At 44.6% G+C, this 108,112-nt stretch overlaps 7 protein-coding genes and 1 long non-coding RNA gene across 12 annotated transcripts; 5 read left to right on the top strand and 3 right to left on the bottom strand.

The window, feature by feature from the left end:
• Positions 1 to 5,642: 5,642 nt before the first annotated feature.
• LOC110500253 (UPF0606 protein KIAA1549) lies at positions 5,643 to 17,446 on the top strand. Its single transcript, XM_021577509.2, has 20 exons — positions 5,643 to 6,327; positions 6,587 to 6,672; positions 6,914 to 7,082; positions 8,062 to 8,192; positions 8,339 to 8,525; positions 8,887 to 8,946; positions 9,091 to 9,257; positions 9,391 to 9,568; positions 9,797 to 9,981; positions 10,235 to 10,440; positions 10,520 to 10,650; positions 11,248 to 11,262; positions 11,394 to 11,590; positions 11,716 to 11,960; positions 12,069 to 12,216; positions 12,383 to 12,685; positions 12,879 to 12,931; positions 13,020 to 13,147; positions 13,264 to 13,418; positions 14,259 to 17,446. The coding sequence occupies exons 1-20, from the start codon at positions 6,111 to 6,113 to the stop codon at positions 14,484 to 14,486; spliced, it is 3,189 nt and encodes a 1,062-aa protein (XP_021433184.1). The 5' UTR covers positions 5,643 to 6,110; the 3' UTR covers positions 14,487 to 17,446.
• An 8,938-nt stretch (positions 17,447 to 26,384) lies between these two features.
• Positions 26,385 to 54,637, top strand: LOC110501065 (protein-methionine sulfoxide oxidase mical3b). 2 transcript variants are annotated; one of them, XM_036957661.1, is made up of 29 exons: positions 26,403 to 26,739; positions 27,934 to 28,310; positions 28,416 to 28,623; positions 28,790 to 28,906; positions 29,001 to 29,102; positions 29,292 to 29,548; positions 30,222 to 30,479; positions 30,680 to 30,795; positions 31,034 to 31,160; positions 31,294 to 31,387; positions 31,487 to 31,634; positions 32,064 to 32,260; positions 32,523 to 32,623; positions 32,717 to 32,815; positions 32,999 to 33,133; positions 35,547 to 35,660; positions 40,466 to 40,670; positions 42,544 to 42,674; positions 42,947 to 43,019; positions 43,290 to 43,527; positions 43,730 to 43,935; positions 45,129 to 46,424; positions 46,496 to 46,596; positions 48,337 to 48,603; positions 49,498 to 49,591; positions 49,720 to 49,770; positions 49,918 to 50,017; positions 53,428 to 53,501; positions 53,603 to 54,637. In XM_036957661.1, the coding sequence occupies exons 2-29, from the start codon at positions 27,969 to 27,971 to the stop codon at positions 53,788 to 53,790; spliced, it is 5,439 nt and encodes a 1,812-aa protein (XP_036813556.1). In that variant the 5' UTR covers positions 26,403 to 26,739; positions 27,934 to 27,968; the 3' UTR covers positions 53,791 to 54,637. The 2 variants fall into 2 exon arrangements, with proteins under 2 accessions (XP_036813557.1, XP_036813556.1); XM_036957662.1 differs by lacking the exons at positions 43,730 to 43,935; positions 45,129 to 46,424; positions 46,496 to 46,596; ... (4 more) ...; positions 53,428 to 53,501; positions 53,603 to 54,637 and having other exon boundaries at positions 26,385 to 26,739; positions 43,205 to 43,434.
• Positions 54,638 to 56,127: 1,490 nt separating this feature from the next.
• LOC110500254 (leukotriene A-4 hydrolase) lies at positions 56,128 to 66,703 on the bottom strand. Of its 3 annotated transcripts, none has more exons than XM_021577511.2 (18): positions 66,460 to 66,703; positions 64,701 to 64,831; positions 63,729 to 63,849; positions 62,818 to 62,991; positions 60,936 to 60,988; positions 60,754 to 60,826; positions 60,484 to 60,624; positions 60,360 to 60,383; positions 60,195 to 60,265; positions 59,905 to 60,016; positions 58,866 to 59,010; positions 58,664 to 58,767; positions 58,486 to 58,556; positions 58,271 to 58,325; positions 58,058 to 58,153; positions 57,864 to 57,946; positions 57,679 to 57,783; positions 56,128 to 57,491 (listed from the first exon to the last, which is right to left on the bottom strand). In XM_021577511.2, exons 1-18 carry the CDS (start codon positions 66,613 to 66,615, stop codon positions 57,359 to 57,361), a joined length of 1,848 nt encoding a protein of 615 aa, XP_021433186.2. In that variant the 5' UTR covers positions 66,616 to 66,703; the 3' UTR covers positions 56,128 to 57,358. The 3 variants fall into 3 exon arrangements, with proteins under 3 accessions (XP_021433186.2, XP_036813559.1, XP_036813558.1); XM_036957664.1 differs by lacking the exon at positions 66,460 to 66,703 and adding an exon at positions 65,036 to 65,180 and having other exon boundaries at positions 56,744 to 57,491; XM_036957663.1 differs by lacking the exon at positions 66,460 to 66,703 and adding an exon at positions 64,934 to 65,082 and having other exon boundaries at positions 56,744 to 57,491.
• A 1,287-nt stretch (positions 66,704 to 67,990) lies between these two features.
• Positions 67,991 to 71,584, top strand: LOC110500255. Its single transcript, XR_005038579.1, has 10 exons — positions 67,991 to 68,271; positions 68,379 to 68,484; positions 68,607 to 68,749; positions 69,093 to 69,215; positions 69,316 to 69,405; positions 69,493 to 69,647; positions 69,728 to 70,031; positions 70,113 to 70,398; positions 70,585 to 70,663; positions 70,789 to 71,584. It is a non-coding gene; the product is annotated as an uncharacterized LOC110500255 (long non-coding RNA).
• Positions 71,585 to 73,229: 1,645 nt separating this feature from the next.
• Positions 73,230 to 87,422, bottom strand: LOC110500256 (GRIP and coiled-coil domain-containing protein 1). Of its 2 annotated transcripts, XM_036957665.1 has the most exons (4): positions 87,087 to 87,422; positions 80,372 to 80,452; positions 78,975 to 80,155; positions 73,230 to 75,955 (listed from the first exon to the last, which is right to left on the bottom strand). In XM_036957665.1, the coding sequence occupies exons 3-4, from the start codon at positions 80,079 to 80,081 to the stop codon at positions 74,576 to 74,578; spliced, it is 2,487 nt and encodes an 828-aa protein (XP_036813560.1). In that variant the 5' UTR covers positions 80,082 to 80,155; positions 80,372 to 80,452; positions 87,087 to 87,422; the 3' UTR covers positions 73,230 to 74,575. The 2 variants fall into 2 exon arrangements, with proteins under 2 accessions (XP_036813560.1, XP_021433187.2); XM_021577512.2 differs by lacking the exon at positions 80,372 to 80,452.
• Positions 87,423 to 87,464: 42 nt separating this feature from the next.
• Positions 87,465 to 91,141, top strand: arf4 (ADP-ribosylation factor 4). Its single transcript, NM_001160612.2, is given in 6 exon segments — positions 87,465 to 87,673; positions 88,390 to 88,470; positions 89,506 to 89,615; positions 89,825 to 89,896; positions 90,170 to 90,295; positions 90,480 to 91,141. Coding segments are annotated over 6 exon segments (543 nt in total). The 5' UTR covers positions 87,465 to 87,606; the 3' UTR covers positions 90,567 to 91,141.
• A 571-nt stretch (positions 91,142 to 91,712) lies between these two features.
• LOC110500257 (ragulator complex protein LAMTOR4) lies at positions 91,713 to 94,135 on the bottom strand. Its single transcript, XM_021577513.2, has 4 exons — positions 94,008 to 94,135; positions 93,607 to 93,690; positions 93,385 to 93,502; positions 91,713 to 93,258 (listed from the first exon to the last, which is right to left on the bottom strand). The coding sequence occupies exons 1-4, from the start codon at positions 94,008 to 94,010 to the stop codon at positions 93,161 to 93,163; spliced, it is 303 nt and encodes a 100-aa protein (XP_021433188.1). The 5' UTR covers positions 94,011 to 94,135; the 3' UTR covers positions 91,713 to 93,160.
• Positions 94,136 to 94,322: 187 nt separating this feature from the next.
• Positions 94,323 to 98,318, top strand: vatf (Vacuolar ATP synthase subunit F). The gene is given in 2 exon segments (NM_001160545.1): positions 94,323 to 94,574; positions 97,279 to 98,318. Coding segments are annotated over 2 exon segments (360 nt in total). The 5' UTR covers positions 94,323 to 94,416; the 3' UTR covers positions 97,481 to 98,318.
• Positions 98,319 to 108,112: the final 9,794 nt, after the last annotated feature.

The raw sequence follows: 108,112 nt of genomic DNA on the forward strand, positions 1-108,112 counted from the left end.
CTTCAGGAAACCGTGCTTCGAAAGTGGAAAAGTCAACTAGAAAGGCTTTGTCATTTTATAACTGGTGACGAAAAGCAGAAATAAGGGAGTACTATCTCTCATAGCAGTAGATATGAGTTTCTCTTTCAAAAAATCCCGTCCCTTGTAACGTTACACAGCTAATAGCTAACGTTAGCCAAAGCAAACTAACTAGCTGCTGAAAGTACAACCCTAAAAAACAGTACAGATGAAGATGAAAAATTCAGGCCTACTGTACAATCTACTGTATTGTTGAAAACAAGTCTAGGTTGTAACTGTTGCTGTTACAAGTAATCATTTTTATTCTGAACTGGAATAAACTGATTGAGGCAAGATGCTTTTTGAGACGAACAATCTGGGTTGCTCATCTGCAGCAGGAAGCGGTCTCCTGCCTGACTGAGTGAGCAGTAGATGTTCTGATCCAGTTTGGCACCACATACCTATGCAAGTCAGGGTTCTCAAGTACAGAAACAGTGTCAATGCTGAGCATGACCTCAGTGTTGCACTGTCAAAAACTGAGCCCAGAATAGACATGCTTGTTGAAAACTTCAGCCAGCCACACACCTCTCATTACCACTGTGTGTGTTTTCTGGTCTAAATCTGTGTTAGGTGATAAATCAGTTTATTCCAGTTCAGAATGAGAAAAAACATGTATTTTAAGAGCTAGAGTTCCAACCTAGACTTTCTATCAACAATAATTTATACAGTAAGATGTACAGCAGGACATACTCTTTTAAATATGTACTGCTACTTAGGGTTGCACGATCAAAAAGCCTGTGTGTATGTTCTGTTATACATCTGTGTGATGTGATCAATCCGTTTATTCCAGTTCAGAATAAAATAATTTATTGTATTTTAACAGCAACAGTTCCAACCTAGACAGGAATGTAAGAGTGTTTTTAATGGGGAAAAAGAAACATTAAAATATATTTATGGGTATTTCATTGTTATTTGTTTTTGTCTATATTGCATTTTTTAGCCATAATGGCAATTACATTTTCCGATATTTACGTATAGTTGCATATTTTCCTAAGCTTGGGTCCCAGGAAAACACAGAATTTCTCATTTGTGTCCCAGGCTGAAAAAGTTGAAGAACCCCTGATATAAATCCATGATTCACAAGGGCCTATGCCTTGCATCAATAAGGACAAGTTAACCGTTATTTTGAGTGGCATTCTCCCAGCCAATGACCAGGTATGTTGGCACACGCATTTGAGGAACGCCAGGGTGTTGCAGCGAAGACTGCTGCAAAATCATCCAAGCGATGCGCGTCTCCCAAGAATAAACCCAATTATGGCGTGCTCATGATTTGTGTGTAGAATCGAATGTCATGTTTGGGTATTATGGACTGTGAATTACAGGCGCAAAGACAAATTCCTATTTGATGCGGACAGTATGATACTCAGACGTGTCTAGAATCTCAGGTTCTCCAGTGATGGGCGCTCGAGTGTGTGACGTTTCACCGGGAGACGATCACAATGTATGAACACGGCGCGGCTTAAGTTCAAGTCGTCGGCCGCGAACAGATTCAATAATTACTGGCGACATTGGGAGTTATTTTTCTAACGGAAAAAAATGGTTTTTAGGTTCTGCATTTTGCAACATAGTACATTTGTTCGTTCTCTCTCCTTGTCGGTGAGCGCGCGGCCGCATGGGCCTGGGAGATGCGTGACGCGCCTGTACCGCGTCTCCTGGATGGCAGGTAGGCTCCATCACATCTCTGTGAAAAAAATAGGCTATGGAAAGAAAGAAATGCGGCGACTGCTATAGGCTAACTGTTTGTGTGTTTGAGAGATTTCGATTAGGCTTTTTCCTTTTCTTTCAGTTACACGTAGGTTAGTTTAATATTGTCGGCCGATTGTCAGCATTCAGTCTTAAAAAGGCTTCAGAATTTGAGCTATTAACAGCTCGCGCTTGCCGCCCTTTTTATCACTAAAATGTATCAATTTGTCTATTTCTGCGAAAGTGTAGGCATTTTGTGGGGAAATGTAAAAATGTCCACTAAACGAGGTGTCATAATGATAAAGATGGGATAATAAGCTGGGAATTGTGTCATGACCGACGGTATTATAGGTTAATTAGGATACAGCAACTAAATCCGTTGTCGCCTATCGTTTCATGGGCTATTTTAAATTGGCTTAATAAAAAATATTTAAAAAATTAGCCGTACCATGGCTGTCAGATTTGTGAGATGCATGATGTTTGTTGGCAGACGTGGCCTAGTATAAGCTCCCCAATAATGGGGTCAGCCAGCCAGCCAGCTATCAAATGTGACAGGACACTGGTAAGGCAGCCCGTCTACTGCTTTAATAGCCTAGTTAAAAATAGGCTTAACCCATTAAATGTTTCTATACGATGAAGATATTTTTATTACAAGGCCTTAATCTAAATAGATTTGTATTATTAGATATTTGCATATAGGGACTCCTGGTCGCCAGAAAGCATGCAATGATGATGCTGCTATAGAGGAGAGATGGCATCGCACGTGTGTGATGTGACTACTCCCGTGCCATGGAAAGTCTGATCCTGATGAGCACGGGTTCGAGGATGTGCCACGGAGCCTCTCAGGGCGTCCGCACTTATTGCGCGCATCTGCTGGTAGCTTCCTTGCTGATGTCCATGACGATGTCAAGCTCACCTGTTGCAGGTAACCAGCATTTAATTTTCTTACCTTCATAGGCATTGGTGGCTGGTGGCTTTGACTCTGAATGATAAGAATTACTGTTCCACACCTGGTTTCATCAAGGTACACTGAGAGATGTGGCCAGTATTTGACTTGTCCTTGACTTTTGGAGCTGTCCTTGGTGCTGAAAGCACCAACTTCCATATTCACCCCCATCTCCTCGCCTCCTGTTCAGTAACTTGGTTATGTCGTCAGGGACAGCTGGACAGTGGATGCCTACACACACAGTCACCCCTCAGTCAGTCCCACTCACTGGCCTTGAGGCATCACACACACACACACTGATACAATCACACACACATACGGCGCATACAAGCACCCACTCAAAGTCAAATATATCCTGACTTAAAATAAAGAAATCTGTGGGCGGCTGCGTGACAGGGGCAGACGGACTACTTCCTGGTGATGAAGGATGTTTAGCACTGCTGATTGGATCATTGTCATCAAAGCCATGTGGATCGACCGAAGGGTGCTGCATGCTATTCTTAGAAACGCAAGTCTTTACTCTCATCTATCTTCATTCCTGCAGTCTCGCTCTTTCTTTCTCTTCCCTCTGCATTACTCTTCCCCTCTCTAATTCTATTTCTGTGTATGTTTTCTTCTCCCTTGCTCTCTCCATCACTATCTCCCTGTCTGAATCAATGTGTGTGTGTGTGTGTGTGTGTGTGCGTGCGTGCGTGTGCGCGTGATTTGATCCTGCTGTTGGCTGGGATGCCTCTGAGCTGTGTGCTGTGTCTGCAGCATACCAATGAGCTCGCCGCCACACAGCACGTGACACTGCCGCAAAGCACGGCAGCGCCTAGTCAAGGCTAGGATGAGGAGGAGGCAGGGTGCTTGCTGTAATGTAACTTGCTGTACTGCCGAGTGTGTGTGTGTGTGTGTGTGTGTGTGTGTGTGTGTGTGAGTGAGAGGGGATGGATGAGGAGCAGGGAGAGCAAGGAGATTGTTACCTTAACTAAAACAGAATAAATTAACAATCTTAGAGTGACCTGGTTATTGTTATCATACATCTGCATTATAGCGCTTTGTGTTACAGTATATTGTACTTAAAATTATGATAAATGAACTGGGTGTTTCTCTATGCCTTTGTGTGCGTGTACGACTCTTCATTGTCATGTTGAGTGAGGATTGTGTGTGCAGGGCCGACCCTACAAATAAGCAACAGTCGGGGTCTCAATTTACTGTTGAGAGTTAGATTAATAATACACAAGGTGCCATTTTGAAATTTGGTAGTGCATCAGCAGTTTTCCTCTTATGTCAGTCACTCAGTTAGCCCATGTCAGCTAACATTTTATAAATTGCTAGGTAAGTTAGTTAGCCAGCTGTCTAAACATTGTAGTAGTCATGGACAAATTACCGACCGAAATGCAGGGCATGTGCCCAGGGGCCCTGACCTCCAGGGGGCCCCCATTGATTTTGTTAGTCACTCACCCAGAAAATGTATTAATATATCATAAGTGATGGCAAAATGTGTAGAATTGCTGGAAATTAGCTTTTAAAACAGAATAAAAATTAATTAACTTTTTATTAAAATGTGTATAAATTGCAGGAAACTTGGTTTAAAACTGCACAGTTTCTCCCTACTCCATGACAAAATGTGTAAAATGGCAGAAAGATGTATTTAAAACTGTAAAACAATCTCTACTCATGTCAAAAGGGGCAGAGAGGGGCAGACGCATGTTTTGCCCATGAGATGGTCACACAACCAAATCTCACTTAGGGGCCCCTAAAAGTCTAGGGTCGGCTCTCTCTGTGTGTGTGTGTGTGAGATCAGTGCTGGGCTCTATCCTCTGCTCGTTGTATTCTCTAGCTCAGCTTTAACTAGGTCCCTCAGCCACCAGCAGGGATTCTGCTCAGCCTGCTGTGTTCATACATAAATTTTAACCACGCACACATGTACACGGCCCTGCGAAAGACTAGTGTCCTTTCCAGGGGGCGTACTTGTACATCAAGCTGCCTCACACTACAGAAACAGGAGAGGCTCCTGCACTATGGGCCATTATGGACATGTGTTGTGACTGTAGTTTATCTCTCCACAGGCGGTGTAGACTCCAACGGAACGACAGCAGCACGGTCGTCATCACGGTCATCATCGTCACCCTCTTCCAGATGGCCAGGTGCCAGCCCACCCAAAGACACTGGTCACCCTGGTAACACTGACGCTGCCTCAGTGGATGATGAAGCTCAGGGCATACACCTCCTCCTGAGACCCCCGGACCTGCTGTCCCCCAGTCAGCCCCCTCCTCTTTCCCCCCACAGCCAGCCCACCCTCACCCCTCCTCCGCCCTGGGAGCACGCCCCCTCCCTAGAGGAGGCCTGGGGCTCCGGAGACTACCTGGAGACGCTCTCCTTCATGGACCCAGAGGGGGAGGAACTGGCCCTGGCCACAACCTTACCCAGCCACACCTATGACCCTGACGACGGGGCCTCCTACGACACCTCCTTCCCCTCTCGCCCAACACTCCCGCTGTCTTCCAGCCTCCTCCGACCCTCTACGTCCCTCACCTCCCCCCTCCAGGAGGGCCTCCCCTTCACCCACCCTGCTGAACCTGAGGGATACCCTCCCTGGGATGAAGAAGACTACGACCTGGGGGACATGTTTCCTCTGGAGCCCACGGAGCTGCTGCTGCCGGATATGAACAGTATGGAGTACTACACCAATCTGCTGGCCAGAGAGAGAGATGAGGAGAGGAACAGAGAGAGGGAACGGGAGAGAGAGAGGGAAAGGGAGCGAGAGCGTGAGAGAGAGAGGGAAAGGGAGCGAGAGCGAGAGAGGGAAAGGGAGCGAAAACGGGAGAGAGAGAGGGAAAGGGAGCAAGAACGAGAGAAAGAGAGGGAAAAGGAGCAAGAACAGGAGAGAGAGAGGGAAAGAGAGCAAGAACAGGAGAGAGAGAGGGAAAGGGAGCAAGAACGAGAGAAAGAGAGGGAAAAGGAGCAAGAACAGGAGAGAGAGAGGGAAAAGGAGCAAGAACAGGAGAGAGAGAGGGAAAATGAGCAAGAACGGGAGAGAGAGAGGGAAAGGGGGAGGGATAAAGATTGGGAAAGAGACAGAGATGGAGAAATTGTCATCCCAACCCCAAAGACCACTCCCAAACTCGGCATCGCACCCACCGCTACCACAAAAACACACACCCACACACACACTCATGCCCCGTCCCCCTCCCCTAGCACAGGGCCCCCTCCAGCCCGGGATCACAAGCACACCCATGTCCCCTCAGCGGGTCCCACCCCTCCCCTGACCCTCTCACCCACTCCCTGGGATGGTCAGGGTACCCTCACCCCTGGAGTTAGACCCACTTCCAGAGTACCCCCTCAGCCTCCTGTTCCGCGGCCCAGAGTCCCCCCAGCTACTCCTGGCAGACACCCTCCACTGCCCCCCTCGAACACCACCAGCCTGGCTCGCCCCCCCATGCTGCGACCTCCAGGGAGGGACCCTATAAAACCCCCACCACCCGTGACCTATGTCCCCGGCAACCGACCGACGACCACTACCAAGGCAACCACTGTTACCACGACAACCACTGGCACCCTGGCGAGCGTCACCTGGACTCCCCCAGTCCAGGCCCCTCCAGGACGCCAGTACCTGTGTAACGTCACCAAGCCTGACATGTACCTGGTCAGAGTGGGTAAGACAACACCAGTAGAACTCGTAGTAGACTAGAGATGGAGGCACATATGAGAGGCAATAGTATTCCAATATTGTAGATGGGGATGCACTGTGCTCTACTGTTCTGGCCCGTCAATGTGTTGCGCTGGGATCTCATGGTCACCGGTTTAAAGGGAGCACATCCCTTGGTTAGCCTATAGCTTAGGAGTGTGTTTTCAGGGAATGCGTTGGCAATGGTTGAATGCAGGTTGTTTGAGGTTAACCCTGTCTCTTCCTAGTCCTGCCTAAGTCTGCCTCCACTGTGGGCTTTGGCCAGGTCAGGGACATCTTGAAGAGGGAGTTCAACTGCTCAGTGGAGCTACAGGTAGGTCTACTATCAATACTCACAGGGGAAGCTTTGGGGAAAGAGCATGTTTGTAGCCATGAGATGCATTGCAGGAATGTGCAAATTTGCCCTTCACAAATGTCTTGAAAGCCAATCATGCCTGCCATCCCTATCCCCCTCTCCTCCTATCTCTCCCTCTGCTCTCTTCTCCCTCCCAATCCTCTCTCTCTCCCTCTGCTCTCTTTTCCCTCCCAACCCCCCCTCTCTCTCCCTCCGCCAGGTCCTGAGAACTCCGTCTAGCTTTGCGTTCCGTGCTGTGGCGGGACCTCTGATCTTCAACGCCATGTCTGTCATCAACGCTCTGCGCCAGTCAACACCAGGCTCCTCCTCGTTACCCACTGTCTCACCCCTCTACAGCATACCTGATCACAAGTACCAGATACACTCTGGTAGGAACCTCTCTCTCTCTCTCTCTCCCTCTCTCTCCCTCTCTCTCTCTCTCTCTCTCTCTCTCTCTCCCTCTCTCTCCCTCTCTCCCTCTCTCTCTCTCCCTCTCTCTCTCTGTGCAGTTGTAATGTTCTTTTTCTTTTTGAACAACACTTTTTACTGACTGTCTAGATTGGTTTTTCTGAGTGACTCTTTCGTTTTAGTCGTTCGTTTGACTTGCTGGTCGCAATGAGTCCTATAGCAGGATTAATACACGCTCCTCCTGCTCAGAGGTTCCAGAGACGTGGTAAGACCAATAACTGTCATTTATGCGCACATGGAAATAGATCATATGTTGCAGGCAGCATAGAGAAGAAAAATACACGTTTGGAACTGATAATTGATCTCATGAAGTAATTTATTATTATATGTTGCGATGACAGAGCTTTGTAGAACCAAAACATACACAGCCTCTGCTCAATACATTTGAATCGTTTGGGAAGCTGCAGTTCGAACGATATTGTGCTTATCGCCCTCATGACAGTCAACCAATGCATTCCGCCAATCGTCGTTCACCATCTAGTCCTGTTGTGGCCACAGCTAGACCTCGTTTCTAATATATCAAGAAATAATCGTATTTGTATGCCTAGCAATCTACAAACGTACATTGTTTAAATCAAACTTTTACAAGTCTCTCACAAATGGAAGCTCCAATTAGCCCCCTATGGTGAACTGCGAAATAGAGGCTTGTAGAATCATGACTTGAGTTTTCAGTTCATTGTTGGCCGGTAGGGGGTCCTGCGTGCTCTGGGCATTAATTACTGAAATTAACTAAATGAGTCGGAAGATTTGTTCTTTTGACTTGAACGAGTCGAAAAGTTCTGAGCCGAACTTCCCATCACTAGTGTGTGTGTGTGTGCGCGCGCGCGCATTTTAGTGCTGCATTAGACAATGTGTGTGTGTACTGTCAGTGTGACAATCTATAATGTGTGTGTTTTTCAGTGCTGCAGTTCGTGCCCAGTCACGTGGATGTGCGTGTGTGTAACTTCAGTGAGCGAGTAGAGAGAGGATTGCTGATGGCCTACACAGAGACACGCCGACGCGCATATGAATTTGGCAATGTTACTGTACAGGTGAGAGTCGTAGCCGTGAAAGTGTGTGCATTAGCCATTCACTTGGGCAGGTTCAGCGGAGCTGAGGAAAGGGATTCAGATCAATCAAAAAGTGAGTCAATCTGTAACGTGTGTGTTTGTGTGTGTGTCTGTGTGTTTGCCTCCAGCTTCTGAACATCACCATGGGTCAGGCCAAGCCACAGGGTGACCAGAAGGTTCCTGTGGACATCACGTTTGCGTTGCGTGATGGACGGGGCTACCTGTTAGGGTCAGAGGTCAGCGGTCACCTGAGACACCTAAGCACGGTGGAGTTCAGCTTCTACCTGGGCTTCCCCGCGTTGCAGATTGCTGAACGTAAGTCACACACACACACACACACACACACACACACACACACACACACACACACACACACACACACACACACACACACACACACACACACACACACACATCTCATCTACCCCTCACTGACACCCAACACACACCCCCCATCTATACACCAGTTACTATCCCACACACACACAGATAACAGCACACACAGACACATGTGCACACACACACACTTATAGACTCTCACACCTGGGTGCCGTTTGTAGCATCCTGACCGTATGCATATATTGTACTCCCACACACACACATTCTAAATGAGTTACTCGCCCCACAGACAACAGTGACTAACCTGATCTTCCCTATCCTGTGTTTGTCTCCCCAGCCTTCCACTACCCCGAACTGAACGTTTCTCACCATCTACGCTCCTCCTGGGTCCGCACAGGTATGAATTACAGCTTCGGGACTTTCAGCCTTAAGCTCAATATTGAGAGAGCGACCGTGCTAGAGCAGCACGCGTGTGTTTATGTGTTGCAGTCATGACGGCCATTTTTGAGAAGTGCATTAGTGTTGCTGGTGTGTGTTGCAGTGTTACTGGGTGTCCAGGAGCAGACGGTGACTGAGCGGAGCTTCAAGGCTCGTCTGGAGCGCCGTCTGGCCCTGCTGCTGGAGGAGGGGCTGGGGGAGGGGCTGGGGGACGGGAGTCAACGGCGCCGCTGGAAGAGATCCACGGCCGTGGGTAACAACAGCTTACAGGTAAACGGCACACATATACACTCTCGCACCCACTATGGGTGCTGTTTGTAGCATCCTTACCCCATGCACATGCTGTACTCACACACACGCGCACACACACACGCACACACTGACTCCATGCTGTTATCTCCAGGTGGTGCGTGTGTCGAGACTGGCAGGTTCAGGGCGTTCTCTGGAAGTGGTGTATTTTGTGGAGGGACCAGGGGGGGAGAGAGTTCCTGCTGATGCCACCGCTGCCACCCTCAACCGCCTGGAGCTGCAACGGGCTGCCATCGTACTGGGGCACCGCGTCCAGAGACCCCTTGCCCAGCGTGAGTCTATGCATGCGGCCGCGCAAGTGTGTGTTCGCGCACCAGTGCGTGGCCGCATGCACACTTGCGTATGTGTGGATTTCAATAAGTAGTACTTATGTTATTCAGTGATTAGCAACGTAAGCCCATGTAGGTTGGCTGCACTCATTTCCTAATGTACAGTAGCATATTGCTTAGATAAAAGTGTAAGCTGATTGTATATGTACATAATGTATTTGTCTTCTGTAGCTGTGGAGACGCTGACAGTGCCCCCGTCTGAGACTCCGAGCAGCAGTGTCTGGCTGATTGTGGGGGTGGTGGTGCCTGTCCTGCTGGCTATCGTCATCATCATCATCCTCTACTGGAAACTGTGCGGCTCGGAGAAGCTGGAGTTCCAGCCTGACGCCATCAACACCATCCAGCAGAGACAGAAGGTCAGGGGCAGGGGTGAAGGATTAGAGGGTCGACCTCCATGGGTGACTGTGGATTTGTGATCTGACTGGAATTGCATCAAAATGAGAATGGCATAAGGCTGTAGTCATGCATACTTACATGTCTTGATGTGCTTGTTCCACCCTTACCTCTTCCCTCCACATCTCTTTCTCTCTTTCCCCCCTCTTTCTCCCCTCTCTCTCTTTCTTTCTTTGTCTTCCCCTCTCTTTCTCTCCACCCCCCCTCTCTCTCCAGCTGCAGGCTCCCAGTGTGAAAGGGTTTGACTTCGCCAAGCTCCACCTGGGGCAGCACAGTAAGGATGACATCATGGTGATCCAGGAGCCTGGTGCCCTCCCTATGCCCATCAAAGAGGCCACCCCCTCTGAGGGAGGGGATGTCAACACTCCCAAATCCAAGGGCTCCTCCACCAAGGCTGCCCGCGCTAACCGCCGTAGGGGGAGGTTGGTAACACATCCACAAGCAGGGATACATCCACACTAATCCACAAACCCACATTAACCTTTTTCTCTGATTGGCCAGACTGTCCCCGTCAGATGGTGACTCGTTAGGTAGCGACCAATCGAGTGGCAGAGAGTCTGCAGAGGAGACCACCAGACATGTGGCCACGCCCCACGAGGGGAAACAGCACCGAAACAAAACGCCCAAGAATGGCAAGAGACACGCCCCTTTCTCTTTACCTAAAGCCTTATTCATAACATTCTGATAGAAATGTACCACGATGGAACAAACTTGATTCTTTGTCATGTAGATTAGAATGAGGAATCCGGTCATCTCTACATGTATACTGTTCTATCTACAACGGCCATGCTGAAACACAGAGGAGAATAAGTGGTAGAGGGAGAGATTGTGAGAGTGTGTATATGCTCATGTGTGTTGTGCCTGTGTCCTAAAGAGCTATGCACTGACTCAGCAGGAGAGAAACTGATTAAAGGAGTTGCATCAAAGAGAAAAACCGAGGGAGAAAGAGCGAGCGAGAGAAACCACAGGAGAGAAAGAGGTAGTGAGAGGGAACAGGGAAAGAGGAGTGCTGGAAAGAATGCCGGATGGAGAGAGAGTGGAGGAGCAGGAGGGCGCAGAAGAGGAGGGGAGAAAAAGCTTGCAATGTGAACATGAATCTCTGACCACCAAGTGATAATGCTTCTCGCCCCCTCCCCTCTCTGTCTTCCTCTCTGTCTTCCTCTCTGTCTGCCTCTCTCTGTCTACCTCTCTCTCGCCCTCCTTTCTTTTTGTTCTGGCCTGGATCATAGGGAGGAATAAGATGAGTAAGTCCTCCCTTCGTGTTGAGTGGTTCAGTAAAGCTGCAGCTTGCCAGAAATAATCCAGTTTACTGCTACAGTATTACTACAGTTTACCTTACTATCTCTTTCTCCCTCTCTCCTCTCCCTCTCCCCAGTCCCTCCCACAGGCAGTGGTCCAGATGAGCTGCTCTCCTCTTCCTCCATCTTCGACCACGTGGACCGTCTGTCCCGAGGCTCTTCTGACGGCAGGGGTCGCCAGGCCAACAAGGTCCAGTTGATTGCCATGCAGCCCCGGCCCAGCCCACCACAACGCTCACACAGCCCCACCCTCACAGAGAGGGTCAGCGCAGAGGTGAGAATACACACACACACACACACACACACATCTAGCTCACACATGCGAATACACTCAGACGCACAGACAAACACTCACACACAGCTTAAAACTCCTTAAAATCTTGGTGTGTGTGTATCTAGGTGGCTCTGAGACATAAGTCAGAGATCGAGCACCACAGGAACAAGCTGCGTCAGCGGGCTAAGAGACGGGGCCAGTGTGAGTTCCCCTCTATGGATGACATCCTGGATGCCTTCGGGCAGGCGCAGGAGGAGGCGGGGCAGGGAGGGTGTCCCCAGCGCCTCTACAACTCAGCCCATGACCACATGGACAGCATCCTGCACACCGACCCCCCCTCGCCCCCCACCCCAGGGGAATCCAGGAAGAGGTGATGGTCAATACATACTCAGGCTGAATTCTGTGACTGAATTAGATGAGTGTGTGAGACTGTATGAATGAGACTAATCTTTGCCAATGTGTTTCCCTGCCCTGCCAGGGGGAGGCGCTCTCCTCGGGGCCGGCGGAGGCAGCAGGGGAACGGCAGTCTGCCAGACACAGACAGACTGACGGACAGAGACCGCCTGCTCACAGACCACAGCGCCACCTACAGGAAATACCCTGGACTCAACAATGTGGCCTACATGGTGAGACACACATACTATGCGCATACTGTGTGTTTGTGCTGGTGTGAATAGTATGTGTGTTTGTGTGTGTGTAGGTGCGCATAGTATGTGTGCCTCACCATGTAGGCAACACACACACCATATACACGCTCACTCACACTTATTCCTCCTCTTCTCTCTCCTCCAGTCGGACCCGGATCTACCTCCAGACCACGGCAGCCCCTCCCCTAACGATGAGGTGTTTGACCACGCCCCTCCCCCGCCGCCCTACGTGCCCCCCCAGCCATCCATCGAGGAGGCGCGGCAACAGATGCACTCCCTATTGGACGATGCCTTCGCCCTGGTGTCACCCTCCTCCCAGGGCAGCGTCAGTGTCGGGGTCACGCAGGTCAGCCCCGCCCTGCCGAGCCCCTCTCCCTCCCCACAGACACGCCCATCACGCCAGTGGGGCTCCTACCCCGCAGCCCCCACACACAGCCCCTTCTCTGCGGTAAGAGTGTGGGTGTGTGTGTTTGCGTGTACTCCCAGGGTCTCTTCTATGAAATATGAATCATACTGTCTCTCTCAACCTCTCACCTTCCCTCTCTCCCCTTATTACTATTTTGCATCCAAATGTTTCTCCTCTCGATATCTCACCTTCTCTCTCTCTCTCTCTCTATGTTCTCTCCCCTCTTCCTGTCTAGAGGTATGCAGAGTTGGGGATGTCTCCCTCGTCAGTACAAGGCCTGTTGCAGAGGTGAGACAGACGTTACTATACTAACCAAGCTGAAGTACATTCAGTGAATGTCAGCATTTCCAAGGTCTGGTGTATGTGTGTGTTTCAGGCAGGGCCTGGGTTCGGGGGCCTATGTTACTGCAGAGGAGCAGCTGCAAGAGTCTGTCTATGCCAACAGGGGGCAGTATGAAGAGCCTCCCTCCTCCTCCAGACCTCGGCCTGTTGGGGGGAGCACAGGTAAAGGTGCCATATGTGCGTGTGTGTGTGTTAATTGGGATTGATGTGTGTATGGTAAGTGTATACTGTGTGTATCTAATGATTACTTACACATGGTGTGTTGTTTGTGTTCTCAGGTGCTCAGCTGCATCACCTGACTCAGGTGGGGTTGTCGAGCCGGATCAGTGCGTACCCTGGGGTGGGCCGCAGTGTCTCTGGGCCAACAGGCTCCAGCTGGAACCAGCAGCCTTTAGACCAGGACCTCTCCAGACCTGAAGCCAGCAGAGAGAGTGTGAGTCAGACCACATGATGACCGACAGGGACAGCATGACATGCTGACCACACCGCTCGCGTCGCAAATTAAACGTACACATACATGTTATTCAATCATTGCACCCACACAGCTGGCGTGCGTCAACCAGTGTCAGCGTAGCCAGAAGCTAAAATAGAACTTAGTTCTGTTTGTGACGCTTAACACACTGCAATTCCCGCCTCTCCCATCTCCTCATTGGTTTTTAGGAGCATACACCCATGTATGATTGAAAGATGAACTAAGGTCTACACTTCAGGCCAGTTGGTAGTGGTAATGCACCTTAAAGTTGGTTGCCAACCGCCATATAAAGTCCAAAGAAGAAGAAGCCTGAAGGAGGAGAGATTACTGGAAACGAACTCGGTTTCCCCTTTTATCTGTAGATTAATTGTTGGAGTAGAGGACCTTGTGCATTTCAGGTAAAATAACAACCCAATGTTTTTATCCCAGGACAAATTAGCTAGCAACAGCAAGCTAGCTAGCTAAATTGCCATAAATGTTTAATGCTTTTCGATCTGTCCCCAAATTAATATAGTTGGTTCAGAGTTCGTTTTGATATTTCAACCTGTGTGTCCTGATCGCGTCTGGTGTGGGTGGACAAAATCAACATGCACACTATGGTCGCACGCACGTGTGCTGTCTGGTCAGCATGTGAGACTGTTTGGGCGTGCCACATGTCAGAGATTGAGAGAAACATTTGTTTTCTAGAGGAGTAATCTAGTTTACAGAGGAGTAATTTGATCTCTGACTCTTGCCTTCTCTCTCATCCTATCTCTCGAGCTCTTACCCTGTCTCTATTTCTCTCTCTCTCTCTCTCTCTAGGTGCTGTCGTTCCCTGAGTTCTCCTCCCCCACTGTGTTTCAGATGCCCAGCTCCTCTCTGGGAGACCATTCTGTCCCCCCGATGCTCCTGGCCCCTCCCACTCCAGAGTTCCCCCTAGACGAGTCCTCCCCCTCAGCCCAAAGCTCCGCCTCCCTCATCAAGGCCATCAGGGAGGAGCTACGACGACTTGCCCAGAAACAGGTTGCTGTGGCCGGCACCTACTCCTAGACCAGTGTGAGCCCCTACCCCATAACTGGTCTGAACCAGTTTGAACTACTACCTAAACAAGTATGGACCGATTGGAACCACTACCCCAAACTAGTTTGAAACAGTCAGAACCACTTGCCCTAAACTGGTCTAAAGAGACTTACACTGCTATTCATAAGCTGGTCTGAACAAGACCAGTCTGCAACAGATACGATTTCCTTACAACAATAGCATCACTGTTCTTTAAAGGGTTCTTCTCTCTGTAAAGGTTCCTCATTCTACAGCACAGTGTTTCCACTGGACGGGAGGATCGAGTTTGTTTTCTTCAGAGTTCCATAGAAGTGCTTCCGTGAGAGGGGCCGTCTCTGCCCTTCCTGACCTCCTGTATGTGGTGCTAAACCTCAGCGAAATGTCTCCTGTCATTAAGTTAACCACGCATTGCCTTCAACATACATTCATCATCAGCCATGTTGGTGAGGTCTTCTCCATTCATCAGCCATATTGGTGAGGTCTTGCACTGTAGAGAGAGTTGGAGACTTGGAGTATAGTGTACTTTGCGCATGGGGGATTTGAATATATAGATGGAAAAAGTATATAAAAATGAAAATATTATATGTAAAGAGATGTAAAAAATCCCAAGTGAGCACAATATGAATTAATAAGAGTGACCAATGGAGTATTGAAATTGTATTTATTTTTTATTGCTCTGAAAGTATACTTTTAAATCCTTTATTTTGACCAAAGACCAATACTGTTTGGGTGTTCTATGGCTGTATTCTCCCTGTGTTGGCGCTCACTTTTGCCGTGGAGCTGATCATAACGTTGTTTATCGCAGTGGAGACGTCGCTTAGCATAGTTGCTCGCCGCTCGTGTGTTCATGTGTTGCTGGTACAAAAAACGGATTATGCGTTGCAGACATATAACGTGTGTGTATATATATATAATATATAGCGCTTTTCAGTAGGTGTCAAAAGACTTGACATGGGGCTAACCTATCCCATCCACCACCAATGTGACTTTCTGCGGCAGAACTCTCACAGAACAAAGGCATTTCTGTGGTGACGAATGACTGTGTCGAATTGTGATAGTGTTTCTCTTGGTGGGAAGAGCTGGAAAACCAGGCTACCTGTGAAATTTAAGATTGAAATGGGAATGATTTTACACCACATCGACATAAGGTAATGCAAAGGTGATTTGGGGAATTTTGATGGGATGGTTTATAGCGACTGAAAAACACCTACATGTCCAATTTCCCCCAAATAGCTTCCTCTCCTTATCTCCTTTCCTTAGTCAACTATTATCCAAATGGATGTAAAGGTGAACCTCTCGAAGAGGTGAATTTATGAAACAAAGCCATTTTGGACAAATGGACATACTATACTGTAGCAGTTGATGAGTTTGGTGGTGGTTAAGTGCTCTTTGTCTCCATCTGCTGGTGGTATGGCTGCATGGCTGGCTTCCATCTTTGCTTCAGGTTGTTTTCTCTGAGGTCTTATTGTATTGGGTTTGGTCAATGGTCAGTAATGTGTGGGTTTGTGCAGGCAAGAGAAGGCTTGCCCATCCAGCTCTGTGCTCTAGCTATCTACAGCATGTTGACTATGTTTGAGGCTTGGCTAGCTAGCTATTAGTGATGTGACTGTTGCTGTTGTCTTCTCTCAGGCATTCTGCTAAAATCAATACAAAAAAATGTTTAAAACAGAAGTTAAACTGAAGAGTTGTAACACACAACTAAAGAGTGAGGAGTGTTATACAGTGCCATCCGAACCTGATCCATCCAAGCACATAATACATCATGATAATCAAGCAGTAGAAAAGATGCACTATGTAAGTGTCATTCTGTTATACTCTTGTTTTGCCTTTTCTAATCATTTTTTAAAACCTACATGAAAATTGATATAACAATAAATGCAGTATATAAAATAAATATAAGCGTAAAATAAGTCAAACTATTTCATCTGTGATTGCTCAATTATATGGACAACCTTTCAACGGAAGGACTAACACACCTTCCCTGTGGACCAATCCTGATTCATAACTCTTCATCTGCTGGGACTTATAAACCTTCCTGATTGGACCTGGCACCTGTCAATAAGGCTGTGGGACTATACACAGAGTGGAGTCACATAGATGTGTGTGTGCGGACGACAAACCGATTCACCTGGTGCTACTAAGTAACTTACAGTAACAGACCCTTCACTCCCTCTGTACAGGGGGTTGGAGTGTGTTGATGTCTCCTCAGTCTAACAGCATCTCACACACAGCCTATACCGACATGGGGAGCACAGACACACACTGCCAACATGGAAAACACACACACTCAGAATTTGATATTCCTGTCTAAAAAGATAGGATTCACTTCAAACTCTGGACTTCAAACTCTGCAGCACCTCCTGAATGTTTCACAGTTCTGTGTTTTATAGATCTGTGATTCTCTGAGACACCAGAGTGTCGGAGCAGGCTTGTTATTGACCCTAATGCCCTGAGATCATACCCCTATACTCTCTCTGTCCCCAGAGGGTATGTGTTTTGTCTACTCTTGAGACTGGGGCGGGCCCATCTATAGGCCACACCCTGGGGCGTATCTTCGACAGTGTAGTAGATGCTCAGGTGTGTTAAATGTCAGACAAGGGTGGGGTTCCTGCCCGACTAGATTCACAGACGTTGATGCAACGACTGCTCAGTGGGGCATCAAATTTCTATATCACATGTTGTGGTTAACTGACATGTTATACACCTATCCAGCTGTTGTGAGGTCTGGCATGTGTCTGCAATGTTGTCGGGCAGGAACACCACCAATACCTGTTTTCCAGTTCTCTCTCGCCTTCCCACTCTTCATACCCCTCGCTCTCTCCCCTCCTTTCCCTTCTCTCTCTCTATCCCTCTCTTTCTCCTCTCTCCTCCCTCTGAGCTGCATCTCTGTGGTGTATAGAGTCTGAATGATGTGTAAATCAAACATTAAAGAAATTATGTGTTTAAAGTCAGCCTTTGCTGTCTTAGTTTTTTTCCCTCCAAAAGTTGAATCATTGTATTTTAGTTGCTGGTCCCCCTGTTTAGTTTTGCACCTCCTTCCCCATTCTGATAACTGATACCTAACCCTTCAGTCCCGTCATCTTCCAACAAACACACAAAGACGGAGAGAAACAACAGGATAAACCTGACTGAATAATGCCTCAACTATTGTCAACCCATAATCTGCAACAACCCAACCTCTCCCCTGTAGTTCCGCTCTCACATCTCAACAATACCCGGTAGGCTAAAATATATTAATGTCCAAGGCAAGTAGTAATTCTCATTGGGTAGTCCTGTTTGAATATATTATATCGTGGACAGAAAAGGGAGAGACAAACTGTCTAGATCATTTTACTTCTGGGTAACCGATATTAGTTTGAGTAGGGTTGTTTATTTACTTTTACAGTATTTCAATATAGATTAGCATATGTAGGTTACAGACGTTGTTAGGCGGGACCTAAAAAAACTGTCGTCTAACCTTTTTCAGCGATTCGCCTGTCTCAAGGTGTGCAGAACTGACAGAGTTTCTGCATTGAAATTGATTCTCAAGATGGCCAATATATGAAAAGTTATTCTTCATGACAAAGATAGCCTTCTTCAAAAAAGTTGCGATTTCATCACAAAAAGCAGGTAACAGTGATTCACCGCAGGGGTGTCATTTGCTGCATGGTTTACTTAACTTCGCATAATAAATCAATGCGCTGCTCAATGTATGATAACGTTTTGTAGATTTTGTTTAGCATTTAAAACTTTGCCGAATAGTTGTAGTTGTGGATTTATTTTAACGTTTCTAAACGTTATAACACAGTGTCGGGATTGTATTTAACGTGGAGTCAGCTGTGGTCCTTATGTTATGAGAATCCAGGAGAGGGGAGCTGTAAACCCACTTGGGCCCCCTTGGGTTCTTGAGAGCTAGTTGACAGGTAGACTTAATGTTGTGGCGGTGATACAGCATGGGCAGGTGACGATGTTATGTTGCGGTAGGTTTTTGGCAGGACATATTTTGTATAATATTAAAGGGCCAATTTGTGATTTCTACTTCTATTTTTGCATTTTAAAGCCCATTGATTGTTAAAGAGCATAACTTGGACATGCTTCATGAGCTTAGTTCAACTGACCCCCCATAATTCAAAGTTAACTTGTTTAACTCCATTGTTTGTAAACAATGTAATTGTGAAACAACTGTATAGCCTCAAAACATGATTAAAACTATACATTTGATCTCATGGGCAGTCAGTCCTTGCATCCATAGCTCTGTCCATGAATTTAAGTGGTTCCATTTTTCTAGCCCCACCCTGCAACTGAAACAGTGGCCAGTTTGTTGATTGTTGAGGTAACGTTACAGTATGGGCATCAGATATTATATTAATAGTATGGTAATGGTGTAGACTGCAGGTCCTCCATGATGACTCAGCTGGTTAGCGCCATCCAGCTAGATGAAGTGGAGATGGAGGTCAACAACCCTCACCAAGAGGTCAAAGGTGAGCGCCGCTCATAAACCACCCAGTAGGTAGAGTGTTTGGTCATGTGCTGGGAAGTGATAATGTGAGGGGGAAGAGTGTATGTGGGATTTGGACTTTGACCTCTTGTTTCAGAGCCACAGATGTACATTGTGGAGGAAGAGGTGGAGACCATCGGCTTTGATCGCTTCCATGTTCTGTTGTTCATCATCATTTTAAAATGTATTTGAAGTTTTTATTTCACCTTTATTTAACCAGGTAGAACAGTTCAAGTTCTCATTTACAACCTCGTCCTGGCCAAGATAAAGCAAAGCAGTGCGGCAAAAACAACATCGCAGAGTTACACATGGGATTAACAAATGTGCAGTCAATAACACAATAGACAAATCTATGCAGAGTGTGTGCAAATGTAGTAAGATTAGGGAGGTAAAGGCAATAAATCGGCCTTAGTGGCAAAATAATTACAGTTTAGCTTTAACACTGGAGTGACAGGTGTATAGATGATGATGTGCAAGTAGAGTAGGATCTCTGAATGATCCAATGTTGACCTAAATGACTAATGATGATAAATACAATCCACCTGTGTGTAATCAAGTCTCCGTATAAATGCACTTGCACTGTGATAGTCTCAGAGGTCCGTTAAAAGCGCAGAGAGCATCATGAAGAACAAGGAACGCACCAGGCAGGTCCGAGATACTGTTGTGAAGAAGTTTAAAGCCGGATTTGGATACAAAAAGATTTCCCAAGCTTTAAACATCCCAAGGAGCACTGTGCAAGCGATAATATTGAAATGGAAGGAGTATCAGACCACTGCAAATCTACCAAGACCTGGCCGTCCCTCTAAACTTTCAGCTCATACAAGGAGAAGACTGATCAGAGATGCAGCCAAGAGGCCCATGATCACTCTGGATGAACTGCAGAGATCTACAGCTGAGGTGGGAGACTCTGTCCATAGGACAACAATCAGTCGTATATTGCACAAATCTGGCCTTTATGGAAGAGTGGCAAGAAGAAAGCCATTTCTTAAAGATATCCATAAAAAGTGTTGTTTAAAGTTTGCCACAAGCCACCTGGGAGACACACCAAACATGTGGAAGAAGGTGCTCTGGTCAGATGAAACCAAAATTGAACTTTTTGGCAACAATGCAAAACGTTATGTTTGGCGTAAAAGCAACACAGCTGAACACACCATCCCCACTGTCAAACATGGTGGTGGCAGCATCATGGTTTGGGCCTGCTTTTCTTCAGCAGGGACAGGGAAGATGGTTAAAATTGATGGGAAGATGGATGGAGCCAAATACAGGACCATTCTGGAAGAAAACCTGATGGAGTCTGCAAAAGACCTGAGACTGGGACGGAGATTTGTCTTCCAACAAGACAATGATCCAAAACATAAAGCAAAATCTACAATGGAATGGTTCAAAAATAAACATATCCAGGTGTTAGAATGGCCAAGTCAAAGTCCAGACCTGAATCCAATCGAGAATCTGTGGAAAGAACTGAAAACTGCTGTTCACAAATGCTCTCCATCCAACCTCACTGAGCTCGAGCTGTTTTGCAAGGAGGAATGGGAAAAAGTTTCTCGATGTGCAAAACTGATAGAGACAACCCAAGCGACTTACAGCTGTAATCGCAGCAAAAGGTGGTGCTACAAAGTATTAACTTAAGGGGGCTGAATAATTTTGCACGCCCAATTTTTCAGTTTTTGATTTGTTAAAAAGGTTTGAAATATCCAATAAATGTCGTTCCACTTCATGATTGTGTCCCACTTGTTGTTGATTCTTCACAAAAAAATACAGTTTTATATCTTGATGTTTGAAGCCTGAAATGTGGCAAAAGGTCGCAAAGTTCAAGGGGGCCGAATACTTTCGCATGGCACTGTATATGTTTTAGATAGCGGAGGCAATGGAGTTCATGTTGCTGGCCGTGGTGTCTTCTGAGATCCACTGTGAGTGGCATCTGGACGACTGGGAGGTGGCTCTGGTCTCCACGGTGAGGAAATACACCAATCAGCATGCAGCTAGGTTTTAAATATCTGGTAGACCTATTACACATGTATATGATACACCTTTCTATCTGTCTGTCTCTGTCTGCCTCTGACTCAGATGGGTGTTTGCGGGGTTCATGGTGTGTGGGTTGTTGAGTGGATACGTGGCTGATAGATGTGGATGCTGGAAGGTCTGTCCCTTTACAGGTTTCTGGGATGAAATATACATGAAACCTTCTGGAACTGTTTTTATCGGTTGTAACAGTCTGTGTCGGAATGAGTGTGTAGATGTGTCTGATGGTCTATCAATCTATCTAGGTCAAGGGGGGCCGGCCCACGAGAAAACATAAAATGTAAAATAAGTATATATATATATATATATATATATATATATATATACACTACTGTTCAAAAGTTTGGGATCACTAAGACATTTCCTTGTTTTTGAAAGAAAAGCACATTTTTTTGGTCCATTAAAATAACATCAATTTGATCAGAAATACAGTGTAAACATTGTTAATCTTGTAAATGACTATTGTAGCCGGAAACGGCTGATTGTTAATGGAATATTTACATAGGCGTACAGAGGCCTATTATCAGCAACCATCACTCCTGTGTTCCAATGACACGTTGTGTTAGCTAATCCAAGTTTATCATTTTAAAAGGCTCATTATTAGAAAACCCTTTTGCAATTACATTAGCACAGCTGAAAACTGTCCTGAATGAAGAAGCAATAAAACTGGGCTTCTTTAGACTAATTGAGTATCTAGAGCATCAGCAATTTTGGTATTGATTAGAGGCTCAAAATGGCCAGAAATAAAGAACTTTCTTCTGAAACTCGTAAGTCTATTCTTGTTCTGAGAAATTAAGGCTATTCCATGCGAGAAATTGCCAAGAAACTGAAGATCTCGTACAACGCTCTGTACTACTCCCTTCACAGAACTGTGCAAACTGGCTCTAACCAGAATATAAAGAGGAGTGAGATGCCCTGGTGCACAACTGAGCAAGAGGACAAGTACATTAAATCAAATCAAATTGATTTATATAGCCCTTCGTACATCAGCTGATATCTCAAAGTGCTGTACAGAAACCCAGCCTAAAACCCCAAACAGCATGCAATGCAGGTGTAGAAGCACGGTGAGTGTCTAGAGTGTCTAGTTTGAGAAAAAGATGCCTCACAAGTCCTCAACTGGCAGCTTCATTAAATAGTACCCGCAAAACACCAGTCTCAACGTCAACAGTGAAGCGACTCCGGGATGCGACTACGGTTGCTACTTTGAAGAATCTCAAATATAAAATATATTTTGATTTGTTTAACCCTTTTTTGGTTACTACATGATTCCATATGTGTTATTTCATAGTTTTTTGTTGTTGGAAATAGTACAAATAAAGAAAAACCCTTGAATGAGTATGTGTCCAAACCTTTGACTTGTACCATAATATATAGTATACATAACATACATAATATACATAGTATACATAATATACAGTGCCTTGCGAAAGTATTCAGCCCCCTTGAACTTTGCAACCTTTTGCCACATTTCAGGCTTCAAACATAAAGATATAAAACTGTATTTTTTTGTGAAGAATCAACAACAAGTGGGACACAATCATGAAGTGGAACGACATTTATTGGATATTTCAAACGTTTTTAACAAATCAAAAACTGAAAAATTGGGCGTGCAAAATTATTCAGCCCCCTTAAGTTAATACTTTGTAGCGCCACCTTTTGCTGCGATTACAGCTGTAAGTCGCTTGGGGTATGTCTCTATCAGTTTTGCACATCGAGAGACTGAAATGTTTTCCCATTCCTCCTTGCAAAACAGCTCGAGCTCAGTGAGGTTGGATGGAGAGCATTTGTGAACAGCAGTTTTCAGTTCTTTCCACAGATTCTCGATTGGATTCAGGTCTGGACTTTGACTTGGCCATTCTAACACCTGGATATGTTTAGTATTGAACCATTCCATTGTAGATTTTGCTTTATGTTTTGGATCATTGTCTTGTTGGAAGACAAATCTCCGTCCCAGTCTCAGGTCTTTTGCAGACTCCATCAGGTTTTCTTCCAGAATGGTCCTGTATTTGGCTCCATCCATCTTCCCATCAATTTTAACAATCTTCCCTGTCCCTGCTGAAGAAAAGCAGGCCCAAACCATGATGCTGCCACCACCATGTTTGACAGTGGGGATGGTGTGTTCAGTGTGATGAGCTGTGTTGCTTTTACGCCAAACATAACGTTTTGCATTGTTGCCAAAAAGTTCAATTTTGGTTTCATCTGACCAGAGCACCTTCTTCCACATGTTTGGTGTGTCTCCCAGGTGGCTTGTGGCAAACTTTAAACAACACTTTTTATGTATATCTTTAAGAAATGGCTTTCTTCTTGCCACTCTTCCATAAAGGCCAGATTTGTGCAATATACGACTGATTGTTGTCCTATGGACAGAGTCTCCCACCTCAGCTGTAGATCTCTGCAGTTCATCCAGAGTGATCATGGGCCTCTTGGCTGCATCTCTGATCAGTCTTCTCCTTGTATGAGCTGAAAGTTTAGAGGGACGGCCAGGTCTTGGTAGATTTGCAGTGGTCTGATACTCCTTCCATTTCAATATTATCGCTTGCACAGTGCTCCTTGGGATGTTTAAAGCTTGGGAAATCTTTTTGTATCCAAATCCGGCTTTAAACTTCTTCACAACAGTATCTCGGACCTGCCTGGTGCGTTCCTTGTTCTTCATGATGCTCTCTGCGCTTTTAACGGACCTCTGAGACTATCACAGTGCAAGTGCATTTATACGGAGACTTGATTACACACAGGTGGATTGTATTTATCATCATTAGTCATTTAGGTCAACATTGGATCATTCAGAGATCCTCACTGAACTTCTGGAGAGAGTTTGCTGCACTGAAAGTAAAGGGGCTGAATAATTTTGCACGCCCAATTTTTCAGTTTTTGATTTGTTAAAAAAGTTTGAAATATCCAATAAATGTCGTTCCACTTCATGATTGTGTCCCACTTTTTGTTGATTCTTCACAAAAAAATACAGTTTTATATCTTGATGTTTGAAGCCTGAAATGTGGCAAAAGGTCACAAAGTTCAAGGGGGCCGAATACTTTCGCAAGGCACTGTATATATATCTCACACACACGCATCAGGACATGTACATAGTGAACTCGTGAATCTGAAAATAGAATATAGTACGTCAGAACATGACCTACCGCTTGCAAGTCAATATCAGACTGGAATTCTCATTCGCAATCTCTGCATGCGTAACCAATGGCATAATTGGTATGTAAATTCAACCAACCAGTAGAAATACATATTTCTGCAGTGTCAAGTGGAAACCCTGTTACACATGCATGTGTGTGTGTGTGTGTGTACAGTGGGGGTCAGATTCACATGAGGTCAGATTCACACTCTTTTGTTTTACTATCTGAATAATGGTACTGTTCGTGTACAAGTCTGATTTGTTTTTGTGCTCACTCTCTTTCTCTCTCTGTCTCCAGTCATCCCTCTGAATATATGAACTGTTGAATGTTTTTGGGAGGACGTTGAGCATGGTTCTCCTGAAGCTCATGGCAGCCCTGTTCTTCATGCTGGTTAACCTCTGCTCTACTATGTATAAACTGTAAACACTCTGTGGGGTTTGATTGTTTTATTTCGTCACCAATTTCAAATACCGTATCAATACTTTTGCTCATGAGATTCTCTCTCTGTCACTCTCTTGCTCTCTCTCTTTCAAGGTTTGGTTTTTACCATTCTGCTGTTCTGGATCAGGTCTCTGGTCTCAATGATTTTCAATGTGGTTTATATTTATACTGCAGAGGTATGTGGACACAACTTTTACATTCCATCCACATATATACTGTTAGTGTATAACAATGTATTGTATAGCCCTCTCTCAGGTGTATACTGTGTGTGTCTGGTGACTCCTTCTGTCTCTCAGCTGTACCCGACTGCAGTGCGTTCTCTTGGAATGGGTTTCTGCACTTCTTTCAGCCGCATCGGAGGCATGATCGCCCCCCTTCATAGCACAGGTCTGTGGCTGTGTGTTGTTCATGTTGGCTGATGCTTGTGTATGTGTGTATTAATATGTGAATGTGTGTTACAGCTGTTTATTCTTAAATGTGTGTGTCATAATGTTTGACTGTGTGTGTGTGTGTGTGTGTGTGTGTGTGTGTGTGTGTGTGTGTGTGTGTGTTGTAGGTGTTGATGTCACATTCAGTGATTTTAGATATGCTGCCATTTACTGTGACCTGTGTGCTTTGTGCTGTTGGAGCCTTTCTACTGCCTATCGAGACAAAGGGATGAGCACTACTGGTACGACACTGTCTGTGTTCCTGTGTGAAATTAAGATAATACTCTATATGTGATATACAAGTCTTGGTTTATTACTTCGATTCACTTTTTTCTCTTCACAGCAAAATTCCTGACTGTGTACATGTGATTCTCAACACATTCATGCAATTGTACATTTACACACAATACACACACACGTTTTATACTTTGACAGCTGTCTTTGTGTTGTAAATGATCTAGATATTTATACTTCAGAAAGTATGTACGCTTGAGCGAAAATAACTGGTCAGGCGGGGGAATTCAGTATCACTTCCCAACCACTAGATGGTGACATTACCCTGTAGGGAGATTGTAGCCTTGTCTACATATAAGACAAAGTTCTAATCCAAATGGGGTTCCGTGAAATCTTAAGCAAACAGAGCGAGACTTGGAAACATTGAGAAGCCCCGTCATGGAGAGGTTAACGTTAAAATTAGACTGTAACACCACCCACACACAAACACCATGGGGCAGCTTAGTTGGGTGTGTGTTAGTGCGCATGTGTGTGTGGGGTGTGGTGCGGGCATTATACTGAAGTAGCTACTGGGAATATAGTATGGATCAGTGAAGGTGATCAGGTATTAGCTGCAGCGTAAGCCATGGGGTCAGGGGTTAGCCACAATGTTTAGCTATAGATTAAGCCCTGCCCTCTCAGGCTTAGGTCTTCAGCTATGAAAAAAATGGCTAATTTGGGGTTAGTAAAGAGAGCAGAGCAGATCTCCATATGACCATAAGTTGAAAATTGTGGGTGGGCCTATAAACGTGTATTTGCTCTGTCATGTGTAGGCCTATACCTGGCATGTGCAGGTACCTCTACACCGACAGAATGTATAACCCAAAACCTTCTCTCTGACAGTACTGAAGGGTTTGGGTCTCGGCCATATGCACAAATAGGCCTCTGTCTGTGTGTTCTGTTCACACATACCCACTCTGTTTTTGTGTGCCTATGAGCGGCATCTCTCTCCCTCAGCACCACTTTCTTACAGAATGATCTCTCTCTTCTGATCCCTCTCCTCTTTAAGCTTGTTAGAGCCCAGTCTGTTCCCCAGGGACACCATGAGATTAGGTGTGTGTGTGGGCGTGCCCGTGTGTGTGCGTGTGTGTGTGTGTGTGCCTGTGTGTGTGTGTGTGTGTGTGCGTGTGTGTGTGTGTGTGTGTACTGTAGCCTATGTGAACATGCTGTGTGGGAGGAGTCTGTACTTGGCTGTTCCCTGACCTTGGACGAGAAAAGCGTCTGGATGTGAGAGAGCGAGAAAGACAGACTTGGAGAGTTTGGTATCAACATAATGAACAGCACACTATAAGGAAGGGAGGGGGACAGACCGAGACCATGGGGGCTGCGGTATAGACTACTGCAGTGCAGGTTTGTGGGTTGTTGTTTCTGTGGCTGAAGAGAGATTTTACATTCGAATTCTGAGAGACACCTGGCAACCCGTAGCTGAGCTGGAGAGTGATAATGTCTGTACAGGCCAGACGACAACACAGCATACAGTAAGTCCTACACCGTTTGTGTGTGTTCTTCTGTCAATGTGTGTACTTGAATGTGTTATCTAGAAAGTGTAGTGTGGACATAATGGACAGACAATACTGAAAGAATGGAAGCTCTTTGATGTGCAAGGTAATTACAGTATGTAGAATGTCCTAGGCACTTAGACTCATCTAAAATGGATAGTATATTATTTATGTATGATTTTTAGTCTTGTGTGGTTATTTGGTGCTGTTTATTTCCGTTTGGAAGATTAATAGAGTATCTATCAAATTGTCTAATTCAATCGAATAAACTACTATACTACCTCCCCCTGCTATGCTGACACTGGAGTGTGTGTGCGTGGGTGATGGAGTGTGTGTGTGGGTTTCTCTTGGTGCTTGGTGCAGATGGATCCACTATGTATGAAGTGCATTGTCGTCCCCCCCCCCCCCCCCCCCTCCCCCTCAACCACACACATTCCCTCCATCTTTCTCTTTGTATTGTCTGGTGACTGCCTTGGATATTGTCCCAGTCCTGGGATGTGGGCACATATTCTACCTCCTCCCCCCAAGTCCTTATACGCCCTATGTTTTTATTGTGTAAAAAGGTAATATGTTGATAATGTAATCTAATTATATGAGATAATTATGGCTGATTATACCATACACTGTATAATGCACTTTATGTTCACACACCTAAGAGCACTGAATATAATACAATAGCAGGATATAGTACACTTTTCTGAGGGCTTTGATTGTGTGACAACCAGAGTCTCAGCAGTGGATATACTACATTACCCATAAGCCCAGTTCACAGCATGGAGAGCTGGTTTATCTGGGCTCTAACAGTATAAGAACATCTATGGCCCTACCTCCCAGCAGGGGACCTTAACCTCTGATATGCAGCCAGCTCAGACAGAACACCTTAATCCAAACACACATACACACACACTCTCTCTCTCTCTCTCTCTCTCTCTCTCTCACTCACTCACTCACTCACTCACTCACTCACTCACTCACTCACTCACTCACTCGCACACAGTAGGCTACTTGCAAACTTAGAAATGTTTCATAAGCAATTTATTACACATGTAGCCTGGTCCCATCGATTGCTGTCATTGGCGCGACAAGGAATTGGAATGATAACTCCACACAGTTCCCATGGATTCTACATGGGAAGTCAGTATGGAATATTCTCTATCTTTTCTCTCTTTCCAGGCAGCCAATGAAAGAGCCTGGAACAGGAAGCTGAGATGGAGTTCCCAGAGTTCCCAGGGTGCCCTGCTGCTGCCGGCGTTGCCGTGGGCGACGAGGCGGAGAAGGAGGGCCATGCCCAGGTTCTATTTGATGAGTTTGTCCAGGCGTCTACCTGCAGAACGACACTCCGTGCCTTCAACCTGCTGTGTGAGCACCTTCAGCTCACACACACACACACACAGCCACAGACATACTCCCCGACGCAGCCGCAGAGGCCTTTCTACCACAGCCTCAAAGAACGCCTCAGCTACTGGAAGGCAAACGCACTGTGGGCCAAACTGGACAAACGGGCGGCCCACCACGAATACGGGAAGGGCCGTGTCTGTGCCAACACCACGGTACTTATTAGTAATTTAGAATCTGGTATTTAACATTTTCAAATACACAGGCTGCACAGCGTGTGTACGTTTCTAGCTTCTCATCCCAGCTGTCCCCTCTCCCAGTGTGTGATCATCGGGGCGGGGCCGTGTGGTCTGCGTACAGCAGTAGAGCTGGGGTTCCTGGGGGCCAGAGTGGTGCTGCTGGAGAAGAGAGATGCCTTCTCCAGAAACAACGTCCTTCACCTCTGGCCTTTCACCATCCACGACCTCAGGGGCCTCGGGGCCAAGAAGTTCTACGGCAAGTTCTGTGCTGGAGCCATTGACCACATCAGTGAGTATGGAATGATCCCTGACACTTGACCCCTGAGTCTCCATGGTTACAGCGATGGGGCTTCAATGTTCATTAGAGAATCCTCTCTCTCATTATACCCTGTTTCCCCCCCCCCCCTCCCCCTCTCTCTCTCTCTCTCTCTCTCTCGCCCCCCTGCCCTCTGTAGGTATACGGCAGTTACAGTTGGTGTTATTAAAGGTGGCTCTGTTGCTGGGGGTGGAAGTCCATGTCAACGTAGAGTTCAAGGGACTGGTGGAGCCACCAGTGGACCAGGAGCAACAGAGTAAGTCCTTCTGTGTGTGTGTGTGTGTGTGTGTGTTTGTGTGTGTGTGTGTGTGTGTGTAATGCCTTTATGTGTTTGTGTGTGTGTGCCTCAGAGGTAGGCTGGAGGGTGGAGGTGAAACCCAAGTCTCACCCTATTAACCAACTGCAGTGTGACGTGGTGATCGGAGCTGATGGACGACGGAACACACTGCCAGGTAAATCATCTAGTAGCGCCTATCGAAACACTGAAACAGCAACAGATCTCAGGCAGCATCAGTCAGACCTCCCATCACTGAAAGAACACATTTCTTAGTAAATGCGTTTCTTGGAAGGGAATTATTCTTGCCCTCTAAACCCAGAATTCCTGTTTGCAATCACATCCTGTCTCCCATGTGTTCAATCAGGGTTCAGGCGTAAGGAGTTCCGTGGCAAGCTGGCCATTGCCATCACAGCTAACTTCATGAACCGTAACACCACGGCTGAGGCCAAGGTGGAGGAGATCAGCGGAGTGGCCTTCATCTTTAACCAGAGGTTCTTTCAGGAGCTACGGGACACCACAGGAGTGGACCTGGAGAATATAGTGTACTACAAGGACGACACACACTACTTTGTGATGACGGCTAAGAAGCAGAGTCTGCTGGAGAAAGGAGTCATTCTGCGGGTAACAGCGCACACAGATGGGCCACCCGAGTGGCGCGACAATCTATGGCACTTCATCACAGTGCTTGAGGCGTCATTACAGACCCGGGTTTGATCCCAGGCTGTGTTGCAGCCAGCCGCGACCGGGAGACCCATGAGGCGGCGCACAATTGGCCCAGTGTCGTCCGGGTTAGGGGAGGGTTTGACCAGCTGCGTTGTCCTTGTCCCGTCGCGCTCTAGCGACTCCTTGTGGCGGGCCGGGCACATGCACGCTGACTTCAGTCGCCAGTTGTACGGTGTTTCCTCCATCACATTGGTGCGGCTGGCTTCCGAGTTAAGCGAGCAGTGTGTCAAGGAGCAGTGCGGCTTGGCTGGGTCGTGTTTCGGAGGATGCATTGGCTCTCGACCTTCGCCTCTCCCGAGTCCATACGAGAGTTGCAGCGATAGGACAAGACTGTAACTACCAATTGGATATCATGAAATTGGGGAGAAAAAGTTTATGTTAAACATGAAACAATGCATACACACATATACATACTTTATGACACACTGATACAGCTGCATTGACTGTATTGTTATTTTACTCATGTTGATCTCACTGCTCTCTACTGCCCTGATATACTGTAAAACTGTGTTATTGTTCAAACATTGATTGTGTTTTATTGTACTGATGTTTACTGTGTCATACCTATCAGGACTATGCAGACACAGAAACACTTCTCTCACGGGGAAACGTGGACCAGAATGCGCTGCTGGCCTACGCCCGCGAGGCGGCGGACTTCTCCACCAATCACCAGCTGCCGTCCCTGGACTTTGCCATGAACCACTACGGGCAGCCTGATGTTGCCTTGTTTGACTTCACCTGTATGTACGCGTCGGAGAACGCTGCATTGGTCAGACAGAGACATGGACACCATCTACTGGTCACGCTGGTGGGAGACAGCCTTCTGGAGGTGAGGAGAGGGAGAGGAAGAGAGAGGAAGAGAGGAGCAGAGTTGAGGGAGAGTAGAAGAGTGTTAATGTCAGCAATACTCTGAAAGTAATTCTGTTATAAGTAGCATATGGTTGTAATGTGTGTGTGTGTGTGTGTGTGTGTGTGTGTGTGTGTGTGTGTGTGTGTGTGTGTGTGTGTGTCTGCTTGTGTGTGTGTTAGCCGTTCTGGCCCATGGGGACAGGTATAGCACGGGGGTTCCTGGCAGCATTGGATTCTGCCTGGATGGTACGGAGCTGGGCTCAAGGCCTCGCCCCCCTGGACGTACTTGCTGAAAGGTGAGAGGGCAGGTCTGCGGTTAGGAGAACACACACACCAGCAATCAGGGAATGGGCCCACTGTCAAGTTACACATTGTAAAACCTATAGACAAACACACTGTCAAAGCCACACAAATGTACATGATGTGCCAAAATCATCGATCAGGAAACCAAATGATCGTTCACCTGATTCCCTAACGAAATAATCCTCTCTCTCTCCTCTCATTCTCTCTCTCTACTTGCTTTCTTTTTTTCAGAGAAAGTCTGTATCGTCTCCTTCCTCAGGCCTCTCCAGAAAATGTCAACAAGAACTATGGTCAATACACTGTAGACCCAGCTACCCGCTACCCTAACATCAACCACCAACTCATCACCCCCGCACAGGTATGCACAGGCAGACACACGCACACACACACACACACACACACACACACACACACACACACACACACACACACACACACACACACAAACACACACACACGACTGATGATGATGAGGATGACAATCTCTGTAGGTGGGGCATCTAATATACACAGAAGAGAGTGGAGGTTCGGGTGCGGACCAGGAACCACGACACCGATCCCCCTTGCCGAAGCTACTACGACAGGGTGAGTCTGACCCTCTGAGTACTGAACGGCTACACGAACATAACTCTAACCAATCGTCATCTTCACTCATATTTGTTTTCTTCCTCTCTGGTTCCCCAGAGTCCTTCTCTCGCTCCAGTAAGCTTTTGTCATGGTGCCAGCAGCAGACACAGGGTTACCGTGGCGTTGTGGTTAGCGACCTCACTACTTCCTGGAAGAGTGGCCTAGCTTTGTGTGCCCTCATCCACCACTACCGACCTGACCTCATGTGAGTCACCTCTGACCTCTAGCCTCACGCTCCACACAAATCACCTTACCTTATACACCTCATACAGCTCATCCCAAAGGTAGCATTCAGGCGCAATGTAGTTTGTCTCACTTCCTTTTCATGCAAGCTCAGGTGTATGTGCATGTGTGTTTGTATGAGAGTGGTGAGGCTGATGAGTCAGAAGACCATGGTCCTGATTAGTGCCCTTTTAATTGCCTGATTGGATCAGTGCCTCTCTTTGTCCACTTGCTCTGGTGTGTGTGTGTGTGTGTGTGTGTGTGTGTGTGTGTGTGTGTGTGTGTGTGTGTGTGTGTGTGTGTGTGTGGGCGTATGTGTGCGCGTGCTTAAGTCTGTAAAGTGTGTCTATTTGCACGTGTGTGTGTGTGTGTGACTCTCTTACTTTGACCCTCTCATCCCATCTCCCTGCAGTGACTTTGACTCTCTAAAGGAGGATGAGGGGGAGGAGAATATGAGGTTGGGGTTGGAGGTGGCAGAGAAGGAGTTTGGCATCTCTCCTGTGATGACTGTCGAGGAGATGTCGTCTGTCAGTGAAACGGACACTCTCTGTATGGTCATGTACCTCAGCCAGTTTCACCAGCTCTTCAAGGACGCACTGCCCCCAAGCGGTGAGTTTCTCAACCACAGTAGTCAGTGGTAAGAACGGTTAATGCTCAATTCTCCTCATCACCCTCTATTCTTATCCTAGCCTCTCTTTCCAGAATGCTGAATAGTCTTCCTCGTCTCCGGCCCTCTCATAACCACTTACCTACAATGCCTTACTAAGCAAAAGCAAAGTGGTGAACATTTTTCTATTCCTATTACCTGTCCGTGGTTATGAAGGAAAGGAGATGAGGAATGGCGTGACTGTTCTTCTCCTCTTTTCTTTAGAATCCCAGACCGAGAGCCTAGATGGGAGGGCTGCTGTGATTGGTCCTGCCTCTCTCCTCAGCCGCCTGGGCCACAGCCCATCCCGCAAGCGCAACCCCAAGGTACACACCCCTATTTGTTTAAGCAGGGACTCTGTTTGTCTGTGTGTAGGTGCATGTGTGTTTACATATATTTGTCTGTGTCCCTCCCATCAGGAGCAGAAGGAGAAGGATGCGGTGGGGAAGAGGAGGAAGACCAGTCGGCCATGTCTGGAGGATGTGAGACAAGATCTCAGATTAGTGGACAGTTATGAGGTGAGGGGTGTAACCTGTATCCCTGGTTAAGGTAAGATCAATTGTAACTGCCGGTAGTTCTGTGACTAAAGTAATGAGATGACATGCAATAATGTCAAGTATTTAAATTGTGAGAACAGCTATACAAAACCTTTGGCCTTAAAGTGACACGGGTCAAACTCTCCACCATTCTGCCTTGCACAGGAAGAGGCTGCCTTGTGCTCTGTGGGTGGAGCAAGCCAGAGCAGAGTGCGCTCGATGGCCAATCAGCTGCTGGCCAAGTTTGAGGAGAATGCCCCTTGCCCCTCCTCCACGCCAGCTGCAGCTCTCCGCAGACAGGTGAGAGGGGATGGAATTCAGAGCTCCTAGCTGCTAAGAGTTTTCAGGTGTTACTAAGATAGTTTTCCCTCGCTCAAAGCCGCAACAGTTTTCAAAAATATTCTTATTGAAAATCTGTGCTTTTAATCTGAATAAAGGAACTTCTACAGCACGGTCTGTCATCGATAGCTGTGGGTAGTTTAGATCCTTCAGGTGTGAGCCGACTGACTGACTTCCTCTTGAGGTTTCAAGAGGATAAGCCAGATTAGCTGCACTGATGGACATTTTGGGTCAGGGCCAATGGGACTCACTGAGCCTTGGATCAGTAAGTAAGGGTTCATTTGGTTGAAGGGAACAGCTGTGGTTGCAGCAATATGGCTTAAGATTAACTGGTGGTTAGGGTTAGCAGTGGTAGCTCTTAGCCTAGGCCCTAGAGTCTTAAGCCCTCACTCCCTCTACTAACTGACCACCAGGGGGACTCCATGCCCATGCTTCCACCTCCTCCAGCATCCCCTGACCCCCAGGAACCAGCCTTTGTGGCCTCCGCTGCCACCTGGAAACAGGTACAAATAGTAAGTCCCCCACCTGCTCCACCTGTGGTTCTTAGAGGCCTGTAGAGTTAATATAGCTGTATCTCTCTGTGTCACCACATGGGGGTTGGATGCTTGTGTGTTGTGTAGTTCAGTAGCGTGGCCTTTTTTCCTAGCTCTCTCTTAGCTTTAGTTCCCATCGATATCACAGTGTTTCGCTATTTCGCTACCTCAAACCACCCACTCACATGATGCCGTCTAAACCCATCTCACCCCAGAAGAAGCGCACGCAGCAGCAGGAGCAGATGAGTTTCAAGTACAAGGAAAAGGTCAAATGTCACACTCTGCCCAGCAGGGGAGAGCAGGTACGCCACCCCCAGAGGAATCTGGGTAATGTAGTTGTGTGTAGACTAGATGGCATGTAGACTAACAATGATGTCCCATGCCCCACATAATTGTTCATAGATTCCCCAAGTTCCCATTACCCATCTGTAGACTAACGTGTGTCACTGGTGTGATGACTTTTGAGGTCTCTTCTCGGCTACCTCAGTGTTTCCCTGATATGTATTCAGGACAGAAAAGACAAATTGTCTTTTCCAGAATTGTCTTTCGACAGCTGGCGTCAAATCCTACGCAACTCGCAGTCCGTCAACCGACAGACGAATGTTGCGCCACCTGGCGCACGGCAATGAATTGTTCTCTCAGTGTAGTGGATCTTGACAGATACATGGTGAACGTTGGCAGTAAGAGTTGCCCCACGGTCAAAGCTTTACCCAAACCCCTAGTGTGTACCTACCCCATTCATAGACAATTCATAACTACCTTTAGCGTCAATTGGCAATAGTATAGTCCCCGAGGCGTGCTCCATACATTAACACGCATCGCTTGCGGTATGGTTCTGGACACGTATGGAACCCATCGTTCATGTAAGCAATAAATCCTTTTCAAAAGCCAGACAGCCATTTCCATGTTGCAAGCGTTTCTGGAAAACAGAGTGGACTACCTGTTGCTAATTAGCTTTTTGTGTCTCTGAACACCTGTGTGTAAACTGAAGACAGACGCCACAAACGTGTTGTCACTGAAAAATGCAGTCGGCTGCAACTGTATTCTCAATTTGTGAAATTATTTTGATGTGATATGAGGGGGATTTGTGTTTCTAGAAGCATACTGCAATTGGGAATTGATTCACATTTTGATGGAGTATTTGGCTTATTTTGGCTTCCGGACCCAATTCACCTTTAAACAGAACACGTAAGATCCTTGGACTATAAGGAGTAACATCAGTCCATTACTGGGCTAGTGTGGACCATGAGTGGGCTACAACTTGAGTTCAATCTATGGGCCTCAGGGCAGTGTCAGAGTGCTAAATGATACTGTTATTCATATAAACAACTGTTGTTTCTGAGAAAGAGGAGTACACCGGAATGAACTGGATTCAGAGTACATCTTGTTTGGTCTTTTAAGAAAGTATATTTGTATAACTTACCGCAGGGCATGTGGCATGTGACAATGCTGCAACTGAAATGTTCCCTTTTAAGATTTAAAAAATCAGAGGCCTGTGAATGGTTTTTGTTCATGTTTGCACAGCCTTCTTTCCTCAGACTCCTCTCTGATTTGCCTACAAATTAAGTTTGATTGGTGTGAGATAAGGGCCTAGTGATGATAACATTTATATTCATTATTTTGGGCAATGATTACACTGCAACAGAAAGACGGTTAAATTAGTATAACGACAGAATCCAATAGGGGTTTGATGTTTCTAGCTTTGTGTTACATTTCCACATCCATTTCCACAACGACATGTTTATGGCCGATTGTGTCATCCCTAGTGAGTGTGTGTGTTTACTGTTTGTTCTGTCCTTCGTCCTCATCTCTTGTCTCTCTTTTCTCCTGTTGTCTTTTAGAAATACGTTCAGATGTACACCGGGGGAGTAAGCTCATTGGCTGAACAGATATCCTGTCAGCTTCAAAGTCAGGAGTCACCGTCACCCCAGCACACTCCTGATAGGAAGGAATCAGTAAGAATGTATTTGAATGAATCGACTCACTCACACTAATACTGTCAATAGGCCGAAACTCATTCAGCATTGGATTATACCCTATCTCAGCTGGTTCTGAAGTAGGTCATTTCCATGTTAAAGTACCCATGAGCACCAAGGTGAGGTTTATAGGAGCATGTCAAAATGGATGTCAAATGAAAGCTAGGAGTCTATTTATTTTTTTATACTGGCATATATACATTTTTCAACCATTTTCATCCCAGAAATGAGGAATAAACAAAGGCTTTGATTTCTGGACAAACAGATAGAAAGGGGGTCTTAGACAACATCTACCAGAAAAAGTCTTAAAGGGCATTATAAATGTATCAAAACACAATAAGGTTGAAGTAAACACCCCTTCCAACTAATATCAACACTTATATTTCGTTTTGGAGACATTTCTGTAAGTTTAAGAAACATGGCCTTGTACTGTGAAATTCTGCACCAAAAACCCACATCTTTGAATTTCTCTACCTCATGAGGAGGGAGGACAATGAAAGTTCACAGAAGTAACAAGTAAAGGTATACCAATCAATTAGTTAGTGTTTTTACCAGTGGTGTTACATACTTAAGTAGAAATACTTTAAAGTACTACTTAAATCGTTTTTTGGGGTATCTGTACGTTACTTTACTATTTGAAAACTTTTACTTTTACTTCTTACATTTCTAAAGAAAATGATGTACTTGTTACTCCATACATTTTCCCTGACACCCAAAAGTACTCGTTGCATTTTGAATGCTTAGCAGGACAGAAAAATGGTCCAATGATCTCTTGTCATCCCTACGGCCTCTGATCTGGTGGACTCACTAAACACAAATGCTTTGTTTGTAAATGATGAGTGTTGGAGTGTGCCCTTAGCTATCAGGAAATGGAAAAACAAGTAAATAGTGTGATCTGGTTTGCTTAATATAAGGAATTAAACATTATTTATTTAAGTATATTTTAGCAAATACATTTACTTTTGATACTTAAGTATATTTAAAACCAAATACTTTTAGACTTTCACTCAAGTAGAATTTAACTGGGTGACTTTCACTTTTACTTAAGTCATTTTCTATTAAGGTATCTTTACTTTAACTCAAGTATGACAACTGGGTACTTTTTCCACCACTGGTTTTTACTGATATCAATTCGGTATCAGTAAATCTATCGGTAACGGATTTTCTGCAATTGAGTTGGCTACAATGGAAACCATAGGAGTCTCAAACCACAGTTGGGTTCACATTTACATATGAGTCATTTATCCAGAGCGACTTAAAGGAGCAATTAGGGTTAAGTACCTTGCTCAAGGGCATATCGACGGATTTTCACCTAGTCGGCTCGAGAATCAAACCAATGACCTTTTGGTTACTGGCCCAGCTCTCTTAATTGCTAGGCTCCCTGCAGCCTCACAAGTTTGCACCGCACAGTAGAGTACAGTTCAGTACTGTACAATAGAGTAGAGTTCAGTAAAGAAAAGTAGTCTAAAGTTCAGTACTGTAGTGTATAGTACTGTACTGTTGAGTTCAGTACAGTACACAGTAGGTATTTGGTATTTTATTATGATCCCCATTAGCTGTGGCAAAAACATTAATAGACGAGAACAGCTCAAGGACAGAACTACATCAATTTAAAAATGGCACACGTAGCCGACATAATAAATACACACAAACTATCTAGGTCAAATAGGGGAGAGGCGTTGTGAGGTTATTTGCTTTTTGAAACCAGGATTGCTGTTCATTTGAGCAATATGAGATGGATGGGAGTTCCATGAAATAATGGCTCTATATAATACTGTACGCTTTCTTGAATTTGTTCTGGATTTGGGGATTGTGAAAACAACCCTGGTGGCATGCCTGGTGGGATAAGTGTGTGTCTCAGAGCTGTGTGTAAGTTGACTATGCAAACAATTTGGGATTTTCAACACATTAACGTTTCTTATAACAAGAAGCGATGCAGTCAGTCTCTCCTCAACTCTTATCCAAGTGAGACTGTCATGCACAGTATTTATATCAGCCCTCTGATTACAATGCAGACGTGCCGCTCTGTTCTGGGCCAACTGCAGCTTAACTAGGTCTTTCCTTGCAGCACTCGACCACACAACTGGACAATAATCAAGATAAGGCACAACTATAGCCTGTACTTGCATTGTGGAGTGCGGTGTCATAAAAGCAGAGCATCTCTTTATTACGGATAGACCTCTCCACATCTCGAAGAGCACACTGGAGTTGAGTACACTATAATGTATTGTATTGTACTGTACTGTACTTTACTGTACTATAATGTACTATACTATACTGTACTGAACTCTACTGTGCTGTACTCTATTGAGCTCTACTGTGCTGTACTCTATTGAGCTCTACTGTGCTGTACTCTATTGAGCTCTACTGTGCTGTACTCTATTGAGCTCTACTGTGCTGTACTCTATTGAGCTCTACTGTGCTGTACTCTATTGAGCTCTACTGTGCTGTACTCTATTGAGCTCTACTGTGCTGTACTCTATTGAGCTCTACTGTGCTGTACTCTATTGAGCTCTACTGTGCTGTACTCTATTGAGCTCTACTGTGCTGTACTCTATTGAGCTCTACTGTGCTGTACTCTATTGAGCTCTACTGTGCTGTACTCTATTGAGCTCTACTGTGCTGTACTCTATTGAGCTCTACTGTGCTGTACTCTATTGAGCTCTACTGTGCTGTACTCTATTGAGCTCTACTGTGCTGTACTCTATTGAGCTCTACTGTGCTGTACTCTATTGAGCTCTACTGTGCTGTACTCTATTGAGCTCTACTGTGCTGTACTCTATTGAGCTCTACTGTGCTGTACTCTATTGAGCTCTACTGTGCTGTACTCTATTGAGCTCTACTGTGCTGTACTCTATTGAGCTCTACTGTGCTGTACTCTATTGAGCTCTACTGTGCTGTACTCTATTGAGCTCTACTGTGCTGTACTTTGATATCCAAACTTGTGAAACATAGACGTATATGATTGGATCAGATTTGGTCGGGTCCAGACCCAACAAATTTGGTCTTGTTTGAGTGCACGCGGTTCAGCGTTTTTTATTGGGCCTAATAATAAAGACAATTTAAACAGTAAAAATGTATTTCCTTTTAATGTGGCATGAACACAAACAGTTATGGTGTTGTCATCTGATTGTCAAACAAATCACTTAAAAAGTAGGCTACCTGTGCATGTGCCTACACTCCAAAATAATTCCAGGATCCAAACTGCATGTATAGGCCTACTCGCTCAATTTGATGAATGGAAATAGACATCTGTTACGAAACACCAAAAATCTGCATAATGATATTCAGAGATTGACATCGATTAGACCTACATTAATTGTTGCATCTGGCTGACAAATTGACATTTTCTGTAGCCTGAAAAAAGTCAGGACACCTGAAATGGGGCTGAAACTGTCCCGGGAAAAACTCTAGGGTGTATTGACCATGAACTTCAGATAGGCCGACCCAGTGTGTAGTGGGAAAAAAAAGAAGTGGTGAAAAAAGAAACGCTCCCTATACTTTCAAAGCATTTTTCTGAAAATTATGGGTCAACGGCGTTCTCTTGCGTTTACCCTCCACTTGGCCTACCCTCTCAGCCAAGGCAATTTTAAACACATGAACATACACAGAATCGGTAGCATACACTCAATATCATGCGTGAGTTGAATCAAAATATGTTTTACACCCTAGGTGTCATAGTTCATGAGGTAATGCTTCGAGTCTTCACCGATCGGGTGTCATACAACACCTTTCCTTCCTTACATTAACGACAGTGTTAATGTTCATTAGAACAGTGAACTTCAACCCTGTACAAATCATGGCTCTCCGAGATCTCGAAAAATACACTGTATGTGTAACTATCCCTACGTAACATTTCATTATGTTTCGCCTTGAAAACAGTCCTCATGGACACACAAATCCAAAATAATGTAGTCCTATGCCATTGCAAAATCGAATGCTTCTAACGGAAAGAATCAACTATAGGCCTCCTGTCAGTAATGTATAGGCCTACTTGTTGGATTCATTGAATTCGCATTGGTGTCTAGCTGTAGGCTAGTTGTCTAGTGATATTGTCAACCATCATCAGCTGCTACAGGAAAGAAAATGATTATTGATAGAAAATAATCAAGTTCAATAAATGGTGTACTACTGGCCACGGACGGCAGGGAGAACCAACAGGCGCACCTGAAAATCAAAGCAATGAGTGCTCTAAACAGCTGACGGACAATATCAAACAATTATAAATCAACGGAGAATTCTAATGCATTGGAATAAAGGCATTTCTTTTAAATAAAGGACGCATGGCGAAAATGAGGAAGTACAAAGGAAAATCTATGCGTAAAGGAGCTCAGCTGAGACTGAAATTCAGCCCTACTGAGTGGACAGCGCAGCCACAGTGAAATACATGGTTTAAACTACGACAGAAACCTGTATGTCATTGGAAGCTTTTAATTCCATGTTTACCACTGTAAGACATATTTACCACTACATTTTAAACCGATAGGAAAATAGTTAATTTACTATTACTTAGAGACCCCCTCTGTTACCGGGTGTAAATCAATTTCAAGTCAATGTGTCATGTCATAGCTGACACCTGATGGTTGAATCTTAATTGAACAGATATTGAATCTTTTGGAAAAAGGTGGACACAAAAACTTGAGGGATGTTTTAGCATAATTCTGTTAACAAACTTTGCATTTGCACAGTTCTTCTAGTAAATGTGTTTTTGTTTGGCTAACTCTGAAGTGAGGTGATCCATGTATCACAGCTTATTCTCTCCCCCCCCCCCCCCCCCCTCTCAGGCTGGCGTTCACTCTGTGTTGGCGGGGCCAGGGCCAGGGCCGGGGCCAGGAGGTGCCAGTGACGTGTGTTTCTTCTGCAGTAGGCGTGTGTACGTGATGGAAAGACTCAGTGCTGAGGGACTGTTCTTCCACCGGAGCTGCTTCCAGTGTGACCACTGCAGCTCCACCCTTCGCCTGGCCTCTTACGCCTACGACCGACCTAACGGTGAGGGGAGGGGGGGTCACTGAGCTCCATAGGGTTAAAGAGTAATGTTAAAAGTGGGTAACTCCGGGGCCTCCCGGGTGGCACAGTGGTCTAAGGCACTGCGCCGCTAGGCCAATTGTGCGTCGCCCCATGGACCACCCAGAGACTCTGGGTTTGAGCCCAGGCTCTGTCACAGCCGGCCGCGACCGGGAGGTCCATGGGACGACACACAATTGGCCTAGCGTCGTCCGGGTTAGAGAGGGTTTGGCCGGTAGGGATATCCTTGTCTCATCGCGCACTAGCGACACCTGTGGCGGGCCAGGCGCAGTGCGCTCTGACCAGGTCGCTAGGTGCACGGTGTTTCCTCCGACACATTGGTGCAGCTGGCTTCCGGGTTGTATGCGCGCTGTGTTAAGAAGCAGTGCGGCTTGGTTGGGTTGTGTTTCGGAGGACGCATGGCTCTCGACCTTCGTCTCTCCCGAGCCCGTATGGGAGTTGTAGCGATGAGACAAGATAGTAACTACTAACAATTGGATACCACAAAATTGGGGAGAAAAAGGGGGTAGAAATTCAAAATTAAAGTGAGTAACTCCAATGAATGACAAGGGCTGCCCTACCACACACACACTGAAAATACCACTACCAGCCCAGCATGGTCTTGGCACTGAAACACTGCCTCAAATTGTTTTATATGCTTTACCACACCTCGTTGTTTTATCTTGAATGCAGCTCCGACCTGCAGTCTATGAGGGTCAGTGACACTCAATCACACTGATTGATTTTACACTGATTTTACACTGATTTTACACTGATTGCTCCAATCTGCCCTCAGGGTTGATGTTACACTGCATGATCACTTTGTAAGGCTCCCAGGTTATCAGCAGACCAGAGACCAACTAAGTTAACACATGAAGAACACAAACTCAGTGTGTTGCTTACTGCACAGTTGGGGCCTGGGGCTCCCTGGACTGACTGTGTGGTTGGCAAGATGTGTAGAACTGCAGGAAGTAAACTTTAAAACTGCAAAAATGCCTCTCCACCCCATGGCAAAATGGTTAGAATTGCAAGACATTTCCTGTAAATTTGCAACATTTTCTCTCTGCCCCATCGTGAAATGTGTATAACTGCAGGAAATGAAATGTTAAACGTGAATGTTTCTCTTTGCCGTGAATAGGAGGGCCACCAAAATGTTTTGGGGGGTGAACCCCCCCCCCCCCCCCCCCCCCCCAACCAAATCTCACTTAGGGCCCACAAAAGGCTTCTGGTGGTGCGTGTGTGCATGCCTGCTTGCGTGTGTGTGACTGTGTGTGTGTGTGTGTGTTGTACCTCTTAGAGATGTGATACAAAAGATGTCAGTGTTGTCATGTCAGGAGCTAATCTCGAAGTTGAATTCAAAACCGTTCAGCCAATCGGGGGTGAGGTGTCACATGATAACCGTTTGAGTGTGAGGGGAGTGTGTGTAGGGTCGACTATATATGAGGTGGTCTGTCAGTGTAAGGACCGGATCGAGTGTGTCTTCCTGTCAATTCTGTCGACCCCCGCTGTTTTCTATGGAGGAGTCACACTGTAAGACACAACTCTATTTCATTCCTTTCCGGGAAGCTGAGAGACGTTTCCTCAAGGTCCAGGGACACTGTTTTCTTTGTGTGGAAATGTAAAAAGATTTAGCTGAGGACGAGACTTGTAAGATTTATTACACTGCTTTCCCTGTAGTACTACTGTCGTTAGAAAACTTCGGTTTTTGTTTAAAGTTCTCCTGTAAGATGCATGGGAGCTGCAGATCTCTCTGTAGTGCGGTTCTCAAGCTGCAGTTCTCAGTGTAGTGAGGTTCTAAAACTGCTGTGTGCAGGGCGATTCTATGTATAGTGTTCTAACACATTGGTTCTGTGTGTAGGGAAGTTCTACTGTAAGCCGCACTATGACCTCCGTCTGGTTGGGCCGGTCCAGAGGAAGAGACCAGCTCCTCCTACCTCTGACCAGCACCCAACCCCCTACGAACGGACCCCCTCTCAGCAGACCCTCCTGGTAAGGACTTCTGCCTTTCCCCTCGTACTCTGGCTAAATGGAAGCTCTTGGCTGACCTGGGTTTTAACTCCTTATATTTGTATAGACATAGCAATTACGGTTTCATTTGATGACGAGCTCTCTCTCTCTCTCTGTATAGTATATTGTTTTGAGGAGAATACGTCATGTATGTATGTATGAGCTTTTCTGTAGATCGATACACTGATCCTTGGAATTTATGGGGGGTAAAATACTGTTTTTTCTTTGACCCCTCCTTTGCTCCTTCCTCCCAGGAGTCCCCAGCTGCTCTGTCCACTAACCCTCGCTCCTCAGTAACTGTGGTGACAGCAGATCGCAGGTCCTCAGGTAAGCCAAGCGGTTCATGTATCTGTGTCATGTGTGTGTTTTCAGTCGTAATGCTTGTGATGTGTGTTTGTGCACAGAATGTGTTTCTTAGTGACGCCGCTGAGTGTGTAAAGAATGTCCTGAGTGCGCAAAGAATGTGACATTGACTTTGGCTAAGTGTATGTCTGTGTGTGTGTGTTTCTCAGTGGCGTCTCTGATTGGGAGTGGGTCCGGCTTGGTAAAGCTTCTATGTGTATGTGTGTGTGTGTATGTGTGCGTGTGTGCACTCAGTGGCATCTCTGATTGAGAGGGAGTGTGGCTTGGCTAAGCGCGTGCGCGGCACGCCAGAACGTATAGAGCTGGAGAACTACCGTGGGAGCCTGGGGAGCCTGGAGACTGAGCAGCTAACAGATGAGCCGGAGGAGGTGCCAGAGGAGACGCTGGCCAATTACAACCTCAGTCTGCTGGTGACAGAGGTGAAGAAGGCCAATCACAAGCGCATCTTGTTGCGGGAAAACGAGGGCTCCAGGTCAGCATTACAAAAACAAACATTTATCTGTTCTCTTTCTCTCCCCCTTTTTCTCTCTCGCTATCTATCTCCCATGTTCTCTCCCTCTGTCTCTTCCCCTCTTTCTCCCCCCTCTCTTTCTCTCTCCCCCTTTTCTCTTGTACACACACGAACACACACGAACACACACACACACAGTAATTGCCTTCCTCTCTCCTCATAGTTCAGAATCAGAGACGGAGGAGGAGGGAGAGAGGCAGCGGGCTCTAACCAATGACCTGGCTAGAGACTCATGGAGGAAGGCCATGGAACTACACGCACGCCTCCGAGGAGAGAGAGGAGATGACGAAGAAGAGACAGAAGAAGGAGAGGAGGAAGGAGAGGTTGATGAAGATGATGATGATGATGAGGAGGAGTTATCTAGTGATGGTAATTGGCCATTTTTCTCTGTTTTCCTGTGTGTGTCTCTCTAAGTGCTGTTAGTTAGGAAGATTTGTTTTTAGACTAGTTTCCTTTCCTCTCCTTTCCTCTCTTTTGTTCTCTGTTCTGTTCTCTCAACCCTCTTTCTCTCCGTGTCTGTGTGTGCCCTCCCTCCCTGCCCGTCTCTCTATTTGGTGTGTTTCCCCCTGCTGGTAGAAGGGGAGTACTGTCCGTAGGAGAGGGAGCGTCACTCAGGTCTGTGGCTCCTCCCTCTAGAAGAGGTACAGGAGACAGGTGGCACCGCCACAGGAGAGAAAGCTAACAAAACATGTTTATAATTTTTATTATGGGAATTGATTTGTTTACTAACCATTTTTCATGTTTTGTTGTGTCCTTGAGCATAATGACACACTATTAGGCCAAAGTTACAGTAACTTCCCCACCTATTGCACCCCATGGACTTAGACAAGTGATTCTTGCACCACTGTCCAATGGCTTTGGTGGCTGTGGTTGCCCAAACCTTATTACTAATATCCTTTGCCTCATCAAGTCTTCAGTGTTGCTAAACAGCGACAAAAAAAACAACCTAATACCTACTCTCGCTCATTACCAACTGTGGCTCACAAGCAATATGTTCTGTACGACACAGGAGGTTGCTATCTGGTTTTCTCTGTAGGGATTTTGACTTTCTCTTTACTTCCCCTCCCTCTCTCTCTCTCTCCCTCCTTCTCCCTTACTCCGCCTGCAACTCTCTCTCCTCATCTCTCTCTTCCCCCCCTCCCTTTCTCTCTCTCTCTCTCTCTCTCTCTCTCTCTCTCTCTCTCTCTCTCTCTCTCTCTCTCTCTCTCTCTCTCTCTCTCTCTCTCTCTCTCTCTCTCTCTCTCTCTCTCTCTCTCTCTCTCTCTCTCTCTCTCTCTCTCTCTCTCTCTCTCTCTCTCTCTCTCTCTCTCTCTCTCTCTCTCTCTCTCTCTCTCTCTCTCTCTCTCTCTCTCTCTCTCTCTCTCTCTCTCTCTCTCTCTCTCTCTCTCTCTCTCTCTCTCTCTCTCTCTCTCTCTCTCTCTCTCTCTCTCTCTCTCTCTCTCTCTCTCTCTCTCTCTCTCTCTCTCTCTCTCTCTCTCTCTCTCTCTCTCTCTCTCTCTCTCTCTCTCTCTCTCTCTCTCTCTCTCTCTCTCTCTCTCTCTCTCTCTCTCTCTCTCTCTCAGGGGAAGGAGCATCTCCACTCACCACTGAGGAGGTAGCCTCGTTGGACGCGTGGCAGCAGAGCACACACTCTCCAGACACATACACACCTGACACACACACGCATGGCACAAACACGCCTGACACGCACTCTCCAGACACACACACGCCTGACATACAACTGCCTGACTCGACAACACCCGACACACACGGTGCACACAGCCCCACCAGTGTACCCAATATCACCTTCTCCACTCCGGCCACTGCCTCAACACCCTTCACACCCACACCTTTAACGTCGCATGCACCCACACCCACGTCCTCAGTGTCAATTCCAGACTCCTCTGTCTTTACCTACTCCTCCCCCAACTCCTCCACCACCTCTGGCTGCTCCCCGGGTCCAGACGAGGGAGAGGAGGATGGGGAGAAGAAAGAGATGAAGGAGAGAAAAGAGCGAGAGGAGAGGGAGAGAGGGGGGAAGGAGAGGGAGAGGGTGCGTGACTCCAGCAGTAGTTCGGGGATCGGTGTGGGCGGGAGCTCCACCACCTCTACCTCGGACCCTCTCACCCCTCCCGGCATCCCCCCCCCTGCCCAGCTCAAGGCATGCTGGGATAGCCTGCCCCACCCTTCTGTAGAGGCAGAGTCACTGCAAAGCCCCACCTCTCGCCCTGCCCCTCGATTTGCCCCCGCACCTATCATGGCGTCGGCTGTTGTGCGGGGGTTCGGGGGCAAGAAGCTGAAACCGTGGGACGTGGATGGGGGAAGGGGATTTGTTGCGGGGGGGTCTGTTGGGGCAGGGTCTCTTGGGGAGAAGCTGTGTAAGGGTGTAGTAATAGACCCCTTAGAGGACATCAACCCCCCCTTGTCCCCCCTGAAGCCCCTTAAGGCAGTGCCCAGAGACGAGAGAGAGATCGGGAGGAAGAGGGAGATGGAGAGGAGGAGGGAGATAGAGAGAGCAGCCATGGGAGTGGGCTGGGAGGACACGAAAATCCCCCTAGGAAGGGACCCTCTCCCAAGGAAGAGCAGAGGTGGTCTAGACCCCCGCAGACTCACAGAGAGCTTGCCCCCCCTCCTCCTCACACAACTCCAGGGGGGCTCCCTCTTCCCTTCACGTAAGTGCTGCAGGGACAACCAGCCCCCCAGCCAGAGTGTGTCTGAAGCGGGCATAGGAGAGGGTGGACCCCTGGGCCTGTGGAGAGCTGTCATCTCTGGCTATAAGAGGGACAGGAAGAAGAAGGGCAGGACTTCCCTTTCCAAAATGGCAACAGCCCCAGCCCCCAAAGAGCAGGGCAGGAGGAAACCTTCTGCGGAGAGAAGAGGTAATACACACACACACACTCTGGTGATCTGGTATAGTGATTTCCTATGGTGAACCTCTGTGTTTGTGCAGGTGTGAAGTTCAGGGAGCGCCAGAGCTGGTCGGAGCCGGAGGAGTCAGACATCACCTGCTCTGTTGTGATGGAGAGGTGCTCCATGAACCCCAAGGCCAACGTAAGAACGTCACTACTAACACTACCACTGATCTCAGAGCAGTAGGCTTGACATTCCACTACAGCTCTGACTGTGAGAGTCAGCGATGTCACTACAGACCTCTGTTCAGCTCTACAGCTCTGTGTATGCCAGCAGTCTTTACAGTGATTGTTTGGAGGAAATGCATTCACACTATAGGAGGCTGATGTCATATGTGTTAGGGGATATCTGGTCTTTGTTGGTTACCATATCTCCTGTCTTCAGAGGCTCAGGTAAACGTTTTAACGGATCAATGTTTTTAGCTTCGTCTGGAGCTGTTTGACCTAGCGTCAGACCTTCAGAAGGAAACCATTGAGGAGGAGGAGGAAGAGGAGAATGAGGAAGGGGAGGTATACTACTTTGTGGCGGTAGGATGAAGGCTGCTATGTACTAGTCCGGTTAGAGATCGTTACAGCAGAGTTACTGAGAGAGGTTACGTTTCTCCCGTTGTGTAGATGGTTACGTTTCTCCCGTTGTGTAGATGGTTACGTTTCTCCCGTTGTGTAGATGGTTACGTTTCTCCCGTTGTGTAGATGGTTACGTTTCTCCCGTTGTGTAGATGGTTACGTTTCTCCCGTTGTGTAGATGGTTACGTTTCTCCCCTTGTGTAGATGGTTACGTTTCTCCCCTTGTGTAGATGGTTACGTTTCTCCCCTTGTGTAGATGGTTACGTTTCTCCCGTTGTGTAGATGGTTACGTTTCTCCCGTTGTGTAGATGGTTACGTTTCTCCCGTTGTGTAGATGGTTACGTTTCTCCCGTTGTGTAGATGGTTACGTTTCTCCCGTTGTGTAGATGGTTACGTTTCTCCCGTTGTGTAGATGGTTACGTTTCTCCCGTTGTGTAGATGGTTACGTTTCTCCCCTTGTGTAGATGGTTACGTTTCTCCCCTTGTGTAGATGGTTACGTTTCTCCCCTTGTGTAGATGGTTACGTTTCTCCCCTTGTGTAGATGGTTACGTTTCTCCCGTTGTGTAGATGGTTACGTTTCTCCCGTTGTGTAGATGGTTACGTTTCTCCCGTTGTGTAGATGGTTACGTTTCTCCCGTTGTGTAGATGGTTACGTTTCTCCCGTTGTGTAGATGGTTACGTTTCTCCCGTTGTGTAGATGGTTACGTTTCTCCCGTTGTGTAGATGGTTACGTTTCTCCCGTTGTGTAGATGGTTACGTTTCTCCCGCTGTGTAGATGGTTACGTTTCTCCCGCTGTGTAGATGGTTACGTTTCTCCCGTTGTGTAGATGGTTACGTTTCTCCCGCTGTGTAGATGGTTACGTTTCTCCCGTTGTGTAGATGGTTACGTTTCTCCCGTTGTGTAGATGGTTACGTTTCTCCCGGGTCGTTTATAGCTGTAATAAATAGTTTGTAAGTTCCGATTTAGAGTACGTTTTGTCTGAACTAGACATACTATATATTGTGTGCCCGATGTTGATTGTTTTTTGGTCTTCGTCTTTCCAAGTCTGCATATGTGCCTCATGCCCTGGCCTTTAAGAGGGCGTATGCCATTAAGGTAGTGTGAACATTCTTATTGGTTGCATCAAGCCTTTCTGTTCTCTGTGCTGCGTCCTTATCGTCCCTAACCCTCAGTAGTGTGTATTTCTCAGTAGTGTGTAGTGTGTATGTATTTGTTGCTGTGGTCAAATCTTAATGGTGTGTGTGTCTGTGTGCACGCATGCTATGTGTGTGTGTCTGTGTGCAGCCTGCTGATTCTCTCTCTCTCTCCTACAGAGGCACGTGGGGAAGGAGAGGGAGCGGGACAGCTCCCCCCGTATGGATACACAGCGGAAGTCATCGTGCCCTACGGAAGTTGTCGGGGTACTGGTGCACATGATGGACCTGAAGGACCCGTCCAGCCTGGATGTGTCAGAGGCCATGTTCCACAGAGACCGGGACCCAGAGGAGGAGCAGCTAGATGCCAGGTTAACACGCAGAGTACAGAGGGCGGCTCGCAAACAGGCCAAACAAGAGCAACTCAAGAGACTGCACAGGGCCCAGGTAAGATGCAGGTTTATAATGTATGTGTGAGTGTGTGTATAATTTGTGTGGGTGCGTATGATTTGTTTAAAGCCTCGTTGGTATTGTAGATGGCACTAACATGCATCTTTTGTCTTGATCTTGTCCACATTCTGATTGTGCCCACATTTTCAGAAATATGTCTAGTAATGGTATTAAAATATATTCTATCCATCCACTGTGTCTGCGTTCACAGGTCCCTCCCTGTATGCAAATAATTTGACAGCTATTCTTTATTTATTTATTTATTTTAAGACACATATTGATTGTAAGCTATAAAAACAAAGTCACACACTTTATGTATAAACTCCCAGTAATAATTGGTTTACCTAATAAATAACTGGGAGATTATACATTGAGCTTGAGACTCTCTTTGTTTTTTTAGGTTACAGTTTATTCACTGTTAGTCAGCACCTCCACACTAAATAATTTTCTCTGGGTGTACGCCAGCTCATACATTTTACAAGACACATGTTGATGCCATAAGTCAATGGTGCCACCCGTCAGTGATTTTAGAATGCGGGATAATAGTTATTTAAATGGATTTACTGTTCGGATTTGTCTGCACTTGTAAGATATCCAGACACCTTTGCTGCATTTACATAGGCAGACCCATTCTGATCTTTTGCTCAATTATTGGCTAAAGAGCTGATCTGATTGGTCAAAATACAAATTAAAGGAAAAATATCAGAATTGGGCTGCCTGTGTAAACACAGCCGATGCGTGCCTGACTACCTCCGGAGGTGATCAGGAAAAATGCGTATTTTAATCGTCTACACCTGTCTGAAAATGTGAATGTGGACAAGATCAGGACAAATAATGCATGTTTGAATCAGGTATAAACAGGGCTTGAGTGTATAAAATGTGCCTTGTCAGATGATCCAAAGGCAGTTGGAGCAGGTGGAGGAGAAGCAGAGGCAGCTGGAGGAGAGGGGTGTGGCTGTGGAGAAGGCCTTGAGAGGGGAAGCAGGTAAACACACACACTTTTTACACGCTTGTTTGACATCATGGTTTGTTTTACCTATACTACTCTTAGTAAGCAAATGATCAGTGTACGTGTGGTCATTTGGTCAACTCCCTTGTATGTTCTCATTATAGACTACTGGGGAGAGTCGAATGACAGTGAAGAGCTGGACTTACACCTGGGAGGTATGTACCTCACACACTATGCTGTATTCCCCTCTAACTATTCATTACCCTCCAATCTAACCCCTGGTTCCTTACACTCCTCTCTCTCTCTTTCTCTCTCCCCCCTACCCCTCCCTCCCTCTTTCCATTTTCCTCTCTCTCCTTTAGTCATGGGCAGGCAGGATGACCCAGCTCTGATGCAGCAGTGGTTCAAGCTGGTCCAGCAGAAGAACTGTCTGATGCGCTATGAGTCAGAACTCATGATATTGTGAGTATCTATCTGACCTTTGACCCCCTATGTCAAATCAAATTCAACTTTCTTTGTCACATGCGCCCTGACTACAACGAGTGTAGACCTTACGGTGGAATGCTTACTTACAAGCCCTTAACCAACAGTGCAGTTCAAGAAAGAGTTAAGAAAATATTTACCAAATAAACTAAAGTAAAAAGTAACACAATAAAATAACAATGACAACGCTATATACAGGGAGACCAGGTCTATGTGCGGGGGTACATGCTAGTTGAGGTCATTTGTACATGTAGGGGTGAAGTGACTATGCATAGATAATAAACAGCTAGTAGCAGCAGTGTACAAAACAAATGGGGGGGGGGGGGGGGGGGTGTAGTAAATAGTCCGGTGGCCCCTTCATTAAAGGTTCAGCAGTCTTATGGCTTGGGGGTAGAAGCTGTTAAGGAGCCTTTTGGTCCTAGACTTGGCGCTCTGGTACCGCTTGCCATGCGGTAGCAGAGAAAACAGTCAATGACTTCGGTGACTGGAGTCTCTGATAATTTTTGGGGCTTTCCTCTGACACCGCCTAGCATATAGGTCCTGGATGGCAGGAAGCTTGGTCCCAGCGACATACTGGGCCGTACGAACTACCCTCTGTAGCTCCTTACGGTCAGGATGCTCTCGATGGTGCAGTTGTTGAACTTTTTGAGGATCTGGGGACCCATGCCAAATCTTTTCAGTCTCCTGAGGGGGAAAAATGTTGTTGTGCCATCTTCACGACTGTCTTGGTGTGTTTGAACCGTGATAGTTCGTTGGTGATTTGGACACCAAGGAACTTGAAACTCTCAACCCGCTCAATGTTAATCGGGGCCTGTTCAGCCCGCCTTTTCCTGTAGTCCACGATCAGCTCCTTTGTCTTACTCACATTGAGGGAGAGGTTGTTGGCCTCGCACCACACTGCCAGGACTCTGACCTCCTCTCTATAGGCTATCTCATCGTTGTCGGTGATCAGGCCTACCACTGGTGTGTCGTCAGCAAACTTAATGATTAATGGCTTCTGGTTGGAATATGTACGTACGGTCACTGTGGGGATGACGTCGTCGATGCACTTATGGATGAAGCCGATGACTGAGGTGGTATACTCCTCATTACCATTGGATGAATCCCAGGAACATATTCCAGTCTGTGCTAGCAAAACAGTCCTGTAGCTTAGCATCCACGTCATCTGACCACTTCTGTATTGACTGAATCACTGGTACTTCCTGCTTTAGTTTTTGCTTGTGCTTGGAATCAGAGAGCCTAGGGGGATAGAATTATGGTCAGATTTGCCAAATGGAGGGCGGGGGAGAGCTTTGTATGCATTTCTGTGTGTGGAGTGAAGGTGGTCTAGTTTTTTGTTTTTCCCCCTCTGGTTGCACATGTGACATGCTGGTAGAAATGAGGTAAAACGGATTTAAGTTTGCCTGCATTAAAGTCCCCGGCCACTAGGGGCGCCACTTCTGGATGAGCATTTTCTTGTTTGCTTATGGCCTTATAGAGTTGGTTGAGTGCGGTCTTAGTGCCAGCATCGGTTTGTGGTGGCAAATAGACGGCTACGAATAATATAGATGAGAACTCTCTTGGTAGATAGTGTGAGCTTACCATAAGGTGCTCTACCTCAGGTGAGCAATACCTCGAGACTTCTTTAATATTAGACATCTCGCACCAGCTGTTATTGACAAATAGACACACACCCCCACCCCTCATCTTCCCCAGTCACCACTGGACCCAAATGTATGAGCACCTATGACGGAATGGCAGTATGTACAGTCATGGCCAAAAGTATTGAGACACAAATGACACAAATATTCATTTTCACAAAGTTTGCTGCTTCAGTGTCTTTAGATATTTTTGTCAGATGTTACTATGGAATACTGAAGTATAATTACAAGCATTTCATACGTGTCAAAGGCTTTTATTGACAATTACATGAAGTTGATGCAAAGAGTCAATATTTGCAGTGTTGACCCTTCTTTTTCAAGACCTCTGCAATCTGCCCTACCATGCTGTCAATTAACTTCTGGGCCACATCCTGACTGATGGCAGCCCATTCTTGCATAATCAAGGCTTGGAGTTTGTCAGAATTTGTGGGTTTTTGTTTGTCCATCCGCCTCTTGAGGATTGACCACAAGTTCATAATGGGATTAAGGTCTGGGGGGTTTCCTGGCCATGAACCCAAAATATCAATGTTTTGTTCCCCGAGCCACTTAGTTATCACTTCGCCTTATGGCAAGGTGCTCCATCATGCTGGAAAACGCATTGTTTGTCACCAAACTGTTCCTGGATGTTTGGGAGAAGTTGCTCTCGGAGAATGTGTTGGTAACATTCTTTATTCATGGCTGTGTTCTTAGGCAAAATTGTGAGTGAGCCCACTCCCTTGGCTGATAAGCAACCCCACAAATGAATGGTCTCAGGATGCTTTACTGTTGGCATGACACAGGACTGATGGTAGCGCTCACCTTGTCTTCTCCGGAGAATCTTTTTTCCGGATGCCCCAAACAATCGGAAAGGGGATTCATCAGAGAAAATTACTTTACCCCAATCCTCAGCAGTCCAATCCCTGTACCTTTTGCAGAATATCAGTCTGTCCCTGATGTTTTTCCTGGAGAGAAGTGGCTTCTTTTCTGCCCTTCTTGACACCAGGCCATCCTCCAAAAGTCTTCACCTCACTGTGTGTGCAGATGCACTCACACCTGCCTGCTGCCATTCCTCAGCAAACTCTGTACTGGTGGTGCCCCGATCCCGCAGCTGAATGAACTTTAGGAGACGGTCCTGGCGCTTGCTGGACTTTCTTGGGTGCCCTGAAGCCTTCTTCACAACAATTGAACCACTCTCCTTGAAGTTCTTGATGATCCGATAAATGGTTGATTTAGGTGCAATCTTACTGGCAGCAATATCCTTGCCTGTGAAGCCCTTTTTGTGCAAAGCATTGATGACAGCACGTGTTTCCTTGCAGGTAACCATGGTTGACAGAGAAAGAACAATGATTCCAAGCACCACCCTCCTTTTGAAGCTTCCAGTCTGTTATTCGAACTCAATCAGCATGACAGAGTGATCTCCAGCCTTGTCCTCGTCAACGCTCACACCTGTGTTAACGAGAGAATCACTGACATGATGTCAGCTGGTCCTTTTGTGGCAGGGCTGAAATGCAGTGAAAATGTTTTTGGGGGATTCAGTTCATTTGCATGGCAAAGAGGGACTTTGCAATTAATTGCAATTCATCTGATCACTCTTCATAACATTCTGGAGTATATGCAAATTGCCAAACTGAGGCAGCAGACTTTGTGAAAATTAATATATGTGTCATTCTCAAAACTTTTCGCCACAACTGTAGAATGGCTCGGTGCAGTATGCAATTATCTGAGTCAATCAGTGTGACATGGTCTCCATGACAACTGTCTCTCCCTCAGTGCTCGGGAGCTGGAGTTGGAGGACAGACAGAGCCGTCTTCAACAAGAGCTCAGAGAGCGGATGGCCGTGGATGGTAAGTACACTCATACACACACACGCCATACTGTACCATAATGCTCTTAATATATTCTCTGTTTTCATTCTTCTCTCACTCTCTCTCTCCCTCTCTTTAAGACCACCTGAAGGGTGAGGCAGAGCTGGCTGAGGAGAAGCTAATCCTTGGGGAGATGTTGGAGGTGGTGGAGCAGAGAGATGCTCTGGTGTCTCTGCTGGAGGAGCAGCGGCTGCAGGAGAGCCAGGAGGACAGAGACCTGGAAGCCATCATGCTGTCCCGGGGACTGGGCCTGCACAACTGGGCCTGAGCTCTATTCCGGGGACTGGGCCTGCACAACTGGGCCTGAGCTCTATTCCTGGGACTGGGCCTGCACAACTAGGCCTGAACTCTATCCCTGGGCCTGCACAACTGGGCCTGAGCTCTATTCCTGGGACTGGGCCTGCACGCCTGGGCCTGAACTCTATCCCTGGGCCTGGACAACTGGGCCTGAGCTCTATTCCTGGGACTGGGCCTGCACAACTGGGCCTGAACTCTATCCCTGGGCCTGCACAACTAGGCCTGAGCTCTATTCCGGGGACTGGGCCTGCACAACTGGGCCTGAGCTCTATTCCTGGGACTGGGCCTGCACAAGCAAAAGCAAAAGACACTCACGTCACTTTCCCTCTAAATCTGCGATCAGGGTCATGGTTGTGAGGTCACTTCGCCTCTGATACAACGTTATGACCAGGATCAAGGCGGGACTGTCTGGATGATCCATTTTTAGGATTGGATATGTTTCTCCATCCTGCTACACTCATCCTGTTGCTACACCCATCCTGTTGCTACACCCATCCTGTTGCTACACCCATCCTGCTGCTACACCCATCCTGCTGCTACACCTATCCTGTTGCTACACCCATCCTGCTACACCCATCCTGCTACACCCCTGACTCACTGACTGATGGGCCTTTGAGATGGCTCGATATTCTATGCTCACTATACTCACCCAGGCTGTTGTTATGGCAATATATGGCATATTTGAATTGTTTGTATTGTTATTCATTAACAATTTAGAGAAATGTATATTATGTAAAAAGAAACAATACTACTTTTTTTTTTATTCAACTAATCATGTTTTACTTCATACATTGGATAATAAAGACATTCTGACATCATGTTGTCATGTTTGAACATTTTAAGGGGGACTCTTGTAAGGGAGTGGAAGGGAGGGAGACCTGGGGGTGGGGAGTCCAACAAGCTTGGGAGAGACATTTTCTTTTTAATGCAGTCTGCCTCCTCACAGGTGTGGATATTGTGTGCAGTCAGAAATAGCTGCTGAGATTACTCTCAACTTGTTCACTACTTTCTAATCCTGCCACTTGTATAAAGGGGTGACAATATAGCATCTGAAGGAGTTTGTGGCTCTGGGGTTACATATTTGCCATGAAGCCATGAGGTTGTGGGTTTAAGTCTCATTACCTGTGCTTTCCTTTCTGCTAATGTCAAATATATGGAAATAACTATTCCAGGGTTGAGTCTGGGGTCAAATCCCTGCCTGGTAGCCAAAGAGTTGTAGGTTCAAAATACCTGTTTTGTGTGGCTTTCTTCAATTCTCAATGTATAAGAGTCTGTGGCTCTGGCCCCAGAAGCACAGGGTTGTAGGCATGAACCCAGGTGCCTGTTCTGGAGCATGGTTGGATATTGAGGACTTCACTGGTCAGTGAGTCAAGGCTACCTGAGGGAGTGGCTGCCGCACAATGATGGCTGATTGGATGGGAGTAATAAGCGGAGGCGGAGGGATAAATTCCTTGGGTTCGGAAATGTGGACAGCAGCTGCATATGTTGGCCTTAATCGGAAGTTGCTTTAGAATGTACCGTATATTGCGCAATCTGTAACACGTCAGCGATACAGATTGAATAGGGCCCTTAGTTTTAAAATATAGAGAAGTCTCTATTGAAAACAAACAAGTGTTTTTTTCTGGGAGATTTTCTCAATAACCGCTGCTCATTGACTGAGTAGTATCCCCTTGTTCAGAATGAAAGCACTCCAGTGATGCGCACAGGTCTTGAACCCATGACCTGTCATTGGAGGGCAAGTTCCTTACACCTGAGGCACCAGCTCTTCTCCTCATATATGTATATTTAACATACTGTGAAAATGCTTTCAAAATAGTCCAGCGTACCAGTGCCGTTTCCTGCGGTCTTGGATTTACGTTCAGAACACAGAGTTGAGATTTGAACCCACAACCCCAGAGCAACACTCAGGCAGGGATTCAATCCGATCACATGCTACAGGCATTGCAGCTTTTAAAGGCAATGTTCCCGTGTTCCCAGAGATCCCATTCACAGTACATGCTGCATGCCGGCTCAATCTCAAGTTATATGCCTATAACCAGCAATCAGATTGAATCCTGGCCTCAACCTGGGTGCCCTATATCTTACAAAGCACATATCCCAGATCCAGCACATCTACCTACCAGCCCTTCTCTCTGTCTGAAGCAGCAGAATGTGATGGAAGTCTGTAGGCCAGTGTTGATTGGTAACCATCTCTCAGATTCTTTCTTCACTTCTCAGAATTACTGCTAGAGGGGAAATGCTGGGACGTGAGACTGCCTAATACTGTCAGCTGATCATGAAGAAACAGGGAAAAACACGAGACATTCAATACTCTCTGATAATGGTGTTTAATGGCGTCGAAGAAAAGCATGAGATAATTGCAACTAATTCACACAGGTTCTGTATTTGCATTCTGGACAAGATTTAACCGTTCTAAAATGAGTTTCCCAAAATATTAAATAGATAAAAAAACGTTTATTTATAACTTTTCTGCCCTGAGATGAATACCTGGATGTCTGGGTTGAAGTCCATTCTGAATTGGTTGCGAATTCTACACATTACGACAGAAATGTTTGTATGGTCATGTATGGTTACCAATACCATAAGGAAACATTTCATTTGTTAAAACTCATTCTCTTAAAACATTTTGAAATAATTACAGTGGTCTGAAGATCATGTTGTGGGTTGTCTATAATAATTCCCTTCGTGTTTTTAAATATCCGAATACATTTCCCAGTAGTTATAAGATCAAACAATTGTATGAAAGGGAATAAGCAAACATTTGACAAAAAAAAAATACTGGTTTGATCAAGTCTTAACCGTCAATAGCATTACTTGCATTAGAAATTCAGAACAAGAAAGGGTAGGATATATAGAAATAACGCAGCTCAAATTAAAATCATTCAAACAAAATAATGACGATTTCTATCATCCTAATCGAGGTGTAGATTACATCTCAAATTCCAGTGTTCAATTTGTAAACAAGGCAGCATGGGATTTCTGTTAATGCAATGACATGCAGCCAATGACAACGTCTGCTTTAGGTAGAATGCCAGGAGTCACTTGTCGATTTGACAGATCTAACAATTCCACCTCCGTTGTCTAAAACAAAAGCTATGGTGATGTCTGCTAAAGCAGATCTGGTTGAATAGATCCAGAATATTTTAAATGGTGAGTGTATTGTGGCATATGCTCTTTATAAAAGACTTGTCAAATTAATAGACTTTCATGCCTTAGTTTAATTGGTTTAAATTAAAACCTACTTCCTTCAATTCAAATTCTGTTTCCTGTGGGGTGTGGCCAATTCAAATTGAATTCAATTCAAAAATTCATAATTGACCCTAACCCCACTCGACATATCACAAACCTTAATATAAAAACAAACAGATACAAGCCAATTCTGAATAGCTGCCAAGCAAAGTAGAGACCGTTATAAAAAGTGGGGGTGCGGCTGGAAGCTTCTCTCTAGCTTTCTCTGGTCGTTTTCGGCAACGGGGTGGGGTGTGTGAACCGGTAATAATGCCAGTCTTGGAGTGCTTCTGGTGGGATTCCAATTAGAATCAGGTGCTCTTGTCGTTGTCCACCTTCAGGTCCTTGGACACCAGATTGGCCGTTACCGGGTGCATGGCGGCCCGGTGGGCTATGAACACACGCACCGCCTCCTCACGATACTTATCAAAGTTATACACTTCTCTAAAAGAAGGGAGGGAGAACAAGAGGGATTAGGTAGAACACACACACAAAAGGGTCTCTAAATAAGAGAATAGGACTCATCATGTTTTTAACAAGATGCTGCCTAGAAATAATTTGATCCAGAAAGCACAACAACGCATGGCATCTAATAACAGAGATTGTCTCAGATAGTGGTGCCGTTGGTTACTTGAATAGTGGCCGTGTGAACTTCATCCTCCCCTGCTCTGTCGCCATCTTCAGTGCCATGGGAACGGCATCCTCCCACTTGGACTTGACACACAGCCGCAGCCACCTGGAAGAATGGAGCAAACAGTGAGAGACAATGACACACAGACACATACAGCATGATGGGACCCCAGAACAGGAACTCGCCTGAAGCGGATCTCTGCGTTGTTGAAGGCGTTGAGTTGGTACACTTCCTGCATCCTCTTCACATGGCTGAGGGGGAGGGGCTCCTTGGGGGAGAAGATATGGTCATTGGTCCGCTTTGGATTCGAATAGAGCGATCACATGGCTTATGGAAGGTTGCTATGACGACCGGGTGAGTGACAGTGAGGCGTGTCTACCTGTTGCAGGAGCAGAGACAGGAACTCTATGAGCTGGTGGGTGGAGAGAGTCTTCACATCCCCCTCACTGAAATTCCCCAGATCCCCCTCTTTGGTCTAGAGGGGGAGAGAGAAATTAACAACACAGTAATACTTGTAAAAAAAAAAAGCTATGTTCTATCATCCTGAGGTTCTAGAACATACACATTATCAATGCGGAGCATGTACCCTCACCTTCACCCATCTCTTACACAGCGCGATGCAGGCATCTGCCATGGTGGTGTCATATCTGGGGGAGGAGGGGGGGCATCGATTTAACACACACCTCCGATTGACTGGACAGGTAAACAATGACAACCAAAAACAGACCCACAAAATAACAGAAGTGGGGCTCAAAGGTGTAACAGCCAGGTGAGTGATTCTCAAGTGAAATGGTAAGGGAAACCCACTGTGGTTTGACGGGGGGCATCCCAGGGGTGTGCATCCAGGCGTTCCAGTCCACCTTATTCAGGATGTCCACCTGTGATCGGATAGGGAGCAGTAAAGGTGAAACAGAGAGAAGTTCAAGAGCCACAGCAAGAGGATTAGATAGCAACTTGGTTAGGTGGAGAGTGGTGGCTACGGTACCTTGTTCTTAAAATAGGTGAAGAGGTAGTGTTTCCACTCCTCAGTAGTGATGCTGCTGTATGAAAACAGCTGGATGTACGACTTAACAAAACCCATAAACACCTCTGTAAGAGACACAACCAATTACATGACGCAAGGGACTTCATTTTTATTACTGAATGAAATGCAACTGTGTGTGTGTGTGTGTGTTTGTGTGTCTCACCAGGTCCTCCCATGAGCTCCTCCAGGTGGTAGAGAAGAGCGAAACCCTTCTCGTAGGGGACAGAGGAAAAGGCTTCGTCAAGGTCCACCTCATTCAGGTTGGGAACCAGGTTGGTCAGAGGGTTGTTGGCCCCAAACGTGTTCACCTGGGAGACAGAGGTAACAGATCAGATAGGGTCGGGCATACACAGTTGCACCCGCACACAAACAAACACAGGTACGAATGAACAGCTAAGCGACTTCAGTGAAGTCAGACACATTACCTAAGCCTTGTTCACACTGCAGGCCTCAATGCTCAAATCAGTTTGGTTTTTCCAAATAATTTGTAACTTCCAAACAGGAATTTACACGTGACCAAATTTGATTTCTGTGTGTTCAGACAGCAGTCATTAGCTGACATGGTTACGCCAGTTGTGATAGTAACGAAGGGTGTGTGCACAGTGGTGTAGGCTGATTGGTAGTGGTGCTCGTGCTTCCTATCAACTCAGAAGTTATGTAGCGAGCTAAGGTGACAAAGCCTGCCATGGACGTTTCCCAGTTGCTTTGAATGACCAAAATCATGACCTAACTTTCAAAACAAGGCCTTTTTGGTTAGCCACAGCAGTCAACTAGCTAGCTAGGTGGCTGTTTATCTCTCTAGCACATTCACTAATGTTGGTAAACAATTAATAATCCATTTAGCTACCACATGTTCTTGTCAAACTGTCAGAGTAGCTAGCAAGCAACAAGATATGCCAAATAAAAACCACTTGAGAGCAAATTAATCCAATTTGACCGTTTAAAAACAAGTCGCAAGGCCAGGAATCAGATGTATAACTGACTTCAAACCACCTACGAAAGGTTGTTTGAAATGGGACTCGAAATATCCAATTCCATGTGCTTTTTGGGTGTTCAAACCTCAGGAAAAATAACATATTATATATATATATTTTTTAAGGATTTGAGTCAGTTCAAACTGCCAATGTGAACAAGGCTTAAAAGTGTACTCCTGTATGTACCATTGTTACAGTGTACTCGTGCATGTGTGTGTGTTCTCTCACCGATTCCTGCAGCTCCTTCCAGCCGCCCATGGCCTTGAACTGTCTGAACTGTTCACTCTCCATAGACCTGCCAATCATTCTCTCAAGGTACACCGTGTGACCCTCATTCAGCCTGGAGAAGGAAGGGGCACAGACACTAATTATGAACTCATTAACTCCGGAAAGCGATCTTCCTTTTCCATCTCTCACTCCCATTTGTCTGATACTCAGTTATGGCTAATTTGACATATCATTCCCATTCCTTCAAGCGAGAAAAAAACATTGATAGAATGTTTTTCTCTGTGTCGTACCAGAAGTGCTCCCAGGTCTTGTTGGTCACCAGGTTGCCAGTCCAGCTGTGAGAGATCTCATGGGCTATGACCTGGAGAGAGAAACAAGAGGAGGACACAGGTTAACACACCCATACACAGATATAAAACACATACTTGAGAAGACACGGACACCTGTGAACTTACATTGGACAAGGATCTGTCTCCAGCCTAGAAGATAAACAAAGGATGAAAGGAATGTTACAACAACAACAAAAATACACAGACAGGGGGATTTGGTATTGTGATGTGTGTGTGTAAGGTCTCTCACCAGCAGCGTGGGGGTGGCATAGGTAAGGCAGGGGTTCTCCATGCCTCCATATGGGAAGGAGGGGGGCAGGACCAGAATGTCATACTGGCCCCACACATATGGCCCCGCAAGGCCCTCAGCGGTCTTCAACATGGTCTCTGTCTGAGAGGGACATACACACCTTTTGGCAAGGCTGACATTTCAATATTAAAAACTCTGCTGATGTAGGATGAGTGGGACAGACAAATGACCTACGTACCACACAGATACAGTAAATACTGCTAAACTCACCTCCGAGAACTCATATGCTGCCTTGTCCACTAACTCCTTCTCTGACCAAACACGAGACCTGGGCCCAATCTCTCTAGTAAACAACAAACATTTATTACTAATATTTCACTGATCATTTATTCATTTAAAATAATTTGTAGGAAAACTGGGCAATAGTTTTATGTATGGGTGGGTGTGTGTACCTGCTCTCCAGAGCTCCTACCACGATGGCAATGAGGTAAGAGGGCATGGGCACCTGGGAGGTGTCAAAGGTCAACAAACACTGCGGTCAGACACACACAGCCATGTACCTGCTCCAGTCACTGACAATGTACAGTACCAGTTAAAAGTTTGGACACACCTACTGTACTCATTCAAGGGTTTTTCTTTATTTGTACTTTTTTCTACATTGTAGAATAATAGTGAAGGCATCAAAACTATAAAAGAACAAATATCGAATCATGAGGTAAAGAAATCAAAATAGATTTTATATTTGAGATTCTTCAAAGTAGCCACCCTTTGTGCAAAAGTGTCATCAAGGCACTCTTGTTATTCTCCCAACCAGCTTCATGAGGAATGGTTTTCCAACGGTCTTGAAGGAGTTCCCACATGTTGAGCACATATTGGCTGCTTTTCCTTCACTCTGCAGTCCAACTCATCCCAAACCATCTCAATTGGGTTGAGGTCGGTGATTGTGGAGGCCAGGTCATCTGATGCAGCACTCCATCACTCTCCTTGGTCAAATAGTCCTTACACAGTCTGGAGGTGTGTTTTGGGTCATTGTCCCACTAAGATCAAATCAGATGGGATGGCGTATCACTGCAGAATGCTGTGGTAGCCATGCTGGTTAAGTGTGCCTTAAATTCTAAATAAATCACTGACAGTGTCACCAGCAAAGCTCTCCCACACCATCACACCTCCTCCTCCATGCTTCACGGTGGGAAAAACACATGCGTAGATCATCCGTTCACCTACTCTACTCTCACAAAGACACAGCGGTTGGAAACAACTATCTAAAATGTGTCCTCATCAGACCAAAGGACTGATTTCCACTGGTCTAATGTCCATTGCTCGTGTTTCTTGGCCCAAGCAATTCTCTTCTCATTGGTGTCCTTTAGTAGTGGTTTCTTTGCTGCAATTCAACCATGAAGGCCTGATTCACATGTTCTCTTCTGAGCAGTTGATGTTGAGATGTGTCAGAGACTTGAACTCTGTGAAGGATTTATTTGGGCTGCAACTTCTGAGGCTGGTAACTCTAATGAACTTATCCTCTACAGCAGATGTATTTCTGGGTCTTCCTTTCCAGTGGCGGTCCTCATGAGAGCCAGTTTCATCGTAGTGCTTGATGTTTTTTGCGACTGCACTTCAAAGTTCTTGAACATTTCCGGATTGACTGACCTTCTTGTCTTAAAGTAATGATGGACTGTCATTTCTCTTTGCTTATTTGAGCTGTTCTTGCCATAATATGGACTTGGTCTTTTACCAAATAGGGCTATCTTCTGTATACCACCCCAACCTTGTCACAACACAACCGATTGGCTCAAACGCATTAAAAAGGACAGAAATTCTACAAATGAACTTTTAACAAGACACACCTGTTAATTGAAATGCATTCCAAGTTACTACCTCATGAAGGTGGTTGAGAGAATGCCAAGAGTGTGCAAAGCTGTCATCAAGGCAAAGAGGTGGCTACTTTGAAGAATCTCAAATATAAAATATATCTTGATTTGTTTAGCACTTTTTTGGTTACTACATGATTCCATATGTGTTATTTCATAGTTTTGAAGTCTTCACTATTATTCTACAATGTAGAAAATAGTAAAAATAAAGAAAAACCCTCCAACCTTTGGACTGGTACTGCATTTCATTCAGATTGCAGGCGTTCCTTTTGTTATCTGCCCGTTTCATCTAAACATTTCTTGTAATTAACTCGTTATTGCTTGATAAGCAGCTACTTTGGCAGCGCTGTACCTTGAACAGTCAAGCCAAAAAGCAAGACTGACTTACTGTATTAAGCTATGGATGAAAATGGATGGTTGGATGGAGAAATGGATAGAAACAGTGATCGAGAATAGAAACACTGACTGGTTGTCTGAAGTGGTAGATGGCCCGGCTGCTGTCCTGGGGATCAGGCTCCTCTCCGTCCCGTACAGCGCTCATCACAGCCACCAGCTCCTTGGGGACAGACACCTGGGCATAGTAGGTGTGTTTCATGGCGGGAGTATCCTGGCAGGGTACCATGCTCCTGCAATGGGTGGCCTGGAGGGGTTTGAGGTGGTTATTAGCACATTATCACATCAACCACCTAATCTGGATTTATCTCCAAGAGGGGACGGATATAAAGTAAACAAAGTAATATTGTGTGCAATAATATAGAGGGCTGTTCATATCAATATCAGCGACAGAGGAGACAATGATCAAGGTCCTCATTAAACTTATCAGTGTGGCAGCGGGACACTGCAACTTTGGACACACAGGTGATGCACACAAAAAAAGAGGGAGAAGAGGAGGGGGATATAACTAAGAAAGAAAGCAGGGGCAAAAGCAACCTCACCTGGCACAGGTTACAATCAAATGATTCAATCTTTCTTCTGCTAAGAACTTCAAAGAGCAGAACACGTTTCTGTGCGTGATTACAACACCAGTGGTTGGATGTTGCAGAAGATGGGGTTGGGAAAGTGTTCCCTTGTGATGTCTTTTGAGACAGTCTTACAACTACTTTCACAGTTAAAATGACCGTTGAGCAAGACTGGCATCCAACCAAAAAAATAATAATAAGAGCTTCTAGTCACGAAGTGGTTTCTGTGCGTGACTACAGTTACACTGGGCAGATATTGTGAAAATGTTGCATTTTGATTGCCAGTCTTGCAACTACTTTTACCATAGAAGTACTGTTCGTGGTGCAGTCTTTTGTTGAATTAGAACGAGCCCAACCCAAAAATAAGACTTTATGTTTGTGCATGTCCATAAACTCACAGTGTATGTGTGTGTGTTACCTGGCACTGGCTGAAGAGGTAGGGGTGTTTCTTCCCAGCAGTCTGTTCAGGAGTGAGCCACTGCAGCGCAGAAGCATTAGGAGCCGTCTCATAAGTCACCTCCACGATCACATGCTGACCCCTGAGAAACAAACACACACACTAAATATTACCTCTAAGCCAGTATCCATCAGTTCAATCTCTGAGGGTTGAGTTACCTGGGGTGGAATCAGTGATGTGCAGTGCTCTGAAAGTTACAGATAGAAATGGAATGAATAGAGAATACACTATTCCCCACTCTATATGACAAAAGCATATCTGTTCTACACAATTTATTTATTTCTGAATGTTCTGTAACATTACATCTTCCTGAACAGGCCCCTAAGGTGAGACAGAGGGGGTGGTTATGTCGGGGTAGGTTCCTTGTCAATCATTGGCTTATTGGTGAAATCAGCAGTCAGACAATATCTTCTTTAAGTAAATCAATCAAACCTTTATTAATGCATTTGCAGACAGAAGTTAACAAGAGAAACAGAGCATGTATGTCTTAGAGTAAGTTCTGCAACCAAGCAAAGGGCGCAGCTGATTCTAATATATACCTATGATCGCTCCCTGGTGGTGTGATCATCTACATCAATGTATGTGTGCAGCAATAAGCTGAAGTGACCTTATAAGGTAACCTAGTATAGTAGCTTCTCTAAATTCTAAGTATCATCTGCATTTTCCACTGTCACACGAGATCAAAAAGTGTCAAAACCAGACAGTGTTAACTTCTCAGCTCTTTACCGAGTTCCGGTCTGACTTACACCCAGCTTGCAGGCACGCTCTGGCAACAGCTATGGTGTAACCGCAAAGACTAATATAGATAGCTTGTGAAAAGTATAGTGGCAGAGATTAAGACACATAGCAACAGTATAATAGTGAGCATATGATTCTTAAGGTCCACTTAATCAATAATGGGAAGGGGCTTTGGGACCCTTCCCCTACAGTTACCTGGAGAGGTCAAATGGCAGTGTGATCTCCAGAGGGGTTCCCATGAAGCTGTGCTTGGGTCCCAGAGTGAACTTTGCTGCCTGTCCATTGGCTGTTACCTTGGAGACCTTCAGGTCCTTCGTGTCAAGGGTCTGATGGTAGGAAGGAGAGAGAGAGAGAGAGATTAAAGAAAAGGGGAAGTGGGGCAATACGTTTGGGTAACCAACAGTGTCAACAACTACAAGAACCACAACCTCCAACTTCCCCCAGATTGTGACTGTAAAACAGCTGTCACCATAAGAAATACACATTTCTATCTCAACCTGGCCCTGAGAGGCTGACTACATTTTCTACACCTGCTGTGAGACACACAGTCTGAACTCTGATCTAAAGTTCACGCGGTATCACACGCCAGCTCGACCTGTCAAAGTCGTACTGTCACTGAGCAGAACAGTGTCATAAAGTACATATGGCTAGCTACATATCATTCCTGAATGTGACCCACTAATGATCAGATTTGCAATGAGTGAGATTCAAATCAGAGCTTGTCTTGCAGCGTGATACGTTGTGTCTGATAAGCTCAACCAATTGCTTTGTAGTAGTGTACTGAAACAGGTGAAACGAAACAAGGGGGTGGGTATAATTTGTTGTACGTTCCAACAGGAATCTGTTCCAAAAACTTCGTAAACAACAAGGTTGCCAACAAACAACGCACACAAAGTTGTATAGCGGCAGAATAGGATACCGGGTAGGGAGGGAGTGGACTGTTACATTACGTTTATTTCTGAAAAATGTCTGTCCTCACTCTGGTAGCCTATGGACAAACATTAAGAATAAGATACGTGGGGACGTTGACCCACTTATTCTGGACATGTCCTAAATTACATGTTTACTGGGCTCTCATTTTTAATTACTTATCTAAAGCCTTTGATAGAGTTCTAGCCCCAGACCCATTGACCGCTCTGTTTGGTACAGTTGATGGGAATAACCACGAAGGGAAAGCTGTCTCTCTTTGTACTCTATTAGCCAAAAGGCTCATATTGCAATTTTGGAAACTGGAGACTGTACCTACCTTTGAAATGTGGTTACGGGATTTAGGGAATGTAATACATATGAAAAAGATTCGATACAATACCTCCAATAGAAGTTCAATGTTTTACAAAATATGGGAGCCGATACTGGATAAATGGTCTAGTCCCGCTTCATAACTGGTTGACGATCTGCTGCTACTCTGTGCTGTACTCCAATCAATATTTATTTTTGGCTTAACTACTCTGCTTGTAATGACTATATGCTGTCTTCTTATACATGTACCACCTAATAGGATTTTGTTTTATTTTGTGTATGTGTGAGTTAAGTTTTGTTCTCTAAATTGGCCATCCAACAATGTCATTGTTAGTATTGCTGTCTTTTTTATTTTATTTTTTATTGTAAAATAATAAACATATTATAAAAAAAAAAGAAGAATAAGATACGTGGTGAGTTGGTGCCTATTCGGCAGCTAGTTAGCGAGGTGAATTGATCATGCTACTTTGTATGCGTTGTTTGAAGGCAACCTTGTACTTTAATACGTTTTTGGAACAGATCCCTGTTGGAACGTTCCACAATTTATACCCACCCGAAACAATGTGTACTGAAACAAGGCTTTTTTCCCACGTCAAATGCATTAGCAACACAAAGGCATTTACTAGCAAGAATGAATGAATTTGGCTTGTTAACGTTAGTTTACTAACGTTAACTTGCTGGCTATCCAGATTGAGAAATTAGATAAATACTGTACCAAAGACGTGAAATGATCCACTAAAACCTCCACGGTGAGCGCGACCTTAGCTTTGAGGACATGGCTGTCAAAATCCACATGGAAGATGATATTCAGGTGCTTGGTAACGCACTTGGAAAATGAGGAAAATGAGCAGGGGTCTATAGCTGAAGTCATGTTCGGTCCAGAATCATGAGAGAGCGCAAAACACTTGCATTAGCTATGAACTACAACCCAGCTCACCGCACGTGTGACGGGGGGGGGGGGGGGGTTTCAAAAATGTATAATCAAACCAGTACATTTACCAGAATGAGCTTTCTGTCCCCTTTCAACGATCTATTTATTTGCATTAGTAAACACTTCGGGGAAACATTTTAATCATGTTGATTTCGAAGCAGTCTTTCAATAGCACTTGATTTTTGCAGAACTATCTACTGTAACTACAGGACAGGGGGATTCAGCTGTCATTTCAAGCCCTTCTCACTGTGGAGAGGCGAAGCGTCTTGCTTTCACGTCACGAAGTAAATAGCGGACAGGGCAGCACAATCATTCGGGGCAATGAAGAAATCGACATCTGATTCGTGATGGGCTCGTTGGACAGCTCCGAATCTCGTCTTGTTGAGTCAGAGAATACAGAATCGAGTTTGCCATGGGCCCGGTTCTCTTCGTGGCTGGAGTGTGTCTGCGTCGTTACCTTCGACCTCGGCCAAGCCAGAGGTATTTATCGGTTGCAATGTACTTTACTGTAGTGTAGCATCCCTAAAAGGTGAAACTTCCACCTATCCTATCAGAAGTTGGAACTATTACCATATTGCAGAGTTCCCCAACTGGCGGCCAGTGAGCCAAATTTTGTCCACGGGTGATTTTATTTGGCCCTTAAAGTTTTCTGAGCAAAACAAAAATAGTAAAAAATAATAATTCAGTTTTATTGCTGGACACAAAAGACAGAGCGAGAGATACATGTGATCGTACACAAATGTAAGTAAAGTTGGAAATTATGTTTTATTCAAATATTACATCCGTTTGGGCTTCTTGCAGGCAATTTGCAGTCTACAAATGATTTGTAATTATGTTCCGGCCCTCTGACCAGCTGCTCAACAAAAGATTGGCCCGCGGCTGAATTTAGTTGATGATCTTTGCCAAATTGCTTGTACCTGTCAAATCCACTCAGATCTCCACAAGTGTAGGGTCTAGGGGTCGATTTGGGATTAGGCCAAAAATCTATATCAGTCACATGACCTGTGTGATGTTTCCCAGGATGCCTTGGGGACACCCAGTTCAGCTTCAGATTGCATCAGTCTGTGGGCCGCAGGGGCTCCTGGTTTGTAGAGGAGAATGCCTACAGCAGAGATGCGCCCAATCCCAAATCATATTTATGAAGATCTGATTGGATTTGACAGGTGTAAGCAATAGGGTAATAGTTGCCCTCTGATAGGCTAGGTGAAAGTTTCACTATATTGCTTATATCAACCAAGTCCTCTCACATCTCCACAAGTGCATAGGGTGTAGGGCTTAGTCTTAGCGGTCGATTTGTGATTGGGCGTCTGTCATCGGTCCTCTGCTGTGGTCTGACTGAACAACTGGTCCAGGGACAGTTTGGTTGCTTACTTTTTAGGGTTATGGTTGGTTCTTTGGTAGGGACCGCTAATCTGAAATCAGTGACTGGAGTGGAATATTCATGTCAGCCACCACTAAACTTCTGTCATTGCAATAACTTATTATCTAACCTCTCCCCCTTTCCCTTTCTCCCTTAGCGAGCGCTGGCCCATTTCTATGGCTATGTCTACTTCAGACAAGTCGAGGATGCCTCCGTCAAGAGGCTACTTTCAGAAGGTGACAAGCTTATGTTGCAGATCTGCTTAGTAATCAGAACCACAATGTATTCACATTTGGTTTTCTTTCATTCTCTCTCCTGCCTTTCTCTTTCACTCTCTCGCTAGTCTCTTGTACTGGTGTCCAGACTACCGTATGCCCACCTCTTTCAGTCCCTGCTGCAGATCATAGCTCCAGAGTATTTTGAGAAGTTGGAACCTTGCCTTGAAGCAGGTGGGGCGATATATAACCTCTTCTCTTATTTCTAATTAATCTCCCATTATAGTTAACTAGGGCTCTAAGGTACAGTCTGGACTCTTCCCTAACATCATCTTTCTCACTCTCCCACCATGCAGTGTGCAACGAGATTGACCAATGGCAATCTCCGGTGCCAGGGCTGACACTCAACCTACCTGTGATGGGCGTGGTCATGCAGGTCAGGATCCCATCCAAAAATGACAAACCAGGGGGGAGCCCGGTGAAACAAGCACAAAAGGAGGTTGGTATAGCTTTTTATGTAATGGGCCATGTGCCCATGAAAATACGACTTCTCCATGATGTTAGTAAAGTTGATGTTAGTTGATGGGTATTGCTAGAGGACTTCATCTAAAAAGTATGTTTCTGTTATTACCAGGATCTTCTACCAGCCCCTATGATGCTATCGACCATACATGAGCTTGACCTCTTAAAGTGAAAATCTAAACATATACTGTACATAGTTATGTATCTGTGTAAATTACATGGCTTGAATTTAGCTGTATTTTCAGTTTAATTTGAGGATGCATTGTATTAGTGAAAGCAGCATCGTATATGAACTGACCTTTGCCCTCTGATCTGTCCAGGTGTTTCCAGTCCTTCCTGATCCACCTGCAGATCCTCTGGGAGCTCATGCTGATCGGGGAGGCCATGGTCATCCTGGCACCCTCTCCCACTGTCTCCTCGGAAACCGTGCTGGCCCTAGCGAGGTAAACAGAAAAGTCATGAAATATGACATTTAGCGTCACGTGTATGTACCGTAACTAGGTGAGTTTGTAAAATACATTTTGTCTTTCTCCCATCCTACAGCTCGATTGCTCCACTGCAGTATTGCTGTGATTACAGGCAGGCCCTACTTCACCATACACGACACTGAGTTTAAGGAGTATACCACTACGAGTAGGGCTTACTCTAAACACTGTTTATACTCTGTCATACCCAAGGGGCAACTCAACTCACCCTGCTCCCTTTCTCTCGCCTCTCCAGTCCCAATGTGATTCTGGGGGTCACTAATCCCTTCTTTATAAAGACCTTCCAGTCCTGGCCCCACATTATACACCTTGGAGAACTCAAGATGTCAGGTGACCTGCCTGTGAAGGTGAAGAAACTAGCCAAGCTGAAAACACTGGACACTAAGTCAGGTAAAACATCTGGAGTTATGGAACCAACATGGTTTGGGAGAGTGAGTTGGTGTGTAAAAGCATGTTCTCCCAACCTGTAGGTATCTACACAGCACATAAAATGTTCCTTCAAAAAGAGAAGTCTCTCATCAAAAGAATCCTTAAAGGGATCCAGAGGAAGAGGCCATCTGAGGTGCAGAGTGCCATCTTGAGGAGACATCTGTTAGAACTCACCCAGAGCTTCATCATCCCACTGTTGAGGGGACTGCCTTCCTTACCACACATCCATCCCACCCCTATATAGACTGTCTGTCCTGCTGCACGCTGTGTGTCTCACCTGTCTCCCCCAGGAACACTACCTGGTCAGCCCGATGCCTCTGCTAGAGGTCTGTGACTCCTTGGAAGGTGGGTGACATTGATAGCAAACCTGTTTCTATGGTATGTTGATACTATGTTTAAATACGGTAATACGTGTGTGTTTTTCAGATCCGGAGTTCATGGGGACTCTGGAGTACGCTGGACCTCGGCTCACCTCTGTGCAGAAAGGGGATTGGGTGGGTCTGTCCACCTGCCACCTCATCTGTCATTTCTAACTATTGTATCTAGTTGTGGCACATATTTTTCAAACAAATCATCCATAATGCATTGCACTTCGATGTATGGCCTAGTAGGAAATTCTTCAGGTCCCCCAACTTCGATGGCTGGTATCGCCTGCGACACGGAGATGGCCCAGAAACCAGAATGTCTCCACCTAGAAGTCGTCTGTGATGCTGTGAGTTGATCCCCACAGCCTTGTTCACGCACACCTAAAGACATTAGTTTAACTCGACTTACAGAGCATCATGTGACCAATAAACTCAACCACACGACTCCACTGACTTTAATTCAGTTAGGAGTCCTTTCCCTACCCATAAGAGTTGGTTTGTTTTAATGTTTTGTTAATGATCTACTCACCCAGGACCTGCTGGGTTGGACCAAAGGCAAGTCAGAGGTGGAGCTCGTGGATCTGGTCCTGAAGCTGAGAGGGAAACTGATCAGTAAAACCCATCAATATGTCCATTACACTCACCTCAACCATTTGTAACATGCTATATTTAGTGTAAGAAATGAATTCTGTGCCACAAACCATTGCGTACTATAGTCTGTCTGTCCCCCAATCCAGATGAAGGCTGGAAAGCAGCAGCTCCCAGTGAAGGAAGGGGCGCTGGAGAACCTAGAGGGATACCTCCAGACTATCATCAACTCTGTACCATAGGACATGCTGACTGTACTACACAGATACTGACTCTAACACTGACACACTGCTGAATAGATACAGAAACTGATGCTGAAGTGTTTTTTTTGTCTTTTAAAAACAACCTGAATTTAAAGTATTGCCATCAGCCAAAACACTACACCCTCTGAGTAATATAATGTAGCAAACTAGAAGTTTAGGTGATATTAGAAACATGGCTATGGTTCATCATGACAATAATATTAGATCAAGGGGAATAGAGAGTAGTTGTAGACTTGATGAGATTATGCCTTCACTAAGTATCCTGATTGTTACTAGTGGGATTGAAGCATATACCCGTGGAGAAGGACATGTTTGAGTATAGCCTGTTTGAGTATTTAACATGCATAGTTGTTAGCGTAAAATATAACCAACATATGCGCCTACATTTTTTATTTTGATGAGTTTAAAACTCCTGTCATTAAACCCATAAAAGGGGTGATTTACATTTAAGTAACTACATTTTGAGGCTTTCATCACTCAGTATTTTCTATTGATCAATCTCAGTATTTTCTATTGATCAAGCACAAATAAATCACACTACATTGAAACACTGCTAAATATCCAGGTTACAAAATCTTAAGATTTTAGTTTAGGGTTGTATGTACAAAGGTATGTGGACACCCCTTCAAATTAGTGGCTTCGGCTATTTCGGCTACACCCGTTGCTGACAGTTTTTTTTTAAATCGAGCAAACAGCAATGCAATGTCCATAGACAAACATTGGTAGTAAAATGGCCCGTACTGAAGCGCTCAGTGACTTTCAATGTGGCCCCATCATAGGATGCCACCTTTCCAAAAAGTCAGTTTGTCAAATTTGTGGAAACGTCTAGGCGCAACAACAGCTCAGCCGTGAAGTAGTAGGCCACACAAGCTCACAGAACGGGACCCCCGAGTGCTGAAGCGTGTAGAAATTGTCTGTCCTCGGTTGCAACACTCACTACCGAGTTCCAAACTGCATCTGGAAGCAACGTCAGCACAATAACTGTTAGTCGGGAGCTTCTTGAAATGGGTTTCCATGGCTGAGCAGTCACACACAAGCCTAAGATCACCATGCGCAATGCCAAGCGTTGGCTGGAGTGGTGTAAAGCTCGCCGCCATTGGACTGGAGTGATGAATCACGCTCCACCATCTGGCAGATGAATCTGGTTTTGCCGGATACCAGGAGAACCCTACATTCCTGAATGCAGTGCCAACTGTAAAGTTTGGTGGAGGAATAATGGTCTGGGGCTGTTTTTCATGGTTCGGGCTAGGCCCCTTAGTTAGGGAAATCTTAACGCTTACGATTCTGTGCTTCCAACTTTGTAGCACCAGTTTGGGAAAGGCCCTTTCCTGTTTCGGAATGGCGAGGTCCATACAAAAATGGTTTGTCAGGATCGGTGTGGAATAACTTAACTGTCCTGCACAGAGCCCTGACCTCACTCATGCTCTTGTGGCTGAATGGAAGCAAGTCCCCACAGCAATTTTCCAACATCTAGTGGAAAGCCTTCCCAGAAGAGTGGAGGCTGTTATTGCAGCAAAGAGGGGACCAACTCTGTCAATGCCCATGATTTTGGAATGAGATGTTCGACGAGCAGGTGTCCACATTCTTTTGGCCATGTAGTGTACTTGGTGCACAGTAGACATGGCTGAAACTGGGCTTATATCTTTAATGAGTGCATAAAACACACGTAATACATGCATCATCTCTTGTGGGTATGGGCAGTTGTTTTTGTTTAAAGTTGACAGTGCCAATCCTAGCCAAAGCCCCATCATCTTTCTACAACCACTCATTACATTGCCGGTTACCAGTTAATGTAAAACGAATGCAGCTGATCAGGGCTTCTACCTCATTCACTGCACTCCCTTTTGTCTGTCTACTAGGCCTGTGTTTACATAGGCAGTCCAATTATGATTTTTTCGCTAATTGGTCTTTTGACCAATCAGATCAGATGTGAAAAGATCTGTGATTGGTCAAAAGACCAATTAGTGGAAAAAAATATCAGAATTGGGCTGCCTGCGTAAACACAGCCCTATAGTTTCTCAAATAGGTACAGTATATGTGGTACTTAAATACTTTTTCTTCAGTTTTTTTTGTGAAGTATTGTAATGGCATTTGGTCACTAGGGAAGCAGTAAACTGCAGTTTTCATATAAGAGTATTGATAATACTGATATACTATTTGGATCCTGGTGTTTACTTATTTATAATAACCTATAGTTCTATATTATTTTTTATTTTAAAAGAAAATGGTTTCTGATGCTAATATACTGTTAGCGTTACTAATAAAATTTGGAAACAACAGTGCTGAATGACAACTCAAAGGCTGTGATACACCACACGTTTACAGAATCGTTGAGAAAAATGGTTTAATTTTCATGTTGAGGGAATCAAAAATATGCATTTCAACAATAAGCATTGTATTATCCACACAAAACGGTATACTAGAAAATACTGTAATTACCTACCAAAGTATTCAGCTTTTTAGCCCTCAGATTATCATACAATTATGTACAACACATACAGGAGATCTAGCATTAAAGGGACACTTTGAGATTTTGGCAATGAAGCCCTTTATCTACTTCCCCAGAGTCAGATGAACTCATGGATACCATTTTTATGACTTTATGAAGTTAGTTTAGTGAGCCAATGCTAACTAGTGTTAGCACAATGACTGGAAGTCTAAGGTATCTACTAGCATAATAGCAGTTACCATAGACTTCCAGTCATTGTGTGAACGCTAGTTAGCAATTGCGCTAACGTTAGTTAGCAACTTCCTTCCAACTGCAGACAGAGACATACAAATGGATTCCATGAGTTCTGGGAAGTAGATAAAGGCATTACCAAAATCCTGAAGAATCCCTTTAAAGCTACTGATGCACTCAGTATTAAAAGGAAAGATTTACCCATTTAGAATCTTCTATCGTATTTGTGCATCTCTGAGCAATGTTCTATCGATTCCCATGGTCATTTCATGTTTTCATGTGTATCGGAGTGATTCGCCCTTCAAGCAGACAGAAATACAGTCGGTATGAAGAGTTTAGCATAATTTTTCCCACTAATTGGCTTTATTTCAATGACGCAAAACTCATCATATATTTCTGCCTGCTTGAACAGGGAATCTTTCCTTTAAACAGAATTATGGCTATGTTTACACAGACAGGCCAATTATTAGACTGAGCTTTGTTATCTAAAAGTTAACAGATCCTGTCCTTGTCCCCGTGTAAGAACGGTCAATATTTGGTTACCTTCCTTTGACAGAAACACAGATGTGAGCCTCATGCTTTGATTCTATCTTATCAAAGAATCAAAATAACCACATGCAGCTTCACATAGTGGCAAACACAAAACCCACAATATCCACTGATTATATTGCAAAATCCAATGTTTTGTGTGCTTCTTTCACGCATAAAGCAATCATTTTGAATAAAGTCTTGAGGAAAATGAAATGGCGATCAACATTTGCGCTTTGACACTGTTGATTACATTTTATTTTCCTCAAGACTTTATTCAAAATGACTGCGTTATGCGTGACACCACACCGGAATCCTGGGAAAACAACACACCAAAATAAATAGCCTTTATTCAGGAAAACTAAAACACACACTTGTTGACTGTCGGGGGATTAATTCAAATTAGTTCTCATTATTTGCAGAGTGAGGAGCTGAACTCTTCTTCTCCCATCATCATCATCATCATTACCTCATCCCTGCCGTCCACCACGCCTGGTTCTGGTGCTGTTTGACCACCGCCTGCTTCTCCTGAGGGCTGAAGTGCAGGATGGTCAGTATGGCTGTGAGGGTCTGCTGACGCCCCCTGGTGTCCTGAAGGGTGAGGAACTTGTAGATTACGTTCTTGAGGTACTCCAAGTTGGCCCCCTCCCTGCCCTGGTCCCTGTGCCGTTTGTCCAGCCTGCCGCGGAGCTCAGCCACCTCCTCGTCGTAGCGCTCCCCGTTTGCGATCAGCTTCCCCTGCAGCTGGTGCACGTCCTCCTCTAGCCGGTGCTTCTGCCGCCGCAGCGAGCCGATCTCCACCTCCTTTCTTGCCAGCTGCTCGACGTACAGGAGGAGCGTGGGCTCGTTGGGCCCTGCCAGCCGCAATGCATGGGTGATGATGTCACTCTCCTCCTGCGCCAAGTCATCCATGTTGTTGGCGTTGTTGCTGTTGTTGCTGCCGCCGTCCGCGGTCGCTCTGAAGTCCGCCCCCGTTTCTCCTTCGTCGCTGTGGTGGCTTCTGTAACCAGCGAGACTGTAGCCGATAGACTTCAGCTTCTCCAACTCCTGGTCCTTCTCTTGCAGTAGGGCCATGGTGCGGTCCCTCTGCCGGTGCAGTTCCCCCTCCAGCCTGAGGAGGCTCTCTCTGTATTGGGCCTCAGCCCGGTCAAGCTCCTGTTTATGACCCTGCTGCAGCATCCCTTTCCCCTGTTGACACTCCTCCAGCTCCCGGCGGTGCTTGGCCTCCGCCTCGTCGCCATGGATACGCAGGTTGATGTACTTCTCCTTGAGCTCAGCCAGCTGGTCACGGGCCTCCTCCAGCTCTTTGGCAAGGCTAGAGTCTTTAGCGTTCTTGTTCTTCAGCACCACCTGCGCCCGCACCTTGTAGCGCTCAAACTCCTCCTTCAGCTGCCCCAGTTCCTGCTGGTAGTACAGCGCAGAGGCCTTCTCCCCGTCTGACGACTCTCCCCAACTGCCCGTCCCCTGACCCAGCCGCCCCTCCATCTCAGCCATCTTCTCTATCTCCATGGTCTGCTCTGGGTGGTTCCTCTGTGTGGCTAGCAGAAGAAGTCTCTTCACCTTCTCCAGGCGCTCCTTCAGCACGTTCACGTCCAGGTTGGCCTCGTCCATGCTGAGGTCCAGGGGGGAACCGCGGGTGGAAGCGGCGATGGCCAGGGTCTTGTTCTCCGTGTCCAGCTGCAGGATGCGCTCTCTCAGCCAGTGGGCGTTCTGCTGGTCCCTCTGCCGGGCCTTCTCGCAGGCCCCAAGCAGCTCAGACAGCTCAGACACTCGCAACTCCAGGCTGGCCACACGGCCCTCCTCCAGCTGGGATTGCCCCTGCAGACGCTCCTCTGCCTGCGACACCTGCAGATGGAGAGGGGACAGGGAAATGACAGCCATGAGACACAAATAGACAATGGAAGACAACAGTACATATAATGCGATGTTATTCTCTGCCATGGCATTTATGTTTTATCAAGCTGTTTCTAATACAAGAGGTCAAGCAAGGGTTGTTGAATATAGTGTTAAAATTCAGGACATCAAATATTTTATATATGTTTAAGTCGTTCACCTTAATACAGGATACATGTGAAATTAGTGCAGGGTGAATCCATTTCAACTCAATCACTTTCTGACAGCACCCCTTTTGATTTGAAGGAAACCCTCCATACATATTTACCCATTATAGAAGCGCCCAGAAAGTGACGTTTTGAAACAATGCCAAAAAAATTCAAGAGATGTAGGTGCTCAAATGTGCCCATTTTTGCATACCCCACCATACCATGAGACATCCATGTTTTCATCACTGGAAAAGATCAACTGTGGAGATTGATATCATTTAAAAGCTTAAAATCAGGGTTGTCAAACTATTTTATAATTTCTTGAAAAAAAAGAAAATTCCTTAAAAATGTAATTTTTTACTTGAAACATAAATTATATAAACACGTGTAAACTCAGATTATTTGCATACGCTGTATCTTAGACCCTATTTTATATAATCTAAGGTTTTTGTGTTGTTACCGCCATCGGTTGAGACAACATGCTCTTTAATACAGGGTGGGTGTCAAGTTTTGGCTGATAAATGTACTAAAATGGGAATAAAATTGAAACGTCAACTTTCAAATGGTACCCCAAAGATGGTTGGAGGTCCACACATCAGAGAATGTTGACTTGAATGGGAATATCGGTTTTCAATTATACTTTCAATCCTCAATAGGAAACCTATTGAAATCATATAAATATAGATAATAGAATAGACATGACCATTTAAATTGAAATTCAACAGTAGGTGGACAGGTGACCATCTTTGTGGTAGTAATTAGAAGTTCAATTTAAATGGTGTACCAGCTAAATTGCAGTGGTCTGAAGGGATAGGTCCATTCTATGAATTACATTTCTATGATTGAAATGACACCCAACCTTTATTCAAGAGCATGTTGTGTCTTCACCGATGGCAGGCACAACAGGGTCTAAGCTACAACATGTGCAAATAAAAAAATAAGAGTTCACGTTTTTAGATAATTGACGTTGAAGGTTAAAAAAGTCAATTTTTTTTTTTTTTTTATTTTTTTTTAAAAGAAATTATCAAAGTTTGACAACCCTGTTTGGAAGCATTATATATCAAACTGAAATTTTTACAGTGATGAAGACATGGATGTCTAATGGTATGGTAGGGTATGGGTATTTCCATCTTTAAATGGACAAGAGCGCCAACATGGGAAGTACCGTCTTTCGGATGGGACGTTAAAAACGGGTATCCTGACTCTCTATGGTCTGTCTCTCTCTATCCCATGGCCCTTATCGAAACAGTAGGGGTGTTAACCCCGGTGTCCTGGCTAAATTCCCAATCTGACCCTAATACCATCATAGCCACCTAACCATCCCCAGTTTCCAATTGGCTCATTCCTCCCCTCTCCTCCCCAGGTCCTAAGCTGTAAAATAAAATATGTTCTCAGTCAACTTACCTGGTAAAATAAGGGTAAATAAAATAAACAGGAGCATGTCAAATTGAGTGTCAAAATAGTATATTTTTGTGAAATTAAATTGTCAACACATTTAGTTTTGGATAAATTTGCCTTTTGTAAGTTTAATAAAAATGGCCTTGTAATTCTGTCACTAAAAACCCACATGTTAAGATATTTTCTCATTTCTCTCCCTCATGAGGGAGGATAATGAAAGTTCACAGAAGTAACAAGGTAGACCTACCAATTAGCTAGTGTGTTTACTGATTTCAAGTTTGTTTATGAATGAATAAGGGATTCAAACTTGTAAATATTTTATAAAATCTGTAACGGAATTAACGCAATTGAATTGGCTACAATCTCCCGGCTCTTACTGACACCTACCCCCTTTCCATTTACTGTAAAAAGCATCCTCGCCCGCTGAGCACCGACAGACACCAGATGTCCACGGACGTTGCAAAGTTCTTGAGATTTAGTCAGTCCGCCCTGGCCGGACCAAATCTGAACCAATCACAGACTTCAATGTTTCCCAAGTTTGGACAGTACAGTAGAGCACAGTAAAGAAAAGTACTGTACAGTACAATGTACTTCATTGTACTGTACAGATCTACTTTACTGTACTGAACTCTACTGTGATGTCCAAACTTGTGAAACATAAGACTTCTATGATTGGTTCAGATTTGGCCTGGTAAAGACCAACCAAATGAGGTCTTGTTTGGGGGCAGAGTTCATTGTAATAATAGCCAGTGTGTAGAATAATACCCGAATGTGCAAAAGGAAGATATTGCATATGTCTACCTTTGCGTACCTATTCAGGATATATCACCATGAAGAGAATGATATTCATTTCCATAATTATGCATTTCTGGATAGTACAGATCAGGGACCTATGATGTAATTCCGTTACCGGGTGTAAATCCACTACACCTACTGTAGTTCAGTAACCAACATTTAAAAAAAAAATTGACTCTTAATTCAGAGCAGATATTTAACAAAGTGTTTGGAAAACGTGGATAAAAAACTGAGGGAGATTTTACTGTAATTCTGTTACCAAACTTTGCATCTGCACAGTTCTTCCAGTAAATGTGTTTTTATGAAATGCTGTGTAAATTGTTCAAATTAGTCCTTGTACATAGAGTATGGTATGTTGAACTTTGAAATCAATGGTTTTGTTTGGCATACATTTTGAAGTGAAAAATCAGAGTCAAAGTGTAATTCCGTTACCATGGAATTGCTTGTAAGAAAAATGGGTCAACTGAGTACCTTTATCTCCTGAATGTTTTGGCATTCAGTTCCAAAAAGTCCCTTTCTGACCACTTCTCCATGAGGAAACATGCATGAAAAGTGTTCTTTAAATGCTGTTAAAATGTGATTGAATTCAAATGGATTTACTCTGCAGTCCTTCCTAAGCATTACCATACCTTTCTGATCTCATGCTGCATCTGCTGCTGAAAGTGGTTCTTGAGTGTCGCCAGCTCCCGCTGAAGCTCCTCCACCCGTGGGTCTGGCTTGTTCCTCTCTGCCTCCGCAGTCTGAAGGCTCCTCCTCATCTCCTCCCTCTGCTGGGTCACCTCCTTTAGCCGGGCCTCATAATCGTGCCCTCGATCTGCGGCCTGTGTAACCTCCAGCAGGACCTCCCTAGTGTCCTCCAGCCGAAGCTCAGCATCCTGCCTCTGGCTTCTCTCCTCCTGCAGCAATTTTTGGAGCTCTCTGAGCATGAGGGCGTGGTCACCCTGCTCCTGCTCTCTCTCATGTTGCTGGGTTATAACCCGAGCCTTGCTCTCCGCCAGCTGCTCATGCAGGGCATGGATCTCTGCTTCATGCTGCCTCCTGGACTCCTCCAGCCTCCCCTGGAGCGCATCCATGTCCTGCTTGATCTTCCGCTTGTCGGCCTGGAAGTTGGCCTCCATCCTGGACTTTTCCTGCGTGACCGTGGCCAGGGAGCTGGTCAGGGTGGTCAGTTGGGTCTTCAGCTGGAGGACCCTCCGGTCAGCCTCCATAGAAGAGGTGGGTGGGGGTGTTAGGTGCTGCTGAACCTCAGACCCTCCACTACTGCTGGAGCTGATACCGCTCTCTGACCCACTAGCCTCCTCAGACCTCTGGGACACTGAGGGGCCTCCAGGCCCGGTCGCCCCCATCTCTCCTGGGCTACTACCCTGGTCCTCTTCAGCCTGGTCGCCCTTGGTGCTCCCACTGGTAATGCTGGTAGCAGTGTCGGCGGAGGCTGCTGTGTCCAGACTGTCCTCGCTGTGCATGGAGCAGTGATCATCTGGGAAGTCATAGGTCATATGGCTGCCACTGGCAGAGCCGTCATCTCCACGCTGGCTGAGGTCGACCTCCTGGGAGACGGTCAGTACCTTGAGACTAGCCTCCAGAGCCTCCTTCTCCTTCAGCAGGCTCTTGTAGGCCCTGACCACATCCTTGAAGCGTGTTTGATACTGGACCAACTGCTTTCTCTGAGTCTCTATGGCGTCCACAAGCTCCTTCTTGCTGGGGCCACCCCCAAAGCTCATCCCAAACTTCTCCATGGCTCAGTGGGTTTTTGGTTTTATTTTCAGTTGCTTGACTTTCAGCTGAGATCCATGATTGCTGGCTCAAAAACCTGCATGGGATATAGTAAGAGGAACCATTGTTAGACAGCATGATAAAACATAAAATAGTAGCAAGCTAACGTTAGTGCCAAAGATACTGTTGGGTTCGACATTTTGAACATTGAGATATTAAATAAATGATAGATAGAATCAAAGGAGACAGTTAGGGGTTCTCTGTAGAAGGACAGGTAGCTGTGGAATGTGTTGGGTGGACGAGAGCAGAGCACCGTGTTGATACAGGGGAGACAGATGGACATCTGTGGATTAGGTGAAGGAGGGGTTGAGGTCAGGAGGTGAGAACAGGTCACCTGAAGGGAGTAATAAGGGTTTGGGATCTTGTTACTCAATTCCTGTTAAACCATAAACTAAGGATTGAAGAGAGGGAGTGTCTTAAGTAGGAGGTATATAACTGTGAAGTGAGAAATGTTTTGCCGTCTGATTACAGCTGTACAGAACCTTTGGGAAGAATTAAACTTGGTTAAAGCTTCTCTAGTATCTGTGGGTTATTTACTCTGAGAAATAAGAACCTAACAATACATTGACTTATTCCACATTTTGTTGTGTTACAGCCCGAATTTAAAATATATTAAATTGTTTTTTTCCTCACCCATCTCCCCACACAATACCCCATAATGACAAAGTGAAAACATGTTTTTAGACATGTTTGTAAATCTATTGAAAATAAAAGTATTCACACCGCTGAATCAATACTTAGGAGAAATACCTTTGGTGGCGATTACATCTTTAAGATGTCTTGGGTATGTCTATCAACTTTGCACATCTAGATTTGGGGGATTTTCTCCCATTCTTCCTTGCAGATTATCTCAAGCTCTTAAGTTCAATTTGGAGCAGTGGTGAACAGCAATCTTCAAGTTTTTCCACATATTTTCAATGAGATTCAAGTCTGGGCCACTCAAGAACTTTCACATTATTGTTCTGAAGCCATTCCAGCATTGCTTTGGCTGTACACTACCGGTCAAAAGATTTTGAACACCTATTCATTAAAGGGTTTTTCTTTATTTTTTACTATTTTCTACATTGTAGAATAATAGTGAAGACATCAAACTATTAATAACACATTTGGAATCATGTAGTAACCAAAAAAGTGTTAAACAAATCCAAATATATTTTACATTTGAGATTCTTCAAATAGCCACCCTTGGCCTTGATTACAGCTTTGCACACTCTTGGCAATCTCTCAACCAGCTTCACCTGGAATGCTTTTCCAACAGTCTTGAAGGAGTTCCCACATATGCTGAGCACTTGTTGGCTGCTTTTCCTTCACTCTGTGATCCGACTCATCCCAAACCATCTCAATTTGGTTGAGGTCGGGGGGTTGTGGAGGCCAGGTCATGTGATGCAGTACTCCATCACTCTTCTTCTAGGTCAAATAGCCCTTACACAGCCTGGAGGTGTGTTGGGTCATTGTCCTGTTGAAAAACAAAATGATAGTACGACTAAGCGCAAACCAGATGGGATGGCTCATCGCTGCAGAATGCTGTGGTAGCCATGCTGGTTAAGTGTGCCTTGAATTCTAAATAAATCACTGACAGTGTCACCAGCAAAGTGTCACACCTCCTTCATGCTTCATGGTGGGAACTGCACATGCAGATATTATCCGTTCACCTTCTCTGCGTAACATAAAGACACGGCGGTTGGAACCAAAAATCTCACATTTGGACTCATCAGACCAAAGGACAGATATCCACCGGTCTAATGTCCATTTCTCGTGTTTCTTGGCTCAAGCAAGTCTCTTCTTCTTATTGATGTCCTTTAGTAATGGTTTCTTTGCAGCAATTCAACCACGAAGGCCTGATTCATATAATCTCTACTGAACAGTTGATGTTGAGATGTGTCTACTTGGGGTCATTGTCCTGTTGGTACGTAAATCTTCTCCCCTAGTCTAATATCATTTGCACTCTGAAGCAGGTTCTCTTCAAGGATTTTCTAGAAGAAAAAGAAACGCACACCTATTTAGACGAGGTGCTGGCTAGCGGAGTAGAAAACTTGAAAATAAAAGAGAGCCGCACACTCTAGGAATTCAGATGCAAAAATGTAATTACCAACGTTTCGACAGCTTTCATCAGGGTATAATCACAAACACTGCAGGATGACTCGTTTATATAGTGTCAAAAGACACAGGTGTCTGTAATCATGGCCAAGAGTGGCCTAATATCATTGGTTAATTATCAAATATTAAAATGTCATACAAACAACAAATGGATAGCATACGATCATAAATTCATTTTCGACTACACAAGCTTACAAACAAGTTCAATGGCAAAGTCACAATAATCACAAGAATGGCTTCAGATCAAAGTCTACGTTGAGACCGAAGGGAGCAAGGGTCTTTAAGTTAAAGATCCAGGCAGCCTCTTGTTTTAACAATAAATTATCAAGGTCACCCCCTCTCCTAGAGAGGGTAACATTTTCGATGCCAATATAACGCAGAGACGAAATCGAGTGGCCTGCCTCCAAGAAGTGGGCCGTAACTGGATAAGTAAAGTTTTTACACCTAATGGTGCTACGATGCTCTGAGATACGTACTTTTAATTCACGCTTGGTTTTACCTACATCATTTTTACCACAAGGACAAGTTAAAAGATAAATAACTGCCTTAGTGGAGCACGTAATAACACCATTGATTGGGATCAATATCCCTGTTTATGGGTGTTTGAAGGATCTACATTTATAAGTGCCATTGCATTGAGCACAGCCATTACATTTGTAGTTTCCATCCAGTAGGGGCGCAAATAGACGTTGTTCAGGAATATCTTGGGGTGGTAAATCAGAGTGTACCAATTGGTCTGTGAGATTTCTGCCCCGCGAGAATACGACCAAGGGAAGGTCCGAAAACACATTACCGAGACTATCATCGGATCTTAGAATGTGCCAATATTTGTGAACAATTCCCTTAATTTGTTCAGAACACTTTGAATAGCGGGTAGTTAGAACACAAGAATGCGTCTTTTTGCGAGACTGACCTTGAAAAAGGTCATGTCTCATTTTGTTTTGAATTTTCTCAATGGCAATATTAATCTGATTATTTTTGTAGCCCATATCCTTGGGAACTTTCTTTGAGTCTCAGCCACATTTCTGTCAAAATCTGATTGTTCTTGGCAAATTCTTTTGATTCGACAAAATTGGCTGTAAGGGCAAACTATTTTTCAAGGGAAGTGGGTGACAACTATCAGCCCTCAACAAACTGTTACGATCAGTAGGCTTCCTGTAAAGATCAGTGTATAGAACATTATCTTCACACAAGATCAGAAGATCAAGAAAACTGATTTGACGTGTATCAGATTGCATTGTAAATCTCAAATGATCCGAACAGGAGTTAAGAAAAGCATGGAATGCCTGGAGCTGTTTTGCATCACCCCTCCATAGAACAAAAATATAATCAATATACCGTTTCCAAACAATGATGTTAGGCAAGAAAACATTTTTGAGAGGATTGAAAATAGACCGTTTCTCCATGTAACCCACATACACATTAGCATAGTTTGGAGCCATGGGGGATCCCATAGCAGTACCCTTCGTCTGAATAAAGAAATACTTTAGAAACATGAAATAGTTATGTGTGAGTACTTTTTCAGCCAATGTTATAATGCATGCACTGGAAGGTAGTTCAACAGGGTCACGTTGCAGAAGAAAATGTTCCATAGCTTCAATACCGCCCTCGTGTGGAATATTTGTGTATAACGACTCATCATCAAAAGTAACTAACAAGGTATTCTCAGGGAGAGGATCAAGAGATTCAATGATAGAGATCATACTGCTGGTTTCCTTTACAAAGGAGGGGAGCTGTTCTGCGAGTGGTCTAATAAAAAAGTCAACAAAAGTAGATAAAGGGGCCGTTACTGCATCAATGACCGCTACAATAGCGCCCTGGTGATTTTGTAACATTCTTGTGTAATTTTGGCAAGGAATAGAAAGTGGCAATTATAGAGTGTTGAATAGCCAAAAAGTCATGTTCTTTATTGGTTATCTGACCAGAGTTTATGATCGTATGCTATCCATTTGTTGTTTGTATGCTGTTCTTTTATGCCATTTTAATATTTGATAATTAACCAATGATATTAGGCCACTCTTGGACATGATTACAGACACCTGTGTCTTTTGACGCTATATAAACAAGTCATCCCGCAGTGAATGTGATTATATCCTGATGAAGACAGCTTGGCTGTCGAAACGCTGGTAATTACATTATTGCATCTGAGCTCCTAGCGTGTGCGGCTCTCTTTTATTTTAATCTCTTCAAGGATTTGTCTGTATTTGGCTCCATTCATTGTTCCCTCTATCTTTATAAATCTCCCAGTCCCTGCTGCTGAAAAGCATCCCCATAGCATGATGCTGCCACCACCATGCTTCACAGTAGGGATGGTGTTAGATGGGTGATGAGCTGTGACTGGTTTTCTCATACATAGCGCTTTGCATTCAGGCCAAAGAGTTCACTTTGTCTCTCATCAGACCAGAGAATCTTTAGCCTTATGATCTCAGAGTCTTTCACGTAGCTTTTTGCAAACTTCATGCATCCTGTCATGTGCCTTTTTCTCAGGAGTGGCTTCCATCTTGCCACTCTTTAATAAAGCCCAATTGGTGAAGTGCTGTAGAGACTTGTCCTTCTGGCAGGTTCTCCCATCTCTGCCAAGGAACTCCATTGTACTGTCAGAGTGGTCATTGGATTCTTGGTCACCTCCCATATCATGTTCTTTCTTGCCTGGAAACTTTCAACACTCTAGAAATGGTTTAATATCCTTCCCCAGATAGTACCAGTCAAAGGTTTGGACACACCTACTCATGAGAGCCAGTTTCATCATAGCGCCCTATGTTTTTTTTTACGACTGCACTTGAAGAAACGTTCAAAGTTCTTGACATTTTCCGTATTGAATGACCTTCATGTCTTAAAGTAATGATTTCTCTTTGCTTATTTGAGCAGTTCTTGCCATAATATGGACTTGGTCTTTTACCAAATAGGGCTATGTTATGTATACCAACCCTATCTTGTCACAACACAACTGATTGGCTCAAACACATTAAAGAGGAAAGAAATTCCATAAATTCACTTTTAACAAGGTATACCTGTTAATTGAAATGCATTCCAGGTTACTACCTCATGAAGCTGGTTGAGAGAATGCCAAGAGTGTGCAAAGTTGTCGTCAAGGCAAATGTTGTCTACTTTGAACAATCTCAAATATAAAATAGATCTTGATTTGTTTAACACTTCTTTGATTACTACATGATACCATATGTGTTAATTCATAGTTTATGTCTTCATGATTATTCTACAATGTAGAAAATAATAAAATAATAAAATAAAGAAAAACCCTGAAATTAGTAGGTGTGTCCAAACTTTTGACTTGTACTGTATGCCTCATGACAATTCTATCTCAGATCTACAGACAGTTCGTTGGACTTCATGGTATAGTTTCTGCTCTGACATGCAATGTCAACTGTGGGGCCTTATATAGGCAGCTGTTTCTTTCTAAATCATATCCAATCAATTGAATTAGGCACAGGTAGACGCCAATCAAGTTGTAGTGACATATCAAGGATGATCAAAGGAAATTGGATGCAATTTGTAGTGTCATAGTAAAGGGATGTGAATACTTATGTAAATGTGATTGTATGGCCAGGCATGACTCCAACACCATCATTAAGTTTGCAGATGACACAGCAGTGGTAGGCCTGATCACCGACAACGATGAGACAGCCTATAAGGAGGAGGTCAGAGACCTGACCGTGTGGTGCAAGGACAACAACCTCTCACTCAACGTGATCAAGACAATGGAGATTATTGTGGACTACAGGAAAAGGAGGACCGAGCACGCCCCCATTCTCATCGACGGGGTAGTAGTGGAGCAGGTCCTTGGCGTCCATATCACCAACAAACTAACATGGTCCAAGCAGACCAAGACAGTCGTGAAGAGGGCACGACAAAACCTATTCCCCCTCTGGAGACGATTCCCCCTCTGAAAAGATTTGGCATGGGTCCTCAGATCCTCAAAAGGTTTTACAGCTGCACCATCGAGAGCATACTGACGGGTTGCATCACTACTTGGTATGGCAACTGCTCGGCCTCCGACCGCAAGGCACTACAGAGGGTAGTGCGCACGGCCCAGTACATCACCGGGGCCAAGCTGCCTGCCATCCAGAACTTCTATACCAGGCGGTGGCAGAGGAAGGCCCTAAATATGGTCAAAGACTCCAGCCACCCTAGCTCCGCACGGGTGGCTGGAGTCTTTGAGTCTCGGTCCAAGGGGCTTCTAAACAGCTTCTACCCTCAAGCCATAAGACTCCTGAACGTCTAATCAAATGGCTACCCAGACTATGTGCATTGCCTGCATTGTTGGTTGCATCTGCATTATTGGTTAAGGACTTGTAAGTAAGCATTGTAAGGTCTACTACACCTGTTGTATTCGGCACACGTGACAAATGACATTTTATTTTAAATTATATATTTCATTTTCAATAAACGTGCAAAAATGTACTAAAAGCATGTTTCACTTTGTCAATATGGGGTATTGTGTGTAGATGGGTGATAATATTTTAATCCATTTTGAATTCAGGTTGTAACAACAAAATGTGTATTAAGTCAAGGGGTATGAAAACTTTCTGAAGCACTGTACCGTTCTGTGTTAACTGTCTATAGTACTGGTCTGTTTACTTTACGAGGCAGATTTCAACCGACATGAACAGACGTGCTTATGGGCAGACTAGTTGCAAATAATAATAATGTATTATTCGACAGCTAACAGTTAGCTAGCTTGTTAGTTAGTTGCCATGCTAAGTTACGCAACCATCTGGAATGGTCTTCACGAAAGACCTCGCTCTATTCGAAAGCACACCATTTTCAAAAAACAGTTCGATACACTGATGTATAATCAAATGTACAATAATATAATCAGAATGTGCAATATCATAACTTTAAAGTAAACTCACATTCGGAATACGACGTGTAAAGAAACGATGGTTTTCCAAGCTACTTCCTGTTCTTCACAGTAGGCAAGAATGTACCAGAAGTAGTCTGTAAAAGCGGCCATCTTGCGAAGGGCGAAATAATCCGTTATCTGTCAAACACAGAAGATTCTCTGTATTCAACATTCTCAATAAACTACTTCTGAGCACATTTTGATACTATACACTGTATGTCTTGTGCAATGAAAAGCTCAATAAACGACTTCTGTGCCAATGTTGATACTATACACTGTATGCATTGTACAATGAAAAAAATCAACGATAGCGACATGGTGCAAAATGAAGGATAGAGAGAGGAAAAAATGAATGAAGACTCGTCTGTGAATAAAGTTATGTGAAAGCGATGACGTCATTTATTCCGCGTTGGCCTGGACGTGGCATCTGAAAAGACTGCGAAAGGAAAGCTGCACCCACTCTCTGTCTGGTTACAATAAACAGCTTTGGTTTTCTATTTAAGTATCGTCGCGGGGAGCTCTTTCACAACATGGGGCTAACAATTTCGTCGATATTTTCCAGGCTTTTTGGCAAAAAACAGATGAGGATACTTATGGGTGAGCAATCCTTTTATCAACCTGGCTGCTAGCTAACGTTAGCTAGCTTAGTGGGAGGGGGTTGCCATTATCAAGGATGTACTTTGCTTTTTGTGAAATATTACAGTTAAGTGAACAGGTAGTTTACTATGTCTTTCTATTTGTCTTGTAACGTAAACATTACTCGTTTTGAGAACAATCGGAGTAAGAACACAGACTAGCTAGGATAACACTGTGCTATTGCACAATAATTACTGGTAGTTTGTTCACTTAATACCAACGAATGGCTTAGTTACGTCACATCTCAGGACTATACAAGTTTGTAGCTGTCGTGACCTTTTTATAATGGGTCCCTAGTTTAATACAAAATATCTAGACTCATTTACATCACTCTTACCATAACTTGTCCACCTGTGTGTGTTAGCCTATATTTTGGGGTTGTGGATGTTGCTCCTAATTTGAGCTGAAGGCACAGTTGCTACCCTATATATGTATATACGTTGTCCAAATCATTGCCGTTTGACAGCCGCTGATGGAAAACTAAGCACCCTCCCTCTCTGTCAGCTGTCAGAGGGATTTCATTTGACACGAGATAGACCTCTTGTAATAGCTACCTATCTCTTTCATAAATGTTGCAGTACAATATGTTTGTCTTGCTTGTTTTTTGAATGGAAAATACGTAACCTATCTGGGTTTATTATGATTGGGAAGTTTGACATTACTATTTTCTTCTGTAGTTGGTTTGGACGCTGCTGGAAAGACCACTATTCTCTACAAACTGAAGCTGGGGGAGATTGTAACCACTATTCCAACCATTGGTAAGAAAATCTCAGAGCCAAAGATGGATAGATCTCTAGCATACACAACCATATGCAAAACATGGGCCTTCTCAACTCCTGGCACTGTCTTTAAAAGCATCTCCTCAGTAATCTGATATTAAATGGGGGACTTGCTTTCTCATTGAGCTTGTGAGCAAATTATTAAGATTTCTTTTGATGTCTTGTTCTGGTGACTGACGTAGCATGACACACACTGAGCCCAATCTTTGATGCCATGGTAATCAAGTCCAATTGTTCACGGATGTAGGCCTACCCTGTTTAATGGTTATGGAAATGGACATTAAGGTCCACACAGAGCTGTGCACTCGACAATTCAGTCTGTCAAATTTAAGAAAAATATATATTTTTGGACATGACGATGAGGTATAGAAGTGAATGCTTTTAAGCCTTTCATGACCATAGTTCTGGGCACAGCAGTCAAAGGCACTGCGTCTCAGTGCAAGAGGTGTCACTAAAGTACCTGGTTCGAATCCAGGCTGTATCACATCCGGCCATGATTTGGAGTCCCATAGGGCAGCGCACAATTGGCCCAACATCGTCCGGGTTTGGACGGAGTAGGCCGTCATTGTAAATAAGAATGTCTTCTTAACTGACTTACCTTGTTAAATAAAAAAATACAATTTAAAAAAGAGATGGCTGCACTGCCTCCATGCACCAGAGCTGTTGGGGCTTGCTGGGTGAGGGGGCTCTTTAGATGGAGCAGATTGGTTGATAAATGTCTAAACACCTAGTCAAAGTAAGTAGGGAAGAAAATAATGGTTTGTCCCACCTAATATCAGACAAAATTGAGTCACCATTCCATCGTTTTTCATTTAATTTGAGCTACAGGCAGTAGTTTACTCCTATTGCAAATTGGTTTTAATTTGCTTATCATTTATACAGAACCTTAATTTCTACCATAATGATCTAGACCAGAGCTGTTTATGCTGGTAGAGGTCAGACTGGTGATACTGGATCTAGTCTCTGTGTGAATTCCTGTTGCTGATTCTCTCTCGCTCTTCGGTGACCGAGCAGGTTTTAACGTGGAGACTGTTGAGTACAAGAACATTTGCTTCACCGTGTGGGATGTGGGCGGTCAGGACAAGATCCGACCCCTCTGGAGGCACTACTTCCAGAACACACAGGTATGATACACACCTGTGACAGCAGTGACTTACATCAGTGGTCATCATAGCATATCTTTGATGTCTTAATTCAAATATACAAATAGTGCTAGAATCAATGTGTCAGAATGGACCCTGTCAAAAGAACCTCTTGTTTATCCAAAAAGCTAAGTGAATATGTACAGTAGACAAAATAACAGTAGCCTGACCTTTGAACCTTGACTTCACAGGGCCTTATCTTCGTAGTGGACAGCAACGACAGAGAGAGAGTAGCAGAGTCGGCAGAAGAGCTGTCTAAAATGGTAAATGTTGCAATGGAACAATACTATTTTTGTGTTGGCATTTGCAGTATTTCTGTGAAAAGGAACCTAAAATGAGCTCATGGTTGGCATGGGCAAATAAACATTAATTCAATGGCAAATTATATTTATATTAGTTGCCATTGTGACTGATCATTGACACACACAGCCTTCTGTTTCTGTGGCCTATGGTTTCCCATTGACAATGGCCGCCTGCATAAATGTTTTTCCCTCCCCTTGTCCTCCTAACCAATTCTCATTTATTTCTCTCTACAGCTGCAGGAGGATGAGTTGAGGGAGGCAGTGTTGCTGGTGTTTGCAAACAAACAGGACCTGCCCAACGCTATGGCAGTGAGCGACCTCACAGACAAACTGGGCCTGCAGAGCTTGCGCAGCAGAGTTGTGAGCATCTCTCTCTTTCTCACTATCACTTGAACAGTCCTTCCAATGAGTTGTACAGTAAAATGTATTTCTGACCAGATAAACATGTGGTCCATGTAGTATACACTGTGGCTTTGCAGAGTTATTCATATGTATGACATTACTGGCATTTATGTACAGCAACTCATTATGTCTCTCCTTCCAGTGGCATGTCCAGGCTACCTGTGCTACCCAGGGCACTGGGCTATACGAAGGACTGGACTGGTTATCCAACGAGCTGTCGAAACGCTAAAGAATGGAGAAATCGCCGGACCGAAGCGAACGAGATATGAACACGCGAGCAAGAGTAGAAGGGGTGCAGGCTGAGCATTACATCAATGGAAAAAAACTGCAACTTTTTAAATTCAGTGTCTGTCTGGTAGAACTTGCAGTTATGGACTTTGCGATCAGTTCCTGTTCTGAAACCTTTTTTAATCATTCTTCCCTTTTATTCCCATTGTCATACATGCAGATGTTTTAGACTTCTTTTTGCCACCCAACTTCCTCAACAGTAAAATTGTTTTTAAGTTGCATGTTTTAAAAATACATAAAATAGATTCACATGATGGTTGTGTTCTGATGTTGATCATTGTGGAATGGAAGGGTGGGCCACTAGATTTTGTTGGGGGTGTATTGCGATACCGGGAGTTTGTTGGAAACGGTATCTGGAGCTGTTTCGGGTGTAAAACCCCTATGGCCTCCCCTGACTCAGTCATTCCAGAGATCTGAACCTGAAGGCCAGTTCCATTCCTAAACAATGTGAAGAGTGCAGGACCTTCAGTCATTTCAAAGGCCATTATGATGCAATAAAATGTTATTTTTCTTTTCTCAATTGTTGAAACATTGTCATTTGTCTTCTCTGATTGGGTGAGGTGGGACATTGAGACCCTTGAATAGTTGAATGTTTCTTCATAACAATTTTAGCCTAAACCGGTTCAGTGTTTTTGGACAGTAAGCAGAGTGGATTCTCTAATTAGGTTTGTCAACAACTGACACTTTATGAAAAGTCAATTGCATCTTGCAGAAAAAAAACAAGTGCTGATAAAAACGGTTCCATTCTCCTCAGAGGTGCTCCCACTTAATCTTCAGATTAAAATCCTACTTAGATATGCATGGTTTGCATTAACTTTTTGGTCGACCTGACCAGAGCTGTAGATTTGTTCGGTGTGCTATTTATATGCTTCCCCTTCCATTTAGTTTTTGCATCTTGTACTTTATAACAGCTTAATATTTTCCGTTATAGAATAAATATTGCGCAGCAGTTTAAACGCTACAAATTATTCTCTACACTATACTTGCTGGTTTTGTCAAACTGAAATTAGGCGAACTATTAGAACTTTAGCAACCAGGAAATGGCAGAGCAATTTTAGCATAGTGCGACATTAAAACGGCATTTAAACACGTTCAAAGCATGTGGATGTTTATAAGCAAAGCTGAGGTAATCAAATAAAGCCCTGAATCTCCCACACAATTTAACATGCCAAGACGATAGCTCACGATAAAACAGTCATTGCATGTGTATATACATTTGTACCGATAGCAATTACATTGCACACTCATGACACTTAGTTCAGGTTAGAAAAAAACCAGCACAGAGTTACCCCCAAAAATATAAGTTTCCATCCAGCCACATTCAGTAGGGCACAACATTACTACATAGAAATGTATTAAGTAGAACAGACGTGCTTCTGTTCTGAGTATTTAAAGATGCCAGCTATATCCAAGGTATTTCTATCTGCAACATTCAAAATGTTAAAGAAAACGTTGTTGGGGAGCATTCAAACTAAATAGCATGTGTGCTGATACTATAAACTGAATAGATTGAATTCCAGTCTAACTGCCACACACAAACCGACAATTCATTTGTGTCACATACTACACCACAGCACTATTGTTTCATTTCTCATTACAAAAAGTTAACAATTAAGATTACACATGCAGTTTGATGCCTATTGTGGCCCATTCAATGTGAATTCTTCAATATCTATACTGAACAAAAATATAAACTTAACATGTAAAGTGTTTGTCCCATGTTTCATGAGCTGAAATAAAAGATTTATTACACACAAAAAGCTTATTTCTCTCAAATTTTGTGCACAAATTTGTTTTCATCCCTGTTATCCCTGCATTTCTCCTTTGCCAAGATAATCCATCCACCTGACATGTGTGGCATATCTAGAAGCTTATTAAATAGCGTGATCATTACAAAGATGCACCCTATGCTGGAGACAATAAAAAGGCCTCTAAAATGTGGAGTTATGTCACAACGCGATGCGTTTTGAGGGAGCCTGCAATTGGCATGCTGACTGCAAGAATGTCCAACAGAACTGTTGCCAGAGAATTTTATGTTAATTTCTCTAGAATAAGCTGGCTCCAACGTCATTTTAGAGGATTTGGCAGTACGTCCAACTGGCCTCACAACCGTAGACCACATGTAACCACGCCAGCCCAGGACCTGCACATCCAGCTTCTTCACATAGGGGATTGGGGGGTGCTGAGGAGTATTTCCGTCTGTAATAGAGCCCTTTTTTGGGGAAAAACTTATTCTGATTGGCTGGGCCTGGCATCCCAGGCTGCACCCCTGCCCAGTTGTGAAATCCATAGATTAGGGCATAATTAATTTATTTCAATTGACTGATTTCCTTCAATGAACTTTAACTCAGTAAAATCTCTGAAATTGTTGCATGTTGCATTTATATTTTTGTTCAGTATAACTTCATATGTACTTTCTTCTGTTGTTCTGAAACCTTATAGAAATAGGAACGGAACAGTTCAGTGGATTACTGAGTCCCTGTCCTGTGTGAGTGCGTTGATTGGAGTGGTGGCCTTCATCCTCACTACATGGTTCTACACCACTACAGGTTCCCTATGGTTGTTTTGACGTTTCACCACAAATACCTTCTGACCAGACACGGTCACTGTGTACACATAGTCCTCTAGCATGACTGTGGAGAAATCAAACACAGGGAGGTCTGGTTAGAGTGGCATGATGGGAGCAGCAATACTGTGTGTGTGTGTGCGCACGCATGTGTGAGTGACTCTAGGACCCAGGTGTGCGTTGTCTGACTTACCTGACATGCGTTTGAAGGGCGGCTCAGCAGCACCCTGCAGTCTGAAGCGGCACGCTGTCCGCATCATCTGCATTATGACCCCCGCTGTGTGCTCATCATTCTCCAGCTCTCCTGCAGACTGAGAGAAGGGAATAACAGGGTAGTTGGGAATGAGATGGAGTGGAAGATAGGCGTGCTGCAACCAGGCAGGACATGTAGGTGCGCATGTTTGTGTGAACATACCGCCAATACGCCATCCTCACTGATCACCAAATAACCCAGTTGATCAGGGATCCTCTCCAGACCCTGTGTCAGAGTGCTAGTAGTCTAAAACACAAACAAACGACATGCATGGACACATGTTAGGATCTGTGGGAGAGATACAGTTATCTGCCACCACAAACTGTTTAAGGTTCTAAGGAGAATACCTTTGCATCTGCTTTTGTCAACAGTAAAAGTGGTCACAAAAAAATCTGTGTTTACAGCTAGCTAGCGAGACATCGAAGCCAGAAAACTATCAAGCGCACTACAGTACACAAAATATAGGCTACAATGTAGCCGCTACAACAGTATGAACCACTAAATACGTTGCTTTTACACAATGCAGAGTCACAGTAAATCAGAATATAAGCGTTTATACTTGCCATGTTCACTTGTTTTGCCCTATGAGTAAGCCTATCTGCTGCGTTTCCTCTCTTTCTTCACGTGACTTCATCAGCTGACGTGACGTCACGTCACTCCGATATAGAAGGATTTTGTCCTTTGTGAGGCAGAAAACAAAAACCACTATTTTTTTTTTTTTTACAAAACTATTCAGGGCTATTCAATGTATTACATTTTCATTGAGAGACAGTCATTTTTTCATTCTCGCCATTTCATGATAAAACATTTTTATAGACCAACAGATGGCACTATCTGCGTTTTGTGACAGCTGACGTCTCCGAAGAACTCCCAAATGCGGAAGTACTGGTCAGCTGACAGCTTCGTGATTCAGAGAAGGAATAAAATCCAGTCATTGCTTGTTTTTGCTATTTTATCTTGTAGAATTAAATAATGGCAGGGCGAGGTAAATTAATTGCCGTCATTGGTGATGAAGATACGTGTACCGGGTTCCTACTCGGTGGCATTGGCGAGCTGAATAAAAATCGTAAACCGAATTTCTTGGTGGTCGAAAAGGAGACCAGCATCGCAGAGATAGAGGAGACCTTCAAGTAAGTGTTAAGTTATAGCTAGCTATCTAGAGCGGGTATAATTTGTGGAACGTCCCAACAGGAATATGTTCCAAAAACTTCGTAAACAACAAGATTACCAACAAACGCATATAAAGTTGTATAGCGGCAGAATAACATACCGGGTAGGGGGTGGGCTATTTTATTAAGTTTATTTCTGAAAAATGTCTGTCCTCACTCTGGTAGCCTATGGACAAACATTAAGAATAAACTACGTGGTGCCTATTCGGCAGCTAGTTAGCGAGGTGAATTGATCATGCTACTTTGTATGCGTTGTTTTGTTGGCAACCTTGAGCTCAACGGTGCTTTGTTTCATGACTTAAATGTTGTGAAGATGATGCACTTGGGACGAACGACAGCTGAGATGATTACAATGAATGTTTTAGGACCAAAGACTGCGGGATATTTTGGATGATCTGTCCCCGACCGAAGGTGCGCCCGTGTATTTCTGCTGCCAATGATGCCATAAACAAGGGAAATAGAAACATGTTTCCAGTGTGCGTCAGATATTTCTGTGTCTGATGGAGTGCAGTGCAAGTTACTTGACTTTTATGAAGACAGTGATGAAACTGCAAATGGCTTACATCAAGCTCTGATGAACTGTGTGGAAAAGCATGAACTGGATATTAGACACCACAGCCTGTGCAGCAGATAATGCCAATGTCAACTTTGGAAAACACCACTGCGTTTACCAGTTATTGAGCAGTGCCAACAATCGCATTCTGAAAGATAATTACCCAAATCACATAGCTCATATTGCCTGCAAGTATGCCTGTGATAAGCTGTCAGTGGATGTTGAGACAATTGTTTTAAAGATCTACAGCCACTTCTCAGTATCTGCTTCCCAAAGAAGTTTTTGCCTTTATTGACGTTGAGTGGCGTGAAATTATGCGACATGTTTGCACACGATGGCTCTCTCTTCATCCAGCTGTCATTTGTCTCCTGCAAAGCTGGCCAGCTCTTACTTCATACTTCAGGTCCCTTGGGGAGACCTGTCTTGTGGCACCGAAGAGTGTTTGAGTGTGAAGAAAAAACAGAAGCCGCTAAGATTTATCTGTGCTTTTTCCACAAAGTGGGGGTGTGTGTTTTTGACCAACTTGTAAAAAAGCTGGAGGAAACAATGCTCTGCATCAGATGTTTACAAGGAAGTCCAAAGGCTCAAAATGAAGATGCTTCAGCGGAAACGGGACAGCCTTTTTTGGATACCAGACCAAGCAGCTGATGGACAAACAATTGTCAGCACAAAGCTCCAAGCGGTAACAGGACTTTGAAGTTCTATGACACTGTCATTACATACATTGACAAGTGGTTTGATTTCTCACCAGAAAATGTAATGGTGAAACTGAAGCTGATTGGCCTCTATGGGGAGCCTTTGTAGAGGATTTTCTCTCTGATGACCATTAAATGGTCAGACTCAAGAAACAGATGCAACACAGAGCTGATCAAAATTGAACTTCAAATATCTGTGAACTGTGTCTTGTCATGTAAGGACTTCTCTCTGGCTATGCAAAATTACAACGGACTGCTTGAATCAGTCAAGAGCAGCAAATAATATCCATGGAAAAAGTAGACTTGGTGAGTGACTCATGCCCCTCTTTTCCTCTTTTGCGTTTGAATTTTTAATTTTTTTTGCTGTAAAGGTTCAAATTGTGATTTCTTAATTTATTTTGTTTATTCACATAAGTTTACATAATTATACAGTTTTAGTAAAGCTATAGACTAAATGGAATATAAAAATGTTTTGCCTTTCCAATTGAATAAGAATATACACTGTATATTCATTCACACAACACTGTACCCACACTGCCGTGGCACTGCACTGGCACGCCACCTTTTGTCCCTTATTTGGTAGTGAGAAAGTTGGCAACCCCATCTAGCAAGCAAGTTCTCATGTGTGACTCTGTTGTTTGTGTCGCACTGCTTTGCGCTATCTTAGCCAGGTCGCAGTTGTAAATGAGAACTTGTTCTCAACTGGCCTACCTGGTTAAATAAAGGTGAAATAAATCAAATAAAAAGTTGCAGCAATGAAGAACTGAGTGCGTGCGCGTTCACGCGAATGGTGAGGGGGGGGGATTCTGTCGGGGGAGATTTTCGGCACAACACCGGGTAGGGAGTAGGCTATTTCCTTAAGTTGATTCTGAAAAATGTCTGTCCTCACTCTGGTAGCCTATGGACAAACATTAAGAATAAGCTATGTGGTGAGTTGATGCTTATTCGTCAGCTAGTTAGCTGGTAGCGTGATCAATTCACCTCACTATCTATCTAATTTTGAGATTGAAGATAAATAGCTAAAAGCAGACAAACTGTGAGCTTGTTTGCACACAGGGTGAAGACAGTTGATGCTCCATTATGTTTGTAATTGCATAGGGGATGTCAGGTGTTATCTAGACAGTTAACACCTGGCATTGAAAATTCTCAGTGCAACACCAAACAGTACCTAACCTGTAACTCCCAGTATAATGGATACCGTGTGTGTGTCACATTATCTGGTGTTACAACCTGTAGGTCGGTGGTATCATGATTTCTGGGTTCCATTAGGCCTAGTTATGTGATATGATTCATCATGACGCCTTCAAATACTGCTGGACAACATACCTTGTGTTTTGTTGTTTACAGACCTGCACTGTAATGTTCAGTCGTTGTCTCTAACTTATTTACTTCTGTCATGCCCCCCCCCCCCCCACAGGAGTTTCCTGACTCGCAATGACATCGGCATCATCCTAATCAACCAGTTCATAGCAGAGATGATCCGTCACGCCATCGACCAGCACATGGAGTCCATCCCTGCCGTGCTGGAGATACCCTCCAAGGAGCACCCATACGACGCCTCCAAGGACTCCATCCTACGCAGGGCCAAGGGCATGTTCTCCGCTGAGGACTTCCGATAAACACACAACACGTACCCAAAGATGCAGTGTCGCGGTCTGGTCAGGGACAGAGATGGAGGAGGGGGACTTTGGAGACTGTCCCATGATCCTAAATTAGTTATCTTGTGCAATGCTATGGAAGGCTGTAAAGTATGCCTGATGGCAGTTTCATGTGTTATCCATATTGACTGAGTCCATAATTGGTCCCCACAGTCCACCTCTCATCTCTTGCCTGGGTCCTGTTCCCATCCACCTGGCAATGCATTTTCACCAGACCGAATGTTGAATTGTTTGATGTAATATGTAGTTTTTCATTCCTTTGCCTGGAGCATTATGGTATTACTATTCATTGACCACATTGATGGTTGAATTGTTTTGCTGTATGCCTTTTCGGGTTATTCATGCTGTTGTATGAAATCTTACGCAGGTACTGTATCTTGTGGTCTCATCCAGTCTGTTTTTCAAACGCTTGCTTCATTTTGTCATAACCTTGGGGAGAGTATGCTTGCATAAGACGTCTCGGCAAAGACTTGTGGACAGTCATCTGCAATTCATTGAGTGTAACATTTGTCAGAGCATGCATGTGACTGTCTGGTCTGACTTCACATTTGTCATTTTTGGAAACAGTCCTAATGCCCCTATTTGGATCTTTAAAAAAAAAAAACTGCAAAGTAGTATTTCATCATCTGGTGAAATGACCAGTATAATTCCCCAATCCACAGGGTACAGCTCAACAGAAAATTCACAAAATTAACAGCTTGAAAAAAATGTATGTTAAGCACTGCAAAATGACTACCTGTTGTAATGTATTGTGACAGTTTTAACTTATAGATGTTTACAAAAATAAATTATTCTATCCAACCTGTACTGTGTAAGTAATGAATGATAATATCAAGACCAGCACAACTGTGTTTGATGTTAGAAGACAATCGCACTACTCACAAAAGCCAAAACAATTCCCTGGATGTTAGCTTGGAAGACTTCATTATTTCACACTGTACAGTCTTCAAATTAAATCCAGCAATCCTCCATGCTGATTCTAAAGCCTTATAGTGCTAGTAGCCTGAAGTACAACATGACGCTGATGCTGTGATCCAACTGGCAAATATTTGAACAACCTTGAGACAGGCTTTCTCATTTATCTTGCTGGACATGTGAGTTCTTAAATTTTCTCCCATGTTCTTCAGTGAACCAGGGACAAACACAAACACACAAACACAGCTCTGTTCTACTACCTGCACCTTATAAAGATATGGAATGTTGGCCAAGAGGTGCTCCCAGAATGAACCTATCCCTGGACATGGGATTTTTTCACGGACCTAATGGCCCTCCTGGAGAACAGATGATCCCTGCCTGGTCTCTCGTGTCATCCTCCTGGGCTATGTCTTTGGATTCCCAGTCCCCTTCAACAGCACTCAGAGGTAAGACATCTACCTACCTGTGGAAATAGGAGATTAGAGGTTGTATGGATGAATGGGTAGAGTTGTGACCTGTGAGGCATGTGATTTTTTTCCCCCTCTGTAGACAATATGAATATGAGACTCTTCTTCAACTCAACAACACAGTGAGTGTTGGGTTCTAATACTTTAAAAAACTAGGAAGAGTTTGACTAAATGTGAGAATAGTGAGACCAACATACTGCTCTTTCAGACCCTTCATGTCAAATGACACAGAGTCCAATGAAACAGAGATTCCCTTCCCTTTTTAGTGAGTACATTTATGGGTCTATATTTGTATAGTGTTGAAACCAAATGTTGTAAACCATTTTGAGCGCCAAGTAACCTAGCGGTTAGAGAGGCGAGCCAGTTTGGATCCCGGGTCTCAAATCCTAGATGCCATTGCCTACCGTTATGCCTTTGAGCAAGGCACTTAACCCCCCACTATAACATCTCCCCGGGAGGCCAGTGTGGCAGCCCCCCGCACCTCTCCAAAATGTATGTGTGTCTTTTCAGAGGGGTTGGGTTGAAAGTGGAAGTACAATTTGGGTTGGACCTTGTGGGCAATTGACCAATAAAGTGATTTGTTCTATCGTTACAGAATTATACTTCCTATGTAGAATATGAGTCTGTTATTGTAAGTTAGCTCTTCAAACTCACCATGGCCCCTGAGGGCCAAACACATGTACTTTAACTGTATAAACACTATTGACTCATGATTGACTCTTCAATCTTGTTTTACCAGATGTGAAAGAACAAGTTTCATGGACTGACAGACATTTTTCTAAAATATCTCGTCTTTTTTCCTTTCTCTTTCAGGGATTACGACCGCACAATACCGTAAGTCTCCCTAAATGTACGCAAGTACAATGTGATTGAATAATTTGACTGAGCACACAAGCCTGTGTGTGTTTGTGTGTCAAACAGTTATGTGTGTGTCCAACGGTTATGTGTGTGTCCAACTGCACTATTGTTAAAGCAATAGTGCATATACATAACCTTAACTGTTTCATTAGCAGCAGGTCATTGCTGCATATCTGACCACCCAGCAGGACACACTCCAGTCCTCTAACCTGATACTCCCCTCCTTTCAATCCAGATGCAGTGTGTCTATCTGCTACTTTCCCACCTGTATGAACTCTAATCTGGGGTCAGCCCTTCAGAAAGGGGACGAGATAGCGTGCACCTCCACCAAAGACCCCCATGGGGTAGGCAGACAATGACACTGACACAGCAAACCTTAAATTGGCACCCAGTTTTTTTACTAACACGTTTTATCACATTGGTTGCAGCATGACTTTGATAATAGGTTTTGTGGCTCTCCAACAACAAAAAACTGCTCTACATCTATTTCTGAAATGTACTGCACCAGAGTTTAAGTAAGTTGTGAGCATGAAAAGGAAACTGTAATGCAAGGGGGCGTTTAGAGTAGATTTAACTATTATAATAGTTCATAAATTACATTCAATGTGTTGAGTACTTTATGCCAAATACTTAATTGTTTTGTGTAAAGTGACTAAACCTAATACAGTGCCTTGCGAACGTATTCGCCCCCCTTGAACTTTGCGACCTTTTGCCACATTTCAGGCTTCAAACATAAAGATATAAAACTGTATTTTTTGGTGAAGAATCAACAACAAGTGGGACACAATCATGAAGTGGAACGACATTTATTGGATATTTCAAACTTTTTTAACAAATCAAAAACTGAAAAATTGGGCGTGCAAAATTATTCAGCCCCCTTAAGTTAATACTTTGTAGCGCCACCTTTTGCTGCATTACAGCTGTAAGTCGCTTGGGGTATGTCTCTATCAGTTTTGCACATCGAGAGACTGAATTTTTTTCCCATTCCTCCTTGCAAAACAGCTCGAGCTCAGTGAGGTTGGATGGAGAGCATTTGTGAACAGCAGTTTTCAGTTCTTTCCACAGATTCTCGATTGGATTCAGGTCTGGACTTTGACTTGGCCATTCTAACACCTGGATATGTTTATTTTTGAACCATTCCATTGTAGATTTTGCTTTATGTTTTGGATCATTGTCTTGTTGGAAGACAAATCTCCGTCCCAGTCTCAGGTCTTTTGCAGACTCCATCAGGTTTTCTTCCAGAATGGTCCTGTATTTGGCTCCATCCATCTTCCCATCAATTTTAACCATCTTCCCTGTCCCTGCTGAAGAAAAGCAGGCCCAAACCATGATGCTGCCACCACCATGTTTGACAGTGGGGATGGTGTGTTCAGCTGTGTTGCTTTTACGCCAAACATAACGTTTTGCATTGTTGCCAAAAAGTTCAATTTTGGTTTCATCTGACCAGAGCACCTTCTTCCACATGTTTGGTGTGTCTCCCAGGTGGCTTGTGGCAAACTTTAAACGACACTTTTTATGGATATCTTTAAGAAATGGCTTTCTTCTTGCCACTCTTCCATAAAGGCCAGATTTGTGCAATATACGACTGATTGTTGTCCTATGGACAGAGTCTCCCACCTCAGCTGTAGATCTCTGCAGTTCATCCAGAGTGATCATGGGCCTCTTGGCTGCATCTCTGATCTGTCTTCTCCTTGTATGAGCTGAAAGTTTAGAGGGACGGCCAGGTCTTGGTAGATTTGCAGTGGTCTGATACTCCTTCCATTTCAATATTACCGCTTGCACAGTGCTCCTTGGGATGTTTAAAGCTTGGGAAATCTTTTTGTATCCAAATCCGGCTTTAAACTTCTTCACAACAGTATCTCGGACCTGCCTGGTGTGTTCCTTGTTCTTCATGATGCTCTCTGCGCTTTTGATGGACCTCTGAGACTATCACAGTGCAGGTGCATTTATACAGAGCTTTTTACAAGCCAGGAGTGATGCAATAAATGCCTGCTTTCCACAGAGAAATAGAATCATAAATGTCTGTCTACACTTTTCTTGATTCAATCCACACTCACTCTGGTAAATAAAAAAAATATAGGCCTTACTCAACCATGAATGTCTAGTTGAGCAGAATGACACAAAGGAAAACAAAAGTACAGACAGACAGAGTAACTGATAAAGTGATAATCTCATGTTGAATTTAGAGGCCTTGATGTTAGTCCATGACCTGTGTGCGGGTTTTATATGTATACTGTATGTAGGCCACGAAACCCAGCTGAGTAAACAAGTAATGTTCTATAGCTTGAAGTGACTGAGAGTAGTTTAACTCACTACTGATATCTCCTCTGTATCCACGCAGGCCAGAGGAGACCTACGTTCCTTGGAACAGCACTGACATGGCTCATCGTGAGGAAGATCATTGGTGGAAAGGATTGTGGGTATGCTATAGAAAATATATACTGTTGCAGTTCAACTTCCACTCTGTTGTTGCTCTTTTGCCAACAGGCCTGAGGAGTTGATGCAAAGCCGGAACGAGACAGACAGCAACTCAACATTACCTATGTGAGTTCTCTTATGCTATTATTATAAACAGGCATCTACCCTTTCATTTTGCACATGTTCCAATATGTCATTAATAATTTATTTCCCCTCTACTGCACACAGACACAGGTACAACGGTCCTCCACTCCTTATGGATATAAGGGAAAGAAAATGCCCATTGTAAGTATGTTTTCAGTCAGTCATCATGCATTTTATCAGTAGGTGGCGCTTTATCTCTGAAAGGAAGGAAGACAAAAAACATTACAAAACTGTGCATCGTTGAAGTGAAATCAATGTTTCCTCTGTCCTTCTTGGCAACTCTTTTTAGGCATGAATATTATGTAGCAGCGCCTCAAGGCTGCGTGGTGAGTCTCTGTGCCCTGGGCCATATACTGAACCAGGGCGGGAACGAGAGTGCAGGCGGGGCCACCCGAGACCCACATGGCAACGGCAAGAGATGAGAGGAAGTGTAACGTGGGGCCTCATATACAGGAGTTGCTGGCTGTGTTCTATTGCTCTTAAGCCATTACTTTTCTTTCTCTGCTTTCCTTTGCCATCACTGATCTGGAAGGACAAGAGGATTGAGAGAAACGTTGAAAGATTTAGTCACTCCACCTGCCCATTGCTTATGTGCAGCACTTGGTGATGGAGGAGAGGACACAATAGGAGATAAGTTGTACAGAGGGTGTAATTTGTGTGTGGTAAACCTAAAAAGTTGCTATTTATTAAAGACATATTAATAATTCTCTTAATTAATCACTTAAGAAAAGTATCAAATATTTGTCATTGTGTACCGCAGGGCCGGCTCCAGGCATAAGCGACATGCTGTCGTTTAGGGCCCCTGGCCCCCAGAGTCTCAACTGTTGAGAGTTAGAATATTAGAATACACAAGACACAAGATCGAAATGTGATCGTGCAGTCACTCAATTAGCCATGACAGCTAACAATTTTTAGATTGGTAAGTTAGTCTAGCCAGGTATCTACATTTGTAGTAATCATGGCCAAATACCGACCCGGCACGCAGGGCACGTAGCCAGAGGCCTGACCTCCAGAGGGACCCCATTGATTTTGTTAGTCACTCTCACTCAGATATAATAAGTCATGGCAAAATGTGTAGAATTGCAGAAAATTTGCTTTAAAACAGCACATAGCATGCTGTATTTCCCTCTGCCCCATGGCAAAATGAGTAGAATTGCATAAAAGTTGCTATAATATTGCAAAATGTTCTCTCCACCCCATGGCAATGTCTAGAACTACAGGAAATGTACCTTAAAACGTACATTATTGTCTTAAATGTAAAGGGCCCAGTGGTGTGATGACATAAACCTATTGTTAAAATGTTTGGAGAGGTTTCACGAGCGCGCCATAACACCCTCACGCATTTTGGTGAAGGAAAAGTCAAACCCATGAAATTTCTCTTGCACATTTAATGCGATGGGGGATTGTATTGGTGCTGAATTTATCCAGATAATAGAAGGATATTCAAAATATTTAATTGTTGTGGGTGACAGTTGCGCATAACCTCAATACGCAAGAAGGCTAGCTGGCTTTTGGGAAGAGCAGCGGACATGGATTCTCAAAAACAGGAGTTTTGGAAGGAGGCTATTTTGAAAGAGACATTTGTCAGACTAAATGGATTTCAAAATAAAAGGTGGGTGAAAAACGAGGGATGAAACTGCCACAAATCAACGAACCTGAACGTGAAGCCAAACTGGTGAAAACGCTGACCAAGAGAAGGTCAAAATTAGAAGCAGGACAAAAGTAGAGATGAGAAGGTGCTTGTCGATGTGATGCGGCCGGCTTCGGGAGAAATTCTAGCAACATGGTAAAACCCCTCATCATGGACTTGGAATATTTAAACGTTTTCTACTTTGAAATAGCCTAAATAAACATAACATGCAATGGTGCATACTGTAGAACAACTATTCAGGGGGTAACATCATGGTCCTGCCCAGCTTTCATCTTTACTACAGTCCATCTCCAGTTGTCACGGTAACTTCCCCTGCTGTGCTCCCTCTGAATGCAGGTGACATGAACAAGGCCCTCGACCCGATGTACTTACTCAACGCCATTGTGAAAGAGAGCCTCTTCCGCAAGAACGGCATCTCAGACACAGTGGCGTGAGGGTGCCCACCGGATCACACAGGCCCCAAGTGACAATACAAACACACCACCAACAACAACCGCACTGGTTTTTAATTTGTATTCATCCTATTTTTGTGAAGACGGAAATGAAGCTGCTAAATAGAATGTGTGAAATAAAAGTGTGGTTCTGGGAGTTTGAGATGGATATTGCCGTGTTGGCCTGTGTGCCCTCCCCATGCCCCTCTCCCCTTTCAACACACACTGTCTAAATGATCAAGTAACTCAATTATGAATGTGAAGTAAACCACCAGACACTCAGACCTTTCCCCCTGTCGGCTACGAGGCTATGGCCTAATGTCATTAATCATTCACCTGCAAGATTCATATCGTTTTAAGTCCTGCTTTTCACAAGTGGGCAGATCAGCTTCCGTTCACCTGGCTGCCACAGGTGGGCAAGGAGAGTTGGTCTGTAGTCAGGGATGAGTGAACCAACGCTGAGCCCGGACAATAGAGTGGATTCTTTTACATTTGGCTACTCTGGTTACAGGGAGAGGGATTGACGGCCAGACACTGGCACTGCATGTGTAGGGAAAGAGACATGCCCACCAGCCCCCGAAATGTATCCCCTCGCCACAGTTGGATAGGTAGTCGCCTATTAAAGGCAGACTGTACGGATGTGTCTAACATGCAACATAACAGCGAGCTTTCTCTTTTCCTTACATAATTATACTGCTGCCTGTTCAAACAGCCCTAAATCAGAAAGACTCAGTAAAGCTCTGCTGTGAGTCTATTAGTACAGTCACCACAAGGAGGAGCCCACACCTCACAAGACCGAGCAGTGAGCATGACGGCATGATATGGCAGCTCAGTCGAAAACCTCTCTGAAAATACATGAATGATCATTCAAAGCAATGTACTGTATGCAACCCAATAGACAAAAGGCTGGCATTTATGTGAAATATAACTACCCTAATTTAGTCCCAACTCAATCAAAGACTATTTGAATCACAGCACTGACCACCGGACAACAACACAGGGGAGAATGACCTCCAGAGAGTGCCACGTTTTTTTTTTTCAGACTGATCAGTGCCAATAACACAGAGTATTAGTGTAGACATTGTCCAAAAAAGACGTGCCATGGCAATTCACTGCAGTTGGAACTTTACATGAGACGCTCCTTTTATTCCTAGTCTGATGATGCTCTCTCTCTCGTCATAGGGCCCCATCAGGACAGCAGGCTGTGCTTAGTCAGATAAATGGCTCTCATTACCCACCCAGACACTCCCACTGAGAGACAGCATTAGCACAGGCAGCCAAATGTCAACACAGCCAGATTCCGAAGCTCTGTGACGGGAGCAGTGGGCATAGAAATATACAAATCACAATTATAAACGCAACATGTAAAGTGTTGGTCCCATGTTTCATTGGCTGAAATAGAAGATCCCAGAAATTGTCCATATGCACAAAAAGCTTATTTCTCTCAATTTTGAGCATACATTTATTTACATCCCTGTTAGCATTTCTCCTTTGCCAAGATAATCCATCCACCTGACAGGTGTTGCATATCAAGAAGCTGATTAAACAGCATGATCATTACACAGGTGCACCTTGTGCGGGGGATAATAAAAGGTCACTCTAAAATGTGCAGTTTTGTCACACAATACAATACCACAGATGTTTCATGTTTTGATGGAGAGTGCATTTGGCATGCTGACTGCAGGAATGTCCACCAGAGCTGTTGCCAGAGATTTTAATGTTAATTTCTCTACCATAAGCAGCCTCCAACATTGTTTTCGAGAATTTGGCAGTATGTCCAACCGGCCTCACAACCACAGACCATGTGTAACCACGCCAGCCCAGGACCGCCACATCCGGCTTCTTCACCTGTGGGATCGTCTGAGGGGGTGCTGAGGCGTATTTCTGTATGTAATAATTTTGTGCAGAAAAACTAATTCTGATTGGCTGGGCCTGGCTCTCCAGTGGGTGGCTCTGGCTCCGAAGTGCCCTTGCCCAGTCATGTGAAATCCATAGATTATGGCCTAATGAATTTATTTAAATTGACTGATTTCCTTATATGAACTGTAACTCAGTAAAATCTCTGAAATTGTTGCATGTTGCATTTATATTGTTGTTTAGTATATCATCACTAGAATGGTCAAATTGACTTGAATGAAGATCCCCATGCTAGTATTTCTATTTCTATGGCAGGGGAGCCTCAGCACACTTGGCTATTAGCAGTGTGTTACTCTGTCGCATCTCCCGTTGACCTCGCTGTGACCTCCAAGTGGAGAGTTTCCCAAACAGTGATGGAGCGAGTGTGTCAGAGGATGGAAAGAAAGTGCATAAGTGTTTCCAGGACACTGGCCATGTTTCAGGCTTTTTAGAAGCTGATTATTGTCCCAATCAGTGAGTGAATCGGCTTGTCGTTTCCGATGACAGTAGCCCCCCTATCCTGAAGTGACAAGAAAAAGCCCTTGTGAATGGACACGTGTTTAGAATCAATATTGGAGCCAAATTGGCTAAATTGGAAGAGCCACAGAACTGATTGCTCATTTTTAAGGGTCGGAGGGGTAGAGAAGGTCCCCCTATGGCTTCTTCCAAGTTCACAGGGGAGAAAATAAAGCCAACTGTAAACTGTATGAAGGCTGGCGTGTGGTTTGGTTTCCCAGTCCACCACAGTCCACAGCAGGTTTCCATGGTGAAGTGAAGTCACCACAAAGTGGATTAAGCCTCTTACTGTATTGCTGTTACAGAGCTCTAGAAGAATTTTGTAAGAATTTTGTGCTGTTTTTCTAATGACTGATTCATCAAATGTTTTACAATGTGAAACAAAAAGGTACTAGAGTGGGTGCTATTGATTCCAACTTGTTTTCTCAGAACCAGAGCCATCTATCTGGTTAACCAGAGACATCTATCTGGTTAACCAGAGACATCTATCTGGTTAACCAGAGACATCTATCTGGTTAACCAGAGACATCTATCTGGTTAACCAGAGACATCTGGATCAGTGGTTGAATAGAGCTCCTTGCCAATCAATTTAAATGACCAATTACCAATCTTCCTGGTTGGTGGCCTATTACTTGATACCATTTTCAAAATTGGTCCTGGATTATTTTTGATTGTTTCATAGATAAGATATTCACATCTCTAGTTCCTCCTGGAACACTTTCTCAGCACAACAGCACTAATGAAAAAAAAAAGTAAAAGTTTCTCTTTCAACCACACATGCCTATCAATAGGGATCCATATCTGCAATCCAAAATAGTTAGTGGCAAATTACACTAGTGCTTCTGTAATCACGATCCCACTTGAGTGTTAGGTTATTTATCACCCCCTTCCATCTCTCTCTCTCTCTCTCTCACACACACACACACACACACACACACACACACACACACACACACACACACACACACACACACACACACACACACACACACACACACACACACACACACACACACACACACACACACACACACACACACACACACACACACACACACACACACACACACACACACACACACACACACACACACACACACACACACACACACACACACACACACACACAATCTCCCTTTAGTAGTCCCTATAGAAGGCTCTAATAGGACCTCATAGAGAGTTCTAATCAGACAGTTTTTCACCTGGTTGCAATCTGTCATCACCACTCTTAATCCTCTCTATCATGACTCATGGTGTGTGTCTGTCTGTCCTTGTGTTGTGCGGATCTGCAGACTAG

This window comes from Oncorhynchus mykiss, chromosome 21 (genome assembly GCF_013265735.2).
Source record: "Oncorhynchus mykiss isolate Arlee chromosome 21, USDA_OmykA_1.1, whole genome shotgun sequence".
Taxonomy (NCBI): Eukaryota; Metazoa; Chordata; class Actinopteri; order Salmoniformes; family Salmonidae; genus Oncorhynchus; species Oncorhynchus mykiss.

Bases quoted from the DNA above. Each gene is read 5' to 3' on its own strand.
- LOC110500253 (XM_021577509.2), top strand. From the start codon at position 6,111: ATGCTGCGACCTCCAGGGAGGGACCCTATAAAACCCCCACCACCCGTG. The intron at 9,982-10,234 runs GTCAGGGGCAGG...CTCTCTCTCCAG, and splicing joins CCATCCAGCAGAGACAGAAG to CTGCAGGCTCCCAGTGTGAA. The intron at 12,217-12,382 runs GTGAGACACACA...TCTCTCCTCCAG, and splicing joins TCAACAATGTGGCCTACATG to TCGGACCCGGATCTACCTCC.
- LOC110500256 (XM_021577512.2), bottom strand. From the start codon at position 80,081: ATGGAGAAGTTTGGGATGAGCTTTGGGGGTGGCCCCAGCAAGAAGGAG. The intron at 75,956-78,974 runs GTATGGTAATGC...CTCCATCTGCAG, and splicing joins TGCAGCATGAGATCAGAAAG to GTGTCGCAGGCAGAGGAGCG.
- LOC110500254 (XM_021577511.2), bottom strand. From the start codon at position 66,615: ATGACTTCAGCTATAGACCCCTGCTCATTTTCCTCATTTTCCAAGTGC. The intron at 60,017-60,194 runs GTACGACACAGA...TTCCTTCTCCAG, and splicing joins AAGACCTGGGAGCACTTCTG to GCTGAATGAGGGTCACACGG. The intron at 57,947-58,057 runs GTAGACACGCCT...TTCTCCCCCAAG, and splicing joins TGTCTCTGCTCCTGCAACAG to GAGCCCCTCCCCCTCAGCCA.
- LOC110501065 (XM_036957661.1), top strand. From the start codon at position 27,969: ATGGAGTTCCCAGAGTTCCCAGGGTGCCCTGCTGCTGCCGGCGTTGCC. The intron at 28,624-28,789 runs GTGAGTATGGAA...TGCCCTCTGTAG, and splicing joins TGGAGCCATTGACCACATCA to GTATACGGCAGTTACAGTTG. The intron at 31,635-32,063 runs GTGAGTCACCTC...ATCTCCCTGCAG, and splicing joins CACTACCGACCTGACCTCAT to TGACTTTGACTCTCTAAAGG.
- LOC110500257 (XM_021577513.2), bottom strand. The intron at 93,503-93,606 runs GTATGTTCACAC...CCCTTCTCTCAG, and splicing joins GTGAGGATGGCGTATTGGCG to TCTGCAGGAGAGCTGGAGAA. The intron at 93,259-93,384 runs GTAAGTCAGACA...ATTTCTCCACAG, and splicing joins GCCCTTCAAACGCATGTCAG to TCATGCTAGAGGACTATGTG.